Source organism: Ochlerotatus camptorhynchus, unplaced genomic scaffold (assembly GCF_037179485.1).
Source record: "Ochlerotatus camptorhynchus isolate MF236.1 unplaced genomic scaffold, CSIRO-AGI_Acam_v1.1 ptg000141l, whole genome shotgun sequence".
Classification (NCBI taxonomy): Eukaryota; Metazoa; Arthropoda; class Insecta; order Diptera; family Culicidae; genus Ochlerotatus; species Ochlerotatus camptorhynchus.
Genome location: NW_027040631.1, coordinates 2,841,260 through 2,963,155, shown reverse-complemented (window position 1 = coordinate 2,963,155; position 121,896 = coordinate 2,841,260). Strand labels below are relative to the sequence as shown.

At 42.3% G+C, this 121,896-nt stretch overlaps 3 protein-coding genes across 9 annotated transcripts in view; 2 read left to right on the top strand and 1 right to left on the bottom strand.

Moving 5' to 3' along the window:
- The first annotated feature begins 720 nt into the window (after window positions 1-720).
- On the top strand, window positions 721-70,753 carry zfh2 (Zn finger homeodomain 2). 3 transcript variants are annotated; one of them, XM_065221301.1, is made up of 6 exons: window positions 721-804; window positions 37,148-37,598; window positions 37,666-40,753; window positions 40,835-41,020; window positions 65,629-69,551; window positions 69,618-70,753. In XM_065221301.1, the coding sequence occupies exons 2-6, from the start codon at window positions 37,407-37,409 to the stop codon at window positions 69,927-69,929; spliced, it is 7,701 nt and encodes a 2,566-aa protein (XP_065077373.1). In that variant the 5' UTR covers window positions 721-804; window positions 37,148-37,406; the 3' UTR covers window positions 69,930-70,753. The 3 variants fall into 3 exon arrangements, with proteins under 3 accessions (XP_065077373.1, XP_065077371.1, XP_065077372.1); XM_065221299.1 differs by having other exon boundaries at window positions 37,666-40,759; XM_065221300.1 differs by having other exon boundaries at window positions 758-1,443; window positions 37,666-40,759.
- Window positions 70,754-71,208: 455 nt separating this feature from the next.
- sv (shaven) lies at window positions 71,209-118,281 on the top strand. Of its 2 annotated transcripts, none has more exons than XM_065221374.1 (9): window positions 71,209-71,383; window positions 92,666-92,726; window positions 107,052-107,217; window positions 107,276-107,473; window positions 107,540-107,877; window positions 107,942-108,012; window positions 108,081-108,231; window positions 108,290-108,739; window positions 117,951-118,281. In XM_065221374.1, the coding sequence occupies exons 2-9, from the start codon at window positions 92,675-92,677 to the stop codon at window positions 118,088-118,090; spliced, it is 1,566 nt and encodes a 521-aa protein (XP_065077446.1). In that variant the 5' UTR covers window positions 71,209-71,383; window positions 92,666-92,674; the 3' UTR covers window positions 118,091-118,281. The 2 variants fall into 2 exon arrangements, with proteins under 2 accessions (XP_065077446.1, XP_065077445.1); XM_065221373.1 differs by having other exon boundaries at window positions 107,267-107,473.
- Window positions 118,282-118,378: 97 nt separating this feature from the next.
- Asator (asator) overlaps window positions 118,379-121,896 on the bottom strand; it is a 58,988-nt gene continuing 55,470 nt past the window's right edge. For all 4 annotated transcript variants that reach the window (XM_065221350.1, XM_065221349.1, XM_065221351.1 and 1 more), the window contains exons 7-10: window positions 119,889-120,008; window positions 119,632-119,811; window positions 119,285-119,560; window positions 118,379-119,217 (exon numbers count right to left, since the gene is read on the bottom strand). In XM_065221350.1, the coding sequence (XP_065077422.1) occupies window positions 118,438-119,217; window positions 119,285-119,560; window positions 119,632-119,811; window positions 119,889-120,008 (1,356 nt within the window). In that variant the 3' untranslated portion in view covers window positions 118,379-118,437. The remainder of the gene's footprint in view (window positions 119,218-119,284; window positions 119,561-119,631; window positions 119,812-119,888; window positions 120,009-121,896) is intronic.

Below are 121,896 nucleotides of genomic sequence, written 5' to 3'. Positions count from 1 at the left end.
GAGGTTGATGGGTCTGGTACTTTTTCCTCGAGTACACCAGCCGAAATCAAGGAAGCCGAGAGTGGACTCAATGAAAAGGAGTTTGCTTGGAACTTTACCTGTTAGACCGTTGAATAGTAAATCCAACACGATGGATCTGGTAGTTTGTGTTTTACTGCTCTTTCAGGTGCCAAATATGGATTGATTTTATTATTATAAGCTCGATTATGAAGATAAATAAAACCAAACATAAAACTTATTTTTAGGGCTCAAAATAAATATGAAAAACAATAGAGAAATCCCCTTTTCGGCTAATTGCTATAACGAAAAAAAAAGCGATTTTGAGTAGTTCCTACCCAACATTCACTCTTCCTAAAACCGTTACATTCTCCTCCAAACGAAGTCTTTGCAAAATACTCAAATTTGGATTCTTCGCACAGAACTCGGCTATTTCGTTTCTCCGTGTACCATTTTACGAGACGTTTCTAGCCAGCTGATTGTTCTATTCGACTCGAACAACATGACTTCTGTCATTTAATTAAAACGGTCTATTCCTTTTATAAATTTCCACCAGAGTCCACCACCGTCGTTGTCGTCGCCTTGGAAGCAACTGCAACAGAGTCGAACTCAGCGCCTACTATGCGGGAGCACATTTCACGCACACTTCACCCTCACCCTGCCCATTCGAGTGAGTTCGAGTTCTCCCCCGTAAGTGTAGAGTGTTGTTAAGGGTACTGTCCCGTCACTCACTCGAAAAAGTCAATGTAATCTTAAGAATAGCAAACTCAACAGCTTCATTCGTGCTATCGCTGCAGAATTCGAATGGTCCTGGATTACTTTGGCTATTGGCTAAGTAGAATTAGTGTGTAGTGTGTAGTGCAAGCCGCGGGCTACTGAAATTTGGTAAAATCCACCGGAAACGCCCCCGATTTGGGCCGGATCGGGGCGTTTTTCTCCGGTCAACTTATCGCTGGAGGATCGTCTTTTTTTTTTTTTGTTGGAAATGTCGTCCGTCTTGTTGAAAAATTTTACTGCGCGAGTGTGTCTGCCTGCAGTATTCGGAAGTGTGCGTGAGCGGACCACCACTGTGAGTGTGTGTGAGTGCGAAACGAAGGCGTACGGATAGGGAAAATGTGGAGTGGTGTTTGCGATTTTTTTTTTCGATTCAGTTTCTCTTGGTAGCAGCAAGTAGACAGAGCAAGCTGTGTGCGGTTGTGGGGGTGGCCCGCTGCCTGGAAGGGAAGCCGAACGAGATTCAATTAAAGCATCATTTGATAATGGATGACACTTTTTTTTCCATTTCGGTGTGTTCGTGATTCGTGTGTCGTGCGAGACAGGTTTTTTTTTCGGACTAATGGTTGCAGAATGAAATCACAAATTAGTGCGATCGGACGGAACAGTTATTCACGGGAGAAGAAAAGACCCGAGCACGGCTGCCCTTTAACAAAGTTCCAATTAGAATGTGTAAGTTTGCGTGCTTTTCGATTCCAATCCGTGTGAAATCAAGTGCATGTGAAACAACAGAAGACCGAGAGAACCTGGTGCAGAAAGGCAGCTGCACCTTTTGAGTGGACGGACTTTTTTTTTTCTTGTGTTTCTTTCCGTCGTCATCTTGATTTTTTCGCTCCCTCATTATCATAAAAAGAGTCTCGTCCCACGATAAAGGAACAAAAAAAAAACGAGGCTGCTGTTGGTCGCTGCTGCTGCTGCTGCTGCTGTAGTTGTTGGTTAGGGCTCTTTTCCGAGATTTCAAGAGGGGCTCCCCAACCCAATAACTGACACTGACTGGAGCGAAGCAGGCGACGACGAGGCACGGACGGTGCGCTTGCTAATTAGGGTGGTTCACGGGTGGCTACTTTGATGTGTGGTGGTTATTTTACCTTGAAATGGTATAATTATATGTTTGTCACAAGTGGCGCTGTGGCGATGAAGCTGAAATTGTCAATATTATCTGCTGGGGGTAAGCAAGATGGAGACGAACAACAGTGGTACCGTTTGGTGGACGCAAATATCGTGTTAATGTGACATAATGTTGCGAAAAACTAAATGTGGTAGAACGCATTTTGTACGTTGCAAAATTTGTGCTTGCATTAAATTACCATTAGTGGGAACCGTTATGAAGTGCTTGATTGATTTGATTTCTTTATATGTTTGCCAATTAGTAAGGGTGGTCAATGCCTGTGAAAAAGCATTGATTAGTTTATTTTTGAGAATTGAAAAAAAATGTATCACGTCAGAAGTTGGCTGGGTGATTTCTTATTGTTTTAAACTAGACAAAATAAACAAAAGTACGATGAAATCGTAAGGCTTGCCATACTGAATTTGGTGAAATTAGTCCACAAATGATTTGGAACACACCGTTAAGATTCAATGCTATGCGGAGCATTTTTCAACTTTGACGTTTGTTCTACAAAGAACATAGGATCAATATGACTTCAATTGCTTCGATTCGTTACACAGTACTTTAATACGGTTTTTGATACGCGAAGAGAGTGAACACTAGGGTGGGTCAAGTTTGTAAGGTGGATCACAATCCCCTGTTCCCCACTGCTCTTCCGATGTATGTAGAGGTCCGTAACAACGGTGTCAAATTTGAACGAATTTGATTATGATTTGGATTTGCGGTAGAATTTTAAATTTTGTATGGGAAAATATATGGGCAACGCAACGAACATATTAATTTGAGTGCCAAAAATTCAAATATTGCTCAAATTTCACGGAAATAGATTGGAAATACCATGTAGAACAACTTTGTCCAAGACAGCAAATCGATTGGACTTCTGAGAAAAAAGTTATTATATCAATTTAGATCTATTGCTCCGTGCATACCGCCAGGCGTGTTACATATATGAGCTGTGTGGAACACAGATAGAGCTGGAATTAGGGCGTAACGGCTTTTGTAAACAATTACTTCTTTCGATAATTTCTAGAAAGTTAAGGCTCGCCAACGCATATCAACATCATCATCGGGCAGGGGAAGACTTACCCTACACGACGGTTATGTTGGTTTACGTGGGAGTGCCTTAAGTTCCTAGAAATTATCGAGAGAAATCATTGTTTACAAAAGCTGTTACGCCCTAATACCAACAATCAATACGAAACTATCGATTTTAAATTGGCTCACTACTTGACTAGCCTATTGGTCCCAAGCAAATCGATTAACGTACCCTATTCTAGTTGAAATTCTATTACTACACTATGTTTGTTTTGATTCGCTATGAAAGTTTGACAGATAACATCAGGGGTGTGTGGATTCATGCAGAACATGCAGGGGTGAGTGAAATAGCTTGGGACTGCTTGGGACCGTTGTTCTGGTACTGAGTGAGCCAAAAATAATAATGATTTTCTTCGGGACCCAGTGGTCTTAGAGTTACCTCTATGCTATTACCAACAATCAATACGAAACTAACGATTTTAAATTGGCTCACTACTTGAGTAGCCTATTGGTCCCAAGCAAACCGTTTAACGTACCCTATTCTAGTCAAAATTCTAGTACTACACAATGTTTGTTTTGATTCGCTATGAAAGTTTGACAGATACAATGAGGGGTTATTGGATTTTGCTATGTTTCGAGGGGTGAATCGTTTAGCTTGGGACCGAAGATAGTACCAGAGCTGAGCCAAAAAGTTGAGCACATTTCTTCGGGACCTTCTAGTCTTAGAGTTACCTCTATGCTAATACCAGCTCTATCTAGACTTGTTCTAAAGTGAAAGTAACTTTTGTACAAAGATCAAACCGATTTGCAGTCTTCGACAAAGTCGTTTTGTATAGTATTCTCAATCTTAGTCCGAGGTTTAGAGATATTTGAGTAATATTTGGCATTTTGGTAAGCAAAGGAATAGGATCGTTATCCAAGTAACAATTTTGGTTTTATAAGGGTTCTATAGATCATGAATTGGACTTGTAGAACGCTTTAAAACCTTGATAAAACTTGCAATGCTACCGTTTCCCTTAGAAAATTTAAAATCCTTCCCCAAGTCGAGATTATAACCAAATTCGTTCAAATTTTGAACGGTTGTCGGGAACCTCAATACGTATTAAAAGGGCAGGGGATCACAGGGAGTTGAAAAGATGACCCACCCTAGTGAACAACCCTACTCAACTAGCTGGATTTTTATTTGTCGTATTGATGTATTTTTTTGCTACTTCAATAGAACCTTAACAGTTTGAAAAAGTTGTGAAAATTTATATTAATATGATGCATATAAATAGAGCGAGTTTACATTCAAGATCGTGTAAAGTTATGAGATTTGTAAGCAACATTTCATGCAAGCTGATATGACATCTTTAATAAAATTCATTTTTTTCTGTGTTGGGTCTGCCCTACATCTCCTGTTCCACATCTCGATATTTCCATATTACAGTTAAATTACTCCTGAATAAGTCAGCTATTTTTTAGCTTTTATGGAAAAGATGCTCAGAAGCTGATACACGTGATCAACAAGACATGAAAATGAGCATTTGATCCCACAAATTCCATTCGGTAGACGGACGTATTAACTAATATCGCAAACATATCAAGGAGACTAGCAACTCTTCCATTTTCTCACGCAACCGATAGGAGACAGGCACAATCGCGTCATCTGCTGCTTAAAGGTAAATGCTCCTATGTAATTGGATAGCAAAGGTTCCATCCTCAGCAGGGTTATCAGTCGATAACCATCCGTTTGGGTTCTATCCTTCCCAGGTTTGGGAATGGGAATAACCAACCCTTCTTTCCACTCGTCCGGTATCTGGCCAGAAAGCCAGAATTCGTTCATTGTGCCAAGAAGAGCCAATCGGCCGACAAGAGGTAATCTCCTAAGCATGGGATACCCAATGTCGTCAGGGCCCACCGCCTTACCAATGCCGCGGCACAGGGCCCAGTTGAGCTCTTCAAGTTCGAACACCCTGTTATAGTGTCTTTAACAAGACTACACTGCCTGTCACGGGAGTAGCGGTACTCCCCCTCAACCAATGACTTTAGGAACTCATCACTGTGATTGCTGTTTGCTGACACCTTGGCAAATTGATCAGCAAAGGCCTCACTCATAAGCCCTGGGTCTTTCGTGTAATTGCTATTCAACTTAATCACCCTCTTACCACCGACAGAATTGAGATGCTGCATGTTTCTAATTTTATACAAAATTTATTTTTGATTCAAATCCAGCTTGGATCGTGTATAAAGATTAGGTCTACCTGTCTTCTGTCAAATGTCAGATTAGGTAGAAGCTGATTCCAACCCGGATAAAAAAACAAATACTCTATTAGGGTGTAGACAGGCCACAGTGGGCCGAAAGTCAATTTGCACGACTAACATAATACCTCTTAAACGAAGCATTTCCGAGGCTTGGTACCTCCGAAGAAGTTTCTCGCTATAACCTATAAACTATCTATTGGCGTTATTCGGTAGTTCGCAACTCATCCGCATAGATGGCACAAAATTTAATTTTTCGAACATTCCAAAAACGGGGTTTTTTCTTATTGAGGTGTGTAAACGATATTTTAGAAAGGTAGTTTCTTCAGAGAATTTGGTGGAATTTTCATAAGCTTTCTTCTGACGTTAGTAAAACAATAACCTAACCACCTAGAAGGGCACTGGAAACATTAATTTTCTAAAAATGCTTAAAAGTGATTAGTATCTTCAACAAAGTTGTGGATAATGCAAATTCTAGCAACTTTGCTGAAGACACCAACTTCGGGTACTGATTTTGCCCATTTCCATATATTTTTGATGAAAATGACCTATGTCTCTGATAAAAGTTAAATAATTTTAATAATAATAACCTTTCTAGAACAAATTTTAAAAAAATCCAACAAAAATCGATTTTTGAAGTGGTTTAAATAAAAATATATAATTAACACTTCATGTAATACGATACATGAAATTGGTGGCTTAAGCAAAGTTGAGAAAATGTGCATTATCTACAAGTTTGCAGAAGAGACAAACCACTTTAGAGCATGTGTAGAAAATTTAATACTTCCAGTGCTCTTCTAAGTGGATAGATCATTGGTCTACTAGCTTCAAAATAAAGCTTATTTTGACTCAACCAACATCTCTCAAGAAACAATCTTTCTAAAATAACCTTTACGCACAACATAACAAAACGCATGTTTTATTGAGCAGTGTAGAAATCCCAACCATCCTACATTAAGGGCTGAACACAATGATAGCGGCATAGCGGCAAGATCTTCAAGACGTGAACCAAATAATCATCCAAGGTCGTAGTATGTAATCAGAACCATGCAACCGGACATATTTCGGGTACCCCCGGGGAACTGGTCAGATTCTTATTGAACCAACACCTACATGCGACACATCAAATTATATGATAATTCAAAATATGATCATTGGTGGCCATATTAAGTACTGAAGACCACGTTGGCCAGATCCGAACATGTTCCGGATACCCCTGGAGAAGTGAAACTTGAACCTACATCCTCATGTGAAACACCAAACTATATGAGAATTCAAAAATAAGAACATTAGTGAACATATTATGTACTCAAGACCACACTGGCCAAACATGTTCCGGGTGCTCCCGGGGAGTTTCATAAATTTCCCGAAATTTCCTTGAGGCCAATGGAACTTCTCTGGAGTTCTCAGAACTTCCCTGAAATTCTCTTCAGAACTACTCTGAAGTTCTCCTCAGAACTACTGTGAAGGTCTCATCAGAACTACTCTGAAACCCGCCACAGAAATATTCTGAAGTTCTCATCAGAACAACTCTGAAATTCTCCTCAGAATTTCTCTGAAGTTCTCCTCAGAACTACTCTGAAGTTCTCCTCAGAACTACTCTGATGCTCTCTTCAGACTTATTTTGAAATTCTCATCAGAACTACTTTGCAATTCTCCTCAGAACTAAGTTCTCGTTAGAACTACTCTGAAGTTCTCCTACATTTTCCTGACATGTACGAAGTTGTCCGAATATTCTCTTGATGATTTTTAAACTTTCGCTAGTCGGGACTTCCCTGAAGATATCTTCACTCCCCCAGAAGTTCTTTTAACTTCTCAATAAATTAGAGTTGTCTGCAGTTCCCTAAGATTCACGGAACTTTTCTTAAGCTTCCGCAGTTTTCCTGATATTCATAACTCTTCTCCGAAGCTCTCGATATTTCCCCACGGTTCAAGGTACTTCTTCACAGTGCTCCCAAATGTTTTAAAGTTAATGCAAATTCCGCGACGAATTTCGGAGAATTTCAAAGCCCCTCGGATATTTTTACAAGATTTCAGATTGATTAATTATTCAGAGGACATTCTACTGATTTTTCTTCACTATGTCAGCTGAATCAGAGATTATTCAAATAACAAATAACTCGAAACTGCAATCCAAATAATCCCGTTTACGTGGTTTGTTTACGTACAGTGTAAGAGGAAAAATAACTAGATTGTGCGCGCATGCATTGTGGGCAGGAATGCCGCAACGCGGCAGCGGTACAGCGGTTAGCGCGATTTTAGTACATTGCGCGTTTGCCACTGTGCCGCTATGTCGCTATGCCGCTGTAACGAAAATAACAATCAGTATGAAGTAGTGTTGGGGCCTCCCTGAGCTCAGTCGGTAAAGGCGCAGCTACAAAGCGAAACCATACTGGAGGTGGCTGAGTTCGATTCCCGGTCCGGTCTAGGAATTCATCGGGTTGGTCAATTTCTCGACTTACCTGGACATCGAGAATGATTGTACTTGCCACACAATGTATGCCCTTTTCACATGTGGCTCGTGAATTATGCTAATGCAAAAATGGTCTACCAGCACGGGATTTCAGAAGCAACTGACAATATTTCTTCATTCAATGCTTCCCCTTCGTATCAATCTATTGATCAAGATTGAATGAGTATTAGAAAAATGATGATTGGTTTGAACATTTTTTATTTTGCGGCTAAATTTTAATTGCTGATCAATAGTGCAGGGATATAACCCAGATTATTATAATGTGTCTTTAGTTGATTTGAAATTCGGATCTTAAATTAAAAATGTTTCGGTTTAATTATTGTTGGAGTTGTTTAAGCCATTCATGCTCGTGAACAAAAAGATTTTCTTAAGCCAATAAGTAATACATGTGATTTTGACGTAGGACTACGTCTTTGTGGACTATACTGGGCTGCAAATCAAAATAAAAGTGTGACGAAATAGTGTTAGGTTTTGAACGCTCATAACATGGTAATTTATAAATGAATTTCAATTTCAATTACACAATTTTATTCAGATTGAATGTAAAATTTATTTGGTATAAATATGGCAGTTGTTTATCATTGGTTAACTATTGAAAATTGATCAAAGTTTAAAGCCGTAACTAACCAATCATTTGCTCGCTCGCTATGACTACCGAGAGAGCAGAGAGACGAGCCGGTACCACTCAATGTTATTTATCTACTCATTGAGCTACATCTAGGAGATGAACTAGCTCACAAGCTAAAAATCTCGCTAAAGGGCTGAACACAATGGCAGTGACATAGCGATACAGTGACAAACGCGCAATGTACTAAAATTGCGCTAACCGCTGTACCGCTGCCACTTTGCCGCATTCCTACCCACAATGCAAGCGCGCTTTTGATAAATCTACGTTACGGTCGTCCAGCAGATAAAACTGATGTTAAAATGATAATGACGTTTTGCTACCTGTCAAATCGTATGGAATATTTTTTAGTACATCATCACTTTTGTGGATTTGGATTTCAAACCTAGGTGTTGCATGCACTGGTGCAGTTTCGTGTAGATTCATCAATTTATTTTCCGTCTTCCGCTGCATGTTGTACGATTTCGGATTGAGAAAAACACGTAAAACACCGTAATACAGCACATAATCAGACCGCTTGTATTAATAGCTTTTTACATACTTTTACTCATGGAGCTGTGTGGTATCTTTGACAAGTACACGTTTATCGGAAATTGTCATGATTTTCGTATGGTTTTGTTGATAAGCAGAGTCGTTTCTTGCACTTCCAATCAGTTGGAGATCTTCAAACTAGCTAATCGTCATGAAGTCATACGGTTATTTGAATAATCTCTGATTCAGCTGACATAGTGAAGTAATATGTGAGGGATTATCTGATTGAATAGTTGATCGGTAGAAGGTCTTCTGAATAATTGATCAATCTTGAAAAAATATCCAAGGGGCTTTGAAATTCTCCAAAGTTCAGTGATCGTTTCTGAATTTGCATTAACCTAAAAAATTTGGAAGCACTTTGAAGAAGTACCATGAACAGTGGTCATTTTGCTTAACAGCGTGTTCCAGTTCTATCATTTTGGTTATGATGCGTCTATGGTATTTTTTATTAGAGCTTCGCAGAAGAATTATGAATATTAGGAAAACTTTGATTGCTTAAGGAAAGTTCCATGAATTTTAGGTAAGTTTAGAGAACTCTAATTTATTGAGAAGTCTAAAGATTTTGGGGAGCAACGATATCTTTAGAGAAGTCCAGAATATCGGGAAAGTTCAAAGATCTTCAAGAGAATATTCAGAAAACTTCGTACATTTCAGGAAAATGTTGAATACTTCATCGAAGACCTAGAGTAGTTTTAGGAGAACTTCAAAGTAGTTCTGACGAGAACTTAGTTCTGATGAGAACTTAGTTCTGAGGAGAACTTCCGAGTAGTTTTGAGGAGAAGTTCAAAGTAGTTCTGTGGAGACCTTCAGAGTAGTTCTGAGGAGAATTTCAGGGAATTCACGAGAACTCCAGAGAAGTTCCATTGGCCTCAGGAAAATTTCGGGAAATTTATGAACCTCCCTGGGAGCACCCGGAACTTGTCTGGCATGCGTGGTCATCAGTACTTAATATGGCCAGCAATGTTCTTATTTTTGAATTCTCATGTAGTTTGATGAGTCACATGAGGTTGTAGGTTCAAGTTCCATTTCTTCGGGGGTATCCGGAACATGTCCCGATCTGGCCACCATGGTCTTCAGTACTTAAGATGGACAAAAATGGTCATATTTTTTAATTCTCATGTAATTTTATGTGTCGCATGAGGGTTCAAGAAGGATCTGACCACTTCTTCTGGGGTACGCAGAACATGTCCAGACGAGGCCATCATTTTTCTGACTACTTACTTACTACCTTGGATAATTCAGATAGCTAGTCACGTTTACCTTTCGTATGGAGAAGTTTCTAAAAGCTTACGTCACTTATACGCTGAGTGACCAACGCTTTTTGAAATTTCTTTATACGAATGAGTAAAAGTGACTCACCTTCTAAGTTAGTTTTGTTTTCAGTGTTTCAACTAGATAGGCGGTTGCTGTCTTTAGTAAAATTATGCAGATGGATAAGACAAATTGTATATTGGACAGCTCAGATCAGAATTCTCATATCTTTCGGCGCTTATGTACCATTTGATTTCTGATTGCTTGCTTTAACTTGACATAGAAGGATGCTGTCTTTGGAAAAAATGTTCAGTTGAATGCAACAAATTCCGAATTGTATTGTTATAGTACGTTCAGACTACAGAGTTATAACATGTTATAGCGCTATCTTGATGGTGGTTTCTGAGTTGCAATTATTTGACAACCGTTATAACATGTTATAACTCTCCAGTCTGGACAGCGTTTTACGTTCCAACTGGAATTATGCGTCTGTCTTCAACTGGGTCAAATTTAGTTAAAAATCGAGAAAACCTTTCGTGGGAAAATTGAAAAGTAAATTATTTAATAAAGTAAAAGTACTCTAGATTAATTTCAATGAATTGAAATAATTTCAATCAACTCTCCATATTTGTGTTGAGACCTTACAATGTGAATTATATGTGACACAAACAAAATTCATGAAACACAATTAAATCCAAAGCAGATATTAAACCTCAAAGTTGATTTTAATCGGCTACTTCAACAAATGTCAACAGCTTAAAAGTGTGACGAAAAACAGATGTTTAGCTCCTAGTGACAAACAAAAAACTCATTTCTCGATTACTTTTTCGTAGGGACGTGTCAGCTTTTGTAAACAATGCATTTGATCGTCGGTTTGGCGTAACCCACTATCAGCTATGGGAAAATCTCACCTATCTGACGGTAGCGTTAGCATGCGTGGGCGAACTACCAGTTACGTCAAACCAACGATCAAACGCATTGTTTACAAAAGCTGATACTAGAGTCGGTGTATAATGAGTCACGCCAAGAGTGAAGCCAAGTCTACCTATTGAACTGTCAAAGCGGCTACCTATCGTGCAAAGTAAATAAACATTACGATGCTATGAAAGGTTCACGAAAGGTATTGCAATAAAATATAAAATATAATCGAAGAAATGAGCATAAACACGCAGTGAGCGTTAAATTGTCATGGGATACACTCGGTAATGATTAGTAATGAGAAATTCGACTATTTTTGTTAAGATAATTTGACAAAATCACTGATAAAATGATTTACTACAGCCGCAGTATTTTTTCTCTCGCTAGAAGTCATTTGAAGTTGTTGTAGAAGTCCTCTGTTGCCAAGTGAAAAGAATTGGAATCTTTCGAAAACCGTGATGCGAGTTCAACTGTTTTTCTCTTGGCGTGACTCATTATACACCGACTCTAGCTGATACGTCCCTTCGAAAAAGTAATCTTAATTTCTGATCATCCACCATTCCATTCAAGAGCCGCACAACCACCCTAAAGCCGCACACCAACCGCGCTCTGTCTGACAGCGATAGCCACCCATCGGAATGAATGTGTCATTGTAGTTCGCCAACTGTGATTTAAAACTTCATGGGCTACTTTGATGATGCTAGGAGAGGAATATGGGGGTGAATGCGCGCGCGGAGCAACGACAACAACAACACCAACAACAACAAGTTGATATGTATATTCAAAGCAAGTGAGAATGAGCGACGGTGTATCTGTCTGTATGTGTGTGTGTGCATGATTCGAGTGATGTTGAGAGGTTGAAGTGAGAGAGAGAGACCCCAAGTGTGCGCGCACAGCAAATTATAATAGGGCGCGTTCAATTAAAACATTTTCTTTGTGTTGTTGGAGATTATTTTCAGTTATACTTTTTTGCTTCGCCCTTCTTCGCTGTTTGGTTCACCCTGCCGCGACGTTCCTCCCGCTGTTATTAATGTTCAGTTTAATTACGTTTCATATTTTGCCTTCCTCCTTCTCTCTTCCTCTCTCCCTCGCTCTGTACCGTGACGATTTAGCGTGGATGGTTTGATTTGTTGGTCCGTTCGTCCGTTGATGTGACTCTTCAAATTGTAATTAGACTGTGCGGTTAGGGGTCGTTCGAGTTTCCTAGTACATAATTTGATTATAATTAACCATTCCTACCAAATTTCAGCAAATGCGAGCTTAATAAAGAATTCTTTCATTCGACAAGACACGGCTGCTGCTTAATAAAGTTCGTTTCTCGAAAACCACTCAAAACATTGTGTTTCATTTATATTACATATCTACTATTATATTACTATATTCTACATACATTCGCTGGCTGCTATGAAAAATGTGTTTTCTCCCAAATGTAACAAGCAAAAAAAACAAAAACTTTATGCATACCACCACAAATTCTACTTTAAAAAAATGGCTGCTTTTGCACAAAAACGATGCAAAAAAAAAAAAAAATATCGCAACCCCCTCGAGAGAGGGAAACATTTATAACTCATTATATATTCTGCAACATTGCTTCCTTCCAGACTGCTTTCCTTGTGCGTGTAGAACGATCCTGGCTGACACCTACACAACAACCGGGTAAGGGTGTTGGCCACCCCTCGGAGTTTTTTTTTTTAATTCGCTTCGCTTCCCCGAAGCATTACTTTTCTTCATTTTCGCTCGCATTAAATTTTCCCATTCATTTGCGTTCGCATTCCCTCGTGCTTCTTCGGGAGGGGATTTTACCACCCCCCACCCCTCGCGCATCCTAGGGATGGTGTGGGATACAGCTTTTTTCATAGATGCCTTGGATATCGTTACTTGCAGTTTTTTTTTAATCTTTTGGCGAGGGGTGCGTTTTGTTTTCAATTGGGAATTTGTGTTAATTTATCTAATACGTTTCAGTCTGGAATGTTGCTTAATGTGATGAATTTTCGTGTTTTAAAAAAAGAATACTTGGACTTGACATTTGAGCTTAAATAATCAAAACTTCGCGAAAATATCAGCTGCAGTAAAAGATAACATGTCAGAATGTTCGCTAAAGTCTTCAATTTATTTCTATTTAGAACCTACCAAGTTAGACGCACTTGGTATTTTTCACCAGGGTTGCTTCCACTCACTGGCTATAAAAAAATGTTTTTCGGAATTATGAATTCATTAGATGTTATAATGATAATTATAACTTGTAATTTACAAGAAGAGGTTGAAACGTATGTGTTTGGCACATACAACCTGTCAATGTTCACAATCAGCGATTTTACTACTCGAATCATAAAATCGCTGAATGTGAGGCTCTGAACGCGACATTGACAAGTTGTTTGTGTCAAACACATACTTTAGAACCTTTTCTTGTAACATACAAGTACAACATATTAGTATAACATCTAATGATTTCATAATTCCTGAAGGGGCTTATTACGGATGTCACTTCACGGTGAAAACTTGTCACTTGTAGTCACGGTGAAGTGATTCCCATTTGATTTGTACGGCAATCACGGCTCTTATTCTGAGTATCACCATAGAGGTAACTCTAAGACTAGTAGGTCCCGAACAAACGAGCTCTACTTTTTGGCTCAGCTCTGGTACTATCTTCGGTCCCAAGCTAGTCGATTCACCCCTCGAAACATAGGAAAATCCAATAACCCCTCATTTTATCTGTCAAACTTTCATAGCGAATCAAAACAAACATTGTGTAGTACTAGAATTTTGACAAGAATGGGGTCCGTTAATCGATTTGCTTGGGACCAATAGGCTAGTCAAGTAGTGAGCCAATTTAAAATTGTTAGTTTCGTATTGATTGTTGGTATCACTTCATTATCACCGTGTAGTGACACCCGTAATAAGGCCCAACAACATGTTTTTTTATAGCAAGTGAGTGGAAGCAACCCTGCTTTCCACTAATGTTGATAACATTTAACTGAACTTCTGAAATTATATGGTTCAACTTATTTAAATCACCTATTTTACTAAATAATAGCTAGACCAAATTAAGCTGAGCTGCAGTTGAATTTTGCTCATTGGGCAAGCTTTAAGTGGGCTACGGTTTAGTTGGGCTGTAGCCCACCTAAATCGAAGTCAAACGTCATTTCTGACAGTGCTGATTATTTTTCGAGGGGCTCATGGATGAACAATTTGTATAGTTGCTGATGATAATAATCAATCGGTGTATCCCTCAGACAATTTTAAGCTTGGCAGCTCAGTCCAACTAACGGAAACCTTTCACTAAGTAGGCTATGAATTTAACCCAACGAGCGAAAGTTGACTGTACTAAGAAGAACAACATGTTTAAACCAGGGCTGTGTACCCAAGTAACAATTTCCAGTTGAAGAAACGCTTTCGTTTTGATTTTGTTCAGCTGCAAGTTGAATAATAATTGCACAATGTGTTAACCACAACTTTTATAAAACCCTTGTTTACACTGGTTTGGAGAACCTATACAACTGCAACACAAAGGTGTTGTCTAACGTATTCAGTAAAACGTTTATCCAAAATCAATTTCTTGTTGAAGAAACGCTTCCATTGTGATTTTATTCAACTGCATGCTGAATAATAACTGTACAATTTGTTTATTACAACTTCTGTAAAACTCTTGTTTACACTGGTTTGGAGAACCTGTTCAACTACAGCATTATATGTATACGCGGTATAGGAGTAGAAGCAACTTCTATACAACGTTTATAGATACATATTTAAACTCAAGCTTTATTATTTTGGTGAAAGCTCTTATACAACGTTTGTAGACACTTCTTGACAGCTGCTTTGAAATTTAGTAGAGAGTAAACCTGAGAGGCGTTTGTTGCACTCTTTTATGACTCCTAAATAATCATTGTACAGCAAGCGGTGAAAAGCGTTTATAGCACTTTTCAATGACTCCTTAACAACCGGATAGAAGCAACTTTTATACAACGTTTATAGATACATATTTAAACTCAAGCTTTATTGTTTTGGTGAAAGCTCTAATACAACGTTTGTAGACACCTCCTAACAGCTGCTTCGAAATGTATTAGAGATTGAACCTGAGAGGCGTTTGTTACACTCTTTTATGACTCCTAAATAATCATTGTACAGCAAGCGGTGAAAAGCGTTTATAGCACTTTTTAATGACTCCTTAATAACCGTTGTGTAAGTACTCACAATATTCACAGATTAAAATTAGTTTAACAATTGTCGTGGTACGCCAAAATAATTGCTTGTACAGTTTTTATTAATTTAATTTATTTGTGCACATTGAAAAAATATGTAATTATGCCATAATTCACATTCTGTGATCATGGAGGAAGTAGTAACAAGCATCTGTTTAATCTTTGATTGATATTCTTTCAATTAATCTCTCTAATCATTAATTGAGAGAATTTATCTAGAAATGTTATCGTTGATTATATGATATATGTCTTAAATTAATGTTTGCATTTATTAATAACACCTATATATAATTTACCTCTACTCCACCAAAGGTTTCTCGAAGCAAGATTCGAACTCATGATCCCGGATTGCCAGCCGCTTCTGTTTCCATCTGCTCTATTCTTGAATACATATTTTGATCATATGAGAGAAGTATATCAAGCTCATCTTGAGTAACTTCTCTTGCAGTCGAATAATCATTGCCTTATGGTTATATAAACATGCCTATCACTTGTGCTATTTTTAGCAACAAAATTGTGGTTGGTCGGACGTAAACAATCATTTAAGAGTGCTCCAAGCAGTTTTTGAAGCTTTTAACCAAATGGCAATACAACTACATTCTTGTACAACTCTGGAAGCTATTATTCAATGTTTGACCAACTCAGGTGTTTTATAAGAGCTCCCAATGGTTTGTTTTGATGCGTTTATTCTACATCCTATATGGCTCCTGTCAAACAGTTTAACCGAACGTAAACAATCATTTAAGAGTGCTCCAAGCAGTTTTTGAAGCTTTTAACCAAATGGCAATACAACTACATTCTTGTACAACTCTGGAAGCTATTATTAAACGTTTGATCAACTCAGGTGTTTTATAAGAGCTCTCAATTGTTTGTTGGGTAGCCGGAGTCTTGGAGTCGAAGAAAAAGTACCGACTGCGACTGTTATGAAAAAAGTAATTTAAAACTGGAACCTAATTTGGTTCACGAGCTAAATTTTTGGCACATTTTATTCGACTGAATTTGAACACCTATCATAAACCGTCTAAGTCTAGCTATTCTGATGATTTTGATCCATGATGAATGGCTGCTCATGGCTATTCAATATGGAAATGTAAACAATCAAATTAATATGCTAATCTGAAGCAATTGCAAGACATCCTAACCTTAAATTTTTGTCCTCTGATAACTGTATGTTTTACAGAGAAATTTTCAATTAAATATCATCCTTTATTTGGAGGACAGTCATATGGATGCTCATAAGTTGATGACGAATTCAACCATAAGGAAATCATCCGAAATACGACAGCACATTGTTAAAGGGCTCGAGCAATATAATCTAGACCAACAATTGAAATAGGCGGAACAACCAAACGAAAACAATGGCTTTAAACGCAAATTTCTCGAGAATCAAAACACACCCACGCAAACTAAAAATGTCATTCGATAAAGGAAGTTTGCTCTTTCAGATGCTGGTGTTAGATTGCGTGAATGTAACTTGGTTTTCAAGAAACTTGCGTTTAAAGCCATTGTTTATTAGGGTGTTTCATTTTGAAAAAAGTGATGAATTTTTGATAGGCCACCCTCCAGTTCGATTCATAGCCCCAAAATATGAACCTGTGCAAAAAATGGTAAAGATTGATGAAGGTTTAGAGGTCGCGCCAATGATTTGGATTTTGTATGGAGATTTTGGTGAATTAGTATGGGAAATTATTGATTTTCGTTTACATTGCTCTAACTTTGGTTGTAGTTGTCCAAACGTTGAAAAAAAAAAATATGTGGTTTTCATGACAATGATCAACAAGCCTGTTGTTGTTGCGATGAAATTGGCGTTGTTGCCTTGTACATATTCATCTGTCAATTTACCCTATTTTGCCATTTTTTCACATTTTTATAATTCTTGATACGCTGCAAAACTGAGCGTAGCAACTGTAGGCTTTTTGTTTATTGCCATAGCAATAACATACTAAATTTTTTCGACATTTGGACAAGTAGAAGCAAAGTTATAGCGATATAAGCGATTTTTTAAATTCTTCCATAGTAATTCCCATACAAATTTCAAATCATTGGCGCGACCTCTAAACCTTCATCAATCTTTACCAATTTTTGCACAGGTTCATATTTTGGGGCTATGAATCGAACTGGAGGGTGGCCGATCAGAAATTCATCACTTTTTTCAGAATGAAGCACCCTAGAAGTTTGGTTGTTCCGCCTATTTTAATTGTTGGTTTAGCAATAATCATTCGAAGTATTGCGGATGTTTTCGTGCAGTGTAGATGAAGACTAACTAATTTTTTCCTTGTTTCAAGATCATCCTCGGTCCAGGCAACCCGAGGACTTATCACTATTAACAAGGCATAAAAAGAAAAAAAGGACTGTATTCCTTTGATTACTGAAAAATCCGATTTCCCTAGTTTGATAATAGTTCCCCTAGTCATGACTAGGAATCGGTGGTAGATCTTACATCCCGTAATGTGTCATGAAAAGGTGATCTACCCACGGGGCTTGCAATAAACCTAATAACATAACTTATTGAAACATATAACAAAAATCAACAAGTTCCGGCTTCCAGTGGAGAACCACTCAAATCAATCTACTTCACTTAGGGTTACCATATGGTATCCTAATGTCCTCCTTTTTCAATATTTTTTCTACGTCATCTTTTTTGCCCAAAAATGTCCTCCTTTTTAATCCTTGCATTTTTTTCCAATAACATATTCATAAAATTGTTGCGTGCGTTGTTTGCAGAGCTTATTTGTTTCATTATGTCGCAACTTCATCTTATCTAGTAAATGCCATTCGAAGGTGGGACTAGGAGTATACTACAGCTGTCAACCCCCCTACATTGAGGCTGCGGTCAAGGTTGCTGTCCATTTGGCGAATTTTAACTTAAATTTGACAGATGGAAAATTTTCAAATAAATCTGCTATTCTACCAGACCTTGTATCAGACTTATTTCAGGCAAACCAGGAATCAATTTTGACAAACAATTTCTCGAAAGACGGACGATCAACAACAACCCTAACTTCACTCCATTTGAAATCGAACAAACCGATCACGGTAAGAAAAATGTACCCAACATTGAGTTCCGTTCACTCAACACGTGGCTTTAGTGGGGCTAGGACCGAGTACGAGTATCACTTCACGGTTAAAACGAAGGGAAGTGACCACCAGTCACTCACGGTGAAGTGATTTGCGTGTAAATCAAATGGGAATCAATTCACTGTGCGTAACAAGTTGTCACTTCACCGTGAAGTGACATCGGTAATAAGAGCCAATGTGACCATGTTACAGTCGCTATAAATCAATGGAGACGCAAAGAAAACTCAATTTTGAGTATTCCTGATGAAGCTTCCATTGAGTGAAAATTACCAAACGATCAATCGAATTGAACAGGTAAAATTTACGCAACGTTGGAATTTTCCTTTCTTTACAATGGAAATCAACGAATATGTGACAACCAAAGATAAATTAAATTTATTGGAAACAATTTAAATCAATACACAGCAATTAATATGCACTTCCGCAACCACTCGTTTACTAGCAAATCGGCCGCAGCAAAATAAATCCTCGTCGCCATTATAAGGTTTTTGATGTAATTTCCGTCCTACTAAACACAATACCCGCTTTACCTCTCTTTTTTGAACGGGTTTGAACAAAAAATTGAATATTTCTGTCAAAGATGACTTCTAAATTTATTCACCTTTGCATACGTACCGTTGGATTTGATAAAGAGTCACAAATTGTTGAGATATTGTTCAAAATCTAATACTGCTTCTTGATTAGTCCTACGAGTTTCAATTCCGTCCTAACGCATTGAAACGCCATTTTCTTCGAGTTGGACACTCCACTATGAAATGTATGAAATTGGTGCCTAGAGAAAAGGATCTACATGAGCTCTCGTTTGTATCCTTCAAGCTCATAAAGGTTGAACACGAAAAAATCCGTACACGAAAATCTTGTTACGGTTTAAAATTGCGTTTTATTGTAAGACCAATGGTTCAGTCTTCCTTATTGCCATAACTTTTCTTCGTACACGGCCGATCATGTTTTGCGCGAGCCCTGTTCCCACTTGTTTGGCTGCCAAATTCCATTTCCGCTTGAAATCCTTCAGGTGAATAGCAGTTCCATCCTTTTTCTTCAGTATGTGCATCACAATTGACCAGTATTCGTTGGAGGCGAACCAGCCCCAGGCTGAAAGCCTCCCTAATAAAGATAAATTAATTAATTGACCAGTATTCCTCCAATTGGCCTTAGTTCCGGAGTATTGGTCGGATTCATCTCCTTGGGAACCACTGTCACGCAATTTTCGCTGATCCACCGTATTGGTGCAATTTGAGTAGTGCTAACTCTCGAGAGGATAGACCGGGATTTTCGTTTCTAGCGTGCAGGATCGAATCGCGACATGCTTGCTCCGGTAAAGCCATGATGTAAACAAATGAGCTTCCTGACCACGAATGCCTACTGTGATTCTATACACTCTTAGCTTGATTCAGTGAAATTTTGGCAGCGTTTTTGATGTTCCCGCTGTGCTCAATTGGAACAGCTTTTTTCAGTTTTGTGTTGACAGTCGTCCATACTTTAACTAGAGGACTTACCTGGAATCAATCCCAGTCGGCGCCGCCGGGATGTTCTGAGGCATGTGTTATAATGCAATTCTTCTTTACCCAACTATTGGTCATCTCAGAGAGAAAGCAGTAGGGTGGTTGTTGCGTGCTGTATCATCAGCAGCATTGTTGACGACTACTCCCGCCTTGAGTTGTTACACGGCGAATGAGAACGACCCAAATTTGAGTTTAGTTCACTCATAATCGCCAAAAGTGCAGGAACTCAGCGATGAGTAAAATTTGTCTCATGGTTTTCTGTGGAAAACCTAAAAAATCTGCCGGAAAATGAGGAAATTGACGAAAATTTTATTCAGTCCCGGGTTAGTACAAATAGACTGAGTGAATCCAATCTTTACTTCTCTCGAATTCGGGAATTTTTCCCTGGAAAAACCTGGGAAAACATGAGGCAAATTTACTCATCGCTGAGTTTCTGCACTTTTGGCGATTATGAGTGAACTAAACTCACATTTGAGCCGTTCTCATTCGCCGTGTAACAACTCAAGGCGGGAGTAGTCGTCAACAATGCTGCTGATGATACAGCACGCAACAACCACCCTACTGCTTTCTCTCTGAGATGACCAATAGTTGGGTAAAGAAGAATTATTGCATTATAACACACCATCGACTGGAAAGCCGCATAAATGTGAACCATTGCTTGACCTAACCACAAATGGTTATAAATTGTTTATAATCCCTGCTAAACTTTAACTAATGTCGTTTTCGTTTTTGCGGTGTAAGTACACCGGTGCTACACCACCGAACACCGAAAAAATTCAAGGTGTAGCTATCGGTTGCACCTTTGTTTACAAACAAATGATGATGAGCTGTCAATGACTCGCGCTTATTGCTGCTTATGCTACACCGGTGTGGTGTAGTAAAAACGACAACGACATAAAATGGTAATGAAACTTTACATGAACGTTTGTGTGATAAAGTTTTAACCTTATGTGTTATAGTTTTTTGGAAATGAACCTTACAAATAATGGGTTGTTGAGAACCATTACCAGTCTTGTACCGTGAAGGAATGTTTTGCAGTGACTTGTTCTCCGCTTGCTATGTGCCAATATGTTCAAACACATTTGTACACAAGTTTGAACTCAAGTAGGTATAATGAACATGCGCTTGTGCTCATATGCAAAACGTCTTAAGCCAGACAAATTAGTTACTTTACCTACACTCAAAAAATTGCACACGTCATCATCATGTGTCTCACACTTAATTTTGCGCTTATTGTGAAACACATCAATTTCATGTGTGAATCTTATGCTATGAACACTATGGATTTGAATTGTGACACACTTGGATTCTATGTGCCTCATATGCTGATATCAATAGCTTTGCACATCATAGTTCAATATTCTACAATATTCTACTTTATCGAATTCTACTTTACCGACTCTAAAAATGAATTGACAAATATATAAACAAATTTCAGAGGAGAGCTTTCACATATCTATGGGTCTGATTTGGGATTCGATCATGAACTGTTGGGGTGTGCTACTGTCGGAGTCTTCGTTCGATCTCACTGTGCCACGGTTGTTCTCATATATGAGGCGGGTTGATAGGATAAAGTCACAACTCTTGTTTTCGATTTCTTAGCAAGCAATTCACATCGTATTGAAATGCAAAACACTTTAAATCCATCTGTTTTGAACAGTAGTGTGATTCAATGTGCAATACACTTGAATAGATAGTGAAATATTTTCAACTTTTCAAAGTTTGAAACACTAGAAATTAACGTGTATAACAGATTGAACTAAGGTGAAATACACTTAAAGTAAATGTGATTGTGCATTTAAAAATTCAAGTGTTTAAACACTTCGATCAAACGTGTGGAATTTTTTGAGTGTACTATGAGCGCTACTTATATGCCTTTAACCTAATCATTCTCCGCGCTTTAAGGTGATTCCTTGTAGAGTCCACAAATGGCCACCACGTAAGCTATACATGCACTTCCACTTCGAATTTTCAATTACACAAATCTCGGAAATCAGTGCCCCATTTCATTTGAAATTGCTACTTCATGTATGCTGCAGTGCAGCAAACGTTGAGTAACAATTTAAATGTTGCACGTGTCGTTGACGCTGATATTTGTGCACTTAAAGTTTCGAAGTTGGTACGAGCATAAGGATGTCACAGCGAATCACCTTAAAATAGATGAGTGGTGAAGACGCAGGCCTAATGATCACAAGGTTCATGGTTCAAGTCCCGGTTGCAGCGTTTTATTGTTATTTTATAATTTTATAATTTTGCTCCGTGCACAAGCCCATGTGCATTGTACACATTTCTAGATAGAGCTGGAATTAGGGCGTAACAGCCTTTGTTCTCTCGATGATTTCTAGGAATTCAAGGCACGCCTACATAAAGCAACATATCCATCGAGTAGGGGAAGTCTTCCCCTACTCGATGGTGATGTCGATTTGCCAGGGAGAGCCATGGCTTTCAAGAAATCATCGAGAGAAGTCATTGTTTACACAAGCACCCTGCTTCCAGCTCTATCTAGATGTGCAAACATCTGCGAATACACTTGAATACATCGATACACCCGAGTGAATTGTATGAGTTGTACATGTGTACAAAATTGTGCGTAAGTTCAAGCTGAACATTCGCTTTAATTTCTGTGCACAAGCTCAACATGATACATGTTTGCGTGAAGACTGACTATTATTATTTAAAATTGTTGTTTTCTACATACATTTTCGGAAAGAAAACTATGTTAGAACCTTTTAATTCATGGTTTGAGAATTTGAATGGCAATGGCCCAAGTAACCAAAAGTTCTGATAAAAGGCTATTTGTGGCTTAAGCAGCTTGGTTGATGATGGTCTTTAGAATTCTAAGCAGCCTCATTTTTATGTCGCTATAAGAACTTGAAAGTGCCGGTATCATAATTGAAGAGCATTCTAAGCAGCTTCTAGCGGAACTTGAACGGAACTTTTAGAAAATAAATTAAAAAAGGTTTTTGTCCTCTACACCAATTCTATGTTTAAGTTCGCACTTTTATGAAAGTTATTACTTAAGGCAGGTATTAATGTGTATTGATTTATCAGCATTAGTAGTGGAATTGGAGCTGTTTGAAGAATTAAACCCAGTCTTCCTGCTTGAGAGCCCCAGCACGAACCGCTGCGTCATCTGAGATGTATTAAAGTGAGCTGTTGTCCCGCCTACTGTTGGAGTTTTCAGTGCCAGCTGACTGACTTGAATACGAAACACAACACCTTGATGAATTTTAAATTGGTATTTGCCCGCATGGTATTCCAACTCATTTGTGGCGCAGTGGTTAGCGTTCGTAGACCGCATGCCCGAATACACGGGTTCGAATCCAGAAAATTACTTTTTAATTATTTTTTATGTTTGGATAGAATGTTGATGCACTGCATAAATATAAGAATTATAATGAGAGAGAGAAGGATTAGTATTTTCCATTTAATTCCACTACTTTATTTGCTTATCCTTGACAGATACGCGTATTTCGTCTACAATGTGCAGACTTCTTCAGTGTCTTGTACTAATACTCGACTCGAGAAGTCTGCACATTGTACACGAAATACGCGTATCTGTCAAGGATAAGCAAATAAAGTAGTGGAATTAAATGGAAAATACTAATCCTTCTCTCTCTCCACTAAGACGCCCACATTCATCAGGGTATAAGAATTATGATTTATTCGGGCCACTGATCATCTAATATTTACGTACATTAAAATTTGTTACTAATAAAGACTTGTGCGGATTGCTTAATGAGGCTTGAAAGTTCTGTCGGAACTTTATTTGAACTTTATGGAACTTGATAGGTCTGTCGGGCATTTATGCGAACTTTATGGAATTTGAAAGTTCTGTCGGAAATTTATTTGAACTTTACGGATCTTGGAAGTGATTTTAATCGTTGTATGCGGAATTTTTGGTTACTTGGGGGTTATGGTAGTCAGTAAGGTGCAAAGATTTCAGTTCTAGAGTTTTGGAAGGAACGTATAAGAACAACTTCGGGAACACGTAAGTATGATCGATCCATTAGTCTTGAAGTCAAACTTTTTAGCCTATAGACTCAATTCTGCTTTTACGTGATTTTTTGTCGTCTCTATATTTGATCGTGTGATCTCAATTTGCAACCAAATTTAGAGCAACTTATTTAAACAAAATTACAAAAAAAATCTATGAAAAATGAGGTGATATTGAAAATGCTGTACCCATACTGAATGAGGACAAAACCTAAAAATGTGTAATCGCGTAAAAACAGAAATGAGTGTATTAGTTTTAAAAGTGTAAACTTTGTGTTTCAATCAATACGATGAAGTGCACCAGTGATATTTGAGTGTACCAGTGTGATTAAGTGTACCAGTTGTGGCTCTATTGCTCCAGTTGATGGTCATTGGGCCTAGCTCAAATTTAAAATAAATTTGTAAGCTTTCATTTGCGTAGATAGGGTGGAGAATGGCTCCAGCCCCCCGAAATCCTATTCCAAGCACGGGGTTTCTATAAAGAAAATTAATCAGAATTCTATCCAAAAAATGCTCTATGATGTGAACTAAAGCATCATACTGCAAAAAATGGGCGTTGTAAGTTAATGTTTACCCGACGGGGGCGACGCATCTAAATCTCAATTCTAGATGCTCAAAAAATCTCACACTAACGAATAAATCTTCGAAAAATCTTCTTTCATTTCTGGCATCTACTTGCATCGCGCATCATCTTTTTGCAGGAAATCTCCAAAATCGTGATAAATCTTCTTTCTATCTACTCAGCGTACGCGCAGCTAGCCACAGCAAATCACAATATTTCCTGCATCGTAGATAGAGTCGTCCCCCTAGTGTTTACCCCATGCTTGAATTAGGGTCTCGGGGGGCTGAAGCCATTCTCCGCCCTATTTGGCAAAATCTATGTTCTAACCTTGCATTGACATAACTTCAGAAAAGAATGAATAAAATTTACATTTAAGATAGCGCCACTAGGGTCAAAAACTGGAACACTTATCCTATACAGTCAAATCTCGCTATTTACCTACCAAAAAATTGGGCGTAGTTTTAACTTTACGTGCCAAACATTTTTCTCCCAAAGAAATTGCTATTGCTTCCATTTAGCTAGTTCTTAACCGATTTTGATGTAACAGATGCCCATCAATCAAAGCATCAATCTAGATTCAGATTGGGATTAAAATATGTCGTGGAGTCAAAACGAATCAAATAAAAATGTTTTGACCCCACGACTTATTTAAACATATTTACATAAACCCACTCAAAAACTAGAAAGAATTTCCGTTTGATTGGAATATACTATCAACATCCGCTATAAGAACAGACGGAATGGTAGCAATATCATCTATATAAAAAAAGAAAGATGAGTGGGAAAGTACGGGTAAGCCCATCACTCCATCACTTTTCCTAGCTTGGTCGTTGAAGTTCACGCAAATTGGAGTTCCATTTAAGGTGATTCCTTGTAGAGTCCACAAATGGCCACCACGTAGGCTATACATGCACTTCCACTTCGAATTTTCAGTTACACAAATCTCGGAAATCGGTGTCCCATTTCTCCTGAAATTGCTACTTCGTGTATGCTGCAGTGCAGCAAACGTGGAGTAACAATTTGAATGTTGCACGTGTCGTTGACGCTGATATTTGTGCACTGAAAGTTTCGAATTGGTTCCGATAATAAAGATGTCAAAGCGATTCACCTTAACCGAAGACAACAAATCAAGACGACTGGCAACTTTGCTTGAATCCAAGCGACAGATACAATAGCGCTGCACTTGAGTGAAGGTGGAAGCAACGCATAGAAATATGAGCAAATACACAAACCTTTCTTCTGAGGAGCATTTTGAGGAGCTGCATCATATAAGAGTAAGGAATTTTGAAAAACTTCAGGGAATTTTGTAGAAGATCTTAAAAGCAGTTATTGTAGTTTGTCAGAGATCGTACTTCAAAAAAGCTCCATTAAGTTCTTGGAGGTTTTGGGAACTTCGTTAAAGGAACTTTCCAAATGTTGAAGAATATTTGTAGATGAGAAGTGTCTTTCCAGAAATGCAAAGATGTTCAGAGATCTTCGTAGAATTACGAGAGTTGGAAAAATATGGAATTTGGAATAAATTCAGGGAACTACGAAGAATTTGAGGAAATTTTGTAAAACTTAAGTAAGTTTTGTAGACTTTCAGGAAACGTTGCATAAGTTTCCGGATATTCTGCCCGGCATCCTTCCTAGAAAGCAGAAAACATTCGAAAGATCTCCATATAGACGAAGATTTTAGTAAAGTTCTCTGCATATTTTCTAAGACTTTAGGTTGATCAAGTTGTGATGATCTCCAACTGTTTAAAAATTTCAATATTCTTTCAAGACTGTAGGTTGTTCAGGAAGTATTGAAAAGTTTTCCAGCTAATTGAAGATGCTGGAATCTTGAATGATGAATCAAGATTTTATGAACATGTGTGTACATTCTATATAAAGAAGACCTTGCCTTGGTGATTTAGCTATATTGTGAAGAATTAGCACTCCAGCAGCTGAATTCCGGGCATAATTTTCAGCGAAGAGATGGAAATTTCTACATATACCTGACACTACTTTTTTATATAAATATATATTTAAGAAAACAAAACTGTATTAATTGTACTAGTCTACGTTGGTTGACGAAATAAAATAAAAAATAAAAAAATATGTATAAACAATTTTTTTCGATAAACCTTATGCCCGGAATTCAGGTGCAGAAAAGTCGTGGGGAAACGTCACTAGAACAGCCACAGTTCATTTTGTCTGTAGAATTGAAGCAATACTTTAAGTCTCCTCATCCATTAATGTATGAGTTAGGTAAAGAAGTGTGCGTTTGACTAGTACTGTCGCATTAATGGCCCTTCCTCGAGCCCTTCGCTCATTTTCAACTTCTATTCAAAGCTAGTTACAAAATTCATGGAATTACCTAACTCTGAGCATTTTCTTAAGCTCTAGATGCCAAAATTTAATAGATCTGGACGCTATGTGTTTTCATTACAGCATTAACAAACGATCATTGCTTGTTCAAAATCAGTAAGCTTTTATGCTCGCGCAATCGAGGTCCCAATTGTTGTTATGAAATATATATAATAAAATTTATAGTTTCACCACAGACAAACAGACATAACACTCGCAAGTTGTTCATCGAACAAGCATTTAACGGTCAATTTAAAAGTATCGTAGTTGGTAGTACCGCCACCTGTGGCGCGCATAGTCAATTCCCTTGCGTTTGACGTTTACACACTACCGCCATAGAGATAACTCTAAGACCACTGGGTCCCGAAGAAAATCATTATTATTTTTAGCTCACTCAGTACCAGAACAACGGTCCCAAGCAGTCCCAAGCTATTTCACTCACCCCTGCATGTTCTGCATGAATCCACACACCCCTGATGTTATCTGTCAAACTTTCATAGCGAATCAAAACAAACATAGTGTAGTAATAGAATTTCAACTAGAATAGGGTACGTTAATCGTTTGCTTGGGACCAATAGGCTACTAAAGTGGTGAGCCAATTTAAAATCGTTAGTTTCGTATTGATTGTTGCTACCGCCATATGTTTAGCGTACTACCCACCACAGTGTACTCAACAGATGGCGGTAATGTTTTAGTGACGATGTTTTACAGTAAGAAATATTCAATGTGTTATGTCTGTTTGTCTGTGGTTTCACCATAAACATAATAGCACAGACAAACAGACATAACTCATTGAATATTTCTCACTGTAAAACATCGTCGCTAAAACATTACCGCCATCTGTTGAGTACAGTGTGGTGGGTAGTACGCTGAACAGATGGCGGTAGTGCGTAAACGTCAAACGCAAAGGAATTGAGTATGCGCACCACAGGTGGCGGTACTACCAACTACGATACTTTTAAATTGACCGTTAAATGCTTGTTCGATGAACAACTTGCGAGTGTTATGTCTGTTTGTCTGTGATAATAGTATGCCTCAATATCATATTATTATTCACCGAAAAAATTGACCCAAAAAACAAGTTCCTTTGATGCAATTTGATTGAAAAGGCATCTTGGCGAGTTTTTATTTAACTGTACTTTAGCAAAAAAAAATCCACAGGCCCCCCTTGCCCCCCCCCCCCCCCCCCGAAGAATTTTCTAGCTACGCCAATGCCTCGCTCATTCATTTATTGCCATAATTTAAGCACTGGGTCAGCTGTCATTCGTTTTTGCGCGTTTTTCTGCAACGCTCCGCTCACCGATACCTCGTAAAGTACAGTCATTCAGTCACGATTTAGGAAATTAGAAGTATCTAGCATATTTTGGAAGCATCTGTCCACAGTCTCCTGTATTTATATTGAGGAAGCACCACAGACTGACGTCATTCAGTGCGTGAAAGTTAAACACTGAATATAGTATAGTTTTAAGTGTATTACTCGGTATTGATGTGAAGAACCGAAGCAGAAAATTCAAGCAGGAAACATAACCTGAAATCAAAAATACATTGAAAAGAGAAGAAAATTGCTAAAAATAAGTGATAGGATAAGTAACACGGTGTAATTCTGAGCTACTAAATAAATCCGAAATTTTCCGGAAAAGATAGGATGAGCCAAGAATAAATTTAAGGATAGAGAAGAGCGAAGTGAAAAATAGAAAATGAGCCAGAAAGGGGCCTTACCGAAGAATGCGGGCGGAAACATTGTAAGAATGACGACCAGGCAGCAGACAAGCAAGATCCCCAGGTCCCAGTGTTCTCAAGGAGGGATCCAAACCACCAGCCGGCTCAAACCTGGATCGAACATCGAAACGGAACAACGGAATAAACAAGCGACCCAGAAAACTGGACAAGCTCGGCAAGACGCTGAACAAAAGGCAAGCAACACACACGGGATTCAGCCAGCGACTAGCAACAGGAACAATGAAGAGACGGTGATACTGGAATTAGTGGATTTGGAAGCCAAGGAGCCTTCACACCCGGTCCAAGTTGGAAGGATCCTGGACGAGGAGGGGTTTCAAGCATTCACTGACGTCAGGAAACTGGGTAAGTTTAGGTTCCGACTGGAAACGAACGACCCATGCGCGCTCAAAAAGCTGATACTTGTCAAGCACAACCTACGAGTGTGGGAAGCCAAGCTGAAGGACCACGTCATTTGCTTCGTGAGGAGAGTGCCGGAAATGCTCGGTGACGAAGAATTGATCAAAGTCATGGAAGCGGACGCGGAAGTGATCAAGGTGGAGCGGATCAAAGCCTGGAACAGACAGAAGGAGTTGATGGATACACCCAATCTCAAGGTCACATTCAAGGGTACAACAGTTCCGGATGCCGTTAAAATCTACGGTTGCTGCTTTCGGTGCGAGCTGTACGTTTTTCCTGTCAGACAGTGTGAAAAATGCTGGAGATTCGGCCATGGAACAAAATTTTGCACATACAGAAGAGCAAAATGCAAAATCTGCGGAGGGGAGAACTGTACGAACGGCTGCATCGGGATCACGAAGTGTGTAAATTGCCAGAGGGAACACCGGGCAAACTCCAAGGACTGCCCCGAGAGAAAAAGGAGACAACGCATCCTTCAAGTGATGAGGAAGAATAACAAGACATATACGGAGGCGGAACAACTCTACCCCAAACTGACCAACCGGTTCAACATACTGGATGAGGAAGAGTTTCCTGGTCTAGAGGATATTCCTACCCCATGCGGACCGCGAACCTTCCCACCTAGACTCAGGCGAAGCAGATCGTCCGGTTCGGTGCAAAGGACGGAAGCCCCACCCAGGAGTACCACTCATTTCGAGACACAACCAAACACGCAGTGCAGATGCGTTGAGAATACACTGAAAGCCACTGACCTAGAGAGGTTCCTTCATAAACTCCGGCAAGACCTCATATCAGAGATTAGAGCCAGACACTGGTTGAAACCTCTGATGGAACTCCAGTCGAAAATCATCCAGAATGTTCAAGCAGTTAAATCAGACCTAGACAAGGATCGTATCATTATCGAAATAGGAAACGACATCAGGGATCTGATCGAAGCAAATAGCCACCAGCCTACATACGAAACCAGAATCACCACCGCTTGCAACAGTGGAGTGTAAGCAGATCAACATCCTGCAGCATAATGTGCAAAGCATAAGATCCATGGACACCCGGGAGGAATTAAGTCAGTTCCTACACGAAAAGGACATCCATATAGCACTGCTGCAGGAGATTTGGCTGAAAAAAGACGAAAACTTCACACTAAAGAAATACACCTTAGAGTCGAAAAGGAGAAACCAAGGGTATGGAGGAGTAGGAATTCTGGTCCATGAGGACCTCGAATACGAAGCCGTCGATATGGAGGGATACCTTCCGGTGGAGGTAGTAGGAATCAAGATTTCTAGAGGATTCGACCCCATAACTCTGGTCTCAGTGTACGTGCCTCCAGATCGAAGAATGGAAAAAGAAGTAAAGGGAAAAATGAAGAAGCTCTTCGACACGTTAGACAACATGACAGGAGAGATTCTAATCGGAGGCGATTGGAATGCCCATCATAGGATCTGGGACCCACAATCTGCGGAATGCGCCAAGGGCAAGTTCCTCAATAGCTGGATCGAGGGCTCACAATATATCCTTCTGAACGACGGAAGCCCAACGTGCCTAACCACTCACGACAGAAGCAGCACTGCTGTGGACATTTCATTGGCTACTCCGGGGCTAGCTAGCAGAGCCAGATGGTCGGTAGAAGAGCACGAGTTTGGAAGTATACACCTTTCAATCGTAATAGAAGTAGGAGGCACCATCCCTGTCGTGAAGGGTAAAGTAAAAAGAGTTAACACGAGGAAGGTAGTGGAGAGTTTGAACGCCATGCAACCGCAGTTCTTCTACGATCCGACGGAAATGCAAGATATTTTCGAAGAATGTATAGAAGAAGCAACGTACGAGGTCAAGAATAAAAAAGCGAACTACCTCAAGAAATGGTGGACAGAGGAAATCAACAAAGCATATCTAGACAAAAGAGTATGCTTAAGGGAATATAACCGGCACAAAAATCTAGGTAACTACAAGAGACTGCAGATAGCTCGAGCCACAGTGAAGAGAATGATACGGAAAGCCAAAAGGGGCTACTGCAAGGAAATGACGGAAGCTATCGATGAGACAACCCCTAGCAGGCAGTTGTGGAACATCGTAAGAGGTTTGGACAGTGCTCTGAACGCTCCGTCAAAGAAGAGGAATGAAATCAACATGGAGGAAGGAAAAAAGTTCGCAAGCTACTACTTCGACAACAAATACGAATTCGTCCCGAAAATTAGCACAACAACCAAAGCAGAACTCACGGGCTACGAGATGGTTTTGACAGGCGAGGAAATCCTGACTAACCTAGCAAAGAAGAAGAACCACTCTACCCCTGGGGAAGACGAGATGTCCTATGCCATTCTCAAAGCTCTAAAGCCTGTAATGCAGCTCAAAGTAGCGGAGATGATTAGCAAAGTATTCGTCCTTGAGGAAATTCCAGAGAAATGGAGAATCACTAAAATTAAACCAATACGGAAGCAGAACGGAAATCCTGCAGAACCATCGGGTTGGAGGCCAATTGCCCTGATGAACGTCAACCTCAAGCTGCTAAACGCAGCAGTCAAGGATAGAATCGTTGAAATAATCGACCTAGAAGACCTGTTACCGCCCCTCTCGTTCGGTTTTAGGAAACACTGCTCAGCAACAACGTGCGTTAACTACGTGGTAAACCGGATGAAGGAGACTACGGCGAAAAAAAGATTGGAATGGCCATCTTCCTCGACCTTTCCCAAGCTTTCGACTCGGTTAACCTACAAACTCTACTGAAAACACTGGCCAGGCAAAACATCCCAGACAAAATAATTTCCTGGCTTCATGAATACCTGCACCGAAGAATCCTGAAAGTCCAGACCAGCGAGGGGACAGTGGAAGTGGTGGTCAGCGAGGGACTCCCCCAAGGATGCCCACTTTCCCCAATACTCTTCAACCTGTACACCGCGGCGTTGCATAATATTCATGAGGAAGAAGGGGAGTTAGTCCAATTTGCGGACGATTTCGCTCTACTCATCACAGGAGATGACCTGGATTCAGTCGAAGGAAAAGGCAGGAGGTTAATAGAGAAAGTAAACAACGGACTACAGAGTATCAACCTGAAATTAAACATCAGCAAGTGCGCGGCGATAGTCTTCTCGAGGAAAGACATATCGGGAGTCAGGCTGATACTGGGTCAGGAAAAAATCGAAATAAACAACACACACAAATACTTAGGCTTTGTACTGGATAGGACATTATCATTCAGGCAGAACATCACGTACGTCAGGCAAAGAGGAGAGAAGAAACTGGGCATCATGAAAATGCTCGGAAGAAGAAAAAGCAACGCAGATCCCGAAACCTTAGTCAAGGTAGGAAACGCAGCCATAAGAAGCAGAATGGAGTATGGAGCGCAAATTTTTGGTGCGGCAGCACCAACAAACATCCAGAAAATCCAGACACTGCAGAATGCCTATCTTAGGTCGGCGATGAGATACCTAAAGTCAACCCCGATTCACGTCATACATGCGGAAACAGGTCAACTGCCCACCAAGGATCGCATTGAGTGGCTCACGTTAAGGGAGGTAATACGGAGCAGCTTCCACAACAACCAACTCCATCGTTTTATTGAGGAAACCTACAATCTAGAACAAGGAAATGGTTCCTTTTTAACTAACGTTGCAGCAAAACACATAGACGTAGTGGCCCAAATACACCCACGAGACAGTTCCATACTCAAAATCAACAAAAGAGAATATTTAGACCTGGACTTGAGAAGAAGAATACGCACTAAACTGGTAGAAGAACAAAAAGCAAAAAAAGAATACAGCCAAGCAGTCTGGATCAAGTACTTTGCCGAGGTCAAGGACCGATACAAGGAGTTCAACCAAATCTACACGGATGGGTCGAAAACAGCAGCCGGGACCGGAACGGCAGTATACGACAGTACAGATGGATCGATACTCAAGGACAAAATAAATGAAAACTTCTCCATCACCAATGCGGAATTACTAGCGATCAGCAAAGCCATAGAGCTGATCATAGACAGAAACTACACCAAAGCTATCATCTTCACGGACTCAAAAGGAGCATGTCAAACACTGTTGAACAGAAGCGAAAGCAAGGAAAACTTCCTAGCCGGGAAAATCGTCGGAATGTTGAAAGCGCATAGCAACATAAATATCGTCATCCAATGGATCCCAAGTCACCAAGGTATACCTGGGAACGAAATAGCTGATCAGGAAGCGGTCGGTGTCACCCACGGCAGACAAACAGAGTTTATGGCTCTAGCTCTCGCGGACGCTACCTCTCTAGCTAAGAAGGAAATATGGAACGCCTGGAAGCAGACGTACCAAGAGATCTCGGAAGAAAGGGGAGTGTTCCACCGAACATTCATGGCAACTCCAGGAAACAAGATATGGTGCCAGAAATTGGCAATATCAAACGAAGAGAAAACAGTACTCAATCGCATCAGGTCGGGTCACTCACTGACGAAGGATCGCCTACACCAGTGGGGACTGGAACTCGACGAGCTGTGTGATTACTGTGAGGAAAAGGAGGACATCACACACATTCTATATGTATGCCCAAAGTACAACAATGTACGAGTCGAATTCCCAGCACTGGAGTACTTCAAACCACTAACAACCATACTCGAAGAAAATGCGGAAACAGAACTTAAGCAAATAGTTCAATTCGTTAAGCAGATAAAAATCAGAATATAGAACAAGACCACTGGGAAAGAAAAACCAACTACTAAACGAAACCAGAATCAGCGGCGGCGAGATGGGCCGACGTCGGCCTCAGCCTGTCATCAATGACAACGTCAAATAAAAAAAAAAAAAAAAAAGTACAGTCATTAAGCTATACAAATTGTCAAAAGATTTCATGGCGGTGTGATCTCGTGCTTTAACGCATAGTGATTAAATGTTGTTACGATGTCGTTTACAAACTTTTATTTGTAACCAAGCCGGGTAGAACAATATTCACGTTCGGACGGCGTCGTATGACAATATCACGGACTCTTGGAGCTGCTCCGATTTGGCTACCGATCGACACACTCGTCTAGGAAACGGATCAGACGATAAAAAGAACAGGATCGTTCCTTTGTTCTCGAGTATCGCTAATTCATTTGGGTATGGATACTAGAGTGATGCAAAATTTGAAATTTTCGCTCCACAATACTTAAACGATTCGAAATCGGATCCTGACTAACCTCTCAAAATTTGAACCCATTTGGTGAGAAACTGAGATAGCACAAACCATTTGAAGTTTGTATGGGAATTATTATGGTAAAACCAAGATTTTTGTTCATTTCTATCTAATAATTCATCATATCGGTCTGCTTCAAAAATTTTCAATTATTCTTGTAGGAAATTTTCCCAGCTACAACTTTGCTCATGACCACATTTTGATTAAATGCAAGGATCGAAAGTTATCAATGGTTCAATGCGCTGATGTCTTATGATCATGCTCAATCAACTGCTCAGCAGGCAACATTGGTGTTTCTGGGGCGTTGAATAGTACACACAAATCATGGCTACTATGTCACACTGCAAAATACAGTGTTGCCTACAGAGCAGCTGCTTGATCATGTCATAAGTTTACCAATCTCTTAAATAATTAATAACTTTTTCCTGTCTCGTTTTACTTAGAAACAATCTTCAGCAAAGTTGTAGCTTTCTATAAGAATGTATATCGAACTGTTTCGCAGCTCAAAATGGAAAAAGACTAGAAACAAAAAGTTAAGATTTCCCATAGTAATTTACATGTAAACTTCAAATGGCTTGTGCGAAATCGGTTTCTAACCAAATGTGTTGTAACTTTAAGAGGCTAATCAGTACCCGATTTAAAACAGTGCTTAATGTGGAGCGAAAAAGTCAAATTTTGCATCAGTCTAATGGATACTCAATTTGCTAGATTCTATTATGTTATAGAATATCACCTTGTTCTTTTACAGAATTTTTACATAATTTTGAACTAGACCGGTACGACATGCCAGATTCATGAAATCGGATCAGCCGATTTCAGTTGTTGAAAACGGATTTCATCGAACATAATTCCTAATCTTGTTTGGCAACTCACTAGATAAGAAGCCTTGAATCTGATCGATCCCCCTTGCTCGCTGCGCACATCTTCGTCTTTTTCCAGTCAGGTCGCTACCAAGAACCATTTTCATTGGGTTGTTATCCGACATTGTTACGATGTATCCAGCCCATTGTAGTCGCCCGATTTTCGCAGTCGATCTCATAACTTACAAGCCTGCTGTAATGCTACTTAATGATTAAATTATTTTCTACAGTGATTCAACGATTTCCGAGCTAAATCTAATCTTTTCAAAATTGGTTTAAAATTTAAAGAAGTAAGACCAAATCAAAAACAATCCAGGAAATTCCTAATTGAGGTTACATTTTTCAAAGAAGATTCAAAACTGAGTCTGAACTTTTTTGAAGTTCTTCATAAGTCATAAGTCATGAACATTTTTCTAACTGAGTCTAAACTTTTCTGTTATGTTATTCAATCCTTTTTTTTGCATTTTCTGGAGTCAGGCCACATTAGCTAATTTAATCTCTTTCCTAAATTAATCCAACGATTCCTGCATTGATTAAACTATTTCCGAACTGAATCCAAACTTGTCAGAGCAGGTTTGACATTTTCCTAAGTGAGCCCCAGATTTGTATTAACTGGTTTGCCATTTGGCAAGGACACAGTCTTGTTTAGGTCATTTACCTTTCGTAAAAGTGTAGAAAATTTTCCGAAGTGAACCGACACTTTTTTTGATCTTAAATTTTACAAACGGAGTCCAAACTTTTCTGAAGTGGTTCATAACTAGTGCAAACTTTTCTGTTGAGTTATTGAATTATATTTAATGTTAGTCTGATGTGATTTAAGGCTGAATTAAAATCGATTAAACAACACTCGTTAAGCATCAAATTGTAACATTTCACTATAATCTCAAATGGTCTTGCGTTGTTAATATCCCTGCACTTTTTAAAACATTTGTTTGATGAGAAAATTTCATCCTAGGCTAATATTGGACCCATTTCTCCTATATATTGTAATGAAAGACAAAAAATCGTTTCCTAACTTCAGGGTAGCTGCCATAAATTTGCTATAAAAAATGTTTGTTGGAATTATGAAACCATCAGATGGTATAATCACAGACAAACAGACATAACACTCGCAAGTTGTTCATCGAACAAGCATTTAATGGACAATTTAAAAGTATACTAGTTGGTAGTACCACCACCTGTGGTGCGCATAGTCAATTCCCTTGCGTTTGACGTTTACACACTTCTGCCATCTGTTCAGCGTAGTGCCCACCACAGTGTACTCAACATATGGCGGTAATGTTTTAGCGACAATATTTTACAGTGAGAAATATTGAATGTGTTATGTCTGTTTGTTTGTGGTATAATGGTGTTTGAACTTGTAAGTTACAAGAAGAGGTGGTAAATTATGTGTTTGGCATTGGACCTAGTTGGAGATGCTTAACGTAAAATATCTGACTTAAAGTGGTCATTTTATACGATAGATGAGGAGATGAAAGTATAGAGTTGATAGTTCCGTTAGAGTACGGCAGTGTCAAAATTGTGTATAGAGAGTAGAAAGCGAGCAGAAGTAAATTTTGAGGAAGGCACGAATCCGGTTGATCATTCTCTTTTGCCAGTGGTGGCGGGGGGAGATACCCCTCACCATCCCTCTCCAACAATGGAGTTTGGTAAAGGAGATGATCAACCCTATTCGTGCCTTCCTCAAAATTGACCTTTACTCGCTTTCTACTCTCTATTTACAATTTTCACACTGCCGTACTGTAACGGAACTATCAACTCTATACTTTCATCTCCTCATCTATCGTATAAAATGACCACTTTAAGGCAGATATTTAACGTTAAGCATCTCCAACGACGAAAATCGTTAACTTCGTGCATGAAGTCATACAAACATGATTTGTTAAATTATATAAAACCTGTCAATTCATCATTCAGAGAGTCACAATTCACGATTTTGTGATCGATGAATATTCACTCTTCATAAATTTGCAACTCTTTGAAAAAGAAATTGATGTGTCAAACATTTACATACTTTTCAAGCTCTTCTTGTAACTTTCATGTGCAAAATACCATCTTAACATCTAATGATCTCACAAATCATAAATTAAAAATTATAGCAAATGAACAGTAGTAACCATACCTGAATTATACCACTTATACCAATTATACATTCCACTGCTATCAAATAACAAGAATTCTTTCAACCCGTGGCTTTGATCCCGCAATACCACAAAGGCTGCAAATGGTTTTGCTGGGATCCAACCGAAAGTCACGCCGTCGAGAAAATCGACGCACCTGTAACAAGTTTTGGCTGCATACTACAAAGGTGATTCCCCCGCGGTGCTCCGGAACCACAATCCTAATTTTCTTCTTCGTTGTGCCACCTTTCTGCTTCGATCTTCGCTCCCACAGATATCCCGTTCGATGAAACAAACACACCTAGCTATAATGAAATTACGAGAAAAAATACATTTTAAGATTTAAACTTTAGAAAAAGTTTTACAAAATCATAAACCTCGCATTATTTATAAATTAATTTTAACTATAATTAAATTTTAAAAACAAAATTATTATATATTAAATTAATTAAACAAAACAAACAATTGTAAACTAACTCGCAAAAACACAAACATTAAAAAAAAAATCAAACACATAAATACACACACACACAATGGCTTCTCGAAAGAACGCAAAATTCTCCACCAAAATCCAGTTCTATCTGAAACACAGGGAATCGCGGATACTGAAGCTATGCAACGACACAATCAGCCCGGTACCGAACGATTCGCTCACACGAGCCATCTTCAAGCTGCTGTCGAAGCCGGTGGACAACAGGCGGATCATTCAGCTTCTTGCCGACAAGGTATGACCGGGATTCACTGGGACTTGGGAGGGTTTTGCCTTAAGACTACATTACGTTCCGTTCACAGAAACGCTCCTCCACCAAATCGACTGCCTCGCACAGCACCGTGAAGACGCCCCAGATGACGGCGACGACAGCGACACCAACGACAGGATCCACAGTCACAGCAGCACTCACAGCGGCCATCGCAGCAACGACGGCTACCTCGTCCGCTGCCACCACACCTGCCACTGCCCTGTCGCTGTCGCTGCCCGACTATCAGAAAGATGTGGAACGGTTTCGTGGACGCATCATCTGCCAGGACAACACGTGCATCATCGATCCGGCGGCCTCTCCTAAGAACGACAACAATTCGAATCCTCGCACTCATTCCTTTCGAATTGTCTCGTTCAGCAAGGAGACCTCCGGACCCAGCAAATCAGACAGTTCCTCGTCGCCACTTGGCGGTAGCGACGGTGGGCGAGATTCGGTCGGCGAAGAGCAGGCCCAGAATCTCAGCTCATCGACGCCGTCTGCCGCATCGACACAAGTTAGCCTCAAGGCAATTCTGATGTGCTTCAGCTGCAAACTCAGCTTCGGCACGTGCCGATCGTTCATCGCCCACGCCAAAATGGAACACAGTCTCACACTGAACGACTACGAGCGGATGCTGCTGGAGAAGAACTACAGCAGCGCCATCATCCAGACCAACACGGAGAGGCAGTTTTACTTCTTGGTTCCTTTCGAAGAGAAATCTTCAGCCAATAGCAACAACAACAACAACAACAGCATTAACAGTAGCACTAGCATTAAGTCGACGTTGATGGATAGTGAGGAGAGACTGAGAAGTGGGAGCGCTATCAGCAGCAACGGCGGAAGTCAACAATCGTCACCACAGCAACAGCAACAACAGCAGTCACAACAACAACAAGCGGTGCAATTGCAACAGCAGCAGCAGCAACAACAACAACAACAGCCGCCGCCGCCGCAGCACACGCCGATACAAACGCCGGACAAAAGCCCCGGTTCCATCAGTTTCGAAGGTGGCTTCCCGAAACTCACCCCCAGCAATATGTTCTACGACACGGACACCAAGCTGCAGGCGAGTTGGAAGCTAGCCGCCGAAAAGTACAGCAACGCCATGAACGAAAGCGTAGCGGTGGCAGCAGCCGCCGCAGCCGCGGCCGCGGTACAAGAAGAAAAGAACGCAGCCAGCGGGAAACTGTTGACGGATTTCCTAGCCCAGCAAAAGATGCTGTCGGCTGCGGAGAATCTGTACAGCAAGCAGAACAAGTTCCTGGAGTTGATGAGTACGAATCCACTGGCTGCGGCGGCAGCCAAAGCCGCAGCCACCGGACCGAGCGTTGATGGAACTAGCGATTTTCACCTGGCCAAAAAGTACAATGCAATGGATCTTTACAAACAGTTGATGGCTGCAAACAACTTCCGACCGGATGGGCTGGAAGCGCTCAAAGAAGAACTGAAACCGGAACATCAGATAAGCGTTAAGAAACTGGAGACTGATCCGGGGGCTGCGTTCCGCAGTAATTCCTTTGCGCCAAATATTTCCACGAGGAATTCCTGCAAAACGCTCAAATGTCCCCAGTGTAACTGGCACTACAAGTATCAGGAAACGCTGGAGATTCACATGCGGGAAAAACACCCGGACGGGGAAACAGCCTGCAGTTACTGCCTGGCCGGTCAGCAGCATCCCCGTCTGGCTAGGGGTGAATCCTACACCTGCGGCTACAAACCGTACCGTTGCGACATTTGTAACTATTCCACCACCACGAAGGGTAACCTGTCTATTCACATGCAAAGCGACAAGCATCTGAATAACATGCAAGATCTGAACGGTATGATGAACAAAGGTAATCAGAACTTCCTAAATCTTGCAACCCTTCAGACGAACGAGAAGGTTAACACGTCTCGCAACCAATACATGCCAGCCACCTCGCCGTTGTCCCTGTCCACAAAGCTCACCCCGCAGCAGGTCGTCAAAGAAACGCAGCACAGCAACTACGAACCCAACCGACCCAAGTCCTTCTTCAAGTGTGACATCTGCAACTACGATACCAATATAGCTAGGAATCTCAGAATTCACATGACTAGCGAGAAACATATCAGCAATCTGAATTCTCTGCAGTCTAGCTACAGTCAGCTGAAGAACCTCCAGACGATATCATCGCCGGATGGAATCGACTACCTGAGCGCCCTGAACCTGAATGCCCTCAAGGAGGACAACCCTTTGAATCGCGTTGAAGACTACACCAACAACTCCCTCAAATCGTTGTCCATCCCGTCGTCCCCGTTTGCTCCCATCGATCCCACCCCCGTCAGCACCGCCAACAGTACCCCCACTCCGGAATGCCTCTTCCTCAACAACCCCTCGCCCTTCTCCGGTGGCAGTGAGACCGAACGCAGCGCCATGGACTTCCAACAACAGCTAGACGAAGACAAGAACCCGCTCCACTTCGAACCTCCGATCAGAATCACACTGGACCCATCGACTTACTACACCTGTCTGATCTGCTCGGACTTCGACACCAACAATCTGGAAGAGCTGAAGAAGCACGTGATCAAGGATCGCCTAACCTCAAACATCGCAATGGATAGTATAGTGATCGCAGCGGTCAGCTGCGAATGTCTCCTGTGCGGCTTCCGTTCGCCGACGGCGGACAAACACGATCTCGAACGCCACCTCAAAACGGAAGCCCACCTGAAGCGACTTGATCTGATGATTCATCTGCTCGAGGGACGGGACAAGGCCATCGGTAAGCTGAAACAATTCTGCGGACCGGAGCTGTTCAAGAAACTCTCGCTAATCTTCCCACTGCCGGAGGAATCGAAATTTCCGTACGAAGAAATGCCAAGCATTGGTGAAATTTCGCGTTCTCCCCTGTCGCTACTGCTGGAACCGAAGACGGAACTGATCGAGCGGGAGTTCAACGGCGACTGCGAGGGAAGCCAACCACATCCGGACAACGTGCAGATCAAGTGCAACTGCTGCAACTATTATACGACCTCGCTGGAGAAGATCGGCATCCACAGCCTGTCGGAGAAGCACATTTTCCGGCGGATCTGTTTCGACTACCTGCTGCTCATCTCCAGCGAGAAGAACGCTTCCGGCGGTGGCGGTTCGCTCAGTCCGTTGAACCTGCAGCAGAGCATGAAAGGTGAAGGTAGGCCATTGGATTACGGGATCGTTGTGAGGAATTCTAATCTGGTGATTTGTTTTTCTTGTTTTCTTTTTGCAGATGGTCGTCCGGGAAGTGCTGTGGCCATGTTGCTCCGTGGCGGGCAGCTGATGCTGACCTGCGTGCCGTGCGGTTACAAGACCGATCACATCTACTACATGATTCACCATCTGAAGAAGTCGTGCAAGGTGGAGCAGAACATCAACCTGCTCGGGCTGCGCAACATCTTCAAGTTGACCCCGAAGGGTGAGTAGTACCGGAAGTTGCATAGTGATGGGGATTTTTTTGTAATCGCTGCTGAAAATGTGATGCTCAAAATTCGGAAGGGTGCCAGGTTTCTTTACTTAAGTCAAACTGGTTGGAAGGTACCATTCGTCTCCATGGGGTGACATTTTCCACTAACAAGTGGCGTTAAAACTAGGTGGTTGTTACTAGTCACGCGAAAATGGGACTGTTAATTCTATGCACCAAAACGTCAAATTTTATAAAATTAGAACGTCAAAATCTAAGGCATGTTGGATTCGGGGGGCTGGACAGCTGTAATTTTCGGTGCAAACGATTTAAATATTTGTATTATTTGACAAATCAAATCTCAGCTAACCATGACTTTTATTAGTAATCATCCCCTAGGTAAAAGTGTCAAGATCACAGGGTATAAAAATGAAACTACAATGTGTAAATATATTTGAAAATTTGTATGATTTTGTTAATCAAAATTAATTTCAAAGGTCTGAGGCTTCGACAACTATCGAAATCTTGAACTGTAATTAATGATTAGGAATGAACAGGGAATCATTCCTTTATCAGTTTGTGCTGACACACAGCAAAAAATTCTGAATTATAATTGTGATGTAAACATTCATTCACGTAAACTTGTATTCCATTTCACACAAACGAGCAACTTCTAAGCAATGTTGTTTTCAAATATGGGCATAAACATTTCATGATGTTTCTGAACTTTACACGATTTATAATGTAAGCTTAGATGAGATGTGACGCTCCGTTTATGTGCATCATATTGAACAGAAATTTACACTACTTTTTCGAACTGTGTAGTTTACGAGGGTAAACTTTTATTCGCGGGAAATCGGTCATCGTTTACTAAAGCAGTTGCGGTCTAATCTCAAATCAATCCGGATAAATTATGTTTTACCAGCAATAAAAACATCACTAGAAAACTCCCACCTTATTGCTGACAGCATGCTTCAAACTGCCAGCAATAGCTCTGGCCTCTGGTCCGTGCGCATTTTACCCACGATTGCGAGCGTGCACCACCCAAACCAGCTAGCTATGCTCTCGCTACCACCACCCATCGCATTTATTAGGCCCACAGTTCAAATCATGTATTCATGCTTTCAATTGAATGCTTCTCGTTCTGCTTCGTCTTCCTCTTCTTCTTCTTCTTCTTTCTCCGCACCTTTATCTTCGGCCCTACTTCCAGCCGTCATTCTCATCAACCAGCATTAGCACCCATCGCTCCTTCTCTATCTATCGCCCGTCCATCCTCCTATGCCCATCATCCATGCACTCATATCCATTCATACAAAAAAAAATATCGCGCATTCATACCATATTTTCGGAAAGCAAGAAAACGCAAAGCAGAAGAAGCGCTCTCCCAATATCCCATCTCGAGACGGCTAATACATAGGTGTAACAGTCGGAAGAAGTGTTAGTTTGTTTACTTAAATGAACCATGCCCATTTTTTTATGGCATGTTTGCTATACGAAATGCGCCTCGTGTTTATTGGCGAATTTCACATCAAAGATTGATTAATTGAGTAGGAAATCAGTTTGGCACGGCATTTGTGACCAGCATACACCTTCCGGTAGTATGAAACAGGTCAAAAACTGTTCAAATCCGCAGATAAAATTTTTGTTTTGAATTTCTGTATAGCAAAATAGTGAACTTTTCGTGAACATTAACGGCAAAGAACTCACCAACACTGGGAGACTGTGAGTTCCTGCCCACCTGTTCATTTTCCATCGTGATCCCATCTCCCATCTTCCCTGTTGTGGCAACGGAGCGAACAGAGACAGACAAGCAGACCGCGCACATACCAGTCCTTTTGTTTACTTTTGTAGCTAAACTCAAACGGACTTGTTGGATTGCTTCGATTTGTACCTACCTCGCATTTTATTAAGTTTAGTTTAACTTCCAACTCAGTTACCAGCAGCTACGCGTCTTATAAAGGTGTTTTATGGTTCGAAACAGGAATTTCTAATCTGCGCGGCTGTCAACCGATTAATAAACTTTGCAAGGATTATTTCATGACCAGACTGGATTATGATGCGCTAAGTAAGTTTTTGAAAGCCAACAAAGTTCTGCCTGTAGTTTGTGAAGTTTTTAGGGAAAGTCAGCAATCGAAGATGAGCACCCGCATTCAATCTAAAATGCGTTCATTAATCAGCCACATCCGATTCGATATATTACATTATGATGAATGCAGATACATATCATACGAAAAAAAAAAGAAAATGGAGAACGTTCAGTTAACACCCTGCCCGAGTGTGACGGATGGATGAGTCATTGACGAGAAATTGAATTGGAAACCTTAATCGAATTTCGACTTCGATATGAAAATAATAAAATAAAAAAAAAGTGTGTGATTAATTTTCGAACCGGTTTCCTGTCGGTTAACCGTAACTCGATTGCATGGCTCAGCGTGCGGGCGAGAGCAAAAGCGCGAGTGAAAATCACGTGTGGAGCCTGGCCGCCGTCGTCGGTGGCGCCAAGTTCAAAAGTGGGGAGTTTGCGCCGTTCTTTTGTTTTTGTTTGGGTTCGCTTTTGTTTTAGCGATTCGTCCGCGATTGCGTCGTACTGCCGCCGCCGACGCCACAGCCGCCTTCTCGGGTTGGCTATGATGAGCTTGGGTGCGAAAAGCGCAGATGGTGTGAAGTGTGGTGACACTTTTTTTTTGGGGGGGGGGGAATGCATAATGCATGGTTTTACAACTGCGTAGGGATGGTGATGGAAATTTGCGCCCGAAAAGAGGGAACAAATATTAATTATTTGAACCAGTTCAGACAGCTTAAACATATACAACGAAAGGAAGAACAGAAAAATGCGATTGGGTTCTTGAATAATTTATAAACATTTTAAAATTGGTGTTTTTTTTTAGGTATTCAATGAATTTTGTCAAAATCATAAAAAGTATGGGACACACTCGGTAACATATTAAAAGTACGCTATGAATATCAACATATTTTGATTAATACATATACAGGGTGTCGACTCGAAGTCGAAAAATAATTTCACTGACTTTCTAGTCGGTTTTCAGAAAAATTCCAGTCCACGAAATTCTGTTATTTTAACCTAAGAATCTACAAAGTGATGTGCTTTATTATACCGTAGTGCAAATTATGGTTAGTTTAATATGAGCAGCAGTGTAAGCTTTCGAAAATATTAAAAATAGCATACTCATGGCATGCACAACAGAACTTGGTACTAATACAATTTTTACAGAACATATGACCGACTACCTACGAAGGATGTGAATAGGCCTAGGGTTATAAATACGTATTATAATATAATAATGAATAACTATTGCTCACAACTAGGCTCACTATTCATTACTAAGTAATAGTAGTTGGTTGGTTGGTCGCCTTTATTAAGGAGATTTTCAGCCAGACGCTGGTTCATCTCCGGGAAGTAATAATAGGAAACTTTAATCTATGTCACCAAGCTCTCAATTTGTGCTCATAATTACACAGCCAAATAAAAATCAACCCGTAGACGATCCTTCCTCTTTACATATAAATTATTGTAAAATAACAGCAGTGATTATTCTTGCCTTGACAACCGCACCTGATTTGGGCAAGGGAACGAACGACTGTCTCGCGTTGCTTTCCACTGAAATTTAGTTGGCTTTTGCTAATAAAGAGCAAATGGCTTCTGTCTTCTTGGATATTAAGGGGGCTTTTGATTCAGTATCGGTTGAAGTCCTTTCAGACAAACTCCACGCTTGTGGCCTTTCTCCATTAATTAATAACTTTTTGTACAATTTGCTGTCAGAGAAACATATGAGCTTTTCTCATGGAAACTCTACAGCTTCACGATTTAACTACATGGGTCTCCCCCAGGGCTCATGTTTAAGCCCCCTTCTGTATAATTTCTACGTCAGAGAAATTGACAATTGTCTAAGGGACAACTGCACGTTGAGACAACTTGCAGATGACGGAGTAGTGTCTATGACAGGACCCAGAGAGGCCGACCTGCAAGGACCCTTACAGGATACCTTAGACAATTTGTCTACTTGGGCTATCCAGCTAGGTATCGAATTCTCCACGGAGAAAACTGAGTTGGTCGTTTTTTCTAGGAAGCATAGCCCAGCACAACCAAAGCTTCAACTTTTGGGTAAACCGATCACTCATTCTATGTCTTTCAAATATCTCGGGGTCTGGTTCGATTCAAAATGCACCTGGAGATCCCACATTGAGTATCTGAAGCGGAAATACCAACAAAGGATCAATTTTCTCCGAACAATTACCGGAACGTGGTGGGGAGCCCATCCGCAAGATCTTCTAACGTTGTACCGGACAACGATTTTATCGGTTTTAGAGTACGGTAGTTTTTGCTTCCAGTCGGCGGCTAAAACGCACATCATCAAACTGGAACGGATCCAGTATCGCTGTCTTCGTATCGCGTTAGGATGCATGCACTCGACTCATACGATGAGTCTCGAAGTGTTAGCGGGCATGTTGCCACTCTCTGATCGGTTTTCGGAATTATCCCTCAGGCTCCTCACCCGTTGTGAAATTATGAACCCACTGGTGATTGCAAACTTTGAGAAGCTTCTTGAGCTAAACCCTCAAACTCGTTTTATGTCATTGTACTACGTGTACATAACACAGGATGTCAGCCCTTCGCAGCATAATCCCTATCGTGTTTGCTTCTCCGACTTCGACAGTTCTGTTCATTTTGATTTATCAATGACGCAAGAGATTCGCGGAATCCCAGAGCATCATCGTTCCATGATTGTTCCGTCAATTTACGCTGCAAAGTTTGGCCAAGTTGATTCCGCAAGATCGTTCTTCACAGATGGATCACTAATAGAGTCGTCCGCTGGTTTTGGTATTTTTAACGAATTTCATAGCGCCTCTCGAATGCTTCAAGCTCCTTGTTCCGTATATGTTGCTGAGCTGGCGGCAATACATTGTACGCTAGAAACGATCGCCTCACTTGCACCAGATCATTATTTTATTTTTACGGATAGTCTCAGTTCTGTCGAGGCTATTCGCTCCATGAGGCCGGTAAAGCACTCCTCGTATTTTCTCATGAAAATACGAGAGCTTCTAAGTGCTTTATCTTTAAGATCTTTTGTCATCACCTTTGCATGGGTCCCATCTCATTGCTCGATTCCGGGCAATGAGAAGGCGGACTCGCTTGCAAAGGTGGGCGCTATGGAAGGCGATATTTACGATCGACAAATCGCCTACGACGAATTTTTCTTCATTTATCGTCAACAGTCCCTCGCCAGCTGGCAAAATAAATGGAGTGAAGGGAGTTTGGGACGATGGTTATATTCAATCATCCCTAAGGTGTCGAAGTGTCCTTGGTTCAAGGGGTTGGATGTGGGTCGAGACTTCATTCGTATGATGTCTCGCCTCATGTCCAATCACTACTCGTTAAACGCTCACTTGTTCCGTGTTGGGCTGGGGGACAGTAATCTCTGTGAATGTGGACAAGGTTACCAGGACGCAGATCACATTATTTGGTCATGTGCTGAGCACCGTGGAGTCAGATCCGAGTTGTACGATTCCCTTCGGGCTCGAGGTAGACAACCTAATGTTCCAGTTCGGGATATTTTGGCTAGACGCGATCTGGAGTTTATGCAACTCATATATGTTTTCTTGAAGAATATTAACCATAGATTGTAAGTTTGATTAACCTTGTGTTTAGTTTGTGTTTTGTATGTGTGTGTGTATTTTTTTTGTAGATTTGTTTCTGTAATAATTGTATAATTACAGAGTTGATATAACGTCGATAGGATTAAGTATATGTTTTAGAAAAAGTGACATTTTTGAATCATAAATCATATTCCAAATCTCCTTTTCCCTCTCCCGATCCAAACAATTGTCATCCACTAACCTCGAGAAGACCGCGATTAATCGGCTCCAATCCTTTAATTTTAGATTTAAGACATTTATAATGTATAAAGAAAATGATAACTTGGCTCTGTAAAGTTTATTCGAATGAGCCTGTACAAATAAAATAATTAACAAAAAAAAAAAAAAAAAACCGCACCTGAGGATTCACTGCTCATGCATAAGTCAGTAAGTTTTTGTACGCTCTGGACCTCCATATGAAAACCGTAGACATGGAAAAATATTTTAAGTTTAAATTATCATCAACATTTTATTCTTTCAATGAGTTCACATTACAACGAGAAATTACAAGTTTAATATGTGTTTATGTTCGGATTACTTTTAAAAATGTTTATGATTTTAGCAGAATAATTTTCTCCTGCAAACTCTCGGCTTCTTTTTGAGCATCTTCCAATTACTTTCTTCGCTTATTCTCGAGATGTTTCACCTCTGCTTCTCTCTGGCGTTTCAACAATTTCTTCTTTCTTACGACGATCCTTGTCTTCCATGTAAAGCGAATGCGAATTTTGAACTCGCTGAATAAGTTCATTCGAAATTTGTAAGTTTTCCAACCCGCCTGCACACCATCGTAGATCCGACGTCACGCTACGATTGACTCTTCCCTCATGTTTTCAAAAAGACATTCTGCATTTACCGAAAAACCTCTTTCTGCATTGGCGTTGCCATGCGATAAGCAGCAGATCATTTTCACAACCAATCAATAACCTGTGCCAAAAAACGTCCAGTCGTTCCTTTTTGTCGATAGTTCGGAATTGCTTCACTGCCTTGTCTGCCACATATCCACTGATACGTCCACAATCCGTAAGTATAGTTAACATTTTTTCAAACCACTTTTAGCCAATTTTGAGGCCCCACTGATTACTGTCGGATCAAGACACGATGCGGCTTTCGTCATTGCGTATGTCAAAGGAGACTGATTCATCAGTTTTAAGACGAGTGCTTGCAACATTCCTTTGCATTCCACACGGAATTGCAGAATATGTTTGTCTTGAACGTTAGAAGAGTTTTTGATGGCTTTTTTTGTGTCAAAGCCTAAAACAATCTCCTTCAGTGGTAGATGATTCTTAGCATCATTTATATCGACCTTGGTCACCTGAAACAAACAACAGATTGTAGAACACCAAACAACGCCTTATGAAATATTATATAATTATAACTAATATATGTAAAGCCATAGTCGAACAAACCCAAAATGCCAAAAAATGTAACTTGTATGATTCGCCTAAATTTGGAACAGTAAACCAAATAACTATTTTATGCATACTACGCTTCTTCTTCTACCCATACGTGAGTGACTACCGACTGAGTTGGACGTGTGTGCTGTTTGCTGCTGCGTTCAGGCTGTTGCTGGTTCGAGGAAAGTGTTCGACGGAAGGCTGGTCCGATAATACGGATTAGGAGGCGGATTGGTGGAGTGATACGAAGATAAGGTGGCGGTTAACATCCGCAGGTGATGCGCTATAATTTGCGTGACGGTTTCAATCGGTGGCGGTGATAGAAGAAAGAAAAAGCGTGATTGAGACTGCTTTTGGCAGGATTGCTGCTGAAAGGGCGAAGAGTCTATGCGGGGAGGCCCAGTGTGCATATGTGTGCGAGGGGAGCGCAAGGGGAGTTGCGTTTAAGAGTGGAAATTGTGGATTCCACGCCGAACGGTAGCGATAATTTCGAGTGCGAGAAGGCAGGAAAGGGGAAGAAAAGAAGAAGCTGATAGTGCGGGGAAAATAAAAAGCCAAAAATATAGCGACAAACAGTAGTGTGTGAGTGAGCACCCTAAAAGAATACAGAGTAAAGCGGTGGTGAAATTCTGTGAGACGAAGAGAGTAGAAAGAGAAGCAAAAAGAAAACGGTGAAAGAGAGCGGCAGCGGTTTTAATGCAGCGACAACCGATAGTAGGAGAGTGAGTGCCACATAGGTGTTTCATCTTCTCGTAGTAGGGGTTAAAAGAGAAAAAGAAGGAGAAGAGCAGTGAAGTCCGACCGCAACGCGGTCCGCAAGAAAATAGTTTCCCTAGAAGCCCTTCAATTTAGTGAAGAGGAAGAAAGTGCTGAGTGGTTGCGATGAAGCGCGTTGGTGTCGGCCAAATGTTGTAAAGGATCGTGATCGGATTTACCGGGAAATACCGATTGGAGCTTATGGCCATTAAGGACAGGTAAGTAGTTGGTCCATCAAGGTAAGATAAATTAATAAACATATAAAGTATCCGTTCGATTTTGGCAACACGTTCTCAGTATATTTAAACTGCTTGTGCTCTGCAGTTATATTATTAAATTCTGTTTAATAATTTTCTTAGATTTTCAGTAAAATTGTGGAGCTTTAAACGTCACCTGCAGGCCTGTTCTGCGAGTAGTATGGCTCTCTGTCGCTAGTAGGGTGACGATGGTCGCCTCGTGTGAGGTGACTCTTCATTTGATTGCACGGAGAGTCACCCCACTAGTGCGTGACTTTTGTTGACTCATTGGTGGTGGAGATTCGCACGACTCGCGGAATAGGTCAGATGATAAGATTTGCATTTATTAATGATTTTGAAAAGCTAAGAAGGCAAAATTGTGTTGACAAAATCTAACGGGTAATGCCGATATAAATATATATATATATATATACACACATTAAATGCAAAGGGGAGGGATGGGACCACCAGGGCACCGGATTGAAGCGATTTGGATGGGGAGAGTGGAATTGCCAACTCCCTGTTATTAACATTTCGTGAATTGACGGCGGGCTCTTCTCCCCACTCATTGGGACGTTCCCTCGTATGATGGCTTGTTCTACATCGGGTTGTAGGATTTTATCATTGGAAGGCGATTCTCCTGATCCCGCGGATTGCGCGTAAGTGTATCTGCTTACGGGTCCGCCCCTCCGTTTTTGGCCCTTCTTACAATGGTAAATTGAATACAACCAGGTATCGTACTTGATCAAGTCATACTTGGAGGATGATCCACTGTCTAATGGCTGTGCCTTGCAGCAATGAGTGGTATCCTTTACATACATACACATACATACACTACGCTTCTTCTTCTACCTGGCTTTAAAACTCTTCAAACGAGCTTTCGTCTGCTCTCAACTTACTGTTCGTGAAGCACTTCCACAGTTATTAATTGAGAGTTTTCTATGTCAATACCAATGCATGACTTAGTATATTGTGTGGCAAGCACGATGATACGCTATACCAAGGGAAGTCGGGAAAATTCCCAACCCGAAAGATTCCTTCGACCGGATCGAGAATCTAACCCACCGCCTCCGGCTTGGTAATACCGTGCCTTTGCCAACTAGGCTATCTGAGGCCCCATGCCCTATCACTATTAAAGATAGTTGTTGCGATACAATTTAAATGTGTTGAGTTTGTTTGTTTACGTTCTACTTATAGATCCTTGAGAGTATTACAGCTTACCTGTGCAATATTGTTCAGATGATCAATATTGATAAACATTTGCATAATGCCTCTAACCATTTCAGACATCGCGTTATACAAAAAAGGCACCATAGGGTTGTCGGTCTGAAATTCGCATAGAAATGGCTCAACTTCGACAGCAACTGATTTGAAGAAAGCCAGCTTAGCCATCAGCAGCGAGTAATCCAAACAGTTTTTAACATCTTGGTATGAAGCCGACGTTGGTTCGATATTGTCTTTCTGGACGCCTTGAATAAATTTTCGTATTTGCGGAGTAATTTCGATTGCCCTCTGAACAACACCACTATTTTCCAACCATCGGTGGCCACAAAACTTTAACGGGAATATGGTAGATCCGGAATACATCGTGAAAAGCGCTCATCTAGCTGGTACATCTTTGAAGATATTGTAGATGCCACGCAAATATTTGACAACATCCCAACTGGTACTGCGAACTCCATCCTTGAATGCGTTATGCAAAATATGCAGCCCACAGCTTCCCAGATCTATCAGCTTCTCGCCATCTTTTTGTACGTCTAGCTTCAACTCACGCAAAAAGGCCCATCCATGGACACTTACAACAGCTTCAAAGGGATACAGCCAAGGGCTTCCATAAACGCAGTGAGTAGATCTGATGCCTGGGATCTTCCCAAAAACTTTGACGTCATATACTGAGTTGCCACCTCGTTTTTCGGATCATCCCAGAATCGGGCATTCAAATCCATTTGTTGTTTTATTTAGGGATTCGTCAAATCCTACAAAAAAAAAGCTGGAATTTGCAGTGTTTTTTCCAGCCCTGCTTTATAGTACGGAGCAATGCCAAACATAGCCATGTAACTAATTTTGTCACGTCCTAGCTGAACCTTAGCAGCGATTTGGCTGTCGAAAAACATTCTTTTCATAACAGTCATGTCTTTTTCGGCAGCCCGCAGTGACTTGTGGCTCATTATTGTCTCTAGACACCACAAGATCTCAGCTTTTGTGACATCATTTTTCATCGTGAACTTGTAAATGGTCCTCGACGAGGAAGCTGTTGCTGGAACATAAGGCTGAAGACCAGTAGCTGAATCCTCAACGATCTGAACGACGGATGGGTTTACTGCTCCAGGTGCCATCCCAGGTCTTCTTCCATCATTGGTTGAAATGCCGGGCTCCTGACTCTTTACGTGCATAAGGAACTTTGACAAATTACCTTGTCCTACTCGTTGGCTGTGTCGTTTTGATTTCGTATGACTTCTGAGCGACTGTATGCCCATATTGCTCAGAGAAAACTCGCAGGCACACACAGAGCAAAAAGCATATCCTGGTTTTCCATCGATCTGTTTCGGCCATGATTGGAATTCAGGATCTTTTAACCAAAGGCTTTGAAACACGGTCTTTTTTGTTCCCATTGAACTGCAAAATCTGAAGATTTGAAAACAAATATAAATAATGTGATGAATTTAAGAAAACGAGATATCAATATACCTTTCTAATCATCGGCAGCAAACACAAAAATCAGTTTCTATTCGAAGTAAATTGCAACGCGATGATCAACCACTGAACACTTAAATGTATGCGTTAATACTAAACACCGAACAAATTTAAAACCTGTTCCGAAAATTTAACAAAAATACCGTTGAAAACTTGGCTACAAAATAAAAGGAATCCAAAAATTTCACTTCCGTTTGCTTCAGCACGCAAGCACAGCTGTCAAATGGTAGCGAAATTCTACGAATTACAGGGGGATGCGAAGGACGATATTTTGCCTACGCATGATAGATTCAACATGGCGTCCAATATTTTTGTTTTGATTATTGAAATTATCAAAAAAAAAAAACAGCAGTACAACTGTTTATTGAGCTTCCAACTAATTAGTTCATTGTCCCTCAGTGCTCATTGCATAAAAAAAAAATTCGAAACCGATTGAAACTTTGAAAGTACCTAAATCAATGTGAGGTGGGCGCGTTATATAAGGTTATAATATAATCCAATATATTATATTGGATTTGACAACCACAGCTTACCAATGGCGAATTAGTAGACCAACTACACTTACAAAATCAGGGCGGCCAGATTATTTTCCTGAACAAAGCGAAAGATAACACAGCCAAATGAAACTACACAAAATATGTGTTTTAACACAAAATACTCAGTTAAGCTATTTTGGTTCGATTCAACTTCAATGTTAAATTGGCTAGATTAAATTTTATTTTTTTCCTGACCTGCACTAAAATTCCCTGACATTCCCTGACTTCCAGGTTTTTCCAGGTAGTTGACACCCTGATATAAGCGAGGGGGGCGACTCTATCTACGATGCAGAAAAGATTGTGTTTTGCTGTGGCTAGCTGCACGCACGCTGAGTAGATAGAAAGAAGATTGATGACGATTCTGAAGATTTCCTGCAAAAAGATGATGCGCGATGCAAGTAGATTAGCGAGAAATGAAAGAAGATTTTTCGAAGATTGATTCGCTAGTGTGAGATTTGTTGAGCATCTAGACTTGAGATTTAGATGTGTCACCCCCTCGGATATAAGGCAATCTTAGAATAAAGGGATATTCGGGGCAAATCTTACCAAGTGATAAAAGTAAAGATCAACACAACTTGGCACAAGAATAAATCTTTATCAGAGTGTCCATTCAAATCCCATTTTTCAATTTCCGTTTTTTTCCCGGTTATTAAAAAAAAACTCTGCCTTAAACAATACAAGGCGTTCAAAAATAACTCTTTAGAGATAATGATATAATTTTGTCAGCAGAATACGACTACTTTGCAGGGCTGGTAGCGGGTATTCTATACAATAGTAGTGGCTTTAGTGTCTAAAATAACGAAAAAAAAAGTAAATAAATAATGAGTTTAAAACAATAAAAAAAAAGTAAGAGGTTGCATCCAAGACACGACAGTAGATTTAACGTAGGATTACGGGCTCGGTATCAATATTCGGCGACTGTGTTAAGGAAACCACTTTTTCCCATCACGGAAACGCCTCGTTTTTGATCACCATTGCAACAGTTGGACATTTGTGTAATTTTCAATAGTGACCTATTGAAAATTGATAAAGTGTTTATTTTAGCAGATTCGTAGAAAAATTTCCAATCGATTGCCTTGTTTAGAATTAAATTCCACCGCTATTGACAGAGTTATAAGTGGTCAAAACCTGACCACTTTTCGTAACGCGGTCGAATTTGGTTTTTTTGAAATTGCACCCCCAATATGTTGCCAAAAGACGTAATTCTACGTCAAAATCATTAAAAGTGCCATTTATTGATCGGAAGGATGTGGAACCACGACGTTGCGATTATAAGACCTGTGCTTTCTCCATTGCTCTCTCCATGCTTCGGGATATGATTAGGCTAAAAGCAAACGAGAGCTCATTTCCTCGCATACTCAACTTCGTTTGCTTTTCTGCTGGAGAGAATCGAGGCAAGTGTGTGCGTCGTTCTACCATGTTATCCATAACAATCAAGGCAAATGCTTGCTTGTGTAGGTGAAAGCATATCCATAACACTGAATAAAAAAAGTTTAAAAATCATTGCATCGTCTGCAAGGTCAACTTCTAACATTCGCTGCGATGTTCATGAACAGAGAATGATAGGAAATGGAACTAACATTCCGAAAATTTCCAAATATTATCCCACGGCAAAGTTCGAGTGGTAGAAAACATCATTTTAAACTGCTCGAATATATCCATTTTGAGGTGAACTCCAAGGATTTCCAAACGGTAACTTTTAAATGGAAGTATTTAGATAAATTTCAGGGAAAACTCGCGAGAATTTTTAAGAATACTAAGAAAATTGTAGAGTGGATTCTAATAATTTCCTTGAGGGGATTCTAAAAGTGGTATACAGAGAATTTTGCTAGCTATTAGGTTCAGACAGTGGAATCAACGCCAAAATATATCTAAAGAAAACTTGGGATGATCTAAGGAAAATCTAAAAAAATCCAAAGATATCAAATGAAGAGTTATTTTCTAGAAATGTAGAGATGATCTACATAGATAATTCAGGGATTGGAAATTTTCTCAGGTTCCTTTCAAGAAATTTAGCATTCAAGATTGGGCAAATAGCTTTTAAAATTCTGAGACTTCGAACAATTGTTAAGATTTCATGCTTACAAAATAATTAAGATCCAGGTCTAGGAAAACTCTTCAAACGAGAAATTCGACCTGGTTAGCACAAAGTACAGAAATTAATTTTTAATGTAGGGGAAATGGCTCTAATGTTGGCATATGGATCTAAGATTGGGCCTATCGCTAAAAATCTGCTATTTATCAATTTTATTTAGTTGAACGCGTCATTGGGACGGTACTAATGGATATTTTTGGTCGCTATTGAAAATTTAGTCGATTGCTGAATTTATGTATGGGCCCAAATTAGGGGCATTTAGGCCGACATTATATCCATTTCCCCTATCTCTAGACTAATCATCTCATGATCTTCGAACATTTCCATTCAAAGCATGATAGGGCATGCAAGGAGTTTGAGATGGCACCAGCACACTGCTAAAAAATTGTTACAGTTTAGGCATGTACCAGTCATGGCCTATGTGATTTAAATGGCTAGCATTGGAGCAGCTAGATAATTTAACTGGAGAGAGCTACGGTTAAATAAAAACTCTGGAAAATGCTATTCAATCAAATAGCGTCAAGTCAAACTGTTATTTTATTTTCATGTTGGGTGCATTTCCATTGCGACCAACAATATGACCTATTATGGTGACGCTTACTATTATTTCAACGGTTAAACATTAAATTTGAATATATTTATTTCATAACAACGCTTGGGACCGTGATTAGGGGAGCCTTAAAAGCTTATTGATTTTGAACAAGCAATGATCGTTTGTTCAAGCTTTCTGTAATGAAATCACATAGCGTCTCATAGTTTCAAGGATCTAATACTTAAGAAAATTCTCATGTTTGATAATTATCAGAGTTAGATAGTCAATTAATTTTGTAGTCAGGTTTTCTTAAATCTTGAATATTTAATCATCCGTTAAATCTCAGACATAGAAACCAAAAATAAACAAAAGATTTAGAAATTTCTGGCTGTAATTATATGATGTATGAAATATATTTTGTGTGCACTTTGGTATGCATGTTATAGGGTTAACTACCCCATTCCCGGCCTATTAAGCACAACCCGCACTTAGTCTTTCTTAATCTAGCGTAGTTTAGCACCAAACGGAATGTTATTATTACAGATGGCTTCCAAATGTATTAACCTTTCCATATGTACCGTTAGTTCTGATAAGGGGTCGCGAAATATTCGTTTATTGATAAAAATGCAAAACTGCTTCTGGCGGCTCAACTTGGCCTACGGGTTTTCTTCATTTCTTGGTTTTCTTCTCTTTTTCTTTGGCCTATCGAACGGAAAGAAAAGTGAATTCACGTGCGTCTATCGTTTTCGAGATCTTATTTTGCGTTCTTGCAGCTTGCAAACGTTTGTTTGACACGTTCACGCCGTAGTCATACATATATATGATGTTTTGTGCTCGATAGGCCGGGAATGGGCGATTAGGGCGAAGTAAATTTTTCCCTAACATTAGGAATATGTTATAGATATATTTCCATGAACAATTATTAAAATTCAGAAAGATAAAATATTAATGCGATCCCATACCCATACATATAGGGTGTTTGGTTCCGGGTTTTACATATTTTCAGGGTAAATAGGGCTCCTAAAGTTATGCAAAAATCCCCATGAAACATGGGTCGGAAATGACTGCTAAGTGAGTTATTGAACATTTTATGTTTTTTTATTGCCAACTTTAATTAGCTATATTGTTTAAATCTTAATGTGGTTTTCTGATTTCAACATACCAAATGAAAGATTAAAGTCATACCTATCAAGGCTCCTTAGAAAAAAAACTCGATTTAAGTTAATTATCATACATTAAAATTGAAAAGTATGTTGAAAGTGCTCAACTATTTGGCTCAGCTCTGGTACTCTCTTCGGTCCCAAGCTAATCGATTCACCCCTCGAAACATAGGAAAAACCAATAACCCCTCATTTTATCTGTCAAACTTTCATAGCGAATCAAAACAAACATTGCGTAGTACTAGAATTTAGACTAGAATGGGGTACGTTAATCGTTTGCTTGGGACCAATAGGCTAGTCAAGTAGTTAGCCAATTTAAAATCGTTAGTTTCGTATTGATTGTTGGTTGTACTTCCTCTTCGATGCATCCGTTCGAAGTTTACAAAATTTCTTCAGGGCAGCTCGTTTGGATGACTTCAGTGGCTTGAGTCGGTGGTTGGTCCAAGGATGGTTACTAGATATGGGTGGAGTTGTCATGGGTACAAACAGGTCGATCGCATACACGACAATATTCGGGAAAATAGAAGAGGCAGCATTCCCGTCACGATGTTTTCGAAAAAGGTTGCCATTCCCTCGAGGTCAGTCCTACGGTAGTCATACGATACGCTGTGAATGGTGTCTACAACGTTTAACTAGTGGTTCGGGTGCCTCTTGAATCGAGCTATTAGAGGCGAGTTCACGGCTAAGGAAACATAGATCAAGCGGTCTATGATTTTCATTGAAGATCCCGTTCCGTTGCAGAAGATCAGCAGTATTGTAGCAATCTAGGAGAGATGCTACTAGAGGTGTAATGTATGAGCCATTAGAGCGAGGATGAAAGAACCCTGTTTCATTCGATGACCAGTTGACTGAAGCAAGATTGAAATCACCTACAACAAGGATTTCGTCAGTCGCATTCATCTTGGATACAACCCAAAAAAGTGAATCAATGTGTTGATCGATCAACTCAGAATCGCCAAGTCGATCCGGGGGTAAATACAACACGCAAATGAAGACCACTTTCAACGGTAGCGCTAAACGGTAAAGCTTGATGGGAAAGTGCAGTACTGTTGTCCACTTCGGCCGGATATATACCAGTACGAGGCTGGCAGATGATATTGTGTTGCTGCATCTGTAGATATGTTGTCTGCAACATGTGAAATATTTGAGAGCGGGGCAATATCCGAGCTAGCTTCGCTAGGACATATAGCTTGACTTATGTTACCTGGACAAATGTTGTTTGTAGCAGTACCCGAAGCATTCGCAGGCAGATTAGAGGAGGCTAAGCGGTCCGGCATGCTGGATGTGGCAACAGTAGATGGTGGAAGTATAACAGCAGCGCCAGTCGTCGTAGAATTAATGCGAACATCAGCGGTAGTGGCAAGAACTGTTCTTTCTTGTCTAACGTTGAACGACGATAGCACTGAAAACGGGCTGCTAGAACGATCATGATTGTTCCCAGAGTTTTGATCGGCGACGTCAGCAAGAGAATTGACCTCGTTTATAAAATCAAACTGCAGTTCGTCCAATTCCTCCACGATGCTACGGCTGTGATCCTTGCTGTGATCATCATGTACATCTTGGAAGCACGGTTGAAATGATGAATTATTCGAACGCATAGGATCGAATTCGCACGGCAAAGTGACCGCGTGACTTCGATCTGGTGTCCAACCAGGCGTATTACGGACGAAATTCGCTCCAGGATAAGGCTGAACGAAAAATTGGCTGTCGATTGATAGGAATCGACTCTATCTACGATGCAGGAAAAATTGAGTTTTGCTGTGATTAGCTGCGCGCACGCTGAATAGATAGAAAGAAAATTAATGATGATTCTGATTCTGAATGTTTCCTACAAAAAGATGATGCGCGATGCAAGTAGATGCGAGAAATGAAAGAAGATTTGTTCGAAGATTGGTTTGCTAGTGTGAGATTTATTGAGCATCTATAATTGAGATTTAGATGTGTCGCCCCCCTCGGTCAATCCAGCGCATTTTAGATGGAATGATTTCTGGCATCTCGCACAATTCATTTTGCTACTGCTCGCAGAGCTACCGAAGTAAGGTGATGCGTCACATTTTCTAGTTTACACCATTGTTGACAAATGGACCGCAGTTCAACGGTAGATGAGGGGGAGAATGAAATGCGCCAAAATGTAGGCAGCGTTCAGATCGATAGCTTCAATTAACGATCAAGCTTTTGAAGTTTGCTGGAAGATGGCGTAGAGATGAGAAGAAAAGCGCGCGTATCGGTGTATTGTAGCATGAATGCAAGCAGAGCACTTGACACAGTTTCACAATTGTTTTAATATGCACGAAAATAACTTAACGCGGCACACTAACAAGCACATACGTGACCAATCGCACTGGTACTCAAGATGAACTTGAAATTTATATTTTAGCCGACACTTTTCACTGCAAAAAAACCGATAATAAGTCGCGGTGTATATAAAAAACAACATATAAACATAGCAGTGTTGCCAACATTTTGTTAACAAAAGTCTGGACCAAACACTATAAAACCCAAGACACGATTTTCCCCGACACAAACACCGCTAGTGACACGAAAGGTGAGCTTATTCAGGCAAAAATATTCTTAGTAAACTGTAAATTGAGCGCTTAGTAGTTGACATCTCAATATCAACAAGGTTATCGAAAATAATTCGCAGTTGAGTAAAATTTTAGTCAGAATTTAAAATTATATTACAATTTTATTCAAACTGGAGGTTATTTCAAAGCAGAATATAATATGTAAGGGTTGATGCATATATTATGTCACGCTCTAGGGGGGAGGGGGTCTAAGATTTTGTGACAAGCAATTGTGCCAATGGTAATTTTCTCCTCGTTTTAGCCTGACATAATTAATGCATGGGCCCTAAAAGAAATAAAACAATATTAGTCTAAAACTATTAATATTATTTAATGTTAGATTATTGTTTTAAGTTGAGAGCCGGCAAAATGCTCAATACAGAAGCGTTACAAGCCTAGAAAAAATGAATCCTACTAAATGTTGAGCTGTTTTCATGGGCCGCCAGCATCTGACAATTTCACTGTTAACTCATCATCTAAACTATCTGGGATCGTTTAATTTACTGATTTTTTTTTTCTTTTTTTTTTACGCAATGTGTCGATCGTTTTGCGGATTAATGATACAAACAGGTGAACAGGTTTCAAAATCTTGCAAATTTCTGCTAAGCTGTGTTTCGGTTTACTAAATTTTAGGGAAGTGGATGCCAGGACAAAATTCTGTCGAAATCCGAGCAGTCTCATTTTGTACATTGCACTTAACTTTATCGCTTTTATTTTGACATATGATGGAGGAAGCTAATATCTCGAGCAACATGCCCAAAAAATTGTAAATCTCCACTAACCTCGAGACGACCGCGAGTAATCGGTTCAATTCCTTTAACTCTAGATTTAAGACATTAATCATGTATAATGCAAGAGATAACTCGGCTCTGTAAAGTTTATTCGATTGAGCCTGTACAAATAAATAAATTAATAAAAAAAAAATCTGGAGCAACATGTGGGAATTACTGCTAACCTCGATTTCTCGTGAATATACGCTCATTCTGGCAAACCGGCACCAGCATCTGAGGGGGAAGTTTGCTCTATCAGATCATTTGATAAATAACAACTTCTCCAAGGACATCAGGAAGTTATCTCTTCAAATTGCCGTACAATCAGTTTTTGGTCCCAATCAGCTCAAATCCCATATGGTACGTGTATTCGTTCATACCGGATCGACCGTATTATAGGAATCCAGTGGCAACCGTACTATATGAATCCAGCCAGAATATAGGAATCTTGACTGTATGTCTTTTGAACTGGAACGCAAAAAAAACGGTGAAATGAATTTATATTGCACTTGTTGATGTTACGAGAGCACCAACTCTGCATACGATCCACAATCAGCTGCAACTCCTTACAATCAGCGATTCAATTGATACATATACATTTTGACATCGTTAGCGTAGAATAGCCGGCATCGAAAGCTTGTTAACGAAAAGCGAAAACAGAAGGGGTCCCTTGCGGAACGCCGGATCGTGAACACTTCAGAACGAGAAGCTCCAATCTTAACGCCAAGCGAACGGTTCTTAAGGTTAGATTTGAACCACGAAATGAAGGATCCAGACACTTCGAGTTTCACAAGCTTGCTCAAAAGAATGTTGAGATTTACTCGGTCAAATGCGGCCTTGAGATCAGTGTAAACAGCGTCGATTTGTCCGCCAGAGTCCATGGTCCGAACGCAGAGCGGCACGAATTCGGTCAAATTGGTTATAACTGGCTTTTAAGTTTTAAGTAGAATCCATGCTGAGCCGTGGAGATGTAATTTTTACAAGAGCTGAAGAGTGCCTCATTGATGATGATCTCGAATACTTAATTCGAAGTTATGACTGGAAGATGGATTCTGGGGACCACGGGATGGTCCGGAACATCCGTAAAGTGGTCAATTCATGAATCTAATCCTAGAACTCCGCGGTTTTTACGAAACCACTCATAGACGTCTTATCTGAATGAATTCGGAGTTGTGTGTGGACCCAGGGATTCACGGAATCAACCTCTGGAAGATCCGGAACATCCCTAAAAGTGATCAATTCATGAATCTGATTCAGAGCTGTGACCGGAATATGAACGCACGGTACAACAGAATCGTACTCCGAAAGATCCGGAACATCCGGAACAACCTCTAGTAGACGTCTTATCCGAATGAATTCAGAGTTGTGATCAGAATATGGACAATGGGGACAACGTAATGGTCCTCGAAAGATCTGGAACATCCGTAAAGTGGTCAATTCATGAATCTGATCCTGGTTTTTACGACGTCTTATCAGAATGATTTCGGAGTTGTGATCGGAATGTGGACCCAGGGTATCACGTAATGAACCTCTGGAAGATCCAGAACATCTGTAAAAATGGTCAATTCATGAAACTGATTCTAGAACTCAGCGATTTTTTTCGAAATTAGTCATAGAAGTCACATCAATATGAATTCGGAGTTGTGATCGGCAAATAGCCCCTGGGGACTACGTAATGCTCCTCCACAAGCGGTCATTTCATGAAGCTGATCCTAAAACTCCTGAGTTTTTTTCGAAAACTCTCATAGACGAGAATGAATTAGGAGTTTAGACTGGAATATGGGATTTTTAGTATACCACTAGTATACTATAGTTTAACCTGTTAAACATGTTTACTATTTCACACGCTAAAAAAATTTTCCCAATTCTCCAAAAAGAGCCCATATCTTTTTTATGAATTGATTCCTTAACGCACCATAGGGTTACTTTCAATATCGAGATGAAATCGGCGTGAAAATTTGTATGCAGGGTTTTTTTTTTGGGGCAGGGAAAGGTTCATATGATGGTTCGAGACCCCTCTCCCCTTTGTAAGGGGGGGCTCCCATACAAATGAAACAGAAACTTCTGCATAACTCGAGAACTAAAGGGTGATCGGTCAAAATTTGGTCAATATCAACTTGACGTATTTCTTTCAATTTTGCATTTAAAAAACCTGAACACCCCTCATTTTGAAGGTGTGTGTGTGTAGAATGTTGCTCCTATTTTGATTTTGGAATTCACTCTTCAGTTGTCAAAATGCCGTCCAAGCAAGAAGAGCAGCGTATCAAAATTTTGCTCGCGCATCGCGAAAATCCGAGCTACTCGCACGCAAAGTTGGCAAAATCGCTAAAAGTTGCCAAATCAACCGTTACAAATGTAATTAAAGTGTTTGGGGAACGTTTGTCGACAGCCAGGAAGTCTGGATCGGGGGGAAATCGAAAACCGGAAGCCGCTGAGACGACAAAGAGAGTTGCCGGTAGTTTCAAGCGAAACCCTAACCTCTCTCTCCGAGATGCCGCAAATAAGCTGGGTGTATCGTCTACAACCGTGCATCGAGCCAAAAAACGAGCCGGACTATCGACTTACAAGAAGGTAGTGACTCCAAATCGCGATGATAAACAAAATACGACGGCCAAAGCGCGATCCCGGAGGCTGTACACGACGATGCTGACGAAGTTTGACTGCGTGGTAATGGACGACGAAACCTACGTCAAAGCCGACTACAAGCAGCTTCCGGGACAGGAGTTTTATACGGCAAAAGGAAGGGGAAAGGTAGCAGATGTTTTCAAGCACATGAAACTGTCAAAGTTCGCAAAGAAATATCTGGTTTGGCAAGCCATCTGTACCTGTGGCTTGAAAAGCAGCATTTTCATAGCTTCCGGGACTGTCAACCAAGAAATTTACGTGAAAGAGTGTTTGAATAAACGTCTGCTGCCTTTCCTGAAGAAACACGGTTGTTCCGTACTGTTTTGGCCGGATTTGGCATCTTGCCATTACGGTAAAAAGGCCATGGAGTGGTACGCCGCCAACAACGTGCAGGTGGTTCCCAAGGACAAGAACCCTCCCAACACGCCAGAGCTCCGCTCAATTGAGAAATACTGGGCTATTGTCAAGCGGAACCTAAAGAAGACCAAAAAAACTGCTAAGGGCAAGCAGCAGTTCAAGGCAAACTGGCTTTCTGCGGCGAAGAAGGTGGACAAGGTGGCTGTACAAAATCTGATGGCAGGGGTCAAGCGTAAGGCCCGGCAATTCGGATTTGGAAAAGCGGAAGCCTAACTGAATATTTTTCCTGAATTTTATACTAATTGAACTTGAAAAAGAAATTTAATTTGATTTTTTAAATAAACGATTTCACCGATTTACACGCGTTTTCCCTTGACCAAATTTTGACCGTATCACCCTTTAATCAAGCAAATGGAACCAAATTTGGTATGTGGAGGTTATAGGGGGTAGCCCCTTAGATAAGGGGCGGAGCCATTTCATAGCAAAACGTTATAGTGGGTCTCGGAATTTCGTAAAAATTTGTAGTATTGTTCCTTAGGGTTGATGCATATATTATGTCACGCTCAAGGGAGGGGGGTGTCTAAGATTTTGTGACAAGCAATGCATAAGGTATAGGAAAAACGTCACGATACATTGTCATTAGGGTGACCATTTCCATGTTAGTCAATATGGTCAATAAATCGTTTGTTTTTTCAAAAATGACTTTTTTCAAAAATTTATAACTTTTTAACCACTGAGCCGATTTCAAAGATCAAAATATCAAATGAAATGTAATTAAAAATATAATAATATAAAAAATGTAATTTTGTATTTTTATGGTTTGATATTTTTCCTTGAAAATTTCGGCTTTTTCACACAACATATCAAAAAAATCAGTGATGTCCTTTTTTCGTTTTTGCATTTTTTTTTTGAGAGTGTGAGAATTCAGAACTGAGCTGTCCACTATACAATAGGTCGTGTTGACAGCAACCTTATATTTAGTCGAGATGTCGACTTAAGCAAGCAATTTTTCCGCATGAGATACGATCAGTCTTGTCATTCAGCACAACTTTACTGAAGACAACAAACTTTTATCTAGTAGTACTTTCAAGTTATAGCTAGCAATAAGGTGTCAAATTGAACACTAGCGTCACCTGGTGAGTGAATTTTTAATACCATCATCCAATAGGTCTTATTGATCAGAACAACTTTGTCCAAGACCGCTACCTTCTATCTAGTCGAGGTTGCAAGTTAAACCAATAAGAATTTCAAACTACACCATCCAATAAGTCGCTCGAACAACTTTTCCAAAGACTGAAACCTTCTATCTAGTCAAGATGTCATGTTAAGCAGATAATTTTAAAACAAATGCCACCTGGAAGACGAATTCTGAGTTCAACTGTTCACCTTCCAATATTTTCCATCTGAAAAACTTTTATGAAGACCGCACCACAGTGTGATGCCATAGTAAATTTTGAAATGATTACTGACTTAAAATTACCCTTTGTGCCCTTGTAGGAAATAACGATGAATAATGTTTATTTTCAATAACTGGTTACTAGAGAGGATCTAGTATAAGGAGTGGATTCAAAACAAACTGGCTTGGCAACCTATGCCTAGGTGATTTCTAGCAACACTGTCAATGCAATCAAGATAGGCGCTGCTTGATTAACTCTTGCTTTGACAGTTCGTTTGGCTCAGAACCAGCCAGTCCGCTCCTCTATTATACTAGACCCTCTCTACTGGTTACCAGTTCTAATGACCTAAACTGAATCGTAGAAAGTGGGGTTACTCACTGAGTGAGTCAACAATCGAGCATATGTCGAATATTCGAGAAAAAATGTATTCAGTCTTCACGACCGATAAAAGTAACTCAGTACCTGAGTCAAGTTCAACTCAAAATTGCATGGGCATTGTAGGGGTACCCGTTAAACAAATTCAAAGTAAGTGCTGTTTAAATGGAATTTAAGCTATTCATACTAAACAGGACACGATTTTCAAGATGTTTTTCATGGAAAGTCGAGGAGAAATTTGCTCGTTCCCTGATTAACCCCTATTTTTTGCAATTTCGACTAAAATCCAACTCAATTTTGAGTTACTCTCATTGGCCATGTACTAGTTTACTTATAATGTTAAAAGACGTAATTTTTTTTATTATATTCAAGCAGACTTTTGCAGGAAGATCGAGGATAATTTTACTCACCCAGAAAGTAACCAGACTCTCTATTATTTTGAGAGAAATCATGATCAATTTTGATTTAGTCTCATCGGCCGTGTACGACTTCTAACTATGTGACAACCGCCACATCTACATTCGAACTGAAATAAAATGTACAGGCACGCTCTTTTATAACCTCGCAATAGTCGAAATCGGCTCGACTCTCTTTGTTCTCTCGATAGTCATAGCAAGCAAGTACGTGATTGGTTGATTGCGGCCAAAAAGTTTGATTAAACTTCAATAGTTTACTAACAATAAATAACTATAATATTTATACCAAACAAATCTTACATCAAATCTGAGTCAAATGGTGTGAAAAGAATTGAAATCCATCAATATATGGCCAAGATATAAGTGTTTAAAATCTTACACTATTTCATCACACAATTGTTTGATTTGTAGCCCAGTATAGTCCACAAAGACGTAGTCGTAGTCTTGGGAAGTCGGAGGACAACTTCAGGAAAATCCAGAATCGAAATTGGCTTGGAAATCTCATCAGAACTCTCTAAAAATTCTTCGCATAACTTATTTAGAATATTCATTAGAAATATGGACCGCAATGCTCTTCACAATCAACATGTAATTTCCGCCAGAACTACCTAAGACATCTACTCTGAACTCACACAATTGATTAGGAATTCGAATCAAAACTCTCTAAGAGTTCTTCGCGAGACTCCCTTGGAATTTTCCGCTTAACTATCTTTTTGTTATCCCTACAATGCATTCTAAAATCTCATCCAGATTCTCTTCATAGTTCTTCAAACTGAGTGTGTCCTGAAAATCTATTCCAGTCGAAGAGATTTGATTTTTTTTTCAAAGGTCAGAATCTTATTCCAAAAAGAAAACGCCGCCCTGATTTGTCGTCAAAATGCACGGGTTTTTTTCCAGTGATTTCTAATTCCCGGCGTTTTCCCGGTTTTCTGGTCCCCCTGCGATTTCGAACCGTTTGAGTGAAAATTCCAAATTTTGCAGCGTTGCACCTTTTGAACCTTCCAATAACGAACATATGAAAACCTACAATTAATTCTCTATCCCTCCTCCCACCCATGCAGGCGCCGACTCCCAGGATGCAATGGACTCGGCCTCGGCGGCCACCGGGGACAACAACGGCAACACGGTCAACGCTCTGTGCAGCATCCTTCAGGAGAAGAAACCTTGGAACGGCGAAAACTGCAACGGCAAAGGCAGCACGGGTGGCAGCGGCGGCTCTGCCGGTAGCAATGGAAACGGCAGCAGCTCGTCCGAATCATCCGAAGGAACGTGCAAGGACCGGTGTCTGGTGTGCAGTGTGTGCAACAATTTCTCCTCCAAGAAGATCAACGTCATGCAGCATCTGCTGCAGAATCACAACGTGGGCAACGAGCTGCTAGCGCAAGATTTCCCCAACATGAATGTGCCATCCGCGATGCAGAAGAAACCGTTCGACTACTTGCGCACGTTGACCGAGGCAAGGAGTGCCCAGAACTTGCGGTTGATCGAGAAGGTCACCTTTATGAACGATACCTTTGGCATGAAGGAGAACTGCAACGATCTAAAGCATGGCAATTTGGCGGAAATTCTGGAAAATTTCATGGGGGGAAAGGATGGAGATGGGGAGAAGGTAGAGAAGAACCCGATCCAGACGGTTTCGTGTCCGCTGTGTCCGGAGACGTTCCTGGATCAGGTTAACGTGGAAACGCACGTGATTCGAGTTCACAACATCAAGATGGAAGGCTTGAACCGACTGCTGAAGCTGGTTGATACCTCGCAATTTCTCAAAACCACTAAACAACAACAGCAGCAACAACAACAACAGCAGCAGCAACTCGGCAGTCCGGACAAGTCACCGAAGAAGGAAACCTCGCCCTCGCCCGAGATCAAATGTTCCTTCTGTAAGGTCTGCTTCGATTCGATGGTAGACCTGAAGATTCACTGCAACGAAAGCAATCATTTTAAGCGGAATGCCGAATCGGAGGATCTCGCTTGCTTCCTGAACGACTGCAAGGACGCATTCGACAATCTGTCCGATCTGCATCAGCATTTTAAGGCAAACCATCTGAACTTTTTGATCTCGGAGAACCACACCTACAAGTATCGCTGCAAGTTGTGTCCGTTTGCATTCAAGACGCACGAGAAGTTGAACCGACATCTGTTCTACCACTCGCTGCGGGAGTCAACGAAGTGCTTCTACTGCGATGCCCACTTCAAGAACATCAACTCGTTGACCAGTCACGTTGCGGAGAAACACCCGCAGGAGTCTGCTGCACAGAAGGGCGCCGATGGGCAGCAGGAGTCGGCATCGATCTTGTTCTTCAAGGATCTGAAGAGGAAGATGATGAACCACAAGAATGGGATGAGTCCAAAGTCGGATCGTAGTCAAACGCGGGATAGTGCGGATGAAGATCGACTCAGTGAGAAATCAATGAGTAGCAAGAGTAGCTTGTACTACGAGAAGAGTTTGGACGGGTCGGATGGGGGAGGCGCTGGGGTGGGGGTCAAGTTTTCCTGCAACGATTGTCGGTTCAGTTTTACGGATGCTCCGGCTCTCGAGCGGCATGTGACTACGGTGTTCCATATGCCGAATGAAAAGGACAAATCCTCGGCGGAAGGCCTGGCAGGAATGGTCAACAAGCAGCAGTTGTTCTACGATATCAAATCGGAAAAGTTTACCAATCCGAACAGGCCGTTCAAGTGTACGATCTGCATGGAAAGTTTCACGCAGAAGAACATTCTGCTAGTGCACTACAACAGTGTGTCGCATTTGAACAAGCTGAAGAAGTTCAAGTCGGAGAAGCAACAGCAGTTTCCATTTGCGGTTGGTGGAGAAGTGGGCGGCGATGGGTGTGAGCATGGTGTAGGAGGCAAGGACTCATCGACGGCGGGACAGCAACCGGACTTTAAGGCTTTCGGCTTGCCAATGTTTGGCGAAGTGGGAGAGAAGCGGAAGGATATCGAAGAGAAGGAAACGGCCCGGAAGAAGTTCAAATGCGACATCTGCAACGTGGCGTACACACAGGGAAGCACGTTGGACATTCACATGCGGAGCGTGCTGCATCAGACCAGGGCTTGCCGGTTGCAGGAGAGGAACATGTTCGGTCAGCTGCAGGGCAACGACAAGAAGAAGCCCGACTTTCCACTCATCCAGACCATTCCGGAAAGTCACGAGTCACCAAACTTCATCGACGACACACCCCTGCGCAAGATCAAGTCTCCGGCTGAACAGCAGCGGCAGCAGCAGCAACAACAACAGCAGCAACAACAACAACAACAACAACAACAGCAGCAGGAACCACCGCAACCTCCGCTAATGCCTCAGCAACCTCCTTTGCTGAATCCCATGATCGGAGCGTTCGGACTGGGAGCAGCTGCTGCCGCTGGACTTGATAAACCGGAAATCGCTCTCTGCGAATGCTGTTTCCAGGTATTCCCGAACAAGGCAACCTTGGAAACCCACCTGGACCTAAGCCCCGAATGCTCCGCTATTAAGAAAAAGATCATGGAAAGCAACGCCCCGCCAGAGAACAACTTCAACGAAAACTTCCAACAGCAAGCCCTAAACGAACTCGCCAAGGTAAACAACTCGCTTCCAGGATTCGACCTAACACCGGAAGTCCTCCTCGGAAAAACTCCCTTCCCGCTAGATCCATCCGCCAATCTTATGGATCCGAACTTTTTGAAAAACGCCTCGCTACTACAGTTTGCGACCGATCCGAACAACAAGCTCGGTCCGAACGCCCTAAACGTACTGAACTTTATGCACTTCCACCACCTGATGTCCCTTAGCTACTTGAACCTCGCACCGCAGCTGAACTTTGGAGGAGCTCCACAGAAAGGTCCAGACATCAACTCCAAAACCGATCTCGAAAAGATCATCCCAGTGGACAAGACCAAGCTGTCACAAATGCATCAAAATCTCAACGGCAAATCTACCCTCGAAATGAGCCTCATGCAACACAACCTGGAAAACAAACTCCCTCCGCAACCTCCGCAGCAGCAACCATGCACCCAGAAGCGTGCCAGAACTCGCATCACCGACGATCAGCTCCGCATTCTACGCTCGCACTTCGACATCAACAACTCGCCCAGCGAAGAAAGCATCCAGGAAATGTCCCTCAAAGCCAACCTTCCGCCCAAGGTCGTCAAACATTGGTTCCGGAACACCCTCTTCAAGGAACGCCAACGCTCCAAGGACAGCCCGTACAACTTCAGCATCCCCCCTTCCACCAAACTCAACGTCGAAGAATATGAACGCACCGGCGAGACCAAGGTAACCGATCTCCAGTCCAACGACTCCCAGGACACCTCGCAACACTCCACCGATACGAAAATTAACGAGATCAAGCAGAGTTTCTCCAAGTCCTTGATAGAATCCTTGTCCAAGCACCAGGCCAGTCAGGAGATGGGAAACCTTCAGCTAAGCAAAAACCTTTTTCCGGACAACTTTGGCGCCCCGGATTTTCAAACCCAGCACGAGCAGGTCAACGCCCAACTTCAAGCCAACGTAGCCAGTTTTTTCTCGCAGCAGCAAACTCAGCCGGATATTACGCCCAGCAAAAAGAAGAAAATCAAATCCGAATCCTCGAATGCATCCCCCATCCCAGCGGACCTGCAGATCGATTCCACCAACTCCAGTCCCCTTCCGATGCGTCCTCCCAGCGCCATCTCCCTCAAGAAGCACATGTCCGATCCCCGCCCGCAGCTCGTCGGAACGCCCGTCATGATGGAGGAAATGAAGATCCCAAGTCCCATCGATAGCCCCGTCATCTCCCCGCCCAGTTCAATCGCCGGTGGAATGCTTTCGCAGCAACAAATGGCCCAGAATCAGGCAATCACCTGTTCGAACGGGAAGCGTGCCAACCGAACCCGGTTCACCGACTACCAGATCAAGGTGCTGCAGGAGTTCTTCGAGAACAATTCCTACCCCAAGGACAGTGACCTGGAGTACCTTAGCAAGCTGCTGATGCTCTCGCCGAGGGTCATTGTCGTGTGGTTCCAGGTAGCATTGATGGGTTTAAATAATTTTACCGGACGTTGAGATCATGAACGTTTGTTTGTTTTGCAGAACGCCCGCCAGAAGCAGCGTAAGATCTACGAGAACCAGCCGAACCCGACCTTCGAAACGGACGACAAGAAGGGCATCAACATCAACTACACCTGCAAGAAGTGCAACCTGGTGTTCCAGCGGTACTATGAACTGATCCGCCACCAGAAGAATCACTGCTTCAAGGAGGAGAGCAACAAACGGTCGGCCAAGGCACAGCTGGCAGCGGCCCAAATCGCCCACTCGTTCACCAGCGGCAGCGAGGATTCCGACTCCAGCATGGACGTGAGCCGCCGGGACTTCCAACCGCGGGAAAACGACTTCCCCCTCTAGGGGTCGGCCGACGCTCGGCTAGAGTGTTCCAACTTCTTCGGGAACTTTGGCTAGAGTAGAACAGCAAGCAGAATTTTTCCTGCATCCCAGTGATTCCACAAACGTCTTCTGTTTACCTGTACTGTATCGTGTGCCGCCAGTTAAAACCTATACCTTTAGTTGTCTGAATCCCTCAGGACTTAATTTTAAAAACCACTTCCAGTGATTTCGTACATTCCCATTTCTTTTCTAATTTTTATTTTATTTCGTTTGTCATTAGTTAGTAGCGCTGGCGCGAATTTTTCCTTTTCGATTTTCAAAATTTTCCATTTGTTTTGCCAACATCTCCTAAAATAATTCGACATTCCAACCGTAACTAGATTCGTTTATGTTTGACTTTCCAAAACAAAAATCTAAACTATTTTTATATACACTTTATTGTGAGAGAGAGAGAGAGAGCGAAGAAAAACGTAACGAAAACAATTCCCCGCATCAAATGTAATGTGAAAGTTCCTAAAAGTAAAGCAAGCAAGTAAAGCAAACAAGATGAAAGAGAATGAAGTAGTAAAATGCGAAACGAAAGCATTGTTTGTAACTCATTTGCCATAATTGAAATGAATTGAATGAAAGAGCGTCGAGAAGAACAGCAAACATACAAAACCAACAAAAAACAAGAACTGCTAAACGATTAAACAAACAAACAAAACAAACAAAAAGACATATAGATAATTATATTGTTTTGTCATTTTTATTATTGAAAAATTTTATTGAAAAGCAAAGCAGGCGAATAAATCCAAGCAACATCATGGAGATTGTTATAAAAAAAACCTAAAACAAAACAAAAACCTTGCCTGCTGTGATTCTACTTTGATCCGAAACTTCCTCCACACTTCGAACAGAAACCATGGAAACGCACGGTTGTTTATTTCGCTCACTGTTCTACGAAGGAAAACTGTCATACCGAAGAGTATGACGTCACCCCAAACGACGCACATAAAATTTCCCCCCTCAGCGAGGAGAGAAGGTCGCCGTCGGCGAATGAGAGAGAGAGAAGACATAGCAAAAGAGAGAATCGCGCCGCTGTCGTCGACACGCTTCGGTTGCGATTCCGAATCAAAACAACTGAAGCGTAAACAAACCGACGACGGCGGCCGAGTCAATTCAGTCACCGTGCGCATTTTTGTCTGCCCTTTGTACCACCGCCGCCACCCATACCAAACAGAGAGCGAGCATCATAGAGCATAGGAGGAACAGCGTAATATGTATGCACAGTCCAAGTCCTCCCCCATATGCGGTTAGTAGTGTGTCGTGTCATCGCAGTTGTGAAGAGAAGAAGCCAGGATGAGCGAAGCTGTTTAGGTGAAAGAAAATCGGTGATTTGATTGGTTGGTGAATTGTAGTTTAAATTTTTGCGAAAACTAAAGTGAATCTGAAGACATTCAGTGCTAGTGAAACTGGAACACATTTGTGCAAAGGTGTGAAAATTCATTTCATAATTTTTTTTTTCCCGTGGGTGAAGTCCCCTACCTAAGCAGATCGATTTCCGAGAGGAAAAGTAACCAAAACTCGTTTGAAAGATGTTTGCAGCAGCAGCCAGCAATTTGATTGATTTGAATAAAAGTTCCGTTCCAAATTCTGTCAATAGTGTTTCATTCCGGAGGTTTCGATTGCTGATGAGGTTTCTGAATTTTCCGTAAAACGTAAGGAAAATCTTTTATCCAACGAGGATGACACAGAGTGGCTGCTGCAGCAGCGGAGCACGTGTTACGGTTGAGTGGCTCTTGTACGCGCCTGTCAGATTGCGGAATCCTGGTCGGATACGCGCCAGGCTGCCAAGCACTTACTAGAGAGAGAGAACCGTTTGTGTCCTGGAAAATTTAAATTTGATTAACTCGAGGATGAATGGGGTTCGGGAGACCTGTGTGTGTGTGCATATTTTATCAGTTGATGTCCTCGGTTGGAAGAAAAGATGAAAGGGACAGCTCGGAGCAGAAGCTGGCCTTTTGGAAGGGTTGTCGTTCTTTGAAGAAATGTTTTGCTGGCAGTGTAGGTAGTTACTGAATGTAGATAATTCCAAAGTGATTTGAGATTTGGGCGTAATTGCTTTGGTAAACAAAGACGTCAATTGCCGATTTCTCTTGAATTAAATCTCAATCTCTTGAACAAACTATACCAAATGATAGAGGAATCATTCCTCTACCGCGTTATTAGTTTTCGAGATTGAGCTTTAATTCGTGAGAAATCAGTGATTGACGTGTTTGTTTACAAATGCAATTGCGCCCAAATCTCAAATCACTCCGGTAGTTGTAACTTAACTATATCCCGAAATATAATAATTATAATTTATATAGTATAACATAGGGGAAATGCAGGTAATGTCGGCCTAAGTGTCCCTAATTTTATCTAGAAAAAAATTGATAAATAGCAGATTTTTAGCGATAGGCTAAATCTTAGATCCATAGGCCAACATTAGAGACATTTCCTCTACAATCAGGGTTATTCTGCGCGGCGCGTGAGGTGAGGTGATGCGAGTAACTTGGGATGAACCCGATGAACTCTCACCTTAAGGCCCACGCACATTAGGTCCAGATAGGACGCGTTGCGGCAAAGTGACGGCTATTGTCTAGCTGTCAAATTTACGTCAACGCAACGCAAACGGATCTAATGTGGGTAGCCCTTTATTCTCACAGTCGTTTTTCGGTGATAAAAGTCGTACTGAAGTGACGATTTTAAGTGTCAAAAGTCGTAACCTTCGCTGCTGTCGACTGGATGGAAACCGTTGGAGTTATTATATAAGCGATGGTTGCGGTTTTTGGTAATTTATTACTTATATATTTTTTCCAATCAACTTTTTTATTGTTTCCAGCCAATGATTTCTTCTGCTCAATATGGGTATTTTTGGAATTGAGGTGACGTGTACGGACCGGAGCGAGGACCAGAGTTCGATGTCTGAGGCCATTTTGAAATCAATATGGCGGCTTCCGGTTAGAGAAAATTTTTGAAATTCTGCTAAATACCCCACAAAACTGGTACTTTTGGAGTTCAGGTGACGTGTGAGGACCGGACATCGATATCTGAGGCCTTTTTGAAATCCAAATGGCGGTTTCCAGTTAGAGAAAAATATAAAAAAATCTTTCAAATATCCCTCCTGGGTATTTCTGGAATCGTGTAGATGTGTAGAGACCGGAAATTCATGTCTGACGCTATGTTGAAATCCAAAATGGTGGCTTCCGGTAGAAGAAAACCATGAAAACACTGTCAATTACTCCACAATATGGGTATTTTTGGAATCGGACTGACATGTAGAGTCCGGAAAGCAATGTCTGACGCCATTTTGATGTACAATATGGCGGCTTCCGAATACAGAAAAACTAATACACTGTCAAATACACCACAGTATGGGTATTTTTCAAATCGGGGTGACGTGTAGGGTCCGGAAATCCATGTTTGATGCTATTTTGAAATCCAATATGGTGGCTTCCAGTTACAGAAAAACAGAAAAATACATGTGGTTTTTCCGTCCCTACACGTCACTCCGATTCCAAATATACCCATATTGACGGGTATTGGACAGAATTTCCAAACTTTTCTCTAACGGAAAGCCACCATATTGAATTCAAAATTTCGTCAGCCATGGATTTTCGGTCTCTCCAACATCACCACGATTGCAAAAATACCCATATTGAGAGGTATTTGATAGTATTTTTCAATTTTTCTGAAACTGTAAGCCGCCATCTTGAATTTCAAAAAGGCGTGTGACTTTGATTGTCGGTCCTACACGTTACCAAGATTTCTAAAATACTCATAAGGTGGTGTATTTGACAGAATATTACAGTTTTTATTTAAAGTCGCTACGCGTCACTCCGATTCCAAAAATATGATATTTGACAGAATTTCTAAAATTTTCTCTAACCGGACGCCGCCATCGTGAATTTCAAAACGATCTCAGACATCGATGTTCGGTCCTCACACGTCTCCTCAACTCCAAAAATACATTGTGGCTAATTTGGCAGTATTTCCCAGTTTGTCTCTAACCGGAAGTCACCATATTGAATTTCAAAATGGCGTCAGACATGGTTTTTCGGTCCCTACACGTCACTCCGATTCCAAAAATACCCATAGTAAGGGGTATTAGACAGTATTTCCCAGTTTTTCTCTAACCGGAAGCCACCATATTGAATTTCAAAATGGCGTCAGACATGGTTTTTCGGTACACGTCACCCCGATTCCAAAAATACCCATATTGAGGGGAATTTTACTGAATTTCTCAGTTTTTCTCTAACCGGAAACCGCCATCTTGAATTTCAAACCGACCTCAGACATCGATGTCCGGTCCGTACACGCCACCTTGATTCCAAAAATACCCATATTGTGGATAATTTGACAGAATTTCCCAGTTTTTCTCCAACTGGAAGCCGCCATATTGAACTCAAAATAGTGTCAGACATGGGTTTCAAGTCCCTACACGTTACCATGATTCCAAAAAATTGAGAGGTATTTAACAGAATTTCCAAATGTTCCTTCAACCGGAAGCCGCAATATTGAATTTCAAAACGGCCTCAGACATCCATTTCCGGTCCCTACACGTCATCAAGACTCCAAAAATACCCATATTGTGGGTAGTTTGGCAGTATTTTCCTGCTTTTCTCTAACCTGAAGCTGGCATATTGAATTCAAAATGGTGTCAGACATGGGTTGCCAACTTAACGAAAATTTGAAGCATCAAATTTTTCTATACATTTGCTTAGGCCACAAGGTGTCTTTCCTAACAGAGACATCACATAGTTGGTACGAAACGAAACAAACCGAAGCTGCATTTCCATTCGATCTTCGGACGTGTTCGTATCGTTCATCACGCAGCAACTCAACACAGAGCAGCTCAACACTCGTAGGTCAGGTTGCCAGCAAGATAAATAGTGAAAAATCAACACCGCCACTGTTCGGGTACAGTTGCTCTTCGTGCGATACGCCACAGTGTCATCATCATCATGCCGGAGAGCATCAACTCGCTCACCGTATCCGTGGAGATAGCGCCTACAGATCTCAGTATTCCCCAACAACAACCCGGTATCTTGTACCAAACCCGTCGCTGCCAGAAGAATACGAACCTGAGTGTCATCCACGCTAAGTGTGTCATCATCATCACCTCAAGCTCGTTGCTCGGATTATCAGTATTCTATAGTACAAGTGTAACTAAACCAAACGACCCTTGTCAAGCTCGTCAAGGCCATCAACATTTTTTGCAAAGGGGCTGTCCATAAACTACGTAGACATGTTAGGGGGGGTTGGGAATTATCCACGACCCATACAAATTAAAAAAATAATACTAGATACAGACCTATGGGGTTGTACGGAATGGTGACGTCGGACTACGTGGTCTTATATAATAAATCTTATTTGTTAACTGCAGCAGGAGCTTGTGTTTTGTGTAGGAATAAGAATTTGAGCGGAGTTCTCTCTGTTTATAATTTTTAGTGTGACGCGCTTGACATAGATGGCACGAAGAGCTACGAAGAGCTGCAGCTCGCTGCTTGCAGGAAGCCTTTCGTTGTGTACTGGAGAACACCAACACTCACCACGCGGTGATTGAATAAACACCGTTTGGTGATACCAGATGGAATTCAACTTTGAAATCTGTGTTAGGGAAATCGCTTTTCGCAGGCAATCGGTGATAATTTTAATTATCATAGTAGTTGCACATTCGTGCAATTTTCAATAGTGACATTTTGAACATTTTTCAAAGTCTTAAATTTAACAGATGTGTAGAAATGTTTCTGACCGATTGGTGATAAAATTATTGAAATTGGTCCAGGGGCAGCTGAATTATTAACGTTCAAAATCTTGCATAATTTTGTTACATGCCCCATTTTCGGGTTTCACAAAGTGTACCCCCATATAGAAATCACAGACGTAGTCCTACGTCAAAAATTATGGACAATTGTCTACGCAGGGGGAGCGGGGAGGGGTCAAGAATCCCAAAAAAAACTGTCTACGTAGTTAATGAACAGCCAAAAGAGTGAATTTAAAATTGTTTATAACGACCGTCCACCTCGCTGCCAGACCAGCGCTCGTAGGTAGTCAACCAAGGACCAAAACGTTTGTGGGTTCTTTCCACTAAACAAAGCAAGGTACGCAAGCGTTCTACTACTCCTGCATCGGAGGGCCCTAGTAAGAAGTCCCAAACGGACGCCAGCGCTGTTTCGGATGACGGAGCTAATCGGCTGCTACAGAGCAACCAATTGTCAGTGCTCAGAGTTGAAAATGGCGGTGGTGACGCCGCTGTAATTGCCAAAAAAGGAGCGGATTCCCCCGCTGTTTACCCCGATGAATGACGTCGTCAAGCTTAGGGATGAGCTGGGAGAACTCAAATTGTTCCCGCGATTCAAGATCTGTAGCGTAGGAACAAAGATCACGTGTTCCAGCCTATAGGAGTACAAGTCGGTCGGTGACCTACTGAAGAACAGTACGGATGAGTTTTACACTCACGATTTGCGATGGTGAAACCATTGAAGGTTGTTTTACGGGACTGCCGTCGTACGAAGCGGCTGCCGTAAAAGATGAACTGGTGAGGCTCGGATTGAAACCAGAGACAGTCCACCCAATGAAACGACGGCCTATTCCCAACTGGACCAACTGTTTCTGGTCCACTTCACGAAGGGCTCCACCACCCATGCTGCGCTGTTTCAGGTCATTATCTACTGGGAATCCTAGAAACCACAGCACCGTGATGTGACCCAATGCACAAGTTGCCTCTCTTTCGGCCATGGCACGAAGAACTGTCATATGTAACCACGCTGCGACAAGTGCACTATGGCCCACTCGACGGCGACCTGTGCTCAAGCAGACGACACCGAGGCGAAGTGCGTGAATTGCGGCGGTACTTACCGTGCCACTACTCGGGACTGCCCCAAGCGAACCGAATACATCAACATCAGAAAGAAGGTGGCTACTATCAAACAGCCAGGCCGGCGTCGAAACAAACGTACACTATGGATGAACAATACCCGGCAATCCAGCCTCGTCGCCTGGTCCCAAGTCTCTCACCGCTACCCCAGCATCGCCTCACTGTTGCAGCGGCCCTGCTAAATCAAGTTTCTGCCTCGGCGCCTGGACTATTGTATGCCCGTATTGCCTCAGGCGATTCAGTTGACGAATCTCCATGTACATCGAAGGAACTAGTAACGCTGGTTGCAGAAGTGATCGTCACCCTGCGCACCTGCAAGACTCGATCTGAACAGCTTCATTCTGCCTTATCTCTCCTCACCAAGTATGGACCGTGAAGCTATAAAAATAGCAAATTAGAACGCTTGCTCGCTGACGAACAAGCATCGAGAGCTACTCGATTTCCTTAACACCAAGGAGGTCGACACCGAGACGCACTTGAAGCCTGAACTGAACGTATTCCTTCCCGAATTCTGGCTCGTCAGACGTGACCGCACCTGCTCCGGGGGTGGCAGAGTGGCCATCGCTGCAAGACGGAACATCAGTTGTCGGCTGCTACCAAACTTCCAGCTGAAAACAATCGAAGCCATCGGAGTGGAGGTGAGCACATCACTTGGCCCAAGCAAACCAACATCAGGGACGGGTCGTCAGTGGCCCTCCGGAAAGACATCATCAAACTCACCTGAATGAGGACCTGCAAGAGCGCCACTATACCATCTTGGCCCCGGACGCTCCCACCCGGTTGAGTCGGTCTGAGGTCCATGCGATCATCGACATCTTCGTCAGCAATATGGGACACAACATCTTGCAACCTGTGGCCTTCCAGAAGCTCAGCTCACTCTGCCGGCTCTTCCTGATGGTGGATCGCTGTCTCTGTTCGCAGATGACACATCCATCATCTTAGAGGGTAGGGTCATCGGAGCTCTGACCGCAAAACTTCAGAGAGGCCTGTCAGAATATTTCAACAGCTGGAAGATCAGTATCAACGCAGCAAAGAGCCAGGTCATCGTCTTCCTCATTCCAAATCACCCAGACTTGCTCCGTCTGAGGATAATAACATCAACTTGAACGGCAAGTGATGGAATGGTCAAAAGAGGAGTGTACCTCGGCCTTACACTCGACTGCAAGCTGCTTCTCAGGGAACACATTGACAAAACAAAAACCAAATGTAACATCCTGATGAGATCCTTATATCCACTCATCAACAGGAGATCCACTCTGTCCCTGGAAAACAAACTTCCTGACTATATGCAAATAATCCTTCCTGTAATAGAAGAGGGAGAGTAGCGCAAACTCTCATTAACTCAAATTACAAAGGATCCACACGCTATTTCAAAACTACCCAAATTTGGGTAGAATCCACCCAGATCTGTCAAAACTGAACCTACCCAAAAATGGATAAACTGTGTTTGGAGTGACAAGTTGACAAATGAACAAAATCGATCGAATTCATGTCGATGTTGTTCATCTTTCAACTTGTCGATCCCAACATAGTTTAGTTAGTTTTTGGGTAGGTTCAGTTTTGACAGATCTGGGTAGTTTTGAAATAGCGAGCAAAACAAGTTTTTGAGGATGACCCTCAACAGTACTTCACGAATGAGGAACTCTCAGGTCCATCGCCTGGCTGGTCTTCAGACGGTGGAGTTACGGAGAACAGCTACCATCCAAAAGTTCAGAGATTGTTGTAGGCAATCCGATCATGTGATCATTGAGAATCTGGCACGTTAGGTTAAGCTTTAGATTCCTCCCAAAATCACTCCGGAAAAAGAAAACAATAATCCGTTCAATCTTCTCCCAGTTGACGAGGACGACATTGACTCAGAGGGCAATGACGGAAGTCCTTTTGTTTTCAAAGGTCCTTCAAGGAAGCGATCCAAGAATGACTCGCAGAAAACTAAAAAAAACTGACTCCCAAGCCCCCTTGGATAAATCAAGAGGTCACGGAAATAAACCGAAACCCAATCCACCGGGTTTTAAGCCTGTCGATTATGACAAAGAATTTCCGGGACTTCCGGGAACATCTAAAACCCCAGATGTCCCAGTTTCGCAACCAGAACAGCAGAACGCCATGTTCACGCTTTCTGGAATTGTGGACAGCATTCTCGATCTGTTCAACATCACTGACCCTCTTCGGAGCATCATTAACATGATGCTTCCAATCGTGAAACCTTTTCTGAAGCAATTTGCTTCCAAGTGGCCCCTCCTTGCTTCATTCGTATCCTTCGATGGATAATTTTCCAAAAAATGATACGGTATCTCTCCTTCAATGGAATTGTAGAAGCATTTTACCAAAACTAGACATATTCAAATTTTTACTGCATAACATACACTGTGATGCGTTTGCTCTCTGCGAAACATGGCTCTCTCCAGATGTTAACCTTTCTCTTCACGACTACAACATTATCCGTCTCGATCGTGCAGATTCGTACAGAATCGACCTTCCTCCAGTGTCAGGTATTGAAATTGTCGCATGTCAGGTGAATATTAGAGGTAAAACCTTCAGTATTGCCTCGCTATACATCCCTCCGAGAACGGCTGTTTCTCGGCGAGCGCTATCTGAAATCTGCTCAGTGCTACCTGAGCCGCGGTTGATCTTAGGGGATTTTAATTCCCACGGTACAGGCTGGGGAGAGCTGTACGATGACAACCGCTCAACCATCATCTATGACCTATGCGACGATTTCAATATGACCATTCTAAACACCGGTGAAGTAACTCGAATAGCCAAACCTCCAGCAAGAGAGAGCAGACTAGACTTGTCACTCTGTTCGAACTCACTATCATTGGATTGCATGTGGGAGGTAATCCAAGACCCCTATGGTAGTGATCATTTGCCCATCAAAATTTCGATTTCCAACGGTTCATCTTCACAGTGTCCAATCAACATCGCGTACGATCTCACGAGAAACATCAATTGGGAAGAATACGCGAACGCGGTCCGTGACGGTTCAGAATCGGTCGACGTTCTCTCTCCGTTGGATTAGTACTCCTTCCTATCGCGGCTCATAGTGGATTGCGCGCTTCAAGCACAAACGAAGCCTGTTCCTGGCACTACCATTCGCAAACGTCCTCCCACTGTGTGGTGGGACCAGGAATGCACCGACGTGAATAACGAGAAGTCTGCCGCGTTTAAACAGTTCGTAAATACGGTTCCAGCGAATACTTTGAGCGGTATACGGAGCTAGAGGAAAAGATTAAGAGCTTGGTCAGGGCCAAAAAACGCGGTTACTGGCGTCGGTTCGTCGAAGGGCTATCGCGAGAGGCTTCCATGCAAACGCTCTGGAATGTCGGCAGGAGAATGCGTAACGCGCGTAAGGTTTGTCCCAATTCGGTTCCGGTTCGATGCAACACTCGCGATCCGCCGCTGGAAAACGATGACAGGGACTCCCCGTTTTCGATGGTGGAATTCTCAATTGCTCTTCTTTCATGCAATAACTCGGCTCCGGGAATTGATCGAATCAAGTTCAACCTGCTCAAGAACCTCCCAGACGTCACAAAGAGGCGATTGTTGAACTTGTTCAATCGATTCCTTGAGCTCAACGTTGTACCGGATGATTGGAGACAAGTGAGAGTTATCGCCATCCAGAAGCCCGGTAAACCCACGTCGGATCCTAATTCGTACCGTCCCATCGCGATGCTGTCGTGTATTCGGAAGCTGTTAGAAAAAATGATTCTTCTTCGTCTGGACAAGTGGGTCGAGGTGAATGGCTTACTCTCAGATACGCAATTTGGATTCCGTAGGGGCTAAAGGAACGAACGACTACCTTGCGTTGCTTTCAACTGAAATCCAATTAGCCTATGCTGAAAAACAGCAGATGGGTTCAGTTTTCTTGGACATTAAAGGGGCGTTTGATTCTGTTTGCATCGACATCCTTTCGGACAAACTCCATGCGAGTGGGCTTTCTCCGATTATCAACAATTTCCAGTTTAATTTGTTGTCAAAATGATGAATGAGCTTCTCTCATGGCAACTCGGAAATTGCACGAATCAGCTACATGGGTCTTCCACAAGGCTCATGTTTAAGTCCCCTCCTGTACAATTTCTATGTCAAGGCAGCTTGCAGATGACGGCGTGGTTTCCATGGTTGGACCAACAGCACCGGACCTGCAAGGACCATTGCAAGATACCTTGGATAATTTGTCTACTTGGGCAATGAATCTGGGTATCGAATTCTCTCATGAGAAAACAGAGATGGTTGTTTTTTCTGGGAAGCTTTATCCAGCACAGTTTCAGCTTCAACTTATGGGTAGAACAATCACTCACAGCATGTCGTTTAAGTATTTAGGTGTCTGGTTCGATTCCAAGTGCACTTGGGGAAAACACATTCCTTCGTTCCATTAGCGGCACTTCATGCGGACCCCATCCGGAAGATCTGATAAGACTCTAAAAGACCACCATTCTCTCGATTTTGGAGTACGGTAGCTTTTGCTTTCAATCGGCGGCGGGGACGCACATATTGAAGCTCCAAAGGATTCAATATCGTTACGCATACCATGAGTCTTGAAGTTCTTGCAGGCGTCCTCCCCTTAACAAATCGTTTTGCGGATTTATCGTTCCGGTTCCTCATCCGCTGTGAAGTCATGAACCCGCTGGTGATCGAAAACTTTGAGAAGCTGCTAGAGCGGAATCCTCAAACACGATTCATGAGCTTGTACTACGAGTACATGACTCTGGACATCGGCCCCTCCTCGTTCAACCCCAATCGCGCTGTCTCCCATCATTTCAGTGGTTCTTCCGTGAGATTCGATCTCACAATGAGGCAGGAGATTCAAGGAATTCCAGAGCCTCACCGTGCCCTGATTGTCCCAACTATTTTTGCGAACAAATACCGCCACATCCCCACCAAGAAGAGATTTTTCACAGATGGGTCGGTGATAAATGCTTCCACTGGTTTTGGAGTATTCCACGATCTTCATAGCGCCTCATACAAGCTTCAAAAGCCGTGTTCGGTATACGTTGCTGAACTAGCAGCTATATCGTACACGTTAGAGCGTATTGCCTCACTTCCACCTGACCATTATTTCATTTTTACGGATAGCCTAAGCTTCTAGAGGCTATGCGTTCAATGAGCCCGATAAAGCACTCGGCGTATTTCCTCCAGGAAATACAATCGTCATTGAGTGCTCTATCAAACAGCTCGCATGTCGTCACCTTGGTATGGTTCCCTTCTCATTGCTCTATCCCGGGCAATGAGAAAGCTGACTCGCTGGCCAAGGTGGGCGCTATGGAAGGCGATATTTACGAGCGACAAATCGCCTACCACGAATTTTTCACGATTTCTCGTCAGCAAGTCCTCGCCAACTGGCAACAAAAGTGGAATGATGGTGATCTGGGAAGATGGATATATTCTATTGTCCCACAGGTGTCGATCAAACCCTGGTTCAAAGGGTTGGATATGAGTCGTGATTTTATTCGTGTAATGTCCAGGCTCATGTTCAATCACTGTTCGTTAAACGCCCACCTTTTCCGTATTACGCTTGCCGACAGCAACTTGTGCACCTGTGGAAACGGTTATCACGACATCGAGCATGTTGTTTGGTCCTGCTCCTTGCATCATGAGGCGAGATCCGTTGTGTGTGATTCCCTTAGGGTCCGAGGAAAACAACCCTTTAAGTCAATTAGAGACGTCTTGGCTTGCCGTGATATCGTCTTTATGAAGCTTATTTACGACTTTCTTAAAGCTGTTGATGTATGTGTGTAATGTTTTGTGTTTTAGTCATCCTTTACGTTTAAGTTTTAAATTATGTAGTGATTTTTCGGATCTCGCACGAACACGTTTTATCTGAAGAAAATAACTTCTATGTATTTATTGTTCGACTGTCGTATCTCGAATGTTCTTTTAATTGCGTCTTCTGTTTTTGCTACTTCCGCTGTGGCACGTATAACGGAAAACGCTTTAACTGTTGAGCATCTGCCCAACGGGCTCATTACTGTACGTTTGGACAACTCAAACTGCTACAGCTCGTCCATCCTGACCTCTCTGTTGCCCTCAACTGATTACCTAACGCTCTTCTTTTTAAAAACTAATATAAACACTGTTTTATTTTTCTTTCTGAACTTCCTGATTAGGCACTCCAAGTTATTGTCATTTTAGTTGCTTATTTATCATCTAGATATTCTTCTTTAACGTATTCTCCTGACTCTGATTCGTCTAGGTACTCAACATCTTCGAATTCTTCCTCGGAATCTGAAAATTTAGAGATTTCCTCCTCATCTCTCTTCTGGTATAATCTCATGTTACTCGGATCGAAAACTCCCTCGAATCGGCGATTAGAAACTTGATAACCATCAATATCCGAAATTACGTATCGATTACGATCCAATACCTTTTTGACGATATACGGCCCTCTGAATTTGGGTTTCAACTTGTTTCTCTCTCCTACTTGTTTTACGGTCCGAATAGAAACGAGATCGCCTTCATGATACTGAGTATTCACTTTACTCCGCTTATCGTACTGGTCTTTGTTATATTCTTGCAATTTCCGAATACTTTGCGACGCTGCTTCTCTAACTTCTGATAAATCCCGCTCAAATTTCTCATTCAACTCTTCAACGTAGGTAGTAAGATCGTCCGTGACACTACGCTTTTGAACTATTCCAAACATCAAACGTGAAGGTACATCGCCAATCGACCGGTTAAACGTATTATTTAGTAAATACTCGGCCTCAACCAATACTGAATCGCAATCTTGTGAACGTTCTTCGACTAGTTTACTCAATAACGGAATTAACGTTCGGTTATACCGTTTCTATCTGTCCGTTACCTTGTGGACACGCGGTTGCTACTTGCTGATGTCGAATATCATGATCCTTCACGAACGACGCGAACTGTTTAGACGTGAACGCGGTTCCTCTATCAGTCACTAAAACCTCAGGTGTCGAATACGCGATGAAATACGTCTTAAGATGTTTCATAACTTCGCGAGAGTTTGTTGTCTTCGCTGCATAAAGCTTCAAAAACTTTGTAAAAGCGTCTACGACTGCGAGAATGTGTACGTTCTTACCCTTAGTTAACGTTAACGGCCCGAGATGGTCAGCGTGAATCGTGTGAAACGGAATGCTGATTTTATCAACGATAAGAAGTGGTCCATCCAACTTCTTCAACTTGGGATTGAACGCGATACAAGTGATACACTTGGAAATATGGTCCTTCAACTTCGTCTGCATTAGTGGAAACCAATAAGACCGCTTTATCAATTCGCTAACTTTATCGATACCAAAATGCCCCAAACTATTATCATACTTTTTTTTTTTTATTAATTACTTTATTTGTACAGGCTCAATCGAATAAACTTTACAGAGCCGAGTTATCATTTTTGTTATACATTATTGATTTCTTATATTTAAAGTTACAGGAGCTGGACCGGATACTCGCGGTTGTCTCGAGGTTAGTGGGGATTTACAATTTTTTTTGGATGGGAAAAGGGAGAGGGAGGTTTGAAATGTGGTTTACGATACAAATTTTAATTAATCCTAAAACATGAACTAATTTCTATTCATCTTGAAAACAAACATAAAAAAAACCCACACGTAGAAAATACAAACTAAACACAAGGTTAATAAAACTTACAATCTAATGTTAATATTCTTAAAGTAAACATATATGAGTTTCATAAACTCCAGATCGCGTCTAGCCAAAATATCCCGAACTGGAACATTAGGTTGTCTACCTCGAGCCCGAAGGGAATCGTACAGTTCAGATCTGACTCCGCGATGCTCAGCACAAGACGAAATAATGTGATCTGCGTCCTGGTAACCTTGTCCACATTCACAGAGATTGCTGTCCTTCAGCCCAACACGGAACAAGTGAGCGTTTAACGAATAGTGATTGGACATGAGGCGAGACATCATACGAATGAAGTCTCGACCCACATCCAACCCCTTGAACCAAGAACTCTTCGACACCTTAGGGATGATCGAATATAGCCATCGTCCCAAACTCCCTTCACTCCACTTATTCTGCCAGCTGACGAGTGACTGTTGACGGTAAATGAAGAAAAATTCATCGTAAGCGATTTGTCGATCGTAAATATCGCCTTCCATAGCGCCCACCTTAGCAAGTGAGTCAGCCATCTCATTGCCCGGAATCGAGCAATGAGATGGGACAATTATTATCATACTTAAACATCACCGATTGCTCCATACTAGGCACATATAACAATAGACGATCCCTATGTTTCCGAAACAACAAGTTATCCCGCACTTCATACAACTTACTCTCTCGATTCTCTAAGTCCGCCTTAATCCTGACAACGTACTTACCTTACCAATCAGGCTAAGGCCTTGTTGTTCTCTGCTGTCCGAAGAAGTCGTCTCCACTCTACTCGATCCATGGCCACAGTTCGCCAGCCTCGTAGTCTGCGAAGGGTCCGCAGGTTACCTTCTACTTGGTCGATCCACCTTGACCGCTGCGCGCCTCTTCTTCTTGTTCCTGTTGGGTCGCTTTCTAGAACCATTTTCACTGGGTCGTCGTGCGGCATTCTTACGACGTGCCCAGCCCACCGTAGTCGCCCAATTTTTGCAATGTGGACGATGGATGGTTCTCCCAGCAGCTGGTGCAATTCGTGGTTCATTCGCCTCCTCCACGTTCCGTCATCCATCTGCACTCCACCGTAGATGGTACGCAACACCTTCCGTTCGAAAACACCAAGGGCGCGTTGGTCCTCCACGAGCATAGTCCAGGTCTCGTGGCCGTAAAGGACCACCGGTCTAATCAGCGTCTTGTAGACAGTCAACTTCGTGCGGCGGCGAATTTTATTCGACCGGAGCGTCCTCCGGAGTCCAAAGTAGGCACGATTCCCTGCCATAATGCGTCTTTGAATTTCTCTGCTGGTATCATTTTCGGCGGTCACCAGTGAGCCCAAATACACGAACTCATCGACCACCTCGATTTCGTCACCGTCAATCTGAACTCGGGGTGGGAGGCTAACATTGTCTTCCCTAGAACCTCTTGCTTTCATATATTTTGTCTTTGATGCGTTGATGGCAAGTCCAATCCGTCTAGCTTCAGCCTTCAGTCTGATGTACGTTTCCGTCATCATCTCAAAGTTCCGTGCCATAATGTCAATGTCATCGGCGAAACCAAGGAGCTGGATGGACTTCCTGAATATCGTGCCACTCGTGTCTATCCCAGCTCTTCTGATCACACCTTCTAACGCGATGTTGAACAGCAGACACGAAAGTCCATCACCCTGCCGTAACCCCCTTCGAGATTCAAAGGGACTCGAGAGTGTCCCCGATACTCGAACAACGCACGTCACTCGATCCATCGTCGCCTTGACCAATCGCGTCAGTTTATCCGGAAATCCGTACTCGTGCATAATCTGCCATAGCTGATCTCGATCGATTGTGTCGTATGCGGATTTGAAATCGATGAACAAATGATGTGTGGGCACGTTGTATTCGCGGCATTTCTGCAGAACCTGCCGAATCGCGAAAATTTGGTCCGTGGTAGCGCGGGCACCCATGAATCCCGCCTGGTATTGCCCCACGAACTCTCTTGCATATGGTGACAGACGGCGGCATAGAATTTGGGAGAGTACCTTGTAGGCGGCGCTCAGCAGTGTGATCGCGCGGTAGTTGCAGCAATCCAACTTGTCGCCCTTTTTGTAGATTGGGCATACGACACCTTCCATCCACTCCTCCGGTAATATCTCCTCCTCCCAAATCTTGGCAATTACCCAGTGCAGCGCTCTAGCCAGTGCTTCACCACCGTATTTCAATAGCTTACTTGGTAGTTGATCTACACCAGTTGCTTTGTTGTTCTTCAGCCGACCGATCTCCTCCTCAACTTCTTGAAGATCAGGGGCCGGTAGCCTGTCGTCTTCTGCGCGTGCTCCAAGGTCTGTTGCCGTGCCACCTTCGTTTTCTGCTGCTTCACCGTTGAGGTGCTCGTCATAGTACTGCTTCCACCTCTCAATCACCTCACACTCGTTCGTGAGAAGGTTACCGTCCAAGTCCTTGCACATATCGGCTTGCGGCACGTAGCCTTTGCGCGAACTATTTAGCTTCTCGTAGAACTTCCGTGTGTCGTTTACGCGGTACATATTTTCCATCGCCTCGCGATCTCGATCTTCCTGCTGACGCTTCTTCCTTCGGAAAACCGAGTTTTGTCTGTTCCGCGCTTGTCTGTATCGCTCCACATTCAATCTCGTGCGGTGTTGCAGCATTCTCGCCCGTGCTGCATTCTTCTCCTCTACTAACAGTTTGCATTCGCCGTCAAACCAGTCATTTCTTCGGTCCGGGATTGCAGTACCTAGTGCCGCTACAGCAGTACTACCTATGGCTGAACGGATGTCCCTCCAGCCATCTTCAAGAGAAGCTGCGCCAAGCTGCTCTTCCGTGGGTAGTGCAACTTCCAGCTGCTGCGCGTAGTCCTGAGCAACTCCGGTGTCCCGTAGTTGCTCAATGTTGGGTCGTGGCGTTCGACTTCGACGTGTGTTATGCACCGTCGAGAGTTTTGAGCGCATGCATACTGCAACTAGGTAGTGGTCCGAATCTATGTTCGCACTGCGGTACGTGCGGACGTTGATAATGTCGGAGAAGAATTTCCCGTCGATTAGAACGTGATCGATTTGGTTTTCTGTGTGTTGGTCAGGTGATCTCCAGGTGGCTTTGTGGATATCCTTGCGGGGGAAAAAGGTACTTCGAACTACCATACCCCGGGAGGCTGCAAAGTTCACGCATCGTTGGCCGTTGTCGTTCGATACGGCATGCAGGCTGTTTGGCCCGATTGCCGGTCTATACATTGCCTCCCGTCCTACCTGAGCGTTCATGTCGCCGATGACGATTTTGACGTCCCGTTGCGAACAGCCGTCGTACACCTGCTCCAGCTGCGCATAGAACGCTTCTTTCTCGTCGTCGGGTCTCCCTTCGTGTGGGCAGTGCACGTTGATGATGCTGTAGTTGAAGAAACGGCCCTTAATCCTCAACTTGCACATCCTCGCGTTGATCGGCTGCCAACCAATCACGCGTTGGCGCATCTTACCCAGCACTACAAAGCCGGTTCCCAGCTCGTTGGTGCTGCCACAGCTCTGGTAGAAAGTAGCCGCTCGATGCCCGCTTTTCCATACCTTTTGTCCCGTCCAGCAAAGTTCCTGCAGTGCTACGACTTCGAAGTTGCGTGGTTGAAGTTCGTCATAGATTAACCTATCGCAACCCGGGAAGCCGAGCGATTTTCAGTTCCATGTTCCGAGTTTCCAATCGTAGTCCTTATTTCGTCGCGTAGGTCTGTGCCGATTGTTCCGATCCGTATTTCTTACTTCAGTATTTGCAACTTTATGTTTTTTTCCAGGGCGGCTTGTTGGGCCTGCCCCAACCCCCTGTCTCGCCGGGGGACCATCGTGCACAGCTCTGTTTAGAGTCCCACGCTGGCACTAGGACGGTCCTGACAACGGTCGAATCTCGAATCTGATTTACTTAAACAGTATTTTCAAAAATGGAACTGGATTTCCCATCAACAGCATAGCAATGCATTCGCGATAATGCATCTACATGCTGCATTTTCATACCGGCTCTATGCTCAATCTCAAAATCGAATTGATCTAAGAATAATGCCCAACGCGCAATCTTAGAGTTCACATCTTTTTTTGATAGCGTCGCTTTCAACGAATTGCAGTCCGTTATGATTTTGAAACTTAAATATTCCGAATAGGTAAACGCGGAACCGTTTAACACTGTACACGATTGCCAATGTCTCAAGTTCGAACGAATGTAAAAACCGACTCAGCCGCTGTCGTCTTACACGAATAGAACATAACCGGATGGAACAGGTTATCGTACGCTTGTCGCTGCATCAGTATTCCGCCGAAACCGCTAGCTGACGCGTCCGTATGCAGCTGTGTTTCTAACGCTGGCGAATAGATGCTTAATACGGGTTTCGATATCAAAGCCTCTTTCAGCTTCTCAAATGCTTCGAAATGTCGTGACTCAAACTTAAAATTCTTTTCATGATTGTTCATCAATTCGTACAATGGATTCGCGATATGGTTGTACCGATAAATAAATTTCCGAAAATAACTCATCAAACCAAGGAACCTTTGTAACGCTTTCTCATTCGTAGGAACCGGAAACTTTTCAACGTTCTCAAGATGATAATTACAACGGCCTTATTTGATTAAATGTCACTTCGTAACCGAGAAACACAATATTTGTCTTCAAGAACGAACACTTCTTAACGTTCAACTGAATGTGATTATCAGCTAATACTCGAAAAAGCCTCTTCAGTAAATCCAAGTGCTGTTCTACATTGACCGTACTAACTAAAATGTCATCGATAAACACTACGATCTCGCCGCTCTTTACAAACTCATCTAAAACTTTCGCTACATATCGTGAAAATATGGCGGGCGAGTTTGCGTAGCCAAACGGTAGCTTATTAAACTCATACTGACCACTTTCGGTTATGAATGACGTATACTTTTTTGAGTCTTCCGCGATATCGACATGATAGAATCCATTTTTCATATCAAGCGATGTAAAATACTTTCGCCCCTGAAGCTTACTAATTTGATCCTCAATTATCGGAAGCGGATAATGGTTACGTTCAACAAGCTTGTTTAAAGGTTGATAGTTTACACAGAGACGATACTCTCCGTTCTTTTTACGCGTTAACACAACCCGACTCGAATAAGGCGATTCACTTTCACGAATGATTCCCTTCGACAGCAAATCATCAACGATCTTATTCTGCTCCTTCCGTTCAAACTCGCTTAGACGCTGAGGAGTTGAATTGAAATATCGATTATCTTTGAGCTTTATCTCAACGCAATATTTAGCTAATGGTTCGACCGGTTTTTGACGAGACAAGTACTCAGTTTCAAAAAGTTTATATACAGTACCACTTAACAATCTAGTTTCATTTGTGTCACCCACTTCGAGGTCATATTTTTCGTCCACGAACAAAGAATCTGCAAAAATTATACCGCGAATATCGTTCTCCTCGAAGAATTTTCGACCCAATATCATGTCCATTTTCATCGTACTATCAGCGACCACTGTTAGATTAGCTACGTAAACATCTGATCGAATTATCGCTTTGGTAGCGTATGACCCTACTATATTGATTTGAGAATTATTCGCCCCTACTAGATCATCGTTACTTTGCTTACTGTAGAACTGTGAATTTTGAAAACAACATCTCTTAATTAGACTCACCGGGCATCCAGAATCAGCCAGAGTCTCAATCGTCTGTGCCTTGTCTTCTATGATGACGTCAACTGAGAGCAGCGATTGACCACTAACCTCCAAAAATCTTCCATTACCTTCCTCGTCGTTCACGATTGGGTACGCTGACGTGTTTCCGCTCACTGATGGCTTCGGATCAGCTGCTTCACCGCTAGCTTGCCTTGAATTTGATTCGTTTCTCCGCTTGAAACAGGTTTCCTCACCATGACCCACTTTATTGCACACGGGGCAACGGGGACGACGCTGTGGCTGCGGACAATTTATCGAGATATGTCCGGAACCATGGCAGTTGAAACACTCGTCCTTCGTATTTCGTTTCGGTAGTACTTCCCCAAGTAACCAACAAGCCCGCTAATCGCCCTTTTTGCAATATAAGGCTGATATACGACTGATATAACCCTATATTTACCTTATATCGCAAAAAGGGCGATTATCGGGTAGTTAGCGGGCTTGGTGGTTACTTGGGTCGGCATCCCCATTTGTTCGGTTCTCTTCATGCTGCTTCCTGCTACCCAGATTCATCACACTGGCTTTTGGAACGTTCAATCTGACAGCATAATTTCGACGCTTGCACATCTCCTGGTTCGACTCGCAGTAACGAATGTGTTCGAGTAGCTCATATATACTCTCGTAGCGCCGGGTTACCACACTGTTGTACAACGGATCGTATGACAATCCGCTAATCACGTACTTAATGATCGCCGAACTGCTCAATTTCCCCTTCTGTCCGATGGCATTCATCCGAAAAACATAATTATCGTAAGACTCTTTGCCATCCTTCACGCATTTTGCCAGCTTCCGATGAACGTCCGCTTCGTCTTCATACTCCGGAAAAGCAATACAGATGCTGGCCTTGAAATTTTCCCACGTTCGAATACACTGCCGGACACCAAGATACCACTGGTACGCTGCTCCGCCAAGTCGACAGGATGCATACAACAATGTCGAATTTGACGTCCACGCATACAGCTCTCGATAGTGATCGATTGTCTGAAGCCAATCCAATACACCGCTTCCCTCCTTGAACAATGAGCTGCTTAAGTTCCTCCGGATGGAAATGTCGCTCTCCACCACCGGCACTCATTTTTACATCATCCTTCGTTTCTTCCTCTTCTTCTTCCTGGTCGTCGGCATCCTCATCGGGTCCCTGAGACTTACGGCCTCCCTTTCGTCTCGGCATCTTCACTCGCTCGCTGGAGGATCCAAAATCGCTGTCTCCGGATGGGGCTAAAGTTATGCCACTCGTTTTCGCTGGTCAACGCTGGCTCGAAGCACTCCCACTGGATTCGCTTGACGCTCGAATCTCGGTTTTCGACATCCACAATCTCGATACTTCGGTGCGGATAATTTCGAACACTTCAGGATTGCCACGCTTTACGAAAGGCCAATCCGATCAGGCCAGATCCCACTTCTGAATAAATTGTACTGATTTTTCGGATCTCGCACGAACACGTTTTATCTGGAGAAAATAACTTCTATGTATTTACTGTTCGACTGTCGTATCTCGAATGTTCTTTTAATTGCGTCTTCTGTTTTTGCTACTTCCGCTGTGGCACGTATAACGGAAAACGCTTTAACTGTTGAGCATCTGCCCAACGGGCTCATTACTGTACGTTTGGACAACTCAAACTGCTACAATTAGTTCAAAATGCTTTCCCTTGTCCTCCCTCCAAATGATCAATAAATGTAATCCCTAATCTCGAGTAAACCGCGAGTAATCGGCCTCCGTTCTACTAACATTAGTTGTAAGAAAATGATATTCACACACAATAATGTAAAAAATATTCGGCTCCGCAAAGCTAACGCATTTGAGCCTTGACAAATAAATGGATTATTAAAAAAAAAAGCTTTAGATTAAGTAGGTAGGTTATCAAATTTTTAAATTCATACGAAACCAACCCCGAAATTAGCGCTAAAAACAATCATCACATTAGAATAACCAATTAACTAGAACAAAGATGAAGAGCCAAAGGCTAACCAATTGAAATGGTAAACCATTGTTGAAACATAAAATCAGCAAATAAACGTAAATTTTACTACTACTACTATCAATTTGCTAATGATCATGCCGTCACTGCACATATATATTTAATAGTTTAATAATTTCGAATTTCAGCTGTAATGAGCAATTGCAAGCCTGTTTTGCACTTCTCTAGCCGAGTTTTATCAAAAGCTGTAAGCAATTCTTTAAAATAAACCTCTAAAATGGTTAAAGATTAATTAGCCCTGTATCAGAATGATGTCTCTATGAAGCAACAAGCGACGAACTTCCAGAATAAACGTTCCAAAACGGAAAATGTTTGTCTCAAATGGCTCTGAATGACAAAATCATGTTTGTTTCTTCCTGTAACCAAAACCACCGTTCAACCATCGCACCTTGCACAAGAGGAATCAACACGGTGTCAAGTCCCTTTAAACGCTCCGAACGCATTCGTTTAGCAATCCACCTTTCCCTCCAAGCCGACGAAAGTCAACGACACCGCGCAGCATTGAAGGAATATCCGATTACAACGTCCCTGTGCTCGCCAACGACGACGACAACGACGATGAGGTTCTGAAATACATTCCCCCATTTCCCACCGTAGCTTGAATAGAACAAACCGCAACGTTTTTACCCTCTTCTTTTCCAGCTGCAGACCATGCATTACAATTCATTCAATTGTAAGCAAAACATCCTGGAGTACTACACCTGTACGTATGAAAACATCATCAACTGGGTTATAATAAAGTATATAGGTACTATAGGGCTCAACAGGTCCTTTCACACAGTCATAAATATAGCATAAGAATGCGCGCGGCGGACCTCACGATCCGACTGTAACAAGTGTGTCTGTCGCGCGCAATTTTTACCAACGGACTTTTGTGTCCTAGTTATCCTGGCGCTGCTGTCGTGCAGTTCAATAACAGCACACACACACTTACTTTAAAGATCGTCTTTTAAGTCTCTTCTCAACTTATGTTTTGTTACCGTTAAGTCTCCTACGCATACTTCGATCTCGCCGCCCACTTGTATGGGTTGTGAGAGAGTGGGAAATGGGCAGATTCGCTTACCTGCGCGGTTCAGGTAGGCAGCGCCATTTTAGCCGAGCTCAGCCGACTCACCTGAACTGAAGTCCATCGTAGTAAGCGTAGAAGCGTGGAGGAGTACCCATCGAGTTCTCTCTCGCGCAGGTTGGCCACCGTCGAAGCCTTCGTCGCCGTCGTCCGTAGTCAGTCTCGTTCGCTTCGCTCGTTCCGCTTGGTGCGTTTTCGGTACTTGCTCTCCGCTACGGCGTGTACAGGTCTTACAAAAAAAAAAGATCCACTCCAGCAACTTTGAAATAAAATAAAACAGTGATGAGTGCTTTCTTGGATTCAGAGGAATATTTTCGAGTGTTTCCAGTTGTATTTGGGTGGAAAAGTGCGACGAATCGGGACACTTTTGGGGATTCGACGCTGAAGAATGGAAGATATCACAACGCAACGGAGGAATTCGCACGGGAGGATCGTCCAGCAGCAGTAACCTGAAGAAGGAAGCCATTTCCGAACGGCAGAGTAGACGAGAGTGTGATGTGGTCTGAAATTTGCATATGGCTGTACAAAGGCAGCCGTTGAATGTCATGTACACGCGAGCCGCGTAGAAAGGTCTAGTAAATGTTACATTTTGTGGTTGCTAACTATTGCTAACAAATTCGGACTAATAACTACTGGTCGGCTTATTGCTATGACGATCGTAAAATGTTACTGTCAAGAAACAAAAAAACAATGTATGAGCCTCAGCAAGCGCAACAAAAGAAGCGCGATCCTTTCCTTTATTGCTCGCCGCCTGCTACGACGATCGGCGAATAGACCAGTGGTGGTGGAGGTGGAATGGTGATCGCTCGGTTCTTGTTGCTCGCCGCTGATGGTGGATGAATCAACAGGTCAGCCACAAGTTCAAGGTCCAGAGCCAATCCACTCTACAACATTCTGCGCTGCGCGCCGCGTCGTCGTCGTCGTCGTTTTTTGCCTTTTCCACCGTACACCTTCTTCTCCATTGTGGTGCTGTTACACCACGGGGCATGGGGAGAAGTGATTTTTTTTTTTCACAAATCGTGTGTTCATAATACACATAATTCGCTTTCCTGGCGTTGTTGTTTCACCGTCCGTCCGTGGGGCGATGGCAGAGTGTCTCTCGCGATCTCTTGGCTTTGGCTCCCCCATTTGCAGCCCGTTTTTCCGGTGTGGATCGCTACTGCCAGCCATGAAGGGGTACGGCACAAAATGCACGCACACACACACACCGGCACGTACGCCAGGTTAGCGTTTTCACTCTTGGACTGGGAGGAAAAGCCGGCAACGGGAGATCGAGGGAAAAAAGGGGAATTATGGTGCGGTGATTAGCGAAGGTATTTTTTTTTAATGTGTGTGGTTCATATAGGAGGGGTCTTGAATTTCAAACTGAAGCACTATGAAAGTTAGTTAATAAATTACGTGAAGGTAATTTGTAAAGAATTTGGAACTGTTTGAAAGTGCTGCAGTTACAGTTAGCTCTTGAAAAAGTATAAGTTGTTTGTGAATAATTAGGTTCTCATTAGCCCGCTTATAAATTTTTTGTTATAAAACGCCTACGCATCCGTAGTTTTGATTGTGTGATCTCGAATTGCAAAAAAATTTTGAGAAACTTGTTTCGACAAAAATCAAAGACACGACAGTAGAATTGCTTAGGATTACGTGCTCGGTATCAATATTCGGCGACTGTGTTTGGGAAACCACTTTTTTGTAGGCAATCGGTGATAATTTTGATCACCTAGTGACCTATTAAAAATTGATAAAATATTCCTTTTCAGCAGATTCGTAGAAAACTTTCCAATCGATTGGCTTGTTTAGAATTAAAATCCATCCGATATTGACAGATTTATAAGTGGTCAAATCCTTACCACTTTCCGTAACGCGGTTAATTCTGTTTTTTTAAATGAACCCCAAATATGCTGCCGAAAGACGTAATCCTACGTCAAAACAAAATCGTAAAAATTAAATCACGTGTTAAAACAGAATTGAGTGTATACAGTCAACACTTACTTACCTGGCATTTTCCGACTAAAAAAGTTAAATTAGTTGTCAGTTTTCAACTTATTTTGATGAAATATAGATTTTCATGACCAGTGAATTTTCATTTTGAAATTTCAGGTTCAAATCTAAAAAAATTCCGGTTTTTGGCACGTGATCGACCGTTAGTTTTTCGATCATAACTCAAAACCGGTATAGGGGAAATGGTTCCAATGTTGGCCATGCATCTAAAGATTGGGCCCATCGATAAAAATCGCCTGTTCTTCAATTTTTCTTAGCACAATGCGTCATCTGGACAGTACAAATGGTTATTTTTGGTTGCTAGTGGGAAATTGTCATAAAATGCTGACCTTCGAAACTTATGTATGGGTCCCAAGGGCTAGGTCACTCCGCACACCAATCTTGGGTCATCTTTTTTGACAGTGTGCCGCAAGTGAGCCGCAGCTGTGCCGATTGTGCCGGGGTTAGAGCAAGCTGCGATTGTTTGTAAAATACCCATCCCGGCAACCCGGTATTTCTGACACCTTGAATGTGTTGGTTTGAAATCGGAATGAGGATGACGCGGGAAGTGGTGGGTGTGCGAAATGTTGACGTTTTATGTTCATAGGATGATAAAAGTCCTGTCTTTTAGGGTTTTATAATGCCCTCAAAGGCAGACCAGAAACCTAGCCTATCGTGCTGTGAAAAGCAACGGTCTATCAGTGGCCGGGAAGAGATGGAACCGGTCGAGAATATTGTTGTAGACCGACTATAGAGGATGATGAAATGTCGTCTGTAGTTTGTTTTGTGTGAGTTGCATCATTATTTGAATTAAGGGTGCTGATGGAGTCTGAATAACTGCCTCATTCTCTTGAGCCCACTCTAGAACCTACATTTCGTATTTAGATCTATAAGTGAACTGCTGGTCTGAGTTCCTCTGGTATATTCAATTAGAGTATGTTCCTCAATATACAGTAAAACAGCACGTAATGCTGTGAACAACTTCAATTACAGTTATCCAGTAGTGCCCCATTTTATTTACAACATCCTAATGCCTACGAGATTGTACCGAAGGTGTGCTTATGAATGTGCCCAAGCTGTGCCGAATCTAATTTCAGCACAATGTGCTGAGTGACTTACCCCTTGGTGGGTCTAATGTTAGGGCGACATTAGAGACATTAATTCAACCACTCTGTTTGCTGGGAAAGTTTCATTATCATTTCACTAAAAACAACTGTTTTATTTTGATATACTTGGATCGTTTTCATTAATTTTTTTTTTTTTCAAATATTCCACGGCAAACGATGAATCGGAAAAACTTGACCTCCTCCGATTTGCATGAAACTTTGCATAATTGTTTGTTGTGGACAATGATTCACATTCAAATTCGGTCATTTTGGATCTTGCAAACATTTTAAATTGAAGGACGGATACGGCACTTTTGATCGAAATGACGTCTGAGATACAGTTGTAAAGGAAAATAATGTTTTATTTTCTGGGAAAAATATCAAGTAAAATTTAAAATAATGTTAAAAATCAAAATATTACAAGGGGTATTCAACTCTACACACCTGGTGCCAAGAGTTTAGGCAGTGCCGAAAGCTATGCCGATCATTCCGAAGTAGGCCGAAGTGTATCAATCAAGGTGTCAATATCCCATGAGTTTGGCAACCCTGAAGTTAGACTTTTGTGATTGTGTTTACATTTTCAATTTATCTAATTCATGACCATGTTCATGTCAAATATTAAGCTTCATTCTCATTAGACTGAGAGCGGATTCTGCAGTGGAAGAGGAACTGGAAGCACAAAAAACGAACGGTGGACGACATTTTCACCAGCTGCCAGTAAAATGCTCCCTAACCAAATCAAACCCAGAACTCGAACGGACGAAAGTTCACTCCTACCCTAGAAACAACATTCTCGAAACAGTTCTGATCGACTCAGAACTACGCAACGCCGATTGTGATGTCTCCTACCGTCACCCAATTACACACGTTCAAGCCTATCAAGTTCACGATCCTTGGCAGATGTGATACCTTCCACAAGGTACCACCAATCAAAACCAATGGCCAATGTACCACCAGTGAAAACCATCTAATGTCATACCACTTCATACCTGTCATACCTCGGAAATGGTGCACGATCCAGATAAACTTCGCATCTGCAGTTCAACCATAGAGGTAATTCTAAGACTAGAAGGTCCCGAAATAACATGCACAACTTTTTGGCTCAGCTTTGGTACTCTCTTCGGTCCCAAGTTAATCGATTCACCCCTCAAAACATAGGGAAAACTAATAACCCCTCATTTTATCTGTCAAACTTTCATAGCGAATCAAAACAAACATTGCGTAGTACTAGAATTTCGATTAGAATGAGGTACGTTAATCGTTTGCTTGGGACCAATAGGCTAGTCAAGTAGTGAGCCAATTTAAAATCGTTAGTTTCGTATTGATTGTTGGTTCAACTGTACCCTGTGGTTGTTGTTGATCATCTGCACGCCCATGGGGTCTTACCGAACAGCAAATTACTTAGTGTCGTCATGCGTCATGCACTTTCGAGATTGAGCAAGGCCTTATAATTGATTGATTTGTAAGCCACCTCCTCCTTTTGTGACGAACTAGTGTAATTGCATTTTTGATTGCATTGATCGGTTCCTATAAATCCTATACTGTTTCGCTAAGGTAATCGTCCAGACCTGATGGAATATTTGGGGTTAATACGTATCGACATCCCCCAATAAGTACTGGGACTTGTATGGACATCCCTATGAAGTCCTCTGGATTTCCCATCGAAGTCCATACCAATTGAAACCAATGACTGGCTAGGATACCAAAGGAAAAACGTAGGAGAAAACGATTAAATTTTCATCCCGGAAGACCCTTGGCAAGACCGGGATTCAAACCTGGTCGATATACAAAACCCATCACCCACACCTCCCTTGGATGTGGTTTTTTTTTCTTTATCGTTCGTTCTGCATACCAACCTAGTAAAAGAGAACAAATCCTCCGCAGCTGGCACAATATTGTCGTCGTTCAGAGGATTTTTGTCCATTCAGTTCGCCGATTGCATTCCGCACCGTACCGTCGTATTGGACTTGCTGGGGGGATCCCATCTTGGCGTGAAGCTATTCTGGACGGAACAACGAGCCGCTGGAATTTTCGCTACGAATCGGATGAGATAAACTTAGCTTCATGGTGCAGGCAATACTCACAGCATTTTTCCTTGGAATCCAAAGAAGTCAACCTTAGCAACGATTGGCAAAACGTCAACTTCCGACAGGAATGCCGTTTTATATTATGTTGATTGTATCCTACTTGTCAACGTTTGTCCTAAAGTGCCTTATAGTGTGCCATGCTGTGTTTCGGCACAGTGTGCAGAGTTGATTACCTCTTGAAATATTCCAAAATGTCTGTCCGATTATTTTAAAAGTGAAAACTTTTAGAAAGTTTAAAATTATGGACAAAAGTTATATAAACTGTTATAGAGCTTGCGTGTTGCTAGATCATATTTTTTCTATATTCCAGAATTTACAATTTTGTCTAATGTGATCTTCAACATTTTTGTTTATCTTGAATCTTCTGAGTCTAGAAGATTCTTTTATTTTATAAATCTATACAAGACCAGGTTTGCTAATGACGTTAACGTCTTTAATGCTAATTCCCATTGAAGACGTTAACATTAGAGAGGGTCTAATATAAGAGAGGAGCGGATTCAAAACAAACAGGCGTGCCATGGAATTGGTTCCGGATGTTCCGCATTATGGTTCCATATGGTCCACTTTATTATCTACCATAACCATATCATTCTTACCTTACCAATCAGGCTAAGGCCTTGTTGTCCTCTGCTGTCCGAAGAAGTCGTCTCCACTCTACTCGATCCATGGCCACACTTCGCCAGCCTCGTAGTCTGCGAAGGGTCCGCAGGACGCCTTCTACTTGGTCGATCCACCTTGTCCGCTGCGTGCCTCTTCTTCTTGTTCCTGTTGGGTCGCTTTCGAGAACCATTTTCACTGGGTCGTCGTTTCCCCAATTTTTGCAGTGTGGTCGATGGATGGTTCTCCCAGCAGCTGGTGCAATTCGTGGTTCATTCGCCTCATCCACGTTCCGTCATCCATCTGCATTCCACCTTCCGTTCGAAAAACACTAATTTGGTCCTCCACGAGCATAGTCCAGGTCTCGTGGCCATAGTGGATCACTGATCTAATCAGCGTCTTGTAGATAGTCAACTTCGAGCGGCGGTGAATTTCATTCGACCGGAGCGTCCTCCGGAGTCCAAAGTAGGCACGATTCCCTGCCATAATGCGTCTTTGAATTTCTCTGCTGGTCACCAGTGAGCCCAAATACATGAACTCATCGACCACCTCGATTTCGTCACCGTCAATCTGAACTCGGGGTGGGAGGCTAACATTGTCTTCCCTAGAACCTCTTCCTTTCATGTATTTTTTTTATGGCGACCGTAGAACCAGTTCTAGATATTCCGGATCATGGTTCCACGTGGTTAAATTTGATATCTCTCATATCCATATCAAGTGACATATCAAATCACATCTATTCGACGAAATATGACCAACGGCTCTGAATACGAAAACCATAGATATGGCCACCGTAAAACAAATTCCGCATATTCCAGATGGTAATCTTTGTTATCTTTCGGAATCATATCAAGTGACCCATCAAATCATTTATACTCGACGAAATATGACCAATGGTACTCAAACAACAACCCTAGAGCCATATGGTCACTGGGTAAATTGTTGTTGTTTGTTATGACCAATAGCTCTAACAATTAATAACAGAGCCTTATGGCCACCGTAGAACCGGTTTCGCACATCCCGAGCAATGGCTCATGATCCCGTCCGAAAAGTAAATTTATGGAAGGTTCTGCAAAATACTCCTCCGCGACGTCGTTGATTTCCTCACGTGAGCTGTTTTTTTTTTATTGATGAGCCATCTTTTGAGGTTTGGGAAGAGATAATAGTCTGAGGGAGCCAAATCTGACGAATACGGTGGATGCGGAAGCAAATGGAGCCGTAAGTCATTGATTTTAGCCGTGGTTGCGTTGTGAGGCCGTTTTGCAGCGATTTCGGCCTTCAATCGCTCCAGTAATGCACAGTAATACCAACAATCAATACGAAACTAACGATTTTAAATTGGCTCACCACTTTAGTAGCCTATTGGTCCCAAGCAAACGATTAACGTACCCTATTCTAGTTGAAATTCTATTACTACACTATGTTTGTTTTGATTCGCTATGAAAGTTTGACAGATAACATCAGGGGTGTGTGGATTCATGCAGAACATGCAGGGGTGAGTGAAATAACTTGGGACTGCTTGGGACCGTGGTTCTGGTCCTGAGTGCGCCAAAAATAATAATGATTTTCTTCGGGACCCAGTGGTCTTAGAGTTACCTCTATGGTAATACTAGCTGTTGATGGTTTATTTCTTTTTCGAGGTAGTTCACAAAGAGTATGCCATGACAATCACAGAAAACCGACGCCATAACCTTTCCGACCTATCGAGCCTCCCTCGGCCGCTTCGGAGCACTCGTGCCGGCTTCAGTCCATCGCCGGGCACTCTCTGGGGTATAATAGTGGATCCAGGTTTCATCAACAGGTACCAATCGACGTCAAAAGTCCGCCCGATTCCACATCACCAAGTCCAAACACTCTTTAGAAGTGCTCTCGCGTTTGTGTTTTTGGTCAGGAGTGAGCTTGCGCGGCACCCAGCGGCAGGATAACTTTTTCGTATGCAGAATCTCGCCCAAAAAATGGCGTGTGCGCTCAGTACTAATCTTTGCGGTATCTGCTAGCTCGCGCACCTTCGCTTTCCGGTCATCCAACACGATTTCATGTATTTTTTTGACATTGTCCTCTGTAACCGCATCGAAAGGCCTGCCGCTGCGGACTTGATCGGTAGGAGAGTTGCGGCCACCACGACACTCTCGAAAGTGTCACGTGCCTCATTTGTTAACCTGTGCACCAAACTTTGTTCGTTATAGTTTACCACCACATACTAGTTTTTGTTTTATTTTTCAATCCTCCATGAATTCGAGGGACCTATTCTCAATATAATCACTACCTAACGTAAAATTTAAAGGGCCTATCATCTTGTGTAAACAAAACTTGTAAGGCCCTTTTGGCGTTATTCGAAGTAGGAGGAATTACAAAACTTAACAACACTATCAGAATGAACCAGGGGAAGCTCATAAGTTTTGACAGGCGCACCGGTGCAACCATCAGTAATTGAGAGATTTACAACTGACAAGAGAGTGAGAGCGATCTTTTGCGCTCTCTTTCTCCATTACTCTCTTTGTCTGCAATCAGATACCCAAGTGCACAGCGAGAAATGCACGCTTTAGGCACCCATACATCACAAATGCTCTTCTAATTTAAACTCACTCATTCAAACCGGTCTGCAAGTATGATACACGTCCAAAGCGTACCAGACTGTTGTTTCCGTGTTGCTCCCGTTTGACACGTGACTGCTGAAAGTTTAGTGGTGTAAACCGCCATGTATTGTGGAAAATTGGAGGTATGTTTCAAGAGGTGATAGAAGGTCAATGACATTTATATAAGGTCTGGTCCAACAGGCAGCTTGCTGATGTTAGAAGCAAAATTGTTGTAAACATTGCTGAACACCTGCGAACAGATAGAAATACGTCACTGCCAACATACTGAGAACAGATAGAAATACGTCACTGGCCAACAGCTGTTTCGTGTAAAAGGATAAACATTGCAATAAAATACGAACACCACCAAGGGGTGGTCACTCTACACACTTATTTTGCGCCAACATTTTTCTCAGTGTACCTCAGTGTGCCGCAGCTGTATCGGCAGTGCCATGAAGTAGAAGAAGTCATTGAACTGACTTTTGTTTGCTTGTGAATTGATCAGTTCACGAAGATTTGCCGCACTCTTCTCTCACCCGTAAGTTTTGACAGTTTTGGGTGGTTTGTTTTGGCTCCCATTCGTTGCTATCTCTTTTACTCAGAAGCAAAATGATAGGGAGCTAAAAGTGAGGTTAGGGACCGTGCACTGATCTATAATGCCTTGTTTGGCAACCCGGTATTTTAACAGCTCTTGTTTTTGTTTTGATTTTCAATGTTTTCAAAAACATCCATCTTCGGCGGTAGGCCAACCCCGCACAACGAGCATCAATCATTAGTCAACCAGTCCTTCTGGGAGCCGGCGGAGGATTTGCACCGAATTTGTCACCGCCTGAGTATCATCCGTCGGAGAACAAATATAATAATAATATTCGTATTTTACAAAAATCGCAGCTTGCTCTATGGCTGGCACAATCGGCACACTTGCAGCACACTGAGAAAAATGTTGACCCAAGACTGGTGTGCGGAGTGACCTACCCCTTGATTGAGAACCATTTGAAATCCTTATTAAAAGTACAATAAAAGCCATTTAGCACCAATACTTGTGCCATTTGTCTTTGACGCTTGCTAAGCGCGCTAAAAATAAAGCATTAATCAAGATAAAAAGGAATACATAAATATCGTCCGATCTTGCCAAATTAATTGTTCAAAAATGAATCTGTCAAAAATCCACAAAAATTTTCTCATCATTAAAGTTAAAGAATTACTGAAATTATCGAAACTCATATTGTGGTCTATTTTTAGGTGACAGATTAAATCTAATGTGAAATGTGCCTCGGAAAATCGAAAAAATAAGTCTGCCTTCGGAAAACGTTGATTTGACTAATTATGTTTTTAATTTAGGAAACAAAATACAGTTATATGTTATGTTAATCATTGCTCACAGCCGAGGCAATTTAATGATTTTCGTAATTTCTATTACGGCTCATTGATGAATTGATGAGAATAAAGTTATTTTAAAGGAAAAAACATCTTGAAAAACGAAGATTGTTAAAAAGCAAATGGAATAATAATAATATGGCGATAGCATAAATATTAATTTTCCACAAGCCATTTGTGAAAAAGCTGTTTTGCTTTCATCAAATCGCTAACAAATGCAAAACATTTTAATGCGGCATTTATGAAGATAATTTGCAGACTGAATTGTTTTTATCTGAAGTAATTTTGCTTGATCCTATTCCGTTTAGTTTTATGCTGGCATCGATGGTGGCAAAGTTGCCTGGAAAAAGTTAAACGTCAAAATTTGTTCATAGTTCAGTAGTTTTGTTGCGCGATCATGCAACTATTTTCTACTCCAGCGTTGGATCAACAAGTTGCGTGACATCCTTGATAAGGGCAATTAATCTATTGGAAGCAGTTACTCAGGAAGTGAGTCTACATAACTTGGAACAGGTGGAAGCTCAATCGTTCCCGCAAAGTTTTCCTTCTTCCGGATGAGTTTCCTGTCAGCAGTTTTCCGCAGTCCCAGTTTGGCACTGATGCTATTCGGATCATCATCGCAACGTTATTACTGGAGAAGACTGCCATTGACAATATGCTGTGTATTCCCATCAATGTTAAGCGTCTAATTTGACGGCTTCCAGTGCTTCGTAAACCGCATTCACTTCGCTCCTCCCAGTCGGCTGCTCTGTTGTTGTTGGCCGATTTTGGCGGAGCTGCCCTCCCAGAAAGTTCTGGAATTGGATTCCTTTTCTCTTCCGTCGACAGCATTGCTAGAATTATTACTCAATTATCCTTTGGCATTTCGTTGTGATTCTGCGTTTGAAAGCCCCACTCGATTATGTTTTTCTCTGTCTCTAGGCGGATCAATCTTTTTAGTATTATTTGTAAACAGTGGGAGGTTTTGTGATACACTTCATTGACACCAAAACGCATCAATATATGCTTTTCGACCCCGTTTGAAACCGAACGGTTTCATAATTGCTTTTGTAATGATAAAACGCCTTTATGGAGAATTTTGTTGTGACATCAATAAAACATATACCAATTGATTTACTGAACAGTTTTATAAAGGGATAGAGTGCTGCATTAAATTTATTTTTAAAACTAGACTCTTTCTGATTTTTTCGTTAGACTTTAAAAGGTTTTTAAAACAGCGTAAAGCTGAACTACTGATCAAGAATTTTTTGCACTGTTAAATTCTGTATTTAAACTAAAAAAATTGCTTATTGCCGTTATAAAACCACAATAAATCAAAGTGAAAGCCAAAAGGCTGTTAAATTGGGTGAGGTACTTGGGTGAGGTGAGTACTTGGGTGAGGTTTAAAAGAACTCAAAAACTGGTCTTGTGGAATGAAAAATAGTGCCAAAACCACATCAGGTAGATGAGTGTTTCCTCTAATCCCGTATATGAAACTGGTTGATAGACTGACACTTGCTTTGGGTCTGTCCATAAACTACGCAGATAGTTTTATATAGAATTTAGAACCACCTTCCCCCGTGACGACATTCATTTTGACATATTTTAAATGCTTGCTAACCCCTGAATAGTTACCATTGATACCAAATATTTGGAATCTAAGAACCAAAAATAATAGACAACGAATTTACCTGCAGTGTCTGGTTTCATCATTTACCATCACACGCAACGAGTAGTGCTTCAACCCAGTGTAGATGAATTGCGTTTGTTTTGAATATCTTAGCTGTGAAGTACGAGCGAAACCAACAAATGAGTTGATTATCGCGTTTGTTGATATTCACCACTGCTTGATTATCCAACCGAAATTTGTCAACATCAGAAACGATCCTCAAAAGCAAAATAATCAAACTCATTTTGGGCAAAATGATTATTTTGAATATTATCGACTCCAGAGCCTAAAACCTCGATATTATCATCAATTCAGCACGAGGCAATAATTTTCCATCACTATGTGTATAAAAATCAACACAACACGTTCTACAGCACTATATGTGTGTAATATGAAAATAATCATTTTGCATTTGTTATAATCATCCCCACCAAGATGAAGATGAATATTGATATTGACAACAGCACAGGCGATAATAAACATCCAGCCACAAACGAACAAAAACAAATGTCGACTTCGATACTCAAAGGTTGCCTTGATCAAGAGAATGTGTTTATGTCAAAATTCAAATTCATGCAGGTAGTTGGTCTATCTGTTAAGGTTGTCTTCATTTTCAGCTAAGTTGAGTGTAGAAGGAATGATTTTTATCAGCACTGTTTGCCTGTATACAAACTTTTTTTTTTTTTAATCTGATGCCGTCCTCACGGTGCCGATTTTGATTAATGATTTTGTATTTGAATGTCATTGACTTATGACAGTTAATACCATTGCTACACCAAATATTACTTCAGACCAGGTACTTCCCCTAGATTGCCGAATTGTTTTTCGGGTGATAGCAATACTACAATCTAATTAGAATTGTTGCCTACCCACTGACAGTTCTTCTGTTCGATTGGATGCACTTATCTGACAGTTCAATTGGCTGCTCTAAAGCTGAGTTTAGACAAGGCAAGTCAAATGATCAACTCAGTTGAATTCAATTGGCTTGAAAAGTTGAGCCTGGTTCAACTTTTCTCAATTCAAGTGAGGCTCAACTTTTCAAGCCAATTGAATTCAACTGGCTTGATCGATTGACTTGCCCTGTCTAAACCCAGATTATTTTCTTTCTCGATAACAAATCGACAACATTACAGCAAGTACCTTACCCAATATATCAAAAATCCTTCGTTACTGACCACCCCTAAGAATCATCGCGAAGGGGGCCCCCTCCAGGCGCTGATGTTGACTCTCATCCAGAGCAACGAACGTCACCTTCTTCAGCAGCCATCCGGTCTACAACAAGGAAAACGGCTATCCTATCATTTGCACCGATCTTTCGCTGTACAATTACACACCGCAACATACACATCTTCAGCCAAGCTCTCTAGACTCTGTATGGAAGTGTATAATCGCTCTACATGTGTGCTGTTAAGTCAGTAAAATTCATGAATGCCGACCACCCCCCGCCACCCCCCCATACCTCCTCCATCGAATACAAATTTGATGAGACAGAGTAGGCAAAGAGCGCGCACGCTACTAAGCAACCATCGTCGGATCGTCGCAGCGCAGCGAGGAGGAGACGAGGTTATTGTCGTTGCTTTGTTTCTTCCATGGATTCAGCCTTCTTCGATTGTTCGGTTGATGTTGCTGTTGTTGTTGCTCATCATCGCAGCACACCGCAAAAGAGGAAGAAGTGATGTGCTTTATTAAAAAAGCACCACCACATAAGGCCTTTTTGGGCTTCCTTCCGTAGTCGTCGTCGTCGTCGCCACTGGTAGGGTTGAGGGGGTGGGTGGGGAGCGAAAAAATAAGCAACAATCATCATCACCGCCATCAGTAGATACCTACAGTCGGTTGATGATCTTACCACATGGAAACTACAGTCACAAAACAAGGGGGAAAACCTTGGTCCGTGCCCTGTTCCTGTCCTGCCTGCCTATGCACCGTATTTTTATGTGCATGTGCAGTAGGAGCAAATTGAAATGAACCTGTGACCACGACTACTGCGATCGGGTCGATCCCGGGCGGGCGCGCCAACTACGTTTAAATCCCCCTTTTATTTTCGATTCTTCTTTTACTTGTTACCTTCATCCTCTTCTTTCTTTTTTTTTCGATATAATTTATGATCGTCGACGAGAGTGTGTATTTTTTATATTGCTTATATCCACATCCGTCGTCGCATAATTTTACTTGCGAACGAACGGCACCCGAAAGGCTCTCTTTTGTAAACGCAAACATCTTGTCTATTGCGCCTTTGTTTGTGTTTGTGTCCATTTCGTTTGATTAACATTTTGAACTTTTTTTTATTTTTCTAGCCTCCGGCGCTATATTTCCATAAATGAATATGTGTTTCTTTAATTTTCTATTTCTTCCCACAAGGAAAGCCGTTACATTTATGCTTATTTACTAATGTTTTATCAGATTTTCCATATGTTCGCTTGCATTTACATACGATTTCAACTTTTGTTTATTTAATTTGCTGAATAATCTATTCAAACTTTTCTGGGTCGAACTCGAACTAATTAAACTTTCTTCCCCGTTGCGATGGCGGATTTGGTTTTTCGCCCTTGTTTGGTTTCGCTTTTTCCCCCCTCTTTTCTTGGAATTTCCACCAATAGGTCATGGTGGAGTCAACCAGTTGGGTGGGGTATTCGTAAATGGACGCCCCCTGCCGGACCTGGTGAGGCAGCGAATCGTCGAGCTTGCCCACAACGGCATCCGCCCATGTGACATTTCCCGTCAACTGCGCGTCAGCCATGGATGCGTTTCGAAAATTCTTTCGAGGTTAGTTCATTTGCCAACGGGGATAAGTAACTGACATAACCTCAAAAAGCTATTCCAGATACTACGAAACGGGAAGCTTCAAGGCTGGCGTCATCGGGGGGTCGAAACCGAAGGTGGCCACGCCTCCGGTTGTGGACGCAATCGCCGCCTACAAGCTGCAGAATCCAACCATGTTCGCTTGGGAAATCCGCGACAAGCTGCTCGCGGATGGCGTTTGTGTTCACGATAACGTTCCCAGCGTCTCGTCGATAAACAGGTTCGGGAACGCTTCGTATTTTACCATTCCTTCATCGAAACTAAACTTTCCTCTCATCATTCGTAGAATCGTTCGAAACAAAGCGGCCGAAAAGGCCAAATACAGCTCCCGCATGGATACCAGCATGCAGGACAGTGGCCCACGGGTAGCACCCCGCCAGAGTAGTGGTAACCAACAGCAACCGGGACAGAGCCAACCACCGCAAACTCAACAATCGCAGTCGGCACAGGAATGCATGAACCAATCGATGTCCGACTCGGAAGGCATGATGAAAAGCTCACAACCGCAGCAGGTCGACAGTGTCGGTGCGTCGGCGTCGTACTCTATCAACGGGTTGCTTGGATTGTCACAGAAATCTCTTTCGGGTACCAGCTCGAAACGGCGCAAAATCAAAGAGGATCCTGGTCAGTTTTCTTTGCTTGCTGCGATTTGCTGGATGATTAAAATGTCTCTTAATATCTCCCGCAGATTTACGAAGCGGTCTCTTGGGTAGCATTAAACGTGATAAGGTATTGAATCCGCACGGATGGCATCAATCAGTAATTTTGACCAATTTTCTTGATTTCTCCTCGAAATATCCCCACTAATTGATCGATTTTTTTTCCAGGACACCAAAGATATATCGGACTATGAAGGTATGAAACCACACGACCAGGACAAAAGCAACGATCTCTTCGTCGGCGGGGTGGACTTTGTCAATTCGATGGCAATGTCCAGCGAGGACAATTCCGACAATCAATCGAGCTTCTCCATCAGAGGTTTGCTGGCTGCTTTTCATTCAAGTATAACAACGTTACCAAACCACTAAATTTTCAGGTGAAAAACCGCACAAATACCATCGAGCAGAGGACGCCCTCTCGGTGGGGGTAATCATAGAGGACGACACTTCCGGCCGAAAGCAGCAGCAGCAGCAGCAACAACAACAACACCAGCCACACCCATCCGAACTCACCAAAGTCCCCGGCGGATACGACAAGATCCTAACCAGCGAAATGATAGCCTCGTCGGCGGCAGCCGCTGCCGCAGCGGCGGTGGCCGTCGGTATCAAGAGAACGGAGGCCTCTCCGTTGGCGCAGTCCATCGAATTCCTCAGCGATATGAATAACAACATTTCCCAAAACCAAAACCAGAGCTTCCCGACGACGAGCTACGAGACGGCCAGCTACAGCACCGGCGAACCGGGCCCGGAGACGGCCGTCCTCAATCCGCACATTGCCTGCTCGTCCAACTATTCGGCCTTCCTGCAGAACACGGATCAATTTGCAGGTGAGTGGGGCGGGGGATTTTCGTCTTGGGGGAAGGCGTTTTCAGGAAATGAGATTTATTTCATCTTTGATCTGATCGAGGGATTCACCTGTGGGCAGATCGTAAGATACTTGGGAAGACGTTTGAATCCGTCCCAAGGTTTCAGCCAATACACGGCATTCACCCGACAGCCAACTCGAAGTGAAAACTTGAATTTAACGAATTTCAAAAGTTCCATGCGAAGAGCAGGGAAATCGACAGTGATTATCACAATAGCGGGGACCTTTTCTTTCTTGGCATTAAGCCGGGAGTGTTCAATGGAATTTTGTCTGAATGATGGATCATTCTCATCATTCGTGAGTATATCAAATTGATTGCTCAAATAAATTTCATCAGAAGGGGGATCAAGAGATTGCCCTTTTCATTTGCGTGGTGGCGCCATGGCGACTTCCAAACAGTTTACTATAAGAATCCTGAAGCGGTGCATTTAGCAACATGAAGAGCTAGAGTATAGAAATAATATAGGTCTACGTTATTTCAATAAAATTCGTTCTTCTTTTGTCGTCGCTCCAACGGACTAGACGCTATTTTACGTTGCTCCATTCCTCCCAAGAGGTTATGGGCCCAGGCAAGCTACCATAGCAACCGATAAACAGAGTGATTTTTTTTCCCGCCGTGCGTAAGTTCGTCGCGTTTGGGAGTGTTCCGTCGTTTTTTCAGAGCCGGAGATGACCACAATCGAGAAATTGGGTGTCCCACGGCTAAACGGAAGCAACTACAGTACGGAAGCGTGGGAGAACTTTGAAAGGAACAACGAGCGTACGACGCTCACACCGAAGGTATCCATCCTCAAGAAACTTTGCGACATGCGATGGGGAGGAAATCGACAAGCACATCACCGAGATGCAAGATCTATTCGAACGGCTGTCGATAGCAGGCCAGGTGCTGGATGCTAATTTGCAACTTGCGATGGTCCTTCGAAGCATGCCGGATTCTTTCAATTCGCTTACAACGACCCTAATCAAGACGAAGCTGGTGGACGAGGCAGCGAAGCGTAATTTTGCCGGTGGTGCACATTCGGTACTGAAGGCAGGTACGAAAAGGCATATCGTTTGCCACCATTGCCATAAAGTTGGCCACAAGCAGAAGGATTGTCGTTTGCTGTCCCAGAGCAAGGATGCAGAACCACCAAAGAAACATGACTCGAAGCAAGCCAGCAGACCTACGAAGGCGAAGGTAGTTCGAAGCGGTTCCGACGAGTATACTTTCATGGCAACCATAGGCAGTGACGTCAACCTGTGGGTGGTTGATTCTGGCGCAACGTCAAACATTGCAGCCAACAAGGAGTTTTTCGAGTCACTTGACGAGTCCGTCTCCGAAGAATGTAAAGAAGACCAAATCGACTGGAAAAGGTATGTGTCGTATTCAGTGCGTTGGTGAAGAAGGAAATATCAACAGCATGACCCTCAATGATGCGCTGTTTGTCCCTAATCTTGAATCGAAGCTGTTTTCTCTGTACGATCTGCAACGCAGAACGGCACCACAGGTTATAGCTCTTGGCTCGGTATCTGGCTGTTTGTACAACCTTCGGATCACCCACGAAGCGCATATGGCCAACGGCAATAGTCACTCGGAACATTGTCAGCACGCGTGACCCTGGTTGGCCACAGAGACCCAGAAGCAGTCGCCGAGTTGGGATCGAAGAATCTGGCTACCGGGATCAAGATAGTGAGCTGCGGTGTTAAAGCTGTGTGTGAGTGTTGTTTGGAGGGCAACTTTGCCCGGCTCCCTTTCCCCAAGCAATCCAAGAAGAAAACGAAGCAAGCACTCGACCTCGTGCACACGGATCTATGCGGACCGGTGAACACACCAACGCCAGGTGGTTGTCGGTACTTCATGGCGATTACCGATGACTTCACGCGGTACTCGCTGGTGTATTTTTTGAAGAAAAAGTCGCAAGCAGTTGATTACATCAAGCAATATGTGCAGGAGATGAAGACAACGTTCGACAGGCCATCGGAAGTAATTCGATCGGAGCAAGGTGGTGCGTTCAAAAATCAGCAACTAGATATTTTGTTTTTCGTCAAGAGGGCATTCGGAAGCTGTTTAGTACCAGCCACACGCCCCAGCAGAACGGAGTAGCTGAAAGGAAAAATCGTTCGTTAGTTGAGATAGGATGCCAGAATGCCAAAGCAACACTGGGCCGAAGCAGTAAACACAGCGTGTTACCTCCAGAACCGTTTGCCGGAAACGTCATCCGAACTGTGGACTGTGGAGAGAAACCAGACGGCACCCATCTTCGATTGTTCGGATCACAAGCCTTCGTGTGGGTCCCAAAAGAGAAGCGTACGAAATTGGACCCAAAGTCGACGAAAATGACCTTCGTCGGTTATTCGCAGCAGCACAAGGGCTACCGTTTCCTGGCTCTAGCGACGAACAAGCTCGTCGTATCTCGAGATGCCAGGTTCATTCCAGCAGATGAGGTTCGGGAAACCGTGTTTTATCCTTTCAAACCTATTTCCGTTGAGGATGATGAGAAACCCGTTGTTACAGCCGATAAATTCGAGTTGGAGCTTTCGGAGTCCGATGATGACGATTTCAAAGGGCTCTCTGATCGGTAGCCGTAAAAACAAAGGTGTGTTAGCGTTGCGGTATCATTGCTAGTGTGCAATCAACATGATGAACCCCGTACCTATGATGAAGCTATACGTAGCCAGGAACGCCACGAGTGGAAGAAGGCAATGGATGAGGAATTCGCAATACTTCAAGAAAACTCGACATGGGATCGTGAAGCTGCCATCGAAACAAAAACTAGTCGGATGCAAATGGATCTTCAAGAACAAGCTTGATGAGTCTGGCCAAGTGATCCGCTATAAAGCACGACTCGTAGCACAGGGCTACAGTCAGAAGTTCGGCACCGACTACGGCGAGGTTTTTGCTCCAGTAGCCAAACAAAACACGCTTCGAACGCTGTTGACAATTGCCGCTCGTCGATCCATGCAAGTCAAGCACATCGATGTGAAGTCAGCATACCTGCACGGAGACCTCACCGAGACCATTTACATGAAGCAACCAATGGGCTATCAAGTAGGATCTGAGGACGAGGTGTGTTTGTTGAAGCGTAGTATATACGGGCTGAAGCAAGCGGGTCGTATCTGGAACCAAAAAATCACGGAAACGTTAAAGCAGCTTCGGCACAAGCAATCCAAGGCCTCTACGATATGTTGATTGTGAGTCCCGACAACAACGAATACAATTCAGGCTCTCGTGCCTGTGGGATGTCACCAACTACCTCGGCATACAGGTGGAGCAAACGTGTTCCGGCAGTTTCTTGTTGCAAACGGAAGATTCCTGAATGGTTTGACATGGGCCAAGCGAAGCCATCGAAAATATCCACGGATCCTGGGTATCCAAACGTGAAGCAAAAGGAGGAGGAGTGTATGCCATCCGGCGAGCGTTACCAGAGTCTGGTTGGTGCTTTGCTGTACGTTGCGGTGTGCACCAGACCCGATACTGCGATTGCTTACGGTACCTCAACGCAACAGCTGACTTGAAGCTTGAGCTTGGCGGAACCGGCGGTCTCGAAGGATTTGTGGATGCAGACTGGGCTGGTGACAAAACGGATCGAAAATCAAATTCCGGGTTCGTTTTTGAGCTCGGAGGTGGTCCAGTCAGCTGGCCGCTGAAAACAGCAATGTGTCAGTCTGTCGTCTACAGAAGCTGAGTACGTTGCGCTATCCGAGTCTAGTCAGGAGCTACTCTGGCTGTTGAAGCTAACGGAGGACATGGGCGAGGTCGTCGATGGGCCAGTGGTGATGCACGAGGACAACCAGAGCTGCATCGCCATGCTGTCATCCGAAAGAGGGAGCCGACGAACCAAACACATCCATACACGGTTTAACTTTGTGCGAGAACTGATGTCGACTGGCGTGATGGAAGTCAGGTACTGTCCAACGGAATCAATGGCCGCAGACATACTCACGAAGCCTTTGGCGAGAGTTAAACTGGAGAAGTTCCGTACCATGATGGGTCTGAAGTTCTTCGACGTTGAGGAGTAGTGAAGCGGTGCATTTAGCAACGTGAAGAACTACAGTGGAGAAATAATTTTGTTCTAAGATAGCCATGAGTTATTTGAATAAAATTCGACAGTGAGCATTCATAAGGGCGTATACGCGTTGATCGATTCTCTTAATCGATTTTCTCTTTTGTTAATAACTCGCTAGATTTAACGTTTGTCGGTGCGTTTGCTGTTGCTTTTGATAGCCAATGCAACCTGTTACAACTCTACATTGAATAAATTCTACAAAATTGTTTCGCTTAGCTGTATCAATGCAAAGAGAAAATCGATGAAGAGAATCGATCATCGCGTATAGGCCCTTATGCATGCTCACTGTCGAATTCGTTCTTCTTTTGTCGTTATTCTAACGGACTAGACGCTATTTTACTTTGCTCCATTCCTGCCAAGAAATCCGAAGGATCGAAGAGGAATTTCCCACATCAATATCCAAGCAGGATTACCTCGGGTAGGGTAGGAAAATTTACAGGTAGCAGTAACGCTTCCTTTAACAAAAAGCAAATAAATCCGCACGTTCTGTTGCTGAACTTCTCGGACACGAGCATCTTCAGGCAAACTTTGATAATCTTCATTGTAACTGCTTTCTTGTCGTTTAGGTCCTGTAGAAGTAACTTTAACCACAACGCCTCCTGAACCGCTTCAGATAGGGCGGTCAATTTTGCCTCTGGAGACGATAGGTAAACACTAGATTGTTTCCAAAAGCCCATCTTACGATTCCGTCGCTGACTTTGAAGATAAATCCCCTGTTAGATTTTCTGTCAGCACAATTCTCCGCCCAATCCACGTCCGACTAGCCAACAATCCCATACTCTTCTTCGTTCCTGCTTAGTAGTAACCGGTAATAAACAGTTCCTTTCAGATACCGCACCACACATATCAGCGCTTGTCAATCGTCCTGTGTTGGACAACTTGTTTTTCTGCTCAGCATTCGCAGTCGAAATATCCGGTCGCGTTTTCACAGTAACGTAGAGAACTTAGCCAATCAACTTCTGATATTCCTTGTTCATTGGCAACGGTTCACTAACATCCTCTTTCTTGCCGTATCCTGGATCAAGCGGAATACTGGACACCTTTCCTTCTGCCAGACCACTCGCCTCCACGACCTCGTTGATGAAATTCCGCTGATTCAAGAAGAAACCACCTTTCAACCTCCATGTCCAGGTAGTAGTGAAGTGCTCCGAGCTCGCTAATTTCGAAAGACTTCTTCAGGGAACAAATCAGCGTTTCAGCCAGTTGTCGATCCTCGCTTGCTACAATCAGATCATCGTCGTAGACTAGAACGTAGCACCAGTGACCGCTCCTCATCTTCCTATACAAGCACGGATCCGACTTGCACCTCTCGAAACTAGCCCGTTCAAGCTCGTCATGCAGCTTCTGATTCCACACCCTGGATGCTTGCTTTTATTTTTTCCTCTGTTCGGGACATAAACCTACTGCGACCAGTAATTTGATCTATTGTAGTATATCCCGTGTCCTTAGTTTAGTGCATGTCGTATTACTTCATCACTATTGAGAAATGATGAAGTATTCGGTTTTGATACAGTTGTCATTCTTGCCTTCATCGCAAGGAAAGGTCCCGCTATTTATACCCTTCGGAGTGTTGGAACACCCTCCAAAGGCGCCCCCCTTCGTCAGTTAAAATTGGATTGCTTAGCAACAAAATTAAGGAATGACACCGATAGTGACCATGCATCAGAACCCTAGTCTTAATCACTTCAAACTAGGGAACAACGAATAGAAGATTAGGAATCACATAGATGAAGACTAACTAGCTCATTTTTTCCTTGTTTCAAGATCATCCTCGGTCCAGGCAACCCGAGGACTTATCACTATCAACAAGGCATAAAAAGTAACAAGGACTAAGATGTGTTCTTTTGATTACTGAAAAATCCTGTTCCGCTAGTTTGAAGTAGTAAATACTAGGAATCGGTGGTAGATCTTACATCCCGTAACGTACCACGGAAAGGTGATCTACCCACGTTACGGGGCATGCTTGCTTTAGATCATACAGTCTTTTCAGCTTGCACACTTTCTGCTCATTACCCTTGGCTTCGAATCCATTAAGATTTGCTCCTCAAGATCGCCGTAGAGGAACGCGATCTTGACGTCATACTGCTTAACATCCATGAATTTCTTCGCAGCTATCGCCATCAACGTCCGGAAGGTAGTTTGGCGTACCACTTGAGCGAACACCTCATCGTAATCGCTCCCGTACCAAACAAGCTGAATCTCTCCTTCTGCGCAACGCTTGACCTTGAACACCCACTTACTGCCAACTGCTTTTCGTCTTGGTGGGAGGTCCACTAACGTCCAGGTATCGTTCTGCTTGTTCATAGGACATCGCTCTCTTCCACTGTTCCGCATACGGAGATGCCATCGCTTCAGCAAACGATCTCGGTTCATCACAAGTAACACCCTGGTCTTGATTCGGAACGGCAACAACTCCACTGAAACCAGACTGTAGGCTGCCTTCAGAATCGTCAAAGCCTTCGAAGTCGCACGAGCTTTCTGCAGAAGTCTGTGAAGATTTTGATTGCACTGAATCGAACAATCTTTATACTTGCCGGTGAATTTGTGCTCCCTACCGCTGCGCCTCAACACCTGTGATGTCAGTGGATTATCGGACGTCTCATCATCTATGGGTTCGCTTGGTTGCACTGGAGAAGAAATATCATCGAAGTCCACTGGAACAACCACTGGTTTCTTCTGGGATGCCATAGAACGAGCTTCTGAACCTTCACCAATACAGAATCAAACAACCGGTAGCCTTTCGTATCCTCTTCAAATCCGGTCAGCACACATTCTCTCGACTTCGGATCCCACTTTCTTCGCTTTGGTTTCGGTACTTGTAACATTGCATTCGTCTCATACCTCTTCTGGTGTTAGATTGTGACCACGAGTAGGGGACCGGTTGAATTAATACACGGCCACAGCTACTGCTTCCGCTCAGAAAGTTTCCAATAACTTTGCTTCAAACAACATGGAACGTGTTCTTTCTACAATTGTTCTTAATAGGACAATTGATGAAACACGTCTGGTTGATAGTAGTGTGAAAGATGAACTACACGGATAGACATCTTAATTCGATGATTTCTACGCCAACATCCCCCTTAACCGAGTTTCGAATTTGTGAGCCGGAATTGGCTTGATAAGAAAATCCGTTGACTGGCCACATGCTGCAAACCGAATCACGTTCTCCTCAATTTTCTTACGAACGAAGTGATGACGAATATCGATATGCTTGCTGCGTAGTGAGTAACCAACTTCTCTTTCAGCTAGATGCATCGCACTCTTATTGTCACAAAAGATCGTGACCTTCTCAGAAACGCCGGATAACTGCTGTCGTAGTCCTCGTCACCAGATAGCTTCCTGTACTGCTGCAGATACTGCCATATATTCTGCTTCCGTTGTTGACAAGGCTACTGTGAATTGTCTTCGGCAATTCCATGAAATTGGTCACCCTGACTTCATAAAAACGTAAAAATGGCTGACTGCATTAAGGGCAAAACTAATCTCCGGGCGCGTGCATTGCGCTAGGAACTGTAAACTTCCTACCAACTCTCGAAATGGAACTCTCTGCATTTGCTCCCATTCATCCTTAGTGCTTGGACTCATCTGTTTAGTCAGCTTCTGGTTGTGATCCGCCGAGGTTGCTACTGGATCACAGTCCTCCATACCAAATCGTTCTAGTAGCAAATCAATATATTGTTCCTGATCCTAACATACATTGTCTTTCCGCCTCATCACTCAAATTCCAAGGACTTTGTTGGCCAATCCGAGATACTCCATTAAAAACTTTGCTGTTAGCTGATGGCATAATGTAATCATCCTGTTGGCGTAATGCTCCATAGTTTCGCAATTCTCAAATTAGTTTGCATTACTCCCCGAACTGTAGCTGCTTCCCGAACAGGGTAGAAATTCTCCGGCTCCAGGAATAGAATAATTTTCCCTCTGGCCTGTCGGTCTTTTACTGGAACGACGGGTTCAAGAGTACCAACGTCTTTCTGCGGCGGCTCAACTGCATCGCAAAGATCTGCGACTTCGAGTTATGTGTGGACAGCAAATTTCCAGGTCGTCCAGTTCTCTAAGCCGTTCGATTCCGGGGTTCAATCTCAAATATTATTATTTGATTGATGGTATTAAAATGCTGTACCTATCCTACATGAGGACTGAACCAAGAAAAAGAAAATCGCTTAGAAACAGAATTGAGTGTATAATACAATATTCTTTTGTAGTGATTTTGGATATACATCTTCACCATAGAGGGAATTCTAAGACCAGAAGGTCCCGAAGAAACGTGCCTAACTTTTGGGCTCAGCTCTGGTACTCTCTTCGGTCCCAAGCTAATCGATGCACCCCTCAACATATAGGAAATTCCACGAACCCCTCATTTTATCTGTCAAACTTTCATAGCGAATCAAAACAAACATAGTGTAGTACTAGAATTTCGACTAGAATGGGGTACGCTTATAGATGCACTTGGGATCAATAGGCTAGTCAAGTAGTGAGCCAATTTAAAATCGTTAGTTTCCACCGGTTGTCTTCACTATCGTACCTAATGGCCCAAACGCAATGTGGCCGGAAGCGGAACGGAAACTGAAAATTTGACAGTAGTCACAAATGACATCAAGATGCCTAACCGAAGCCGATTTGTTCCTAACTAGTTTTCAATCCGACAAGTAGGCTTACTCAGATCGGGCTTTTCCGCTGCCGCTTTCATTGTGCTTGGGCCTTAAGGTGATTCCTTGTAGAGTCCACAAATGGCCGCTACGTGGGCTATACATGCACTTCCACTTCGAATTTTCAATAAAACAAATCTCGGAAATCAGTGCCCAATTTCACCTGAAATTGCTACTTCATGTATGCTGCAGTGCAGTAAACGTGGAGTACCAATTTAATTGTAACACGTGTCGTGAAAGCTGATATTTGTGCACTTAAAGTTTCGAAGTGGTTCCGAGAATAAGGATGTCACAGCAATTCGCCTAAGGGTAATAATCGAAAGTTCTTGCATTTTGCTTAGTCACTTTTGAGTAAACTGCAATCACCCTCTCATACTCTAAATGTGCCTCTGATCAAAGCGCAGGGACATGCATACAGATTGAATAACAATGCAATAACATTGAATCATTGTAACACTAAAAATCCCTCTCATTCCAGCGGCGAACCCGGAACTGATCTTCCCGACGGCTTACACCCAATACGCACCTGGCTACGGATCGTTCAACTACAATACGGCATTCACGAACAACAACCTCTGTCGAGATCTCGGACAAATTCACTACCCGGAGGAACAGTAATAGACAATTATTGCACCAACAAACAAACAAACAAACAAAACATAAAGAAATGAAGAGAAGAAGGTAAACGAATTTCAACAACAACAAAAATGGCATTTAATACACACATTTTGAAAGATTTGAAACGAGCAACAGACGAGTAACAAATATTTGAAACATGACAAATTATATAAGTGACATTACAGATATTAGGAGAGAGTTGATTTTTTTTTGCCCTCCGAGCGAAAGAAAGTCCCAACACCCTTAGCAAGGATTGTGATATGGAAAGTGGAAAACTGTACTCACCGGTTATTCTATACTGCTTTATACGCTTTTACCTCTCTTTATTTTATAATTTCACCAATAAATTAAGAATTGAGATTATTTGCAAGGTCTGCTACTGCTGCTGCGGCTGCTACTGCTGGGTTGTTTGTAGTGGTAGTTGTAGTGGTAGTAGTAATATTAGTAGTTCCATTATTAACAATAGCACTCGTCGATGTGTTGTTGTTTTGCTTGTGTTGCTGCTTTTGCTGATCTTGCTGCTTCTGCTCTACTAGCTGGATATTCTTCTTTGATGCGTTTTCGGAATGTTGGTCGCCCTTCCACAGTCCATCGGTCGAATCGTCCGAATCATCAAACTGGCTCTTCCACTGCGAGGCCAATGTCAGAGCTCCCTGATACTTGGGCGTCTGGTGCTGACTAGCGTTGTCGTCATCGATGATGGCATGCTGGGTGATGGAAAAGTCCCGACAGCTCTTGTCGTCCGCCAGGCTGCGATACTTGGCCGATTGAGTCGCAAACGACCTCAGGCTCTTGCCTCCCAAATGCAACGATTGCCGCTGGGTGAGCGAGTTCGGTTGACCACCGTCGCCACCACTTTGCTGCCCGTTGGTTCCACCGATTCCACTTGTCAGTTGACCATCACCGGGAGTGCAGCTGACCTCGTCCGCTTCGGCCTTTAGTTTCGATTTTGCCTCCGAAAAATTGGTGGTCTCATTTGCCTGCGAGTGCTGCTGATGGAGACTGTCGATCGAGGAGGCAAAGTCTTTTATGTTGACCGGCGGAGCCGTCAGGATCCGTAACCGATTGCCGCCGTGCTTCGACGGTTTGTTCACGTCCGTGTGGGCCCGGACCAGTGGAATTTCCGGCTGAAAAAAAAAAACAAATACCGACATCAGCATCGTTCAAAGCACGAGATAGTTCCGATTGACTCACCTTCACCTTGGTGCCCTCCTGGCTGGCAATCAGGGCATCCTTAAATGCCTGACGAAGCCGTGGGTCCAACGGATCTACGCCGTACTTTTCGTTCTGGACGTTGTTGTTGTTGTTCTGCTGTTGGCCTCCGGCACCGGAACCGGTCACCGAAGCAGCGTTCGGAAGCTTTGCATTAGCGTTGACATTGTTGCTAGCGTTGTTGGCATGTTGCGGCTTCATCGACTCGATCGGTTCCGTGTGCATGACCTTGACCGAGTCCTGAATCGCTTTGCGTTTCTGAAACGAAGAACCAGGTTTTGCTGTACTGGACTGGATTCCAAGCAAACACACAAATCCCCCCGACTCACCTCCGTCAGATCGATATCCTTATGTTTCTTAATTAGTTCACTCTTTGGTACGGCTGCGTTTGATCCTTTGGCTTCCCCGGCATGGTCGGCGTTGTTTTCCTCCGTCTTTTCCCAATCGAATGGATCGGTTTCCTTCACGCCACGTCGCTTCATGCAGCGCTCGAACAGGGTCACTAGCATCTGTATTTTTTTTTTTTCGTGGGGGAATCGAACATTACTAACATTCTTTGAGGGATACTCACAACACTGGAACTTACGGCATAGTCCGGCTTGTCAGCATAGTTAAGCGATTGAATGTGATCTAAGAAGTACTTGAAATCTGAAGGCAAGTGCTTGAGTAGCAAACGATGATCGTATTTCTCCTTTAACAAACCAACCTGGAAAGGACGAAAGAAGGTGCTAATCGTTAGCTAATTGAAATCACTGAGAACATTGGTAGAGCGGAAAATGCACCACGAAAAAACAAAAAAGTAGGCCGCGCTGAAAAACTGACGTGTTTTGGTTTTGCTGCAGTTTTTCTTTTGTGACTTTAATAAATTTTAATTATTTTCTAAATGTTTAATTCTACACTTTTGATTGAATTGAATTTGGCAAGTGCTGACACTGTAGGATACGAAGAAAATAGAAGAGAAGGAAGATCCGTGCACTGCGTTTGTCGTTTGTCGTTAATTCCAAGCGAAGGGAGGAAGCCATTCAAACAAGCTCTATCAAAGGCCGGACCATTTCAAATTCATCACCGTCAAGCAGTTGGGATTTGGGATCACACGTAACCAGGACTTTTTGGATTATAGAAATGGTGCTGCATTTGGGAGAGGCATTTTGATCCAGCTTAGGAAACACGAGAAGGCGGACTAATTACAAATCATTCGGGTGAGACTCTTCCTTTTTATTTGTTTACATTATATTTCAATCAGTATTTGTAAAAACATTACCAAATATGGTCCTAAAATTATTGAGGAGCTCGGCTAGCTTGGTGGCTGCCGCTTTTGCTTACTGAGTAGAAGATCTTGGATTTACTCCAAGGGGTTGGTCACTCAGCATAGTGTGCCAAAAACACATACACTGATAGGCAAAATAAAGTGCCCACCCCATCATTTTTTGAATTTCTCTCATTTATTTGGTTCAAATTAAAGTAAATACACTGTAGTATTTTTTATATCTTATTCTTTATATTCTTTTTAAGTTTCACTTATAGAATACCAGATAAAAAGAAGAGACTGACTCGAAGAAAAAAAAATCAAAATGGGTGTAAAAAAGAACAGTGACAAAAAAAAGTGCCCACTGCATTTTAACTCCAGAAAACATAAAATAAAGTAAAAGAATACCAGCCTAATAGTTAATGTGTCCTCCTTTGGCCTTCAGGACCAGCTGCAGGCGCTTCGGCATGCTCTCCACTAGATTCTTCAGGTGCTGTGGATCTAGTTCTTCCCAGGCGCGCTCCAGGGCTTCAAAATAGTTATTTTTATTGGTAACACCAGTTTTGTCAACCCTGGCATCGAGAATCGCCCACAAATTCTCGATGGGGTTGAGGTCCGGGCTTTGTGGAGGCCATTCCAGTGGTTTAATTCGACATGACCGGAAGAAAGACTTAGTCTTCTTGGCAGTATGCTTCGGATCGTTGTCCTGCTGGAATACGAATTTCTCCTCAAGGCCCGTCTGGATCAGCGAAACTTCCAGATTTTCCCGCAGGATGTCGATGTAGGAATCTGCCGTCATTATCCCGTCGATTTTCACCAGGCTTCCCACTCCACCCCACGAAAAGCACCCCCAGACCATCACATTTCCTCCTCCATGCTTCACCGTGCCTTGTATGTGGCGCTCCTGAAGCTCCTCACCCGATCTACACCACACACGAACCCGTCGCTTCCGGTTGAACAGTTCGAATTTTGATTCGTCCGTCCAGAGAACCGTTTTCCAGAACTCTAGGGGCTTATCAGCATGCTCCTTAGCAAACTTAAGCCGTTTGACTTTGTTTGCCTTGCTGATAAATGGGCGCTTCCGAGCAACTTTGCTGTTCAACCCCTGTGCTACGAGACGGCGACGAACAGTTCGACTGGAAACTGTTAGCTGAAGAGCCTCCTGGATCTCGCGGACAGTTACCTTCGGGTTCTTCTTCACTTCACGCATGATCTTGGTGTCCGTTCTCGCATCCGTTTTGCGCATCCTGCCTCTGCCAGGGCGATCCACCACTGATCCGAACGATTTCATTTTCTGCAGAATTTTCCCGACCGCTGTTTTGCTGATATTGTACTTCCTAGCGACAGA

What these genes read in the sequence shown, in the direction of transcription:
- sv (XM_065221373.1), top strand. Translation starts at nt 92,675, where the DNA reads ATGCATTACAATTCATTCAATTGTAAGCAAAACATCCTGGAGTACTAC. An exon ending in CGCACGGATGGCATCAATCA is followed by an intron (nt 108,013 to 108,080) that starts GTAATTTTGACC and finishes TTTTTTTTCCAG; the next exon opens with GACACCAAAGATATATCGGA. An exon ending in GAACACGGATCAATTTGCAG is followed by an intron (nt 108,740 to 117,950) that starts GTGAGTGGGGCG and finishes CTCTCATTCCAG; the next exon opens with CGGCGAACCCGGAACTGATC.
- zfh2 (XM_065221299.1), top strand. Translation starts at nt 37,407, where the DNA reads ATGGCTTCTCGAAAGAACGCAAAATTCTCCACCAAAATCCAGTTCTAT. An exon ending in TTCAGCTTCTTGCCGACAAG is followed by an intron (nt 37,599 to 37,665) that starts GTATGACCGGGA and finishes TTCCGTTCACAG; the next exon opens with AAACGCTCCTCCACCAAATC. An exon ending in TCATTGTCGTGTGGTTCCAG is followed by an intron (nt 69,552 to 69,617) that starts GTAGCATTGATG and finishes TTTGTTTTGCAG; the next exon opens with AACGCCCGCCAGAAGCAGCG.